At 41.4% G+C, this 144,179-nt stretch overlaps 2 protein-coding genes, 1 long non-coding RNA gene and 1 pseudogene across 3 annotated transcripts in view; 1 reads left to right on the top strand and 3 right to left on the bottom strand.

The window, feature by feature from the left end:
• Positions 1-31,213: 31,213 nt before the first annotated feature.
• On the bottom strand, positions 31,214-130,856 carry LOC111543438. Its single transcript, XR_002731861.2, has 5 exons — positions 130,661-130,856; positions 129,264-129,528; positions 48,946-49,150; positions 41,774-41,995; positions 31,214-32,055 (listed from the first exon to the last, which is right to left on the bottom strand). It is a non-coding gene; the product is annotated as an uncharacterized LOC111543438 (long non-coding RNA).
• On the bottom strand, positions 61,800-64,689 carry LOC111543437 (annotated as a pseudogene).
• A 149-nt stretch (positions 130,857-131,005) lies between the features above and the next one.
• TMEM252 (transmembrane protein 252) lies at positions 131,006-135,321 on the top strand. The gene is made up of 2 exons (XM_023213231.3): positions 131,006-131,352; positions 134,406-135,321. Exons 1-2 carry the CDS (start codon positions 131,075-131,077, stop codon positions 134,638-134,640), a joined length of 513 nt encoding a protein of 170 aa, XP_023068999.2. The 5' UTR covers positions 131,006-131,074; the 3' UTR covers positions 134,641-135,321.
• A 5,425-nt stretch (positions 135,322-140,746) lies between these two features.
• Positions 140,747-144,179, bottom strand: part of PGM5 (phosphoglucomutase 5) — a 186,644-nt gene continuing 183,211 nt past the window's right edge. Inside the window, exon 11 of the mRNA XM_023213229.2 lies at positions 140,747-142,234. Within this exon, the coding sequence (XP_023068997.2) occupies positions 142,145-142,234 (90 nt within the window). The 3' untranslated portion in view covers positions 140,747-142,144. The remainder of the gene's footprint in view (positions 142,235-144,179) is intronic.

Genomic DNA, 144,179 nt, shown 5'->3' with positions numbered 1-144,179 from the left:
TTTGTAGGAAACAGTATTAACAATAAGTTTTTGTGTGCTAATTCAGGGTTATTACACCTTATAATTAGCCTAAGTTAAAAAGCAATTTTAAAATAAACAAAGAAAAACATAAAAGAAAAAAGAAAACAAAACAAAAAAGCAATTCTAATGTTGCACTGCTTTATAAACTCTGAAAAGTTACATTCTCTTAAAATTTCTTAGCTCCACTGAATTACCAAATGTGTACTAAATGTGTTTGTCTAATTTAGTTATCGGTGGTATCAGCATATCTGGGTTTTTTTTCCTTGCAGATGTCAAAAACAAATTTCTAGTTTTATTAAAGAGTTGATAATAAGAATATTGACAGAATCCTGTACATATCAGAAATAGAATTTTACGAATAATTTGATCTTTGTTCAAGTTTTCTTTCTATCACAGTCACTTTTACTTTACCAAGGATATTTAAACTCCTGTGAAAGCTTTGTTCATCCAGAGGAGTCCCGCATCCTTCGGCCATTCATTGGCTGTAGCACCTCATTGACACTTTGCGTCCATTAGAACAGTCGCAGCTGTATGTTACTGCTTGACCACAGTATGTTAGTGTAAATGATGGCAAATCTAAAAGTCTCAACTTATTGAATAACATGAGAGACTAAAATATGACTCTAGAAATAGGTTTTGTGATGGCAAATCATCACCAGATAGGACTTTGATACGAGGACAGAGGTGGGCGCAGCCTTCTTCCTGACAATTTGACATTGGAACACAGCTATCCATAATAATGGACGCTAAAAGTCAATAAAAGTCAAATGTCTAATTTGTGGAAATTGCTTAACAATTATACATACATAAATGTTATATGCAGAACATACTTAAATCGCTTTTTGATTATCCTAATCAGAAAAAAATAGCATTGGAAAATTTTTGTTGAGAATTGAGGATCCCCAAGAGTCTATCCAAAGGCCCCCAGGAGTTCATGGACAAAGTCTGAGAAGCCTGTTGCTGGGAAGCATCTTTGCCAGTGGTATTCACCACGGGTCTCTTCATAACTTCATTTCCTTCCTAGCTATTTTCAATCTCCAGATTTTATTGCTTTTCTGTCTCTTAGAGCTGACCTCCAACTCTTCACACAACACACACACTGACCTTTTTCGCTTCCTTCTCAGTCACTTCCTGCAGCTTTCTCAGCCTAATGCCTCCCTCTTCCTCATGAGTGGGCATTCTCTTGGCATCTACCCAGGAGGCTTGACAACGGAGATCGTTTTCCTCAACTGGAGAGACACTTAGGCACAAAGACATCAAGAGCTTTGCCTGAAATCACTCCTCGGGCCAGGGATCAGGCCCACCCCTTCACCTCCTTTTACGTATTTACTCCGATAGGCGGGTCCCTGCAGTCAGGATTACACACAGTGAGTACTAGACCCTGCAAAAAGATAGCACCAGTGAGGTGGGTCAGTTCCTGCTACTTTTGTTTTTGTTGTTGTTTATTGAGATCAGTTGAGATCAGTGTTTCTTAAGCACTTTTTTTTTTTTAACAACTGTGGTAAAACACACATAACTTAAATTTACCATCTTAACCATTTTGAAGTATATAGTTCGTTGGCATTATGTACATTCACTTTCCTGTACAACTGTCACCACCATCCATCTCCAAAAGTCTTTGCTTTTTATTTGCTTTTTTTTTTCTTTTTCTGAGACAGGGTCTTGCTCTGTCTTCCAGGCTGGTGTGCAGTGGTGTGATCATGGCTCATTGCAGCCTCAACCTCCTGGGCTCAAGGATTCTCCCAACTCAGCCTCCTAAGCAGCTGGGACCACAGTCACTTGCCACCATGCCCGGTTAATTTTTAAAATTATTACTACTATCTGCAGAGATGGGGTCTCTCTATATTGCTTGAGTTGGTCTCAAACTCCTAGGCTCAAGTGATCTTCCTGCCTTGGCCCCCCAAAGTGCTGGGATTACAGATGTGAGCCAGCGCATCCGGTCCAGAACTCTTTTCATCTTGGAAAACTAAAACCCAAACCTGGTAAACAACAACTTCCCATCCTGTCTCCCCCCAGTCCCTGACAACCACCATTCTACTTTCTGTCACTATGAATTTGTCTACTCTAGGCACCTCATATAAGTGGAATCACATAATATTTGTCTTTTAGGAACTGGCCCTTCCCCTTTGATATAAAATACAATGCACACACAAACATCAGACTAGCCCGAGACCATGCTGGCCTTGGGAAAGGCCCTTGCCGTTCTGCACTCCCACACACAGGGCTGTTCTCTCTGCATACTTCTCCCCCCACCTCCTGTCATGCAGACTTGTCAGCTAGTTGAAAGTTGACTCCATTCCTTTGGCCTCCCAGGTTGAGAGTGATTAGATTAGACCTGCTGCTCTCACTGTGGAATAATGAGTAGTGGTTCTCACCCTTTTTTTTTTCTTTTTTTTTTTTTGGTTTTGGCTAAGAGCTTTTGAGGGTCTAATGAAAGCTGTGTGCCCTCTTTCAGAAAATGGCACAGACACGCATACTTTCCCATGTGGCTTCAGGGGCCTGTATACCCTAATTTGATTTGGGTTCCCTTGAAAAGCAGACCCTGAGGTAAAGGATTTGGAAACAAGTCATTCATCTGGGGGGCAAACCCAGGGAACATGATGAGGCCTGAGACAGGAAAGGGAGGAAAGCCAGTGAAAGGTGCCTTCACCAACTCATATCTTTTATTGGCTGGAGGTTGTAGTGTTAACTCTCAGGCCATCCCAGCCTGCTCTGACCTTGGGCAGGTGTGCTCCTGCAGCCACACAAAGCCCTCAGCAACCAGGAAGGCTGGCTGGTTTATGGAATTACTCACTGAAGCTGAAGGTAACCTCTGCGTGGGCCAAGGAGATAGAGTGGGGGTGGGGAGACATGAGCACTGTTTGCTGTGGCTCCCTAAAAGCTCATCCACACACCCAGGTTAAGAGCCTTTGGAACAGGCTTACTAACATCCTTCCAGCTATAGCAGCCTGTTGTTCGGTTTTCACAGTGCACTACTTGCTTGTACTCTCAGGCCTAATTCTTTGAGCGGATATTTAAGGGAGTCCTCGTCCAAGCAGCCTGTGGCAGACATCCTTGCTGAGACTGCACCGGCCACATAGCTTAACATAGCCCCATCTGTGGGTGTGATGGAGCCATCATTATTTACTCTACATGTTCGTTCTGACAGCAGTGAGTGGCAAGGCCTGGCCCAGTGGACTCGTGTTTAATTCTGCAGTTTATGAGAATAAAGAACACAGTGGGAACCTGCAAGAAGTTTAAATGGAAATGGCCTGGCTGCCTTGTATTCTCTGTTATTCATTTTCTTGCCTTATAATTAAAGCCCACAGAGGAAGGGGCAATTTCATTAAGCAATAAACCACCAACAATATTGGGACCTTAATCATAAAATGTAATTTACAAAAACAGCAACACCCAACCATAAGCATCAGGACTTTTTGATGGTGGCTTTCCTGATTGTCACATTGGGGGAGGTGGAAGCAGAGTAGAAACAATTAGGATCTGGAATCTTGGCTTCTATTTAGGATTAAATTGTATCTCTCCAAAAATTGTGACCTGTGAGTATAACACTTTTTAGAAATATAGTCATCCCTTGGTATCCATGGGGGATTGGTTCCAGGATCCCTGTGGATAACAAAATCCGTGGATGCTCAAGTCCCTTACATAAAATGGCAGTGTGTTTGCATCTAACATATGTGCATCCTCCCATATACATTAGATCATCTCTAGATTACCATGATACCGAATACAAAGTAAATGCTATGCAAATAGTCTTATACTGTATTGGTTAGAGAATAATAAGAAAAAAGTCTGTACTTGTTCAGTAGAGATGCAACTCTTCTTTCTTTTTTCCAACTATTTTCGATCTGCAGTTAGTTGAATCCAAGAATGCAGAACCCATGGATATGGAGAACCAACTGTAGAGTCTTTACAGATGACCAAGTTAAGATGAGGTCCTTAAGGTGGGTCTTCATCCACTAAGCCTGTGTCCTTATAAAAAGGAAATTTGGACATACAGATAGTCATGCGTAGAGGGAGGACAGTGTGAAAACCCAGGGAGAAGGCGGCCTGAGAACAGACTCTCCCACATAGCCCCTAGAAGGAACCACCCATCTGACACCTTGATCTCAGGCTTCTAACCGCCAGATCTGTGAGACAATACATTTCTGTTGTTGACGCCATCTAGTTTGTGGTACTTTGTGACAGCAGCCCCAGGAAACTAACACAAACTTTGAATAAGGGAACGTGCTGCAGTCCAAGCTTAGAGAGAGTGATGGGGCAGTGAGAGAAGATGAAGAACATCATGAGGGGAAAGACACAGCAGAAAGTGATGTTGGGAGTCTGAATCATCATGGCACATGCCCCTGAGTCACCAGGAATCAGGGACAAGAGTCAAGAGAGTTAAGACCGGGTACAGACAATTGAGAAGAACTCACTCTCCGTGAATGGGCCTGTTCTCTTCTCCCTTTCTCTCTTGCTGGGAATTCCCTCTACCTTCCTCCACCACTTTGAAGAACTAACTACTCCTTAAAGAAGTCCGTGTCCCTTTCCCTCTTGCTGGGACTGCGTTGAGGGGCCTCCTATGTACCCACAACACCTGCGCCTTATCCCATCAGAGTGTTTGTCTCTCTGCATTGTAATGGCCTCCCTGGAGTTCTCTTTATTGGCTGTAACCTCTCTGAGCACAAGTACCAAGTCTTTTTCATTATGTATCCCCAGCACAGGGAGGCTCCGTAAATGCTTGTTGAAGAAACGAATGACTGGTGGAAGAGGCATAAAAAGCATGGACTTGATATTAAGATAAAATTTAGCTTGCATCTTGGGGACATTTATGTATTTCCTGGGCTTGAAGTGATTGTAAGAAGTGGCTTCCTAGGTCAGATGTTGGTCAGCAGAACCAGCAGTTGGGAAGGGTTTGCAGCTGGTTGAGGTTGGCAACACTGTAACTAAAGCCAAGTAGCATGCATTCATTCATCCATTCATTCACAAGCATGCTTCGAGTGCTGTAGTGTCCCAGGCACTGAGCTAGGTGCCAAGGATACAAAGAAAATTTTGTACAAATTTTGTACAAATACAAAGGGAGACGAAAATTCCTTGAGGGCTTTACAGATTGGTGGTGGGAAAAGACATGTAAACAAGAAAGGGCAAAGGATATATTTTCAAAGATGTTTGCTGGATCATTATTTATACTATAAAAAGTTGGGGACAACCTCAGTGCCTATTTTTGGGGAAATGGTTACACTATGGCATATCAATCTAAGGGAATACAATGTGGCAAATGAAAAAGAACAAAGAAGATCTTCAGGTCCTGTTTCAGTTAAGACTGGTTCAGGCTATGAGTAATAGAAACTTTAAAATTAGAGTGACTGTGACTAATAGAAAATCTGAACATAGGATAGTCTAAATTGATATTGATTTCTTTTTATGTAAACAAAAGCTAGAGGTAAGCAAATTGATATGGTGGTTCTACAATCATCAACGTAGGCTCCCCCTATTGCTATTCCCTCATGGTCCAAGAGCTGCTACTAGAGCCCCAGCCATCAACTCCGCATCCCAGGGAGAAGGAAGAAGGACTGGATAAAGAAGGGAAAGTCTTTTCTTTATAGATACTTTCCAGAAGTTGCATATGACACATCTGATTTCATCTACACCAGTCAGAGTCAGAGTCAGCATCATTATGAGTGTTATTAGATAAAGGATTTCTTCTGGGAAAGGTCTATTTTCCCATAACAGCAGGAGTGTGGGAGAAAGTTGAGGAAAACTGAAGGGTTAGAGATGGCATCACTAACTGGTTATTTTGAAAAGTGAAGCACATCCAGCTGCTGAAGATGGGCTGGGAGGGAGAGGTATATCGGAAACTGCGGTCACCTCTGGGGTCATCTGCCAAGCATCTGAGGGTGGCCCAGGGGACTACAGCTGGCTAGGAGGACTGGCAGGTGCAAAGAATTGGACAGGCAATAGAGAAGAGGGAGGTCCAGCTGGAAACTGTGGGAACCTCTGCATCCATCTGTCACCATATTGTAGAACAAAATGGCCACTAGAGGATAATGGCCACTACTTACACTCACCTCTGACTCCTAAATTTCATAAAAGCTCCTCTTTTGGCCAACTATAATCTGGCACCATACATGAAATGTAATTCTGGGAAATGTATATCTAAATTTAACCAAATTGATGTGGCATAAACACCACAACTCTTTACCTCAGCATTCATGCTTGTCTTTTTCTTTTTAAAAAAGAATACATTTAATTTCCAAATAAAGACAATAGTAAAATAATATTTACATATAACATGATGCAGCTATTCCTCAAACAATGGAAAGACACAAACCCTCTTCCCAAAAAGAGGATGCACAAAGGCTCGTGTCACCTCTGTCCATCACTGGGTGATGTTCAACCCTTTTCTAGCCCAGTTGCACTCTGCTTGATGGCCTGTAATGAAGCACTGAGATCTAAGGTTCACCAGTATTGGCACATCCTATGTTAGACAGTAGGAGAACTGGAGATGGAAACACAAAACTGTATTGGTTAATACATATTACAAATACGTTGATTTCTAAGCAAGGAAGAAATAGCAGTAATTACTACAGTCCTCATTTCTACATCTGGTCATAGCTGGTATTGATTACTTCTCTCTTTCACTATCCATCCCATATTTCCTTTTCCCTCAACAAGCAGTGCAGCTGGTCAGAAGTTTGCATGTTGGAGTGGCCTAAGCCTTTATTCCAGAAGGGTCGGGGCCATTAGCAATCCTGGCTGTACTGGATTGTTATAGTTTTTCCATTAACTTTTATCACAGAAAATAAAAGCTACAAGGTAGGGCTACAAGGTAGCCTAAAGGATCGCCTACATTCCAGACGTACTATTCCCTGCCCCCACTTCTCCTTGATGGTCAGCATCAATCACTCTAATGAGTAGGTACAGAGTCTTTTTTTTCTTTTTTCTTTTTTTTTTTTTTTGAGATGGAGTCTTGCTCCCGTCGCCTAGGCTGGAGCGCAGTGGTGCAATCTCAGCTCACTGCAACTTCCACCTCCCGGGTTCAAGTGATTCTCCTTCCTCAGTCTCCCAAGTAGCTGGGATTACAGGTGTGTGCCACCACACTTGGATAATTTTTTGTATTTTTAGTAGAGACAGGGTTTTGATATGTTGGCCAGGCTGGTCTCGAACTCCTGATCTCAGGTGATCCACCCACCTTAGCTTCCCAAAGTGCTAGAATTACAGGTGTGAGCCACCGCGCCTGGCTTTTTTTTTTTTCCTTCTTGGTTTGTTCTTTGGTGTGAGGAGCCTAAAGTGATCAGAAGATCATCTCAGATTTCGTTAAAAAAACACTGTTCTGTCTCCCAGTGAAAGAAATTTCTCCCTTAGGATTTAACACCTTTAAACCAACAGAGCTCAGACTTGTGGATACAGAAAGCAAAAATTTTGTTAATGGATTATTCCAGACAACAGAAAGAGGAGCCACCTCCACTTTTACCCCTTGATTCCAGGACACAGCAATTCTGACTATAGGAGAAACATGACCATATACTTTGGTTGATAATTTAGAGTATATCTTACATCCAGGTAAGTATTACCCTGGCCCTGAAAAGTGTTGCTGCAGAAAAGTGTTGCCGTACAGCTGACACAATAACTATGCTTTAAAAGGCCATCCCACCATTCTGTCAGGCCGGCAGCTTCAGGAACCTGGTAAGACCAGTGAATTCAATGAGCCTGTCACCACACTTGATTTGCTGCAAAATGAGTTCTTTGGTCAGAGACAATCCTGTATAGGGTACTATGACAATGAATGAGGCATTTTGTAAGTCCAGGAGTACTGGTTTTGATAGAAGAATTGTGGATAAGAAAAAGTAAATCTATAGCTGCTACTCCTTCCATGATGGAAGGGGTCCAGTGTAATTGACCTCCTGGCAGGTGAATTGCTGCACCCCCAGGAGATGGCGCTGCATGGGGGCTCAGTATTGGTCTCCGCTATTGGCAGGCTTGCTGAATATAAATTCATGTTGCTGAGCCCATGGGTACCTCCATCCCTGCCTCCATGGTGTCATGACTGATGACCACATTGAGCAGACAGGAGTTATTGCAGGAGAAGGCTCATTGACCCAGAATAGGGTGCCTTGTTCACCTGGTTAAGAGCTCCCTCTAATGAGGTTGCTTTGTGCCTATTCAGAGAAATCTATCTACGTAATCCTTTTCCAGGTCTCCTTGTCACCAGTCTTCCAAATGTGTTCCTTCCAAGTCTCTGGCCTTTAGCTACTTCCCATGAGTCAGTCAGTCATACCACTGACTATCCCGAGGCATACTCCCGATTATTAATTCTTCCAGAAAAGGATAAGCAACCAGATACATTGCTCAACATTCTGCCACTAAAAGGATTTCCCTTTGCCTCTATCCTTAAGGGCTTTGAGAAAAGGTGTCATGCTCACCTAGCTGCCCACTTTCAAGTAATGCTAGCATATTGGGCAGGATGGTCTGTAAACCAGGCCTAAAATTCTTTTTCAGTCATTCAGTTGTAGGGAAAATACCATGAGAATGTAGGTGCAGGCTGGTAAAGAAGAAGTGAGTAGCAAGAGCAGAAGCCATTCTGAGCCACTTGTTTAGACAACTTACTTCTGCCTTCAGGACAGGCCTGAGTCTCTTCCACTCAATGAGGTAAAGTGTTGCTTTGCATGCTCAGTGCTGTGATGCAGTGGGTCAGATAGCACTCAATGAATGACGGGCAACTCCAGTCCCATGTCCATTTGGTGGCCCATGATCAAATGGTCAGTCTATACTAGGGCTCAGTTGCAAGCCAGAAACTATTTCCCAAAAGGAGAATAGTTGCTGACAAAGGATTGTATATCTACTCCAACATCCTGAAGATATATATACACTATGATTCACCTAAAGGAGCATTTCCAAAGGCTCCAGACAGCATCCATGTTGGCCACAGACTCTTCAAGCACTAATGGATTTACTGGGTCATATGGCCCAAGTGGCAGAGCAACTTGAACGGCAGCCTGGACATCCATCAGAGCTACAGCCTTTCAATTATTTGATGAAAGGGTTAAGCACTCCCAAATAAGGTATATGTGGCCTCCAAATTTCAAAGAGGCCCCCCAGCCATTACGCCTGTTTCTTCGTGGTAGAAGGACCAAATGCAGCAACTTGTCCTTCACTTTGGAAAGATTATCTTGACATGGCCTAGACGACTAGATTGCTAAGAACTTCACCTAGGTGGCAGGCCGTTGAGTTTTTGCCAGATGTATACCACTCTCTGGCATGAATGTGTCTTGACGTCCTGTGTAGGGTAAAGGCTATTTCCTACTTTGCAGATCCAAGGAGCATGATGTCATAACGTAGTGGACCAGTGACATATTCTATGGATTGAAGATGCAATACAAAATCCAGACTGGATTTTGACAGAGGACTGGAGAGTTCATAGAGTCTTGAGGCAGGCAGTGAAGGTGCATGGCTGAGCCTTGCCAGCTGAAAGCAAAAGGGTTTTGATGGTCTTTGCTAAGATGTATATGGAAAAGCATTCACTGGGGGACTTGTCATCCTGGAGCCCATGTAAAGGGTGGATTGTGAAACCTGCTGAATTTGAAAGACTCCACATATTTCCCACATTGTATGCCTTTTTACTATTTCCATTGGTGATGTGGAATGTCAGCTGAGCTCCTTTTATTCCTTTTTCTCGGCACAGCTTCATAACTCCTTTGTATCAAAATGAAAATTGGAAATATTAGAAGCATTTGACTTCTAAAAACAAGTTACACAACAGGTACTTCATGGCAGGGAATGGTGTGAATCTATGGATTCTGTTACATACCGGAATGTGGAAGAGCGAAACATGCCAAGGTTATAATGAAATTTAGATATTCACTTTGGGTACTTTCCTAGGAAAATTCTGTCTAAAAACAAACAAGCACTTATATATAGAATCACACGTTCTCACTGACCTCCATTGCATTTTGGAACTGTTTATGAAAAGATACAAAGATGAATGTGGTGTCCCTTTCTTGAGGTGCTCACTGTCTAGATGGGAATGCAAGATTAAATTAGCTGGAATGAGTTCCCCAGGCTGCTAGGTAAGAGGAGATTTTTGATGAAGGACTTTTAAATGGGCGCACAAATACTTGCTGGGGAGAATATCACTCCCTGATAAAAGGGACATCAAATAATAGAACAGCTGGCCCAGAAGGGACTTTAGAGGCCATGCAGTACAAGCCTCTTATTTGACAGATGAGGAAAATGAGACTCCTTGCATGCAAGTGACAGGACCACAATCACACAGCTAGAAATTTTAGAGTTTCAGTGAAGTTTAATATCCTGGCCCTTCCTTTCACAAACTATATAATCAAAATGAGCAAGTTGCTTGACTTCTTAGTGCCTCAGTTTCCTCATCTGTAAAATGAGGTAAAACGAGGATAATGACAGTACCTACTCACAGAGTGGTTGCAAATATCGCTCCAAAGGAGATATTTAATGTCAAGCATGGAGTGCAGTAGTACATAGTAAACAACAAATGTGCCATGTTATTAATTGTAGTAGTAGGATAGGCTTCCAATTCTCACCCCAGTGTGATTTCTAATAGGCTATCTTTAAAATGGCTTTTGTCAGAATAGAAAGTACTAACGTGTCTCCAAGGGATTAGACTTCTAACAATGACCTTGTCAGGTGGTCTCTCATCACCTCTGACAAACAATGATCTTTAAAGTATAATGGCAACAGCTTTACTTTCACCTCCCAAATCTTGGGCAATGTCACTCTTGGCTGATGTTAACACAGAATCATTACAGGGAGGGCATTCTGGGAAACAGATTTCTCAGTTGACAATAGGACGGCACAGTGGGCCCCTTCCAACAATAAACTCCATGTCAGTCCTTCTTCCTGTTGAAAATAAGTGACAAGCTGTGCCATTTTATTGTATCCCTACATACTGCTAGCATCACGTCATGCACTAGCTAGTGAAAGTTTTTGTTGGTACTGTGGTGGCTTGCCTTGTTTAGAGGCTCAAAAAACCATTCCTAGACACCCAGAACAGTCATCAGCTTCTTCAGAAGGTAATGTAGCCATTTGAAATCTCTTTGAGGTTTCAGCTGGCATCACACAACAACTTGTATCATTAAAAGGGATTTGAAATATGCAGCGCTAAATTGCAATGTATAATAACACATTTCTTCTCTTTGAATTCTCTGTTTTAAGACAAAATATGCCTGAAGGATTAGAAAACAGCTCTCTCAAGAAATTTCCCAACATGTTTATTTTTAATTTTTTAAATTTTATTTTATTTTTATAATTGCACATGTTCACAGGATAGTGATATTTTGATACATATAATGTACAGTGATCAGAGCAGGCTAATTCACATATCCATCATCTCAAATATTTATCATTTTTTTTCTCTTGGGAACATTTGATGTCCTTCTAGCTATTTGAAATCACATGTTGTTGGTCAGGCACAGTGGCTCACATCTGTAATCCCAGCACGCTGGGAAACCGAGGTGGGCAGATCACCTGAGAACAGGAGTTTGAGACCAGCCTGGCCAACATGGTGAACCCCTGCCTCTACCAAAAACTACAAAAAAGTTAGCTGGACGTGGTGGCACATGCCTGTAATCTCAGCTACTTGGGAGGCTGAGGCATGAGAATCGCTTGAGCCTGGGAGACATAGGTTGCAGTGAGCCAAGATAATGTGACTACACTCCAGCCTGGGTGATAGAGTAGCATTTTGTCTCAAAATAAAAATAAAAATAATTTTAAAAATGAAATGATATATTACTGTTAACTACAGTCATACTATAGCACTACAGAACACTAAAATGTATTCTTCCTATCTAACTGTAATTTTATATCCTTTAAAAAGTCTGTCCTGACTGCCTCCTCAAGTGGGTCCCTAACCCCCGAGTAGCCTAACTGGGAGGCACCCCCCAGTAGGGGCAGACCGACACCTCACACTGCTGGGTACCCCTCTGAGATGAAGCTTCCAGAGGAACAATCAACGATCAGGCAGCAACATTTGCTGTTCATCAATATTCGCCATTCTGCAGCCTCTGCTGTGGACACCCAGGCAAACAGGGTCTGCAGTGGACCTCCAGCAAACTCCAACAGACCTGCAGCTGAGGGTCCTGACTGTTAGAAGGAAAACTAACAAACAGAAAGAACATCCACACCAAAACCCCATCTGTACGTCACCATCATCAAAGACCAAAGATAGATAAAACACAAAGATGGGGAACAAACAGAGCAGAAAAACTGAAAATTCTAAAAATCAGAGCACGTCTCCCCCTCCAAAAGAATGCAGCTCCTCGCCAGCAATGGAACAAAGCTGGACAGAGAAAGACTTTGACGAGTTGAGAGAAGAAGGCTTCAGATGATCAAACTTCTCGGAGCTAAAGGAGGAAGTAGGAAATTCAAACCCATTGCAAAGAAGCTAAAAACCTTGAAAAAAGATTAGAGGAATGGCTAAATAGAATAACCAGTGTAGAGAAGTCCTTAAATGACCTGATGGAGCTGAAAACCATGGCATGAGAACTACGTGACAAATGCACAAGCTTCAGTAGCCAATTCGCTCAACTGGAAGAAAGGGTATCAGTGATTGAAGATCAAATGAATGAAATGAAGCAAGAAGAGAAGTTTAGAGAAAAAAGAGTGAAAAGAAATGAACAAAGCCTCCAAGAAATATGGGACTATGTGAAAAGACCAAATCTACGTCTGATTGGTGTACCTGAAAGTGACGGGGAGAACGGAATGAAGTTGGAAAACACTCTGCAGGATATTATCCAGGAGAACTTCCCCAACCTAGTAAGGCAGGCCAACATTCAAACTCAGGAGATACAGAGAACACCACAAAGATACTCCTCGAGAAGAGCAACCCCAAGACACACAATTGTCAGATTCACCAAAGTTGAAATGAACGAAAAAATGTTAAGGGCAGCCAGAGAGAAAGGTCAGGTTACCCACAAAGGGAAGCCCATCAGATTAATAGCGGATCTCTTGGCAGAAACTCTACAAGCCAGAAAAGAGTGGGGGCCAATATTCAACATTCTTAAAGAAAAGAATTTTCAACCCAGAATTTCATATCCAGCCAAACCAAGCTTCATAAGTGAAGGAGAAATAAAATCTTTTACAGAAAAGCAAATGCTGAGAGATTTTGTCACCACCAGGCCTGTCCTACAAGAGCTCCTGAAGGAAGCACCAAACATGGAAAGGAACAACCAGTATCAGCCACTGCAAAAACATGCCAAATTGTAAAGACCATCAATGCTAGGAAGAAATTGCATCAACTAACAAGCAAAATAACCAGCTAACATCATAATGACAGGATCAAATTCACACATAACAATATTAACCTTAAATGTAAATGGGCTAAATGCGCCAATTAAAATACACAGACTGGCAAATTGGAGAGAGTCAAGGCCCATCAGTTTGCTGTATTCAGGAGAACCATCTCACATGCAGAGACACATATAAGCTCAAAATAAAGGGATAGAGGAAGATCTACCAAGCAAATGGAAAACCAAAAAAGGTAGAGGTTGCAATCCTAGACTCTGATAAAACAGACTTTAAACCATCAAAGATCAAAAGAGACAAATAAGGCCATTACATAATGGTAAAGGGATCAATTCAACAAGAAGAGCTAACTCTCCTAAATATATATGCACCCAATACAGGAGCACCCAGATTCATAAAGCAAGTCCTTAGAGATTTACAAAGAGACTTAGACTCCCACACAATAATAACGGGAGACTTTAACACCCCGCTGTCAACATTAGACAGATCAATGAGACAGAAAGTTAAAAAGGATATCCAGGAATTGAACTCAGCTCTGCACCAAGTAGACCTAATAGACATCTACAGAACTCTCCACCCCAAATCAACAAAATATATATTATTCTCAGCACCACACTGCACTTATTCCAAAATTGACCACATAGTTGGTAGTAAACCACTCCTCAGCAAATGTAAAAGAACAGAAATTATAACGAACTGTCTCTCAGACCACAGTGCAATAAACCTAGAACTCAGGATTAAGAAACTCACTGAAAACCACTCAACTACATGGAAATTGAACAACCTGCTCCTGAATGACTACTGGGTACATAACGAAATGAAGGCAGAAATAAAGATGTTCTTTGAAACCAATGAGAACAAAGACACAACATACCAGAATTTCTGGGACACGTTTAAAGCAGTGTAGAGGGAAATTTATAGCACTAAATGCCCGCAAGAGTAAGCAGGAAAGACCTAAAATTGACACCCTAACATCACAATTAAAAGAACTAGAGAAGCAAGAGCAAACAAATTCAAAATCTAGCAGAAGACAAGAAATAACTAAGATCAGAGCAGAACTGAAGGAGACAGAGACACAAAAAACCCCTCAAAAAATCAATGAATCCAGGAGCTGGTTTTTTGAAATGATCAACAAAATTGATAGACCACTAGCAAGACTAATAAAGAAGAAAAGAGAGAAGAAACAAATAGATGCAATAAAAAATGATAAAGGGGATATCACCACTGATCACGCAGAAATACAAACTACCATTAGAGAATACTATAAACACCTCTACGCAAATAAACTAGAGAATCTAGAAGAAATGGATAAATTCCTGGACACAACACCCTCCCAAGACTAAACCAGGAAGAAGATGAATCCCTGAATAGACCAATAGCAGGCTCTGAAATTGAGGCAATAATTAATAGCCTACCAACCAAAAAACATCCAGGACCAGAAGGATTCACAGCCGAATTCTACCAGAGGTACAAGGAGGAGCTGGTACCATTCCTTCTGAAACTATTCCAATCAATAGAAAAAGCAGGAATCCTCCCTAACTCATTTTATGAGGCCAGCATCATCCTGATACCAAAGCCTGGCAGAGACACAACAAAAAAAGAGAATTTTAAACCAATATCCCTGATGAACATCGATGCAAAAATCCTTAATAAAATACTGGTAAACCGAATCCAGCAGTACGTCAAAAAGCTTATCCACCACGATCAAGTGGGCTTTATCCCTGGGATGCAAGGCTGGTTCAACATATGCAAATCGATAAATGTAATCCAGCATATAAACAGAACCAAAGACACAAACCACATGATTATCTCAATAGATGCAGAAAAAGCCTTTGATAAAATTCAACACCCCTTCGTGTTAAAAACTCTCAATAAACCAGGTATTGATAGAATGTATCTCAAAATAATAAGAGCTATTTATGACAAACCCACAGCCAATATCATACTGAATGGGCAAAAACTGGAGGCATTCCCTTTGAAAACTGGCACAAGACAGGGATGCCCTCTCTCATCACTCCTATTCAACATAGTGTTGGAAGTTCTGGCTGGGGCAGTCAGGCAGGAAAAAGAAATAAAGGGTATTCAATTAGGAAAAGAGGAGTCAAATTGTCCCTGTTTGCAGATGACATGATTGTATATTTAGAAAACCCCATCGTCTCAGCCCAAAATCTCCTTAAGCTGATAAGCAACTTCAGCAAAGTCTCAGGATACAAAATCAATGTACAAAAATCACAAGCATTCTTATACACCAATAACAGACAAACAGAGAGCCAAATCATGAGTGAACTCCCATTCACAATTGCTGCAAAGAGAATAAAATATCTAGGAATCCAACTCACAAGGGATGTGATGGATCTCTTCAAGGAGAACTACAAACCACTGCTCAATGAAATAAAAGAGAACACAAACAAATGAAAGAACATTCCATGCTTATGGATAGGACGAACCAATATCATGCAAATGGCCATACTGTTCAAGGTAATTTATAGATTCAATGCCATCTCCATCAAGCTACCAATGACTTTCTTCACAGAATTGGAAAAAACTACTTTAAAGTTCATATGGAACCAAAAAAGAGCCTGCATGGCCAAGACAATCCTAAGCCAAAAGAACGAAGCTGGAGGCATCATGCTACCTGACTTCAAACTATATTACAAAGGCTACAGTAACCAAAACAGCATGGTACTGGTACCAAAACAGAGATATAGACCAATGGAACAGAACAGAGTCCTCAGAAATAATACCACACATCTACAACCATCTGATCTTTGGCAAACCTGACAAAAACAAGAAATGTGGAAAGGATTCTCTATTTGATAAATGGTGCTGGGAAAACTGGCTAGCCATAAGTAGAAAGCTGAAACTGGATCCCTTCCTTACACCTTATACAAAAATTAATTCAAGTTGGATTAAAGACTTAAATGTTAGACCTAAAACCATAAAAACCCTAGAAGAAAACCTAGGCAATACCATTCAGGACATAGGCATGGGCAAGGACTTCATGTCTAAAACACCAAAAGCAATGGCAACAAAAGTCAAAATTGACAAATGGGATCTAATTAAACTAAAGAGCTTCTGCACAGCAAAAGAAACTACCATCAAGTGAACAGACAACCTACAGAATAGGAGAAAATTTTACAATCTACTCATCTGACAAAGGGCTAATATCCAGAACCTACCAAGAACTCAAACAAATTTGCAGGAAACAAGCAAACAACCCCACCAAAAAGTGGGCAAAGGATATAAACAGACACTTCCCAAAAGAAGACATTTATGCAGTCAACAGACACAGGAAAAAATGCTCATCATCACTGGCCATCAGAGAAATGCAAATCAAAACCACAATGAGATACCATCTCACACCAGTTAGAATGGCAATCATTAAAAAGTCAGGAAACAACAGGTGCTGGAAATGATGTGGAGAAATAGGAACACTTTTACACTGTTGGTGGGACTGTAAACTAGTTCAAGCATTGTAGAAAATAGTGTGGTGATTCCTCAAGGATCTGGAACTAGAAATACCATTTGACCCAGCCATCCCATTACTGGGTATATACCCAAAGGATTATAAATCATGCTGTTATAAAGACACATGCACACATATGTTTATTGTGCATATATATTTCTTTTGGTGTTGTCAGTTTTCTTTAATTTGACCATTCTAGCAAATGTGTAGTGTTTCCTTTTTAATTATAGATCTAATTGTATATATAATTTATGCCAGTGAACTTGGACTAAGACTCCTTGACTTTTTTTTTTAGTTGAATAGGTAACATAAACTTTTCCTCCCATGTCACCTGTGAATGAACCTGGCCTTACACAGATACATAAATGAGTTGACCTTAATTATGGATATATTGTCTCCTTTTTTAAAAAAATTATTTAATAGGCTTTGAGTACTTGTAGGTTCACAGCAAAATTGAATGGAAAGTACTGAGAATTTCCACATACTCCCTCCCCGTCCCCATGAAAGGCTTCCCCTTATCAACATCCCCTACCAGAGTGGTACATGTATTACAACTGGTGAACCTACATTGACACATCATTATCACCCAACGTCCATAGTTTACATTAGGGAGTCACTTTTGGCATTGTATATCCTGTGAGTTTGAGCAAATTTATAATGATGCATTTCCACCATTATAGTATCATACAGAGTAATTTCACTGCCCTAAAAATCCTCTGTGCTCTGTTTATTCATCCCTCCCTCCCCTCAACCTCTGTCAACCACTGACCTTTTAATATTTACATAGTTTTACCTTTTACAGAATGTCACATAGTTGCATTCACACAGTATGTATCCTTTGTAGATTGGCTTCTTTCACTCGGTAATATGCAGGAAAGATTTCTATGTGTCTCTTCATGGCTTGATGGCTCATTTCTTTTTAGCTCCTAGAAAAATTACATTGTCTGTATGTATCACAGTTTATTTATCCATTCACCTCCTGAAGGACATCTTGGCTGCTTCTGAGTTTTGGCAATGATGAATGAAGCTGCTATAGATATCTATGTGCAGGTTTCTGTGTAAGTTATAAGTCTTCAACTCCTTTGGGCAAATTCCAAGGAGCACGACTGTTAGATCGTGTGTTTAGTTTTGTAAGAAACTGCCAAACTGTCTTCCAACATAGCTGTACCATTTTGCATCCCTACCAGCAGTGAATGGAGGTTCCTGTTGCTCCACATCCTCACCAGCATTTGGTGTTGTCAGTATTCTGGAATTTGGCCATTCCAGCAGATATGTAGTGTTTCCCTTTTAATTTTTTAAAGATCGGTATTGACACTCCCTTTAAAATGGAGGCTGTGTGTGTGTGTGTGTGTGTATTTGTGTGTGTCTCTCGGATTTCATAGTGACCATTTTTCAATTGGATAAAGAAGTTGTATTTTTCCAGCCTGTTCTCCTCCTTTTGAATGTTGTATGAAAAGAAAGTAAAAGTTCCCAAAGCAAATTCAAGAAATTCAGAAGAAACATAATTGTTCTTCCTCAGAGAAGAAAGTTAAATCATCTTTGAGAACAATCTGGGTGGCCTGAAATGTCTGGAAGCATTTATGTAAGATTGAATTTGCCTGTTCCAGTATTTGGTAGAACTTGCTATGAAAATCATTTTGACCTGGTGGTAGTTCTTCACTTTCTCCTCCATTTTATCCTCTTCCTTCTTCCTTTTTAGGGGTGATAGAATAGAGTTTTATATAATTATAGATTCAGTGGCTTTAATTATTATATATCCCTTTGGTTTTCCATTTCTTCCTGACTCAGTTATGCAAAATTGTATTTTCCTTGGAAATTGTTGACTTTGTATAAATGCTCAAATTTATTTGTATAAAGTCCATATGATTCTTTTATTGTTTTGATATCTGCTTTACCTTAGATTATCTTCCGTATTTCATCTTAATATATTTATTTGTACTGTCTCCTTTTTTATTTTTAAAAATTTCCTCCCAAATGTATCTATTTTACTAAACAAAATATTTGATTTGGTTGACTTTCTTTATTGTGTTTAACAGGAAGAAAAACTTATTTTCTACTCCAATGATTTATGTGTGAATTGATTTCCCTAAACAATCCAGATTTCTTTCCCCATTTCTTACTCCTCTGCATGAAGGTTAACTGGAGTATCTGTTGTTGGGTGACAGCCATTGGTCCTCTTTTCTTGGTTGGGTTGGTGTAAACCATCAAAAATTCTAAGCATGGAGAATTAGATTTCTTTTCACCCTCCAGTCCAGTGCAAGATAACAATCCTAGGTGTGTGTGTCTACATCTCTCTGGTATGTAGTTCCAAGTTCTACAAACTAGAGGATGGGCAGGGAGTATTAGTAGATCTGTTTGGCTCTTGCTCTTAGTTACACCTCTAACATAATTTATCATTAATAAAGGTGACAATTTGATCTTCATATCTGTGACTGTTGATCTTACAGTGGATTCAGAGTTTAAGAGACAACAAGGAAGTTATTTATTTGGCTCTCTTAGACTCCAACAATATTTCTGGTTTTAATTTTATTTATTTGTGCTCTTTTTGTATTATGTAGTCCCTTTTTTTTCTTTCTTTAGATTACTTGATGTTCCTTTCAGCTGCTTTTGCTTATGTTACTGTTCTTAGGAGTTTTAAATTTTATTATTTCATTCTAAATAATTATAACTTCCATTATAATTTCTTCTTTGACTCCTGAATTAATTACAGATCTGCATTTGAAAGATTTTTTAAAGTTTTATTTCTTAACAATAGCATATTATGAGGATGTGCTTTTCGATGACCATAAAAAACCCTACAATTCTAAAAGGATAAAATTCTTTACAAGATATGAGCATTTAAGGAAAGATGAAGAAAAGAACTGAAATATCTGACTGTTAACATATCAACCTAGAATAACTTAAAGAGGCAATATCACTATCTTTCTAAGTCTCAATTTCCTCCTTTAAGTCTTATAACTTCCGCCCTATGTATATGATTTCTTTAATATTCTTTAAATGGTATTTTCCTATCATGATATACCTAATATAATATTTTTACATTAGTTTTAATCATTCTAATGTCTTAAACAAGACAACGAATTATGCTCAACTGAGATATTTTAAGAATTCCTTGTGTGTACACATGGACGTTTCAACATAACCAGCATACATCAACATACCTTTTTTTCTTTTTTTTAAACTATGGGGCCGGGCATGGTGGCTCACAACTGTAATCTCAGTACTTTGCAAGGCTAAGGTGGGTGGATCACCTGAGGTCAGGAGTTTGAGACCAGCCTGGCCAACATGGTAAAACCCCATCTCTACTAAAAATGCAAAAATTACCCAGGCGTGGTGGTAGGCACCTGTAGTCTCAGCTACTCAGGAGGCTGAGGCAGGAGAATCACTTGAATCTGGGAGATGGAGGTTGCAGTGAGCCAAGATTGTGCCACTGCACTCCAGCCTGGGAGAGAGAGCAAGACTCTGTCTTTAAATAAATAATGAACATTTAAAAAAATAAAATAAGCTATGGTAGGAACAGCCTTTATTGATTGCAGCAAGAAGTGCCAGAGGGGATACAGCGTTGGCAGACTAGATTGCTGCCCTCCAAAAAAAGGACATACCTACAGTTAATAGTAATACCTTAATATTATTAAATATCCTGTCTGTGTTTACATCTGATTGTATTGTATGTTTTTAACACTTTGAGTTAGGAACCAAATACAATCTATTCATTGCAATTAGTTCATAGGTCTTCTAAATTTCTTTCAATCTACAAATTCCTTTTCCACGTTTTTTTCTCAAAATTTTTTGTTGAAGAATCTGATTCATTCTTTTAAATTCCCCACAATCTGGATTTTGCCGGTTGCATCCCTGTGGTATTAACTCTTTCCCCTCACCTTTTTATTTCCTGTAAGCCGATAGTTAATCTAGAGCCTTCAGTTTATGTTTCATTTTGTTTTGTGTTTTGCAAGACTCCTCCATAGCTGGTGATGTGTGTTGATATAAGGAAGTATATAATGTCTGATTGTCTCTCTTTTTGTCATATTAGCAGCTGTGGATGACCCTTGTCTAGGTCCATTGTTTCCTAAAGGCGTGTAAAATGATGACATTCTATCATTTCATCTTCGGTTATTAGCTAAACACTGGTATAAGTTATTTCACAAATATTTTTGTTTACTCTGAGTTGCAGTTTATACAGAAATGTTAGCATAAATTATGGATTATTTTTCTTTTTTTTAATACCAGATCTCAAAACAATATAGTTGCTCTATATGTCTATCATCATACTCTGGCATCCTCCAAGGTGGTCACAGAGGCTCTTTGCAGTATCAGTATGAAGTCATGGGTTTTATACATTTGATCTATTTTAACCCATTTCAGTTGTTATTCTTATTTGTGTTCAAATCATCCCATCTTTGGCCAATGGGAGTTTATTCAAGCTGGTTTCCGCGTCATTTTGATATGACTTCATAGTTTTTGATAGTTCCTTGCTGTTCATATGACAAAATATCCCAGATTCGTTTTAGATATTTTCTGAACAGATCTGGAATTAGCCATGTATATCTTATTTCAGTGCAAACTGATATTTTGCATTTTAAAAAGTGGCACTTACTGAGATAAAACGTAGTCATTGTTTCTCAGTATTTTCAGTGACAGAGTTTCTCTGGTTTTTTTATCTTTGCCTTTGGTATTCTACAGTTACACCGTGATGTGTCTAAGCGTCCCACTTTGAATACTGTGTCTTCCTACTCTCTAGCCTGTCCTTCTGAAAGTCCTATTAAATGTATGTTAGACCCTTTCATTCTTTGAACACTGTTTATTATCCTCATTTTAATATTTTAATCTCTTTATTTCTCAGTGTTACATTCTAAGTAATGCCTAGGATCTATATTCCAGTTGGTTCAAGTTTTTTCAGCTGCATTTTACTTGTACTTACCATTTTCCCAGGTTTTTAATTTTATGGATTACATTTAAATTTTTAGAAGTCCTTTTAATTTTCAGTTCAGCCTGTTCAGTTTTCATAGTTGTTCTTTTCACATATTTTCATTCTTTCCTTTAAGTCTTACTCATTTTGAAAGTTTATTTATGGTCTCTAACAGATAGTTTGATCATTGGAAACTCCGGTAGGTCTCATCCTACTGACCTACCTGTCGTATGGGGTATGACCCAGCAGAACCACTTTGATTTTTAGTTCTCAGCTTGGGACTTCCTAAGTCATATGAACCGTGGAAACTGGAAACCCAAAGCTACGTGAGGACATTCCTGTGGTCACAGATTCTTAGAGGAGATATTTCCCCCACACCAATACTTAGATTGAAACCAAGGAGTTTCCAGATTGTTGCCCTGTGCTAATGGGAAAATTTACACCCTTTCAGGGGTCTTGGTTGCGTGCAGTGATTTCATTTTCAACTCTTCATTTTGCAGGGCTTTCAAGTCGTTGAAACACAAGACCATAAACGACTGAGACCCTCCCCCACCAAGTTTCCATGAGGTCAAACTGATTTGCGTATCACTCTAGTTGTCAATTCCCTCTTCATTTTTGGCCATTGAACACTTCCTTGCTTATTTTTATTTACTTCTTCTTTGCAAGCACTATCCATCTAAAAGGACGTTTTTGTAGTTTATATGAAATTTCTATGTTCTCTGTACCAAAAGGGTTTTTAGGCCATGTAATTTGGCATACCACCAGATGCAGAAATCCAGTCTCTGTTTTCATCTTTTCCAAAAACTTAATCTAAACCCATTGGAGTCTATATGAGCTAGTCAAAACACTAAGCTTTTGATGAAAAAAATTGGTTTAGCAAGTGGCTCAGACATTCTGATTGACAGCTGATAGCATCATAAGACATGATGATTCCTGCGGGGAAAATAATTAAAGGGATTCTTCAGAGTGAAAATGTTGGTTAATTACATTCCACAATCAGATGAACCCACTCAAAACATTTATATGGTTAATGGCACATTGATACCCCACTTTAGCAGACACAGCTCCCAAACTGATCTCTTTGTAACTACCTTTGTTTTCAGTACAGTGATTCTGCTTCTGTTGTCACAGAAGGCCAGTTTCAATGATCAGAACCACAATGTTCTACCAGGCAGCACATCCTCAATTTTTAGAAAACTTTTAGCTAATGAATATCAATTTTCTCAGTTATAAAAAATGTCCCCATAATGGTTTCTTAATATTTCTGTACCCACAATTGCTTGTGGTCTACTGTTTAAAAACGAATGAATTAGTAGGAAACTTATAGTAACAGAAAAATTCATAAACTTGATTTGTTAAGGGTTGTTGATTTGTATGTACACTTTTCTGTGAAGAGGCAGAGATGTGCACAGAGTTTTTGTAACAAGGTCTTTGTTTCCAGAAGTAAACCTGTCTATGAACCTGAGTGTTTCCATCTCTTTAAGATATTTTCCTGTTTTCAAATCCATTAATCTATCTCCAACCTCACAACTTTGTTAAGGTTGTTCTCTGAGGGAATCAGACATATCAATAGTCCATGGCCTTGTGTAAAGGAAATTATAATTTCTAGGTGTTCTGACCGATGAGTAATGTAAGAAACATCACAGAACGAAGGTTTACAAATTTTGTTGTCACCAGTATATAATATCGCAAATAAGCACATATAACTGGAAGAATTTTGATAAAGTTACAGTGTTTTAAATATGTTCTTATCATGTTTAAAAGTTGTCCATCTATATGGTCCAGTTTCAAAGCAGTCTGTCAATCAAAGAAACCCAATTTGGCATCCAAAAAATCATTGAAAAAGAACTGAAGATATTTATTGAGAACACGTAAGAATACATACCTCTCAGAATTCCTCCTTTGTCTTTCACTTACTTTCAATACACATTGCGTCAACCCCGTATTTCTTTTTTCATCACTCCCCAAGCCCCTCCCACAGCCCGAACCCAAGTTTCTCTCCTTCTTTTCTCCCTCCATCTTTCTTTTTTTTCTTCAGGTTCTGAAATATTATATTTGCTGCATGACCAAATGTCAAAGTTGCATTTATTTTTATGTGATGAAATGATGACTATTGACTAACATTAGTAATCACTTTCTCCAACATTTCTGAAAAGGTTTCTATCTACTTTGTCATATTGCTTTGAAAATTAGTCCTTGAAAACAATAAAAAACATACTGAAGCCCTAAATAGAATGTTGCATTGTACAAACTCCTTCATAGCCATGAGTCATTCCTCACAACAGTCCTGTGAGGTATACCACTTTCTTAATCATATTTCACAAATGAAGACAGAGAAGTAAAGAGAAAGGTGTGGCACAATGCGATCAATACAGATAAAGTGCACTCAAGGCCTAACATGAAATTCAAATAGTGTCACTCCCATTTTGTAGATAAGAATCCTGCCACAATGGGGTACGCTTCTCACTCCATAACAGCAACTGTCAGAGACAAGAGCGATTATCATGGTAGCTTCAGTTCTCATCCCTCCATCTTAATAATTTTGCAGCACAAAAGTCCACATGATAGACCATCTGGCAAGCTGGGGCCTTCCTTAGATGGGGAAAGGAGAAGAAATGGGGCATTGGGGCCAGCATCCTCTTTGGTGTAAGACCTAGAAATACTTACATGCCTGATCATTTTCCCCTGACAGATTCACATGCACATATATGAAAAGTATACCTTCTTGTTTATAGTAAGAGCTGCATGAAGTTATCTTTTTCTCCTTCTTTGAGAGACAGAGTCTTGCTCTGTCACCCAGGTTGGAGTGCAATGGTGAGATCTCGGCTCACTGCAACCTCCACCTCCCAGGTTCAAGTGATTCTGCTGCCTCAGCTTCCCAAGTAGCTGGGACTACAGGTGTGCATTACCACACCCAGTTACTTTTTGTATTTTTCAGTAGAGACAGGGTTTCACTATATGTTGGCCAGGCTGGTCTTGAACTTCTGACCTCAGGTAATCCACCCACCTCGGCCTCCCAAAGTGCTGGGATTACAGCCGTGAGTCACTGTGCCTGGCCTTCATGAAGTTTTCCTTGTCATTTAAACTCTCTGGGTATCTGTTTCCTCATATGTAAAAGGACCGTGAAAAATAGTATTTATTTCCTAGGTTAAATGAGATCATACTTGTGAAGCATTTAGGAATAGTGCATGGTACATAGCAAGGGCTGGAGGGATGTTGTAGTTATTATTACTTAGTAGTAGTAGTCATGATACATGTGGTAGATAGAGCTACTGTAAAAATACACCTTATACTGGCTTATAGGCAATATGCAATTCACCTGAAGCAGAGACCTGTGATTAATATAAGTAAATATTTAGATAGTAATGTTGGCAATGGGAGATGTAATAAAATTTTACACTTTCCTCTGTAAGAACTTCCTTATTCAAAACTATGATAAAAGAATACTTTTTGCCTTTCCATTGAAACACCAGTATTCTCATCTTTCTACCTAATTTAATAACAGCCAGCTTGTATCGAGAATTTACAATGCACTGGATACTCTGCTAGAAACTTAATAGTTTTATCTTCTTTAACTACAACAGTAACTGCGAAAGATAGGGGTTATTATAATTATCCTCAGTTTTTAGGTAAGAAGAGTGAGGCTTCAGAAAATTTCCTTAGCAAGAATGATGAGGACATTTTTCAGCTGGGCGTGGTGGCTCATGCCTATAATTCCAGCACTATGGGAGGCCGAGGGGGTCAGATCATCTGAGGTTGGAGTTTGAGACCAGCCTGACCAACACGGAGAAACCCTGCCTCTACTAAAAATACAAAATTGGCTGGACGTGGTGGCAGGCACCTGTAATCCCAGCTATTCAGGAGGCTGAGGCAGGAGAATCGCTAGAACCTAGAAGGCAGAGGTTGCAGTGAGCCGAGATTGTGCCATTGCACTCCAACCTGGGCAACAAGAGCAAAACTCTGTCTAAAAAATTTAAAATGAAAAGAAGAATGAGGACATTTTTCTTTCTTTGTGTCTCCATTATCTATCCTAAAGAGTTGTTGAATGGATGAAATGATAGTTAAACCTTACCAGTCTTTATTTTGGCCCTGAACCTTACATCCAAAACAGATTTCAAAATCAATTATAAAAACAGGCAAAATCATATTTTAGGAATAAAACAATTTCCCCAAATCATTTTAGGAAGAAACTGAGGATGAAAAGATAAAACAGCACAAGCATCTTGGTGGGACACAGCTGGAAGACATGCAGATTTTATGATTACCAAGGGTTTCACAGGAGGGTGGATGGCTAGGATTACAGAAGAAATCATCTTACCTTCCACGCCATCTGTAGGGATAAAGTGGAGTTGGAAATGCCATCCTGCTTTCTTCACACTCTTTGTGTTTTGAGGCCTAGTGCTTGTTGGGCTGGGTTATTTGAGCTGCTGAAACACAAACTGAAATGCAGGCTACCCATCGGCACACACAGTTGCTGCTATCATCCATAGTCTTGAGAGATGGGCAGGTTCAGAGGTCTGAGCAGGCCACCCAACAACCAGGGCTTACCCACTGAGGTTAGATGATTTCTCTTCCTCATGACCCATGGGGTAATATGCAGTGGCTCAGTGGCTCTCAGGATAGTCACAACTCTACTGTGTTGCCCTTGGTAAGCTGGAAATTATACCCTTGTTGACATGCTCTGCAGGCTGCTGTTAAAAATGCCAAACAGCAAATTTATCCACTGCTAGGTTCTTAAAGAAACAGATTCTCGGCTGGGCACGGTGGCTCACGCCTGTAATCCCAGCATTTTGGGAGGCCGAGGTGGGCGGATCACGAGGTCAGGAGATTGAGATCAGCCTGGCTAACACAGTGAAACCCCGTCTCTACTTTAAAAAAACAAAAATACAAAAAATTAAAAAAAATTAGCCGGGCATGGTGGCGGGCGCCTGTAGTCCCAGCTACTCGGGAGGCTGAGGCAGGAGAATGGCGTGAACCTGGGAGGCGGAGCTTGCAGTGAGCCGAGATCACCACTGCACTCCAGCTTGGGGGACAGAGTAAGACTCAGTCTCAAAAAAAAAAAAAAAAAAAAAAAGAAAGAAAGAAAGAAAGAAAGAAACAGATTCTCTGTTCTTGAGGAGCCACTAAAACAGAGGTTCTCAAAGTGTGTCTGAACCAACAGCATTGGCATCACCTGGGATCTTGTTGGAAATGCAAATCCTTTGACCCTATCCCAGACCTCCTGAATCAGAAACTCTATGCCTCCTGGATCAGAGACCAGCAATCTGATTTAACAAGACTTCCAGGTGATTCTGATGCGTGCTCAAGTTTCAGAACCACTTTGCTAAGGGATTAAGGTCAGGAGAATCAAATTGAACACAGAATACAATATCTGGGGGACAAGGCAATGGTGATGTTGAGTTTCTTTCCTAGCTGGTCTTTCCTTGTTGCTTGTTTGAATATGTATTTTGAATGGCTACACATCGGTTGGAGAATTCTCAAAATTGTAATTTGCTAGTGAGGCTCAAGATTTAAATGAGACAGAATGAGGTCAAAAACTCTGGTGACTACTTAAACAGATGAGAAGGGACTGATTTTATGTTGAAATCCTTGTTTGAAAAAGATTTGTCACTATTTACATACCTTATATAGTTGTTGTAGACATTGAAAATGGGATAATTTATATAAAGTTGTTTTTAAGCCATAAAACATGATGCTAACATTAGTGTAACATTATGGAGTTTTGACAAGAGAGTGGGTGAGGCAAGAGAGAATGAAAGGGCCTGATATAGATTATGAAAAAAGGGACTTGAGGTCCCTATTCATACATTCAACTATTTTTTCTTTTTTTCTTTTTCTTTCTTTTTTTTTTTTTTTGAGATAGAGTCTTGCTTTGTCACTCAGACTGGAGTGCAGTGGCACAATCTCTGCTCACTGCAATCTGCACCTCCTGGGTTCAAGTGATTCTCCCACCTCAGCCTTCTGAGTAGCTGGGACTACAGACATGCACCACCACACCTGGCTAATTTTTGTTTTTTAAGTAGAGACAGGAGTTTCACCATGTTGGCCAGGCTAGTCTCGAACTCCTGATCTCAGGTGATCTGCCTACCTCGGCCTCCCAAGGTGCTGGGATTACAGGTGTGAGCCACTGTGCCCAGCCCATTTGACTACTATTTAGTAGGCATAGACTATATACCAAGGACTGTGTGAAGTGCGGGGAATACAATGTTGAACAAAAACAGACATGGCCCTTGCTTTCATAAAGCTTAAATCTAAAAAAGGAGGCAGATATTTATCAAATAATAACATCAATGAACAGCTAACTACTAAACCTAAGAAAAATATTCTGAAGCAAAAGAATATAGTTCCATGACAGCACAGAACAAAGGAACCTATTCTAGATTGGTGGAAAGAGGGGAGTGAAGAGGAAAAGAGGGAGGCTCAGGAGGACTTCCCTAAGAAAGTCCTGCTCTAACTGAAATCCGAAAGATGAGTAGAGGTAAGTTAGGTCTGGCTGGAGGATGAGGGGTTGGAGAGGAAAATTTATAGACTGAGGAAAGAGTGTATAAAGGCCCTGTGCAGAAATGCAGCATGGGGCCGGGTGTGCTGGTTCAAGCCTGTAATCCCACCGCTGTGGGATGGTGAGACAGGTGGATCACTTGAGGTCAAGAGTTTGTGACCAGCCTGGTCAACGTGGTGAAACCCTGTCTTGACTAAAAACACAAAAATTAGCTGGGTGTAGTGATGGGTGCCTGTAATCCCAGCTACTTGGGAGGCTGAGGCAGGAGAATCGCTTGAACCCAGGAGGCGGAGGTTACTGTGAGCTGAGATCATGCCACTGTACTCCCACCTGGGCCACAGAGCAAGATTCCATCTCAAAGAAAGAAAAGAAAAGAAAAAAAGAAAAGAAAAGAGAAGAAAAAGAAATGCAATAAGGTGTATTTGAATTAAAATCAGGCCAATGTGGCTGTACTGAAGAGCATACAGGTGACAATGGGGCAAGAAGCAGCTTGGGAGGTAGAGCAGAGACAAGACTATGTAGGGCCTTGCAAATCTTGTGTGTATCAATTAGAAACTGACTGCAACTCCTAGTGCCAGAAATCCAACTAGTGAATGTATTATGTAAAGATTTTGTTCTCTTGCATAGAAAAAACCCAGAATTAGAAAGTCAAGTCTTGTAGCATGGTTCTCCCGAGTCACTGGAACCCACGCCTCTTTCATCTTTCTGCCTTACCATTTTTGGTTCTAGCCTCCACCTTCAAGGTCTCAAGGTGGAGACTGGAGTGCCAGTGATCATAACCATATTTCAAACATGAAGAACCCAAAGGGCAAGGGTAATTCCTCTCTGTAAGGGAGGTTAGGAATTATCTTTTTTTATTTGTGTCTGAGATATATGGCTGTCCCAATAACGAAAGATTTTTGTGAGACAGAAGGAGAAAACAGATACTGTGGAAAGGCTGTCTTTGCAACACAGTGTTAAAGATTTTGATCATTTTCCTGTAATCCATAGGAAGTTATTGGCAAGTCTTAAGGAAGGACATGGTGGGACTGGCTGCAATGTGGAGAAAGGAATTGGGGCTGGGAAAGCAGAGTGAATGGAGAGAAAACCCAGGAGAATAAAGAGATGATGACAGCATAGATTGATGCTATGGTGACCATCCTATGGTGATGACTATGGAAGTATTGGAATCAAGATTGTTTTGAGAGACGTTTAGGAAATGAAAGAGATAGGCCCTAGTGATGAATTAAGTATGGTGAGTGAGGGAGAAGAGGGCATCAAGAATGATACATGCTGGCTGGATAATGGTATCATTAATTGAGACAGAGAACAAAGGAAGAGGAGCAGGTTTGCTGAGGAAGATCATGAAGTTGGTCTTAGGGAAACTGAAGAGGAATGCCTTCCAAATGGAGATGCGGTGAATAAACAATTGGACATCTGGGTCTGGAACACAGAGATCTGGCCTGGGCTGGAGATGTAAGCTGGTATCACATAACTGAAATCATGATTGATAATGATAGTCAGGAGAGAGCGCAGTATACAAAGTGAGAAGAAGGTCTAGGACTGAGACTTGGGGAACTTCAGTATTTAATGGAAGGCAGAGGAGAAAGAGGCAGAAATGGAGACAAAACAGGAGCAGCCAGAGACTTGGAAGGAAAACCAAGATGTAGTGTCAGAGGCAATAAAGTCCAAGCAAGAGGGATTGTGCCCAGCATCAGCAAGAGGGTCAATGAGACAAAGACTGAAAAAGTTTTTTGGATTTAGCAACATGGAGACCACTAGAGATCTTTGTGAGGGCGACTTGGAATATTTGGGCTAGAAACCAGTTTGTAATGTGCTCAGGAGTGAGGCAGGTTTGAAAAAAATGGCAGCAGTGAGTACATAATTTGTTAAAAGACTGGCTTTGAAGGAAAAGAGAGAAATAGAGTAGACATAGGAGGGATATTATTTCGTAATACGGAAAGGCCTAGAGTGACCTAGGGCTTGATTACTTACGGGAAGGACCTAGCTGAGAGGAGAGAAGGGGTAACTGATACATGGAAAGTTTCTGGAAAGGTGGGAGGATATAGGAACCAAAGCACAGGCCATGGGGTGACCCTAATGAGGTCTAAGAGAAGGTATAGTGAGAAGTGCAGGATAGATAAGGATTTGAAGCCAGAAAGTAGGATATTGCAGTTCAGGGTAACAATTTTTCATCTTACACTTTCCAAAATACTAATATATTATCTTGGGGAAAATGAAGTCATACAAGTGTTATAATTTTTAGGAAATGTGCAGATCACGTTAAGGTTGTCACAAATGTTAAGCACTTCCCTTTCATTTTCTCTCTCTCAGGTATCTAATTCAATGAGACCTCAATAGAATAATGTAGTAGGAGTTAGGATTTACTAAGCCTTCATGAGAACATGTAATCCTTCCAACATCCCTGTGAGGTAGCTGCTATTAGAGTCTCAACAGTAGAGATGAGGAAATTGAGGTTTAGAGGGGTTAAGTAGCTGGTCTGAGGTCACTTGCTATTCTGTGGTAACAGGATTCACAGGATTCAGAGCTTTATCTGAGGCATAAGTTCTGGTGATCTATTGCACAGTGTAGTGACTAGAACAATAATGGATTGTATATTTCAAAATTACTAAAAGACTAGATTTTAAATGTTCTCATTGCAAAGAAATGAGTATGTAAGGTAATGGATATGGTTAATTAGCCTGATTTGATCATTCCATAATATATGCATGTATTGAAACATCACATTGTACCCTGTAAATATATACAATTATTATTTGTCCATTAAAAGTAAAATTAAAACATTTTTAGAAAGCTTTATCTGCCTGCTGCAGGATTCTTTGCTGCCATGCTGTGCTATATGCCTCATCAGAAAAGACGCTGATAGGCAAATCCACTCAGACATAAACCAGTCTGCAAGGGAGGCAGGACTTCCCTGGGGTAAGATTAAAAACCTGTGTTTGTGACTTGGAGGTTATCACAGCAACATCCCTTGGTGAAAGGTTATCTCTTCTTAAAGTATCACAGAGTGAATGAAACTTATTATAAAATAGGGGAGAAAAGCAAGAGAAATGAAACAAGAAATACCATATCAAAACGGAACAGGTTTATTTAAGGTTAATCTACACAGAGAGACCATTTTCCATAGAACCTTAAAGTACTCAGGCAAATATGTAGCAGGTGGGATTTTCAAGTTGCTGCTCTGGGATTTCCAACTTTTACTGTGCAGCCTGAGGGCAAGTTTCTTTGGTGACTGTATACTTCAACTTCACCACAGAGTACTTGACTTTGTTCTGCGTTATGATATTTTTCAAAGAGTTGCTTATTTCAGGGAAATGCCATACACAACCAAGAGACGTCCGGAACTACTTTACATCAGATCTGGGCAGTTTCCTTGAGACAAAATGGCTGCCCACGGGGTTTTCACAGGGGCGGGTCTTTGGTCATTTTTAAGTGACGTCAGTGAAATTTGACCCGTGGCTAGAGGTTACCAGGATGTGCGCTTGAGTTTACTTCCCCTTCTTTAAGCTCCAGCGACTCCACCTAGCAAAACAAGCGATGAAATGATTGACATCTGTTTGCCGAGGGCCCTCCCGGGAACTTCAGGAGCATTCTATTTCTAGGAAGAAAGCAAGACCTAGGGTCGGGATTTTCCATTACTGCTTCTGGAAATCCAAGAAATGCTTTTTAGTCTCTCTTCTTCTTTTCTATTCCACCGAAAAGAAAAACTTTCCCCCAAACCTATAAACCCTGAAAGTAAAGAGATAACACAAGCACACATTTTTGTTGACGTTCCTTCTTTCACTTCAGCTTCTTTGTTGGAAGCAATTCGTGGCCTTTGAAGATTGAATCAGGAAAGTTAAAGGACTGTAATTATTCAAAGTGTACTTTTCTTCCGGGGATGCTTGGGGGTTGACTCTGGGGTTCTACAACCTGGAAATTTAAGGCAATAAAGAGCAAATGACAGTGACTGCCTCACGAAAAGTTTGCTTTCTCAATGCTCTTGACAGGGGATATAGAATAAAAAAAATCCTTGCATGTCATTTATTCATAATCTTATGAAGTAGATTTCTTTGTCCTATTTATGTTTCTTTAGATTATTGGGGAACAGCCTGAAACCAGGGAGGGTGATGTTTCTGGCTTCTTGCCTTACAACGAACTTTTTAGCAACTCCCAGTTTGTTGATTTCACTAACCTTTCCCAAGGCCTTAAAATCTCTTTCTAAGATATTGAACTTTAACTGACAGCAAGTACATTTGAAGATAGGGCTGGTTGAAGAAAATTATAACTATATATAAACAGTAATTATAACTGTATAAACTATACAGTTTATAGAAAATTATAACTATATAAGCAGTAATTATAACCATATATGCATATTAACAATGGCCTACATATATTTTCCAGCCACTGGGCTAAGCTCCTTATAGGAATTGTCTTATATAAAAAATTTACAATAATCCTATAAGGTTGGCACTATTATCATCTCCTTATTTTCTACTGAGGAAATTGAGATTTAGAATGATTGAACAGCCACTGCAAAATTGTAACTGAGATAGTGTAAGAGGTTTGACCTAACCAACTCCATCTTGCTTCTAACATCTCAGCTGTCCTTGTTCATCCTGGGCATAGGCCGAACTAACTTTGGGAGAAACTTAGTTTATAGTTTAAAACAAAGATGATAACAGCTCTTTCCCAAAACAAACCTCCTTCTTGCCTGGGGACTAGACTGCCATTGTAGGACTAAAAAATTAGCCACAAGATTAAAAATTATGATTTAGAAGTCATGCAGCTGGAGGTTACAAAATCCTGACCCTCCCGAAACTGCTCCTATGATTAGTGCTTGAGATATTTTGCAGACCCTGCACTTAATGGATCAGCTGGCACCACCCAATCAATCAACTGGATCATATGATCTTATGGCCCCCACCCAGGAACTGCCTCAGCATAAGAAGACAGCTTTGACTCCCTGTGATTTAATCTCTGACCAATCAGCATTCCTGGCTCACAGGCTTCCCCCCCACCCACCAAATTGTCCTTAAAAACTCTGATCCCAGAATGCTCAGGGAGACTGATTTGAGTAATAATAAAACTGTCTCCTGCACAGCCAGCTCTGCGTGAATTACTCTTTCTGTATTGCAATTCCCCTGTCTTGATAAATTGGCTTTGTCTAGGCAGCAGCAAGGTGAACCCACTGTGCGGTTACATGTAAACCAAAAAAATTGTCTCAATAATAGGAATTCCAATCCAGACCCTATTCTTGACAGTTATGCTATCTTGCCCCTAGGAAATGTCACTCGTTAGGCATGAATTGCCAAGCAGAGAAGGAAGATGGCAAAGTTTATAGGAAGAAAAAGTGTCAAGGCTCCTTTCACCAAACAAGGAGATCCTGGAACTCAAAGCTGGAGAGAACTTTGTATCACATCTTTCACATCCCACTCCAAGCTTTCAAACATAAAATGGGAATTGGCCAATTTAAGGCTTCTAGAATCCACAATCTAGAATCCTCTATCGCTTCAGTTGTCCCCTTCATTCATGAAATCATGCCCAAGCACTCAGCTCTCAGGGATATCTACTCCCGTGATTTTCCTCAGCACTCCCAAAGAATAAAGCTCATAAAGAAATACCTTATAGTGTTGCATAGCACATTTTAGGTTTTTGTTTTGTTTTGTTTTGTTTTAAGATGGAGTCTTGCTCTGTCACCCAGGCTGCAGTGCAGTGGCGCAATCTTGGCTCACTCCAACCTCCGCCTCCCGGGTTCAAGCAATTCTCCTGCCTCAGCCTCCTGAGTATATGGAGTTACAGACTTGCACCCCACCCCTGACTATTTTTTTTTTTTTGTATTTTTATTAGAGACAGGGTTTCACCCCATTGACCAGGCTGGTCTCGAACTCCTGATCTCAAGTGATCCACCTGCTGTGGCCTCCCAAAGTGCTGGGATTACAGGCATGAGCCACCACACCTGGCCATAGCATGTTTGTATAGTTACTGCATTTCATCTCCACTAAACTTTGTGAAGTAGGCTAGGGAATACATTAACTTTTATTTTTATTATTTCTTTTCTGTAGATATGGAAATTAATCCCCAGAGAGGTAAGTTAACTTGTCAAAGGCACTGGACAAGTTTGGGGTAGTGCTGGGACCAGTACCTAGGACCTTCAGCCATAAGACCTGATTTGTTCTATGACACCATGTCCCTCCCGTCAGAATCAAGAGATGTTTGTCCAGAGCCTGGGAGGTATAGGCCTTTGAGCAAAGCTCTCAGGATAGGAAAACAGATGTGGTCTCCACCCTGGGAAGGATTACTGTTTTCTTTGGGAGATGGCCCTTATTCTAATCCAATTACTAACCACACAAATAGTTCATTGGTTTTTTGGAACTGTCTTGCAAGCACAGTCAAGTTTATACTTCTTTTCTGTGCCCCCGGGGATTTTATACATTGCCCCTCACCCAGCAGGTGCTTTGTGAGTTGGTTCAATGAAGCTTACATTAGAGACTAACAGTGGCAGCTTGGTAGAAAGAGTGGAGATGTTGGAACCTGGTCAATCTGCGTTCACGTCCTGCCTCTGCACTTTCTGGTTGTGTGACCTAGGCAGGCACCCGATCTCTCAGTGCCTCAGGTACCTCAACTATAAAAGGAAGATCTTAGTACCTGCCACACAGAGTGATGTAAGAACTCTGACATAATGCAGGTATGGTCTTGAGTATACTACCTGGCACAGAGTAAGGAGGCAGGAAATATTCTCTGTTAAGTTACTATTATTAGGATGTATATGTTATCATCTTCCTAATACTTTCAGTTTGTCATTGTTGAGCCTGCAAAACTTCCTGTATGTATTTCAGCACATGCTTCTGTTGAATCTAATTGCAGGTGGTTCTCTTTTCTTTTCATTCAGGCGAGGAGGATGATCACATTCAAAGCTATAGTTCAACCAAGTGCAACTTAGCACTGTAACTTCCTTAGTGACAGTGGTGCCTATTAATAGGATCAACCTGGGACCTTCTTGGCAGGTGTCAACTCCATCCACAACCAAGTTCACCAAAAACACAAGTTAAATTTGGAATGGGAGGCTTTGAACAAGATGCCCCTGGTTGCTATGTGTGGTACCCTTACCCTAAATGCAGTGGCTGAGGAAGCTGCATTTTAGTGTTATGGATACTTCCAACAGGACCAGCAAATGCTAGAAACTGCTAGAATCCTATTCAAAGGATTCCTGGAGCTCCTTTAATAGAGCACATTAGTGTAGACTAAAATCATTTTTCAAAGAGTGGGACCCCCAGCCCCCTGTGCCAAAGTTGGACCCAAGTGCTCATAGAGTCCGTCTGCTATCTCATGAGATGCCTCTGAGCCCAGATGATTTCAGCTCATTAATGTCTGATCTGCCTGCTTGTTTTTCCTTTTGCTTTCCCTAAAGCAGCCTCAGAAATAAGGAAATTTTGCCCGTGTTGAAATGGGGCGTTTGTTGAAAAAAATAAAACACGGTTTCACTGCAGGTCAGCATACTCAACCCTACACTCTCCTCATAATGGAATATAAAGCAACGAAACTCTTTCAGGTTCATGACTTGGAACTCTACCAATTTGTCTCCAATTTACTCATTCCTTTGATTCAGGTAGGAGAGAGCAATGATGACCTTGACTTTCAGAGTCACCTCCCACCTGGGACTTCCCAGGCCCTGAAGCACACTCCTTTCCATTGCTTCAACTCTTAATTCTTCTCCCCTGCCCCATTGCATAGAAATTAGCATGAGCAGAAGTGTCTGTCTCTACTGTGGACTATGTACTTAGCATAAAATACCTTTAAAATAACTTGACAGCAGCTCAGCTGTCTCTGGAAATATACCCAGTTGAGCCTTTTAATTATAAGATGTTTGTTGTTCCCCCTGGCATTTAAGCAATTGCTTTTCTAATTTCTGAACCTACCTTAGCTATATTTGAACTCTTAGGATATGCTAGGCTCTGCACTATCTGACTTAAACCTGACAAAGACCCCATAAAGTAGGTACCACTGTTATATCCATTTTACTGTTAAGAAAAAAACAAGGGAAATTAACCCATAATGCTAACTTTTCTGCCTCAGTGCCTCCCAGTTATAAAAGGCTGTGGGCTTTGTTCTCTCTCTCTCTCTTTTTTTTTCTGTTGTTGTTGTTGAGACGGCGTTTCACTCTGTCGCCCAGGCTGGAGTGCAATGGTGTGATCTCGGTTCACTGCAACCTCTGCCTCCCAGGTTCAAGCAATTCTCTTGCCTCTGCCTCCCAAGTAGCTGGGATTACAGGTATGCACCACCACGCCTGGCTAATTTTGTGTTTTTAGTACAGATGTGGTTTCACCATGTTGGTCAGGCTGGTTTCGAACTCCTGACCTCAGATGATCCACCTGCCTCAGCCTCCCAAAATGCTGGGATTACAAGCATAAGCCACCATGCCTGGCCAGGCTTTGTTCTCTTTACGGATGAAAGTACCTTGAGGGTGGAGACCAAGCCTTAAAACTCTGTGCCAAGTTTTCAGTTGTATTACAACTGTATTCAGTTGTAATACAGACGTATTACAACTGTATTCAGTTGTAATACAGACGTATTACAACTGTATTCAGTTGTAATACAGACGTATTACCAGGCGGGAGTTTCACAAATGCTAGAATCAGTCCACTTCTCAACAATAATTTATACAAAGTGCATATCTATTTAGAACTTTCTAGGTTTGAAACTTAGTATCAATCCCTGTGGAGTACACAAAGGAAGTACATCATCTATTTGGGGGGTATTAGTCCCTATGAAACAGGAAAACCAATTAAATGTTTAAACTAAAAATAAATGTTTCAGCCTTCAGAGAAAGGGGAGACCAGAACCCTGGGGAGGTGGTGGGATTTCAGGTGGCCCTTGAAGAACCAGGCCAATGTCAAGAAGCGGAGAATGGGGAGAATGAGGAGTAAGGTGTGGGAAAATGCAGTTTTGGGGGAAGGAAAACGAGGAGTTGGCCTGTAACAATAGAATATGCACATTGTAATTTCTTTCACCATCAAGGACGAGAATTCTAGGCGCCTTATAGAGACTTCTCCTGATTAGAAAAACAAATACTTGTTAGCTCACCAAACAGATTTTCCTCCAGGGCCTGGTATAGGAGGCAAAGGACCCCTATAGGGCAAGTTCCAGATACACAAGGAACTGTTCTTCACCTCCTTCCGGTTCTGGTGTTCTCTTTGGCCACCCTTTTCTATTTCCAGTTATTTTTCTCTGAATTTAGTTTTTGCAAATGGAACATACAGAAGCTTTACGAGCAGAATTAAACAACCAGGGTTGGCAGCCTTGCTCTCAATCCTCTAGCTGTGTGTGGTCTTTGAGGAGAATGATGGCAAACCTTGGTTCAGCATGTCTTGTGTGCTAGGTGATGTGTTAGATGATGTGCCAGGCATTGTGTGTGTGTTAACTCATTGCATCTTCACAAGTAAGGTGGGTCATGACCTATTACCACTGCCCTTTTGTGACAAAACAGAGGCTTAGTAGAGACAGGGTTTCACCCTGTTTGCCAGGCTGGTCTTGATCTCTTGACCTTGTGATCCACCTGGGTCAGCCTCCCAAAGTGCTGGGATTACAGACGTGAGCTACCATGCCCAGCCTGTGATTTTTTTTTTTAAATGACACACAATTATTTTTTAGCTTCTCTCTTTCTCTTTTTCTATTTGTCTTTTGCATTGCTTATCAGATCTCATAGAAGGTGAAACCAGGATAGTACTTCACTCAGGTGAGTGTATAGGCAATAAATATGTGGAACAAGACTCTATTGTCCTCAGGTAAAGGTGGGTAACCCTGGGTGCCCTTAGATAAGCTATTAAATACTGTTCTACCAAATACTCACATACTGGGCAGGTGTTTGAGCAGGTGTGGCAGCCTTGGGGCAGACGCTGAATGTGGTACACAAGAGGTTAGTGGATATAGTTACACCTTCATAAAACGAAGGCTGGTCTATCTCCCCTGCTGCGTCTTAGCTACAGGGGCGAAAAAAAAGATTTTAATTAGTTTCAGCTTCCAAAAGAGTCTCAGGCCAGACTTCCGAATCTGCCTCCTATAGGGAAAACACTTTCAAATTCTACCACTTGGCAACAAATCCCTCCCAAACAAAACCCCAAAACAAAAAATTACATTTCTAACTAAATAAGTAACTGTGCTTCTTAGATAGACAGCTTCATTATGCATTCAGCAGCTTGGATTGACACAATCTTGGGCAAAAGTGGAAGAGGCAAGAGGTGAAGCTGAGCTGTTTGAAAGTACAGCTCAGAATGATGGCAGAGAGATTGGAAGGGGTGGGGAAAAATCAAAGCTGATTCCTATTTTTTTTCCCCCTGGGCAACTGGTTAGATTATTTAGGTCAATGATGCTTTTAGGAATTAACATTTTGCATTGTAATGTCACTTTCACTTTTTCAAAGAGCTTTCATCTCTCCACCTCTGTTGAATAAATGATCACACTGAGTTGTATCTAGGTTAGTTTTAGAAGAGACTAAGTTCAGGGATTTCTGAGATAAAGAGAGGATTTTTATTTTATTTCTTTGCCTCAGGTAGCATTCAATATATAAATATTTCTCTTCATTAAGTCCCAATCAAGTTTAACTAAACTTTCAAGACAGATGGGGAGATGTTATTTTAATTATAAAAGGTACCCACACAAACTTCTCTAAAGCAGTGAAGTTTTCTTGGTATTCATTTATTTATTCAACAGATATCTTTGAACTCTGACAATGTCCAAATACTGCACTGAGTGTTCCATGCACAGTGCTGTAGTGAGCAGCCTCTGAAGCTGTGTGTTAAACATGCAGATATGGTTCTGAATCATGATAGATAGAAGAAGCGGGAATAATGGTGGGTGGAGAAAAGCCCCTTTGTTTTGGGTGGTCAATCAAAGCTTCTATGAGGAAAGAACATCTATGCCAAGACTTGACAGATACCGGGGACCCCGTTGGGTAAAGAATGAGGCAAAGAGAAGACAGGAGAGCAGGAACGCATTTCTGGAATAGTGGACAGCATTTGCAAAATTCTGGAGGTGTAAAAAGTTTGGCAAGTTTGAGAAACAAGCAGTGGGGCTGGAGCGTAGGGAATCGGGGGAGAGGTGAAGATGAGGTGGAAGTGGGGCTACACTGACACGACCTACTGATAGATAATCACTTGACAGAGGATGAAGGAAGTCACGGCTATCTCATTAGGGACCCACTGCTCATGTAAGAACTATCAGAAATGAAATGATCATTTTCTCTCTGAAATTATAAACTCAGTCAGCAGAGAATTGATTCGATTTTCATATAGTCATTTTACCACACTGTTGAATAAAATGTGGCAAACATTTCTGTGCAAGTTAAGAACTTGTTGGGTGGCTTGCTAGCAAAATTTTTCACCCTCAACTCTAGGGAATAATATCTGGGCCACAGGTTCCAAACTGGTGTTCCATAAGCTGACTTTGGTCCGCAAGCATAGCTTCTTTGGCCTGGACAGTATTTTTACAACATCTAAATAAGTTGCAGACTGGGCGCAGTGGCTCGCGCCTGTAATCCCAGCACTTTGGTAGGCCGAGGTGGGCAGATCACTTGAGGCCGGGAGTTCAAGACCAGCCTGGCCAACGTGATGAAACGCCCATCTCTACTAAAAACATACAAAAATTAGCTGGGTGTGGTGGCACATGCCTGTCATCCCAGCTACTCAGGAGGCTGAGACAGGAGAATCATTTCAACCCTGGAGGCAGAGGTTGCAGTGAGCTGAAATCATGCCACTGTACTCCAACCTGGGTGACACAGTGAGATCTGTCTCAATAAATAAATAAGTAAACAAGTTGCAGCAGCAGAAACTGCTATGTGTTCAGCAAACCTATTTCCTTCTACAGTTGATGCATAGCTGCACTATGTTTCCCAGTGTCCCCAGCAAGTAGGAGGGACCATATGACGAGTTCTGCCAATGGGTATGAACGGAAGTGCTGGCCACTATTCCCAGGCCTTGACAGTAAAAATCCTCTTCCCAGCCCTTCACGTTCTCTCTCTGTCCCCATCTGCAACTAAATGCAGAGAAGGAAGGTGTCATAGAAGATGCAGAGCCACATTATGAAAGGAGCCTGGCTCCCTGGATGATGGAACAGTCTCCACAGTGACCTTCTTTGGATTGTGATGTGAGTGAGTTTGAAATGTCATTGTGTTCGCCACTGGGATTTGAGTTTGTTTGCTACAACAGTGTCTTTGTTTGGGTTCCTCCCAGGATCAGGTTCTGAGATATGGATTGGTGTCCAAGTAGTTTATTGGGAGGTGATCCCAGGAAACATCAGTACACAGGCAAGTGGGAAAGTGAGAAGGAAAAGGGATGGATTCCAATGAATGGCACATTATCTACCAGATTGTACTGTGGCAGCTGGAGCTCAGTCACACAAGGAAACTCTGGGAGGCAATACAGAACATATCCCAGAGCTATCCTAACTGAGAGGTAAGATTAGCATATTTATGTACTTTCCTCTCATTGTTTGCGAGCTGCTTGCAAGGGCATTAGCGTTTTGGCAGTCCCTCATGCTTGCATGCGGGTCAAATGTGTGCACAGTGTCTTCAGGCAGAGTTGAAGGCAATCACAGTAGGCAGCCCCACCTGCAGAGGGGAGTGCTGAGTGGATATGAGTGGAGCACCACTAGCATCTGCTAAGAATGTTTAGCACACACTGTGGCCAAGACTTAAAATTAGGTGACTTAACATAAAATTGGAGTTTCTAACTTTCTCCAAAAAATAAGAAGATAGTCAACATCGAGCCTACATTTCTGTATGGCAATAACTGGCTGGAGCTGACTAGATGGGGGTAGGGTCTCTAATCTCCATAGTCCCCATAACCCACCACCAATCCTCTCCGTTACCCAGGCCGGAGTGCAAAGCCACAGTCTTGGCTCACTGCAACCTCTGGCTCCTAGGTTCAAGTGATCCTCCCACCTCAGCCTCCTGAGTAGCTGGGATTATAGGCACCATCACACTCGGCTAATATTTGTATTTTTAGTAGAGATGGGTCTTCATCATGTTGGCCAGGCTGGTCTTGAACTCCTGATCTCAAGTGATCTGACCACCTTGGTGTCCCATAATGTTGGGTTTACAGGCGTGAGCCACTGCGCCGGGCCTACTGGCCCACCTTATGATTCTTTCTGTAGGCATTTGAATCTGTAATCCCAGGCCTTTTACTAGAGCAAATCTTGTGTTTCGTTCATTTCCTCCCTTCTTTCTCAATCCAGTTGCATTTTCTTCCCTCTGTACCCCACTTCAAAAGCTCCTCGGACTGTACTTTCTTGATGACCACTTCCCTGACCACTTCACCATACTTCTATGGCCATGTATAGCTGTGACGTCCAATATGGTAGCCACTGGCCGCATCTGGCTATTTTAATTTAAATTTCAGTTAATTAAAGTTAACTAAGCTAACAAAGATAATTAAAATTTAAAAATGAGTTCCTCCACCATACTAGCTACATTTCATGTGCTCCATAGCCATAGGTGGGTAATATATTGGATATGTCACATATTGGACAGCACAGATATATTATGTATTAACATTTGTATGATGACAGAAAGTTCTGTTGGACAGTGCTGACCTGTATCATAATTCTTTTAGTTTTACTTGTAGGTGCTTTTTTGTTTTCTGTAAGTTTTTACCTCTTAAGGTGAAATCATCTTTAAAAAATGAGAGTCAGTGTGTTCTACTTGTCTTGTATTCCTGCTCACAGTCAAGTACCTAAGCAATTGCTTGTAATAATATTGCTGATGTATCTCAAGTTGCTGAATGAGATGTGGTTACTGGAGTTCCCTGTAGTCCCATTCAGGGAGACATTGCTCGCTCTTCTGTCCTCTTCAGGCTTATTTGAAAGTCTGAAGACGCTGCCTAGGGGGAAAAGAGACAGGGATTTCAACATTATACTCTTTTAGGATTGGAAGGAAACTCATTAAGGCCACTTATCAGTTGCCTACTTTAAAAAAAAAGTAACCCATACTTCGGTGATTTAATTTTTTATGTCTTTATTGTATTTAAAATGCAGTAGGAATTGGGACATGAAGACACCAAGGTAAAACATCCTGATTTGGGAGTTTGACAAACAAGGGTGGCATCCCAGCTCTGTCATTTATTAGCTACAAGACTTCACACCATTTACTTGCCTTCTCTAAGGAGAATAATAAAAATATCTACCCAATGGAGTTTTGATGAGGATTAAATGAGATGAATGCCATAGGAATTGTTGTTATCAACAAAAAATCAAATCCAAAGGAAAAGCAAGCAAGAATAGATCTCCAGTTGTGTGCCTGTTGGAAGGGACCAAAGCAGATAATGCATTCAGAAAATTCCTTCCAATAGAAACGTGTGCACAGTTGCAGGGGATCCATTTTACAAACACTAATTTCCTTGGAAAATAGTAATGTATTTTCATTAGCATGAAGACTAGAGACTAGAGTTATGGGGCAGGCATTGCACTCTCCCCTTGCCCTACTCTGCCAAACAAATGATATCTCAAATTAAATCTGCCTTTTGGTGGAAAAAAAAAAAAGGATAATGGAAATATGATGACCAGGAATAAAAGGACTGGAGAGTTCCAATCACTCAGTTTTGGGTCAGAAGGTAAAATCATTATGCGGAATGTCTATCTCTTTTTCTGTCTTCACTGTCCATATGTTTTATATGTTTGTAAATAATAGAACATTCTGAATGCAATTATTGCTTTCTTTGTCCAAAGAGGTAAGCAGTGCCTTGGAAGGTTAATGTTCTCAAGCACCTCTGAGGCATGACTGTGTCCTTTTCTTGGTCATCAAGCTGTGAAAAGTCACAGTGCTGTCCAATAATCTCATGGAGAAACAAGCTAAAGTCACTTCCTTCTGAACAGAACAGATCATGCTAGGCCTACCTACAAATGGCATTTTGGCTGGTGGCCATAATGTCATGATGAAACTTGGTTTGGGCAGAGGCTCAGAAGTGGCATTTGGGAGATTTTTCCTTTTTTAACTGTGTACATTTGATTGTTTGGGAAAGATGCTCAAAATCAGTTGCAAAGTGAAATAAAGTAGATTACAAAAGAGGATGTGTGATATGATCACATTCTGTTAAAAGAATGAGAGACTAGTTGGAAAGTGTCTAATAGAGTTCTTTGTAGCTATAGAAATTCACACAAAAAGGAATTTATCGGAAAGATGTGGAAGTTCATAGAAGTATGAGTTAGGTATTGCTGCATAACCTACCACTTCAAACTTAGAGGCTTAGAACATTTATTTAGCTCGTGATATAAGGTAGTCTTCTTCATGTGTCTGAAGTCAGCTGTATGTGCACAAGGTGGTTCTGCTTCTGAGAGTTGGCCGAGACCCCTGTGCACTCCTCCAAGTGGTTTGTCATCGTCTAGCAGCTGACACCAGTTTTGTTCTGGTGGCTCCAAGAGAGACTGGAAGCACACAAGCCCTCTAGAAGTTGAGGCTCCGAGCTGACACACCTTCACTGTTCCTGCATTCTACTGGCTAAAGCACATCCCAACGCATCCCAGATTCAAGGGGTGGGGAACTAGACTTCAGTTCTTGATGGGCCTCTGTCTCTTGCACAGGGCATGATATGGAGGCCACTAGTTGAGGCCATGAATACAATCAATTTACCGTATTAGAATTGAAGGAAACGGTGAAGAATTAGCTCTCAGGAGGCCCAGGACCCAGAGCTGCTCCAGGTGTCTGGGTGATACGTGACAATGAGTGATCTCATTAGTGTTCCCCTCTCAGGAGGAAGAAACTCCAGCATTTTCAGTCTTCAAGGGTCACTTAGCTACAGACTGAAATCACAGCTTGGTCACCTGCCTACTGCTTTGCCAGCAGAGGACCTGACACCTAGGTTGGTAGTCCCACTAGAAATGATATTCCACTGATTGAGTGGCTATCCCCAGAGCAAAATGTGGGTGTGGCTCCCTGAAGAAGGCAGAATGAATGCTGGATCTTTCACACCAAAGTACTTTCTCTATACACTAAAATGTTAACAATAGTAATATCTGTATGTTGGATTCATGGAAGAGGTTTTGTTTGTTTGTTTGTTTGTATGCAATCCTGAATTTATCTAATGAATGTGTATTATTTATGTATGTTTTTAAAAAGTTATAGGAAAAACAGTTGTAGAAACCCATAATCGTGTAGCAGGACAGGTGTAGTGGAAAGGTATTTGTACTTCAGGTCTTTTTGCCTCAGTTTCCTTCCTCCCTCCCCTTTTTCCCTCCTCCTCCTTCTCCTCTGCCTCCTCCTTTTTCTCCTTCACCATCTCCTTCTGCTACTACTGCTACTACAACTGCTAGACTTATGCACACACATGCACACACACACAGACATGCACCCCTTCCATCACATTCCAGAAAGGAAACTGCTTTGAGTCTCTGTCTTCTCATTTGTAAAATGATAGGAAGAGAGGAGATTGTCTCCAGAATCATTTCCATTTATAAGTAACGGTTACATACATAATTCTGATTTTCCAGATAATTTATTCCTATATCCTATTTGACACTTTCTCTTTGATTGTCCTAATATGCTATATTTTATCTCTAAAAGCAGCTCATCTCTGTTCTAAAAGCACATAGAGGGAAGGGTTTCTTCTGCGCCCTCCTCATTGGTCCCCGTCACCAGATGCCACGATAGTTGGCTGGAAGACCGTAGAGATCTAACAGCTGTTAGTGCTCAAGGCTCAGGTCTTACCTATGAGAAATCAGTCTCTGAAGAAAATATACCTCCTCAACCTCCATGACACCCCAACACTAATGAAAGAGAGAGCTCTCTCTCCGCATACACTTTTGGAAGCCACTGATGAGGGCTTTTGCCTTGTGGGTTGTGATTAGGGTTGCCAAATAAAAATACAGGATGTTCAGCGAAATTTGAATTTCAGATAAGCAACCATAGTTTGTTAGTATGAGTATATCCCATAAATTGCAGCTATTGCCAATTTGAATGGGGGCATACTTATACTAAAAACTAACTCGTTTTTATCTGAAATTCAAATTTCATTTGCTAAATCTGCCAACCCTTGTTGGAATAGATTCCTACTATTCTTTATTTCCCCTTTACCACCCCAGACTCAGGAACAGAGAAAATATATGACCTCAGCCAGACTTTGGCCAAAGAAAGTCCTAAAACTTCTAAATATTTTGAAGCATCTGAAAGAAATCATGAGGAAATATTTCTCATTTCCTTGTAGTCATGACAGTCTGAAACAGGAATTAATATCTGGCTCTAAATTCAGAAATAAAGCAGTTCTTTTTTTTTCTTGTTTATATTTTTTTCCTTCACAAAGGTATCACATATATATATTTTTTTAATTTAAAGCAAGTAAAAACTGTAATCAACCAGATGTAGCACGAGGGAGGTCAAGTGAGATGTCCGCAGTTTCTTGGACACTCTAATACTGAGAGTGAGGTGCCTTGGTTTAAGGATATAAATAGTTCCACCTGGAGATCAATGCACGCCCTAAAGAAAAAAACACATAGACATTAGGTTTCATGTCCCAGTTGCATGTGAACTCCACAGGAGTTCATTACTATGTGTCTCCTCATTTCTGAGTGTTGTAATGAAGCTATTGCTGGACTGGGAGGCCAAGGGTCAGATCTCAGAGTGTGGGATAACATGAAGACAAAGCCAGCACAGTCTTGGCAGTCTTCCTCTAGGTTCACCCACCATATCGTCATGCTTTTATCTTTCTAACTTCAGCTTGCACTTGGACACCTCAACACTTTGAACAAGAATAAACTGGGGGGAAAGTGTTGCTGTGAGCACTCTAGGATAAAGTGGGCAGGATATTTACAGAAAGACTTGAACTTCTTTAATTAATAATTATTGATCATAAGTTTACATTTTTCTAAAATCTTCATAACAATCCTGGAGACAGGATTTTATAGATACATAAAATTGAGTCTTAAAGACCTTCATTAACTTACTTGAGGTCATACCACCAGTTTAAACATAGGCCAGTTCAACTCCAAAATCTATTTTCTTCCCCTCTACCATACCATATTGCTCTTATTTCTGAGAGTTGCAAGCAGGTGTTTTGCAGGTCAAATCCCGTCCGTGAACTAATCTGACATTAGGCAATATTGTTTCACCAGTATCACTTTTTTTAACCCTTGAATTTGAATGTCTTTAGGCTGGACATACACTTCCCACTTTGTCAACCGTCATCACCACTCTCTACAGTGTCACACTTTCCGCTAATCACATATTTATGTTACCTCTCTGGCTGCCACAGGCATTCGAGTTTGCAATTCCAGGTTTGGTGTACGAACAGTGTTTTTACCAATACCATTTGATACTCAGAATGACTGTATAGGAGAAATTGTAGATTTTGTAAAGATTGATGAAGAGATGTGCTCAGTAGTGCAAGATGTTTTTCCAGAGGAGTCCCCCACCAATAATTAGCAGAACCAGTGCCCTTTTCAATGCATCAAGATCAACATCCTACACTGAACATTCTTAGCGACCCATAGTCTGGGTGAAGGTCATTACACTCACAGGGATTTGAATTAGAACACAGGAAAAGCTAAAGAAAGCGGGAGAAGAACTTGGAATTAGAAAAGACACAGTTCAAGGATAACTTGTATTTTACTGATATATTCAGCATAGTATGAACTCTGGTTCTGCCAAACATCCAGTTTGCCTCCTTCACAAAAGTTGCTGATCCATTGCAGGAGAAAATTATAGAGAAATGTACTTCAATTGTGTGCCCTGAATAAACTCTATGGGGCCCCATGTACATGAAGGAATGGCAATAACTAGGAGTGGTAGTTGTTTCCCCTTCAGTCATTGCACTTTTGAACAGGATTCATTGTACCAACCGTTTAACATATTCATATGTTCCTGGTACTAATGAGGTTGGTCTATTTTAGCCTTTATTGACAAGGAAGAAATGGCAGGCAGGCAGGTGTCCAAAGCACTAATCTATGAAAGGACAATTTCCTCTGTGTTTGCAGCAGGTGGAATGCTTCAGCCGATAGAACTCTATTCTTTTTTTTTTTTTTTAATTTTTTTTTATTATTATACTTTAAGTTCTAGGGTACATGTGCATAACGTGCAGGTTTCTTTATTATGTTTCCTAAACAGAGCACAGTTTAATCCTCAAATTTGCCAAGCAGGTCCATTCGCACACCTCTTGTTTACATTATTTCCTCTGACCGTTCCAGTCAGAAACCATGAAATCAGTCACCTCATTTGTTTTTTGTTTGTTAGACACTTAAGTAGCATATCTTATGTGCCAGAGACACTTTTAAAGGAACAGCTCATTTAAACCTTGTGTTAGCTGTATGAAGTAGGGACCACTATTATCCCCATTTTACAGATAATGAAACTGCGGCACAGAGTGGTTAAGAAACCTTCCCAAGTCACACAGCAAGTATGTGGAAGAGCTGATCCTCTTGACTGCTTTGCTGTGTGTTCTTATCTTGGTCATGTGCTGCCATAACATCCTTATCCTGGCTATACCATTGTTAATTCTTCTGATTACCAGGGAACATATTTTCCTACTATTCCCTTTATACATTTTCCTTGCTGTTCTTGTCCTGAGTTGACATTGATAAATCAGCCAGGTTTTATAAGTGTTGGGGAAGTTCGCCATGGTGTTCTGATTATAACTGCAAGCGTGTCCTGCACACCTGCTTTCATCCATCACTGATGCATGAAATAGAGCACCTTTAATATAGCACCTGAGACCCCAAAAACTTAGGCCAAGTTGGTGCAAGAACACAAAGAACCATGGACTTGCTAATTTTCAACAGATGACCAACTGCCACCTGAACTTCTGAATGGGTTTTCCTCTAAGCCCACTTGATATGTTCTACTTCACTGGGAGGGGGGCAGTGACAAGAAGTCAAGAAGACTTGAATTCCTGCCAACTGAGAGACAGCTGAAGGAAATGTTAACATTTATCTTGCAGAAAAGAAATATGGAGGCCTCAAGGACTGGCATCAGACAGCTGACTCGCTGCTATGTGCAAGAAGGAGTAGGCTTATCTTAAGTTGTCCAGAGTGCAGTAGAAAATGGAAACTCTGGGCAATCAGATTTCAGCTCAATGTAAGTGATTTCTCTTTTTTGTTGTTTTGTAAATTTTTCAGAAAATGGTTTTCAGTGATAAAAATAGCAACATACTGTTTCTTTCTTTTTTAAAAAAAAATCAAACAATAACAAAATATCTAAGGTGGAGAGTGAAAGCCTCTTTTCCTTTACCCACTCCCAATCCCTAGGAATATCCTTGATATCTATCCTCCCATGTCCCTATCTATGCACATGCAAATGTTCTATCCATACATACACATATGCCTACTACATGTCCATAGAATTTTCCTCTATTTTTGCTTGCTTTCAAATATATGGCCATAAAATGGGTATATCTCAGAACGTAATGAACAAGAAAGGCCCTTTAAGAGTAAATTTCTGTGATTTCCAAATGTTATTTTATAGAGATGCCCTGCTGAAGGATCTGAAATATATGACTTTAGTTATTGACTGTAAATATTCAAGGTGTTCCACAGTTTTAGTTAATCTGACTTGACTTTTTTTATTTAAAAAGTTTACCAGATACCTCCAAAATGGAAGTAGGCATTTTGTACTGATACTTATTTTTAAGAGAAAGGATATCCAAACAATTTAAGCTATTTAAAAATGGGTGAGCTGCTTAGACGTTTTAGCCACTGGCTATGTTCAAATAGAGGTTGGTTGACCAGTTGGTTACGACGTTATAGAGGTGATTAATGCCACAGATGGGAAGGTGGGGAGAGTGGGACTGGGTGCTTTCCAAGATTCATTCAGTGCTCTGATTCCCTGACTTCCTGCGCTCTGCTCACCTGGGCAGGGAAAGATCGCAGGTGGTGCCCTGTGAAGAGGAGCAGCCAAATGGCTCCTGCTCCCCATGGCAGGAACCGCAGGTGCACACACAGTGGCTGGGTCCAGGGCCACTCACTGATGCATGGCTGGTGGACAGAAGTGCCTGCAGGCAGCCATTCTTGTTCCAGCTACTCTCTGGACATTCGGGGCTTTCAACTTTGGTACCTGGATTTAAAAGAAAACAAATTCCTTTCTAAACAGTGCAGGTTTGAAATTGAAGCAAATACTGTACATTCTTATAAGCTTGGCAGTGCAGGAAATTACTCCTTCACCTGTTTCCTATTTTGATGTTTCATTAAGATGGAATTTAGTGGCTAGAAAAAATAACATTAAAATATTTGACCTTAAAAAAAAAAAAACAACAACAACACTGGTTAGAGTCTTCAATGTTTAGAACTCCCTCTGCTTGTGCTTCTTCTCCTTTTGCAAAAAAAAAAAAAAAAAAAAAAAACATAACTCCCGGAAAAGCTGAGAAAAGAATACATCAAACACTTGTACACTCTCACCTACCTTCACTAGTTATTGACATTTTGCTATATTTGCTTTCTCTAGATGTACATTTATTATTATTATTATTGTTAGGAACTATTTGAGATAAGTTGCAGATATCATTACCCTTCCCACCTAAACATATCGGCAAGTGTTTCCTAAGAACAAAGACATAGTGCAATGATCAAATTTAGGAAATTTAACACAGATATGAATCTCTTACTGAATACAATCATATCCAAGTTTTGCCAGTCTTTCCGATATTGGGGTTTATAACACATTTTCCCAACCCAGGACTTTGTATTTCTACTTAGTTGTCATGCTTCTCTTTTTTTCTTTTTTTGAGATGGAGTCTCGCTCTGTTGCCCAGTCTGGAGTGCAGTGGCCCGATCTCGGCTCACTGCAACTTCCGCCTCCCGGTTTCACGCCGTTCTCCTGCCTCAGCCTCCTGAGTAGCTGGGACTACAGGCACCTGCCACAACGCCCGGCTAATTTTTTGTATTTTTAGTAGAGATGGGGTTTCACCATATTAGCCAGGATGGTCTTGATCTCCTAACCTCGTGATCCACCCACATCAGTCTCCCAAAGTGCTGGGATTACAGGCGTGAGCCACCGCACCCAACCAGTTGTCATGCTTCTTTAGTCTCTTTTATTTGAGAATGAAAAGACTCCCAATTTTTGTCTTTTAAGACATTGGCATTTTTGAAGAGTGCACGCCTATTGTTCTCTGACATGTCTCTGGGATTTGTCTGGTGTGAGATTCAAATTATGCACACACTGTGTCCTTCTCAGTGTGTCATATTAGCGGGCACCTGATGTCAGTTTGCCCCACTGGTGGTGAAGGTAAATGTTGATCATGTGGTCAAAGTAGTATCTGTGTGATTGTTCCACTTCTGGGGAATCTCTCCCTCTTTGTAATAAATAATCTATAGGGAGGTACTGGTGGTGTCGCCCAAATTTCTTCACTCTGAAACATTTTTCCTTTGTGGTAATCATCTTCAGGAGGATAATTTTAGACTGGGTAAATAGCTTGTTTACAAACAAACTTGTTTTAGCATCCATCAATGGCCCTTGCCTGAATCAATTACAATATTGCTATAGTGGATCAATGCTTTTGGAAATAAGAATATTGTCATATCAAGGTTTCCTCGCTGTGCTCCCCACCCCAACACAATTATCTCCCCTAATACCAAAAGGGATTCCCCAGCCAAACCATCTGGGCCAATATATGCCAGCTATGACTAAAGATCCCTGATAGCACCTCCTCCCCTCCATCCCCAAGTCTGAGATGAGCTTGGGGCATAAAGCAGTTATGGAGCAGCAAAGAGAGCCCTAGACTGAGAATCAGAGAGCTGACAACCTGCATCTCCACTTGGAGGTTCCATGGGTTGCTCTAAGTGAGCATGTCCTAAACTGAACTTCCTGGCTCCTACCAACCTGTGCCTCCACCAGAGTTCCAATTTCAGTGAATTCACTGCCATTTACTCAGATGCCCCAGCCAAAAATCTGAGCAGCATTCTCTTACTCCTTCCTCTTCCCCATTCTCCACATCTAATCAACAACTTAAATCCTGTGTGATGAGGCTTTCCAAACATCTCCAAGAATTTGTCCCCCTTTCTCCATCTCTATCACCACCGCCTGGTCTTGGCTACCTTCACCTGTCACTCGGTCTTCTGCAGTAGCCTTCTGCCTCTCCTCCTGCCTCTAAGGTTTTCTGTGCTGCAATCCATTCTTCTCACTTCAGCCAGAGTGACCTTTCTGAAGTATAAATCTGATCATGTCTTCCCAAACCCAACCACCATTAAACCCTTTGGTACCTCTCCATCGCTTTAAGGACCATTGGTTAAAGTGGTAAGTCTAAACTCTCTAACATGGTATACAAGGTCCCTACAACCTTGTATACCATGAAATTTCTCACCGGAGAAATTTTCCATCATAGCACCTCTTTCTTGCCTCATTTCTGGCCAGACAGATCAAGATGGGCACAAGCTGACATACGTCTGGAATGTGTTTTTGAAAAAACATGTGAAACTTTGCATTGTAAGCATACGAGGTAATCATCTCTTAGGAAATCATGGAAGCATTCTTGGCTTGGTCATTTCCAGAACTCTAACTGGAGAAAGCTGCCCCCAACCTGTGGATCCTCTTCTTAATTGAAAGAGAAGTACCTCAAACAGTTGGTTCTTCAGGACAGGTGAAGCCCTTGAAAAAGATAAGCAACCATGGGCTGCACCATGATCTCACAACAGGCTTGAGTACGAATGGCTACCACATTTATTACATCTTTTTTTTTTTTTGAGACAAAGTCTTGCTCTGTTGCCCAGGCTGGATTGTAATGGCACAATCTCAGCTCACTACAACCTCCAACTCTCAGATTCAAGCGATTCTCCTGCCTCAGACTCCCAAGTAGCTGGGATTACAGGCGCCTGCCACCATGCCCAGCTAATTTTTGTATTTTTAGTAGAGACAGGGTTTCACCATGCTGGCCAGGCTGACCTTGAACTCCCAACCACATGTGATCCACCCGCCCCAGCCTCCCAAAGAGCTGGGATTACAGGCATGAGCCACTGCACCCAGCTCACATTTATTATATCTTGAGAGAAAATATATTGCAAATACATTGGATATATTTGTCTATTCTTTTTTTTTTGAGACAGAGTTCACTCTTTTGCCCAGGCTACTAGAGTGAATGGCTCGATTTGGGCTCACTGCAACCTCCGCCCACCAGGTTCGAGTGATTCTCCTGCCTCAGCCTCCCAGGTATCTGGGATTATAAGTGACTGCCACTATGCCTGGCCAATTTTTGTATTTTTAGTAGAGTCAGGGTTTCACAATGTTGGCCAGGCTGGTCTCAAGCTCCTGACCTCAGGTGATCCACCCACCTTGGCCTCCCGAAGTGCTGGGATTACAGGCGTGAGCCACTGTGCCTGGCCTATGTGTTTACTCTTTCTGACTAGCATGTGCATCCCAAATCTTAGAGCAAGCACAGTCCTCTATTTTTATGCTGTATTTGTGGTTTCGGCACAAACATGCAGAGAAATATGAAGTCTTGGCTACTTTTTCTCTCCAAAAAGTCAGACTACATTTTACTTATTCTCTCCTTAGGCCAGGACTCTTCATCCATTGAAGAAACTTTTAAAAATCTGTAAGGCAGGGAATTTATATTTCTTATAAATATTTAAAAATCCTCAAGAATATTGAGAGCCAGGCAGAATAATAAAGTATGATTAATAGCTACCTCTTACTGAGTATTTACTGTGTCCCAGGCACTATGTTAAGTGCTTTCTTTGTATTTAACTCATACAATAAGCTTTAAAGTTAATTATTTTGTTCCCATTATGCAAATGAGAAAACTGAGGCCCAGAGCTCTTCAGCAACTTGATTAAGATCACAAGATTTGGATTTTTAAAATTAATTTTTTTTTGGTGGTGATGGAATCTCACTATATTGCTTAGACTGCTCTTGAACTCCTAGGCTCAAGTAGTCCTCCTATCTTAGCCTCCCAAAGTGCTGGAATTACAGGCTTGAGTGATCGTGCCTGGCCCAAAAAATTAGGAATTAAAAGCAGGACTATCAGATGTCAAAGACCATGTTCCTACTCTGTGTGTTGTATGTCTTGGCAAGCTCTCATCTTTCTCCTAGAAGCCCACCTCCTTCATTTTAGGACTTTCTTTCTTTCTTTCCTTCCTTCCTTCCTTCCTTCCTTCCTTCCTTCCTTCCCTCCTTCTTTCTGCACATTTACATTTCTAGGTGTGACTTCAGAAGCCATCTACCACACTCTATTTTTGCTCTTTCTTTTCTTTTTTCTTTTTTTTCCACAGGGTCTCTCTGTCTCCCAGGCACCATCTCTGCTAACTGCAACCTCCACCTCTCGTGTTCTAGTCATTCTTCTGCTTTAGCCTCCCGAGTAGCTGGGATTACACAGGTGCCTGATATCACGACTCGCTAATTTTTGTGTTTTTAGTAGAGATGGGGTTTCACCATGTTGGCCAGGCTGGTCTGGATCTCCTGACCTCAGGTGATCCACCCACTTTGGCCTCCCAAAGTGCTGGTATTACAGGCATGAGCCACTGTGCCCGGCCTACCCCACTGTTTTCTAGATTTTACCTTCTATTCCCAATCAAAAGTGGCCTATCCTGTGCCTCATTCTTTTAGGACTACTGTTTCATGTTATAATACCTTTAGTGTCTGGTAGTCAGGTATTCAATAAATACTTTTTGACCATCACTGTGTGAGACCAATGTGATTCCTATTCACACAGGGCTTAGCAAATACTTGTTGGATAAATGAATGAATCCTGGAATAATCGAATGAGCAAACAAATACTAATATACAATCAGTGACAATAGAGGAAGTTTTGAGAAGACAAAACATGACTTCTGGAATAAGAAAGTTGGATTTGGATTCTGGCACTACCATTTGGGCTGTACTTAGTACTATTCACCAAATATTTCTGGCTGTGGTCATTTCAGGCGTTTGGTAGTACTATATCTTGCACTGCTTAGTGTTTTCAAATTTCTAAGAGGCATAGATCTTTGGGATTGGGGAACAAGTCAGGATTTTTAGTTCTCAGGAATCCTGAAATCATAAATTATTCTTTGTTTTTCATGATTTTTTTTTACATGTATTTATATAATAATTAGCAGCCATTATAGTGAATACTAAGTCATCTTTCTGTGATGGGGTTATGCTATCGGAAGTTTTCTATTAGAAATGACATAATAATAAATGCATGGCTTATTATTACTGTGAATTGATTTATTGCAACAAGAATATATGTTTCAATAACATGTAAAAATAATCTTCTTTATATAGACATCTGATACTAGAAAATATTAAAAGATGGAGACAATAAGATAAATAGCAAGTAAAAATTATTACTAAAATGAAATATATTACTGCAAATATTTCTATAAGTTATCATTATTAAAATGAAAATGTAGAACACACAAAGAATTATTTGTCTAGCCAATTTCCTGTCTTGCATGGACATTTGTTCAATTGTGAGGAGTGCGTCCAAAAGCAACTTCAAGCTGAGCTTTAGAATACCTATTGCTTCATGTAAGTTATTTGCTTTTTAAATAATGAAAATAAAAATATTTGTTTTTCTTGTCTGCTCGTTCTGGTTTTGATTTTGCCATTGAATTCCTGTCGGAGTCTTCCACAACATTCATATCATCTGCTCCTTGCATTTCTTCAGTTAAAATATTTACAAAGAACTGTAGCCTAGAGGGACTATTCAAAAACTGAAAAACACCAGTCAACATTACTGGATTATATTCAAATAATATAACACTCAGATCCCTTAGCAAAGTTAACGGCACTAAATAGAACCATGCATTGAAACTGCCAATTTAAGGACATTTGTTTTCAAAACTGGTTTCTTAGAACATCATTTATAGGATTTGTATGAAGTACACTACACGTACAAACTTACCGATGTTTATTTTATTTGCAAGAATGAGTCATCCAGCAGCCAAAGTCATGAATACACACTTACAATATAACAATGCTATAAGCAAGACTGATTAGATGATTCTCACTTCTCTAGTCCATCCTCCTAACCTGGTTCCCGGAAATGTTGACCTTAACCTTTGATTTTGCACATTAGCGTTTTTTGGTCTTGCTTTTTAAATCAACATGAGTAACATGTCTATGTTGATTCCTATTCTTTTTTTTTTTTTTTTTTTTTTGAGGCGGAGTCTGGCTCTGTCGCCCAGGCTGGAGTGCAGTGGCCAGATCTCAGCTCACTGCAAGCTCCGCCTCCGGGGTTTATGCCATTCTCCTGCCTCAGCCTCCCGAGTAGCTGGGAATACAGGCGTTCACCACCTCGCCCGGCTAGTTTTTTGTATTTTTTAGTAGAGACGGGGTTTCACCGTGTTAGCCAGGGTGGTCTCAATCTCCTGACCTCGTGATCCGCCCGTCTCGGCCTCCCAAAGTGCTGGGATTACAGGCTTGAGCCACCGCGCCTGGCCTGATTCCTATTCTTTAATTTTTATGGAAAAATCATAATACTCGTTTTCTGTTTTCCCAATTTGTCAACTTTCACTGGGACTTGGGATTTGGAAAAACATATACATTTACAGAAAACTGCCAGGAAGGCATTCCCTTGTGGAAATACTATCTCTCCCTTTAAAGTCACATGTGGCCATGTCACAGGGTTTAGGCAACTGGACATAGAAAGGAGTGGCCTGTGTTACTTTCAAGCAGAAACTCTGATGACCATTAAGTGACTTGCCATGTTTCCTTTTCCCTGCAGCATTGAGCATGGATGCACATGTTGTTAGAACCTCCAGAACTGGCATTCCTGAGTGACTTTGATAAGCTGAGACTGCTAATAACTCATGTCAAACATATAATATGCATGAGCAAGTTGTGTGAGGTTTTGGGGTTGTCACTACAGCATAATCTACAGTGACAGGCCCCATGCATCAGGCAGGGTACATACCCTCCCTGAGTTTCAATTCCATTACTGAAAAAGAGGAAAAGTAATTTTCACTTCAGTTTTGTTTTTTTTTGTTTTTGTTTTTGTTTTTTTTTTGGTAAGGACTATCAAGAAAAGTGCATCGCTTTGAATTAGGTCTAATACATAATAAATATTCAATACATTTTTTCCTCTCCAAAGGTATAAAGATAATAATATTCTGGAAACATATTATATTTCAAAAAATGGGAATCAGAATGACATCAGAATTCCGAAATGCAACACTGGAAGCTAGATATCTAAGGAGCAAAGCCTTCAGACTTCTGAGGGCAACGTTTAGACACAGTTAAACTATCAGTTAGGTAGAAAAGTCTATACCTAGCCAAACTATCAATTGAATATGAGGGTAAAATGCAGTTATTTTCACAAAAATGTGTATGCTGTGCATCTTTTCTCTGGCAGTACTTCACCAAAATGAATAATTTGTCCAAGAAGAATACATGTGGTCTAGGAAACAGGAGACTTCAACCTAAGACAGAGGGCATTCCTGTGAAGGGTTTTCCCACCTCAAAGTCTGGGCAGAGCCTTGTAAGTAACTGGCTAGTCTGCAGCAGGAGAACAGGACTCAAAGGGAGACATAATCAGGAACAGTGTTAAAACTGCTAGGGAACCAGACGTGTACAGAAAATAGTGCTGAGAGGGAGAGTACATTCTGTTGGAGAGTTTGAGAAGAATTCATGACAATAGACAGCTAAGCAAAAGGAAAAATATATACATAAGGCAATTACTAACTCCATAAACAAGAAAAAAATTCAACAAGAAAAATAATGAAGTCATAATAGACTCAGCAGAGAAGATTTGCAGGGTTGTAATAATTTATTTACTAATTACCGATTGAATCAGAAATTTAAAAATAACTGCCAAATATAGGTAGAACAGGGGAGGAGAAGTTAGGAGAAGCTAACTCTTCATTTTTCAAATTAGGGTATCAATAGATTATGCCTAAAATTGGTAAAACAAGAAATCTACTCTCAGTAGGTTATTTTAAAATATGGAGGCAGCCATGCATGATGGCTCACACCTGTAATCCCAGAACTCTGGGAGACCAAGGCAGGTGGATCCCCTGAGGTCCCGAGTTCGAGACCAGCCTGGCCAACATGGCCAAACCTGGTGTCTAATAAAAATATGAAAAATTAGCTGGGATTGCACCACTGCACTCCAGCCTGGGCAACAGAGTGAGACTCCATCTCAAAAAAAAAAAAGGGGAGGCATGTGTCAGAGGAAGCATGGGACAGATTTGAAAGGAGTTGCCCATGAGGAGCTGCATTTAGGGTTTGAGACCACTGTTTTCTGTTATAAACCACATAGTGCTGTTTGATTCTTTAAAATATGGACATGTACTTACTCTGAGATGAAGATTAGTTACTACTTAAAAATTAATAAACACATACCTGAACCCATAAATATTTACATATTTACACAGAGCCCTGGGCTCCAGACCTAGGTCAGCCAGTGGCAGTTTTTGTGACCTAGGTAAGTCCTTTCATCTATCTGGGTCTCAGTTTCCCAGTTTGCGAGCAGAAGGTTTGAACTCTTTGGCTATTGCACCATCACTATTATCAAGTGATAATGTTAGATACCACAAATTCACCATCATCAAAATACAAACTTGTAAAATATCTTGAAAATTTACAAACACACTCTTTTTATTTGCTTTTTTTGTTTTTTGTTTTTTTCTTTTTGAGACGGAGAATATCGCTCTGTCACCCAGGCTGGAGTGCAGTGGCGCAATCTCGGCTCACTGCAACCTCCACCTCCCAGGTTCCAGCAATTCCCCTGCCTCAGCCTCCCAAGTAGCTGGGATTACAGGCTTGTGCCACCATGCCTGGCTAACTTTTGTATTTTTAGTAGAGACAGGGTTTTACCATGCCGGCCAGGCTGGTCTAGAACTCCTGACCTCAGGTGATCCACCCACTTTGGCCTCCCAAAGTGCTGGAATCGCAGGCGTGAGCCACTGTGCCTGGCCCCAAACACATTCCTTTTCTTAGATAGAATACTAAAACAAACCAAAACATCTTAGATTACAAAAAAGGAAGTACAAAGGCCTGGACATATTGGCCATGTTTTTTTAATGAAGTGGTTTCAGTAGCCAGGCAAGCTTTGTATGAGCTACACTTTTCACTCTAAACAATGCGGATTAATATGACCTGGAGTGTTCTCATTTTCACATGCCCCATTTTCTCTCAGGACAGTTTTAATAGTGATTAAACCAGAATTCAGTGTCTAGATGAGCACACGCGGAATAATCTTTTCACTGAAGAGCCCGTGTGTCCATTGCACGCCTTGGAGGTCTTGTGTGGAACTAATGAAGCACTTTGATGGTTCAGGAATTGTCATTAGAGGGTATTCATCTCCGCCTCACCTCACGCTTCATGAGCCATTTCTCTAGCTGTGCTAAACTCCCGAACAAGTGGCGGCAGAGAGTGTTTCCAAAAAAAGAGAGCTATCAAAGTCGCAGCTACTCTAAGACAGAGCCTCCCCTCCCGTTTCTGCCTCCTGCAGCTTCTCCTTTCTTCCTTCTTCTCTATTGTTTTCATGCATACCACCCACACAGTCCGTTGCAGATGGATATGTGGTTCCGATGATTTAACCTTACGTTCCCGGTTCAGGCCCCTCAGGCGTGATTTGTTCTTCCGCGTCAGAGCGCGCTTCCCCAGCACCAGGTGGTGTGGCTGTGAGCAGGTGATGTTAGCTGGGTATAATTTTTAAAGTGCCATTTATTTATCTGGCAAGAGCAAGCCCCAGTGACCTACCTCCATTAAAAGTTCAATCCGGAAGAGTGAATCTGACAGCTCCAGACTTCTGGCCTCAGAGCTCTTGATTAATTTGTGTGCCCAGAGTCTGAGGTGAAAGCAAGAGCGGGATTTCCTGGGTGGCTGCTGGAGGTGCATTTGGCGGCCATCACTGCCCTTCCAGCTTCTTCACTCAGTTATGCTGAGCTGAGGTTTGTCACACTTTGCATAAGCGAACTCAATGAATACTTAAACAGCCTTATTCCCATTTTACACGTGAAGAAAGTGAGGCACAGGATGGTGAAGTGGCTTTCCCAAGTTTGCACAACTAGCAGTTGGTGACATCCGGTTGGAGCTGAGGTCTGTGTTGCTCTAAAGCTCGAGTCTTTTCCACTTGGGTTGCGTCTCGGATCTCCTTGAGGGCACTGCCTGCTCTGTGCCGCCAGGACTGGGCTGGAGGTGGCCATCGGGGTTTCATCCTGAGGGTCAGAGATTTGGTGAGTGAATGTGGACTGTCCCTGCTTTGGCTGCAGAAATATCTTTCCTCATTCTTGATCACCCTCATCTTTTTGAATCCCAGGTACAGGCTGAGAAGTGTCTATAGCTGACATGCAGAGTACACCAGGATAGAATTCCAATCCAACTTGGTCACAAAATGCATGTGCTTTTATGCCAAGTTATTGGACATGTGTCTAGAGGCATAAAGTGACTTCGCTGCTCTTTAATTGTCTTCTTTGCTGTGCCTTCTGTTTTCATTCCTCCAGCTCTGTCTTCCTGCTTGCGGTGGAGCCGAAAGTCTCAGCCCAACCCTGTTCCTTAGACAGGTCTGTGGTATCTTCTTGGCCTTGATACTGAGGACTGGTTTAGAATCTGGTTTGTACTGTCCAACCTGCCAGTTTGGGAAGATAAGTCACAGGACACCGTCTTCCAAGCAGCAAGAGTAGCCCCTGGGATAAAGTTGCTGACATCTCTGTGGGGCCTCAGGGCCCTGGGACTCATGCGAGTGCAGGAGGCTCCATGTCTTTAGAGGCTGCATCAGACAGATTCTAGCCTCAACTGAATGAAACCTCTGGGTTGATCTGACATAACTACTCTTAATGCTTACTTAAAAAAAAAAAAAAAAAAAAAAAAAGACCTGGCAAGGACTATAAATGTTTTATTTTAAAATAACATTTATTGGATATATTTTCGTGGTGGGGGGAGGGCACAAATAGACTTCGAATATATTACATATTCATTGCAGAACATTTAGGAAAAAAAGAAAAGCAGAAACAAGAAAAATAAATATTTTCTATAATCCCAACAACATGAATACAATTTTTAAATATGCATAGGCTTTTATTCTTTATAGACCTATCTATATTCACTTTTCTTTATACAAATGGAAATATATTGCATTTACTGTTGTATTACCTGACAGTAGTCTAGTTAACAGCCAATTCTCTCCATTCTGGTTTGTAAGCCAACCCTGATTTTGCTGAGACATAGGACAGCCATGTGCTATGCGGAAAGCTGGGACCTTCTCCAGCCTGAGGGAATGAAACCTAATTGGTCTGGGTCATTCTTAATCATTCCTCTCACCTTGTCGGTGATTGACTTGGGAGTAAGCATGTGACATTATTCTGGCCAAAGAGACATCAGGGAAGTCTGTAGGGAACTTCTAGGAAAAGTTTCTTTGCTCTTTAAAAAAAAGACTTGTAGAAAGAAACTTCCCATTCCAAAGCAGGGTATTGTCTGAATGGATCTTAAATAATGGCAGCCAATTTGCAAACATGGCTGAGGAGGGAGCAAGCCTGATGAACAAGAGAACCAGGACTGCTGTTCCTTTGTTAAGCTTCTGAATTAACCAATGCTGCAACTATTCCCAACCTGTACATCTTGATAGATGGTAAAATAAATAGCTATATTGTTTATGCTGTTTAAATTTTTCTGTTACTTAGAGTCAAAAGCAACTTATCTAACAGAATTTCTCTTGTCATTAGATATTCCTTTTTTCATAATAGAAAATATTTTATTTTGAAAGGTTTAGTTACTGGGTCTACAACAGTTTTCCATATAAGGAAAATACAGTATTAAGTTATCTGTAATTGTCTTACATATTGAACAACCAATGAATGCATACAAGTAACCAATTATATGTGTGCAGAGACCAGCATCAAGGAAATATTCATTCATAGATACATGTTTTCTAAAAAATATATATTTTAAGTTTTTGACAATCTTCTGCTATCATTTTTGCTATGTTATCTGAAAAGCCATCCAGATCTGTAGTAAAAGATCTTGTTAGCTACATAACTAAAGAAGTACTTCCCCAAGGAAGCTGGCACCATCATACCAGGACTTACAACATTTAGCTTTTTTTTTTGAGACAGTCTCGCTCTGTCTCCAGGCTGGAGTGCAATGGTATAATCTCGGCTCGCTGCAAACTCTGCCTCGCTGGTTCAAGCAATTCTCCTGCCTCAGCCTTCCGAGTAGCTGGGATTACAAGCGCACATCACCATGTCCAGCTAATTTTTGTATTTTTAGTAGAGACGGAGTTTCACCACGTTGGCCGGGATGGTTTCCATCTCTTGACCTCATGATCTGTCCGCCTCATCCTCCCAAAAGTGCTGGGTTTACAGGCGTGAGCCACCGCACCCGGCCAACACTTATCTTTCAACATGACTATACCATTAAAATTTTTAAAATGTTTCTCAGAATTGTATTCTTCAGTCTTTTCCATAATATAGTACATGGAAATTGCTAATAGCATTAAATTAATATTAATAAAACCTAATTCTATTTAAATCTTTTTCTCATAAGAAAAAACATTACTTTAAAAAACAGACTTTTTGTTTCTTCTAAAAGAGGAAGTACTATATGGACTGTTCAATTGCAATGCCAAATACTTCCAGAAACACCATAGGACTACCAAGCTATTTCTATCACTTTGATAAATTCCTTTCCTGCTCCAATTTCTCCATGTTCTTGCTTTCTTGTGTCAAAATATCTTCCCTTAATTTGTTAAAATGAATGTGAGGGAAAAAATCTGATAAACTGGGGTGATAAATTTTTTTTTTGCATGGACTTTTGTGATCACAAAATGACTGGGCAATTTATAGCTTCAGGGCTAACACTGTGGTTGGGAACAAGAAGAGTACAACCACAATAAAATACAGCTATCTATTAGAAGAACTGCATAAAGACATCTTTGGCCATGTAGGTTCTGGGCCCTCTGGAAATAAGTCAGCTGTATTGCCAACATGACACAGAAAATAACAATGTTCAGGATGAGGAACAACCTGGTATAGGAAACAGATAGTGATGAGGCCCTGCTGTGAGTGGTTGCCACCATCCATGCCTGTCCAACCCGGCCTTTCATCAAGCCCCCATTTTTATGTTTCTCATATGTTACATCTGCAAAATCTAAAAGGTTTTTCTTCATCTTCATCTATGGGTAGTTCTTTCTGTGCCAGAATCTGAGCTTTCTGTCTAATCTTTTTCTCACTGACCTCAATCTGTGCAAAAATATCAGGGACGGCATCCACAAACTTAGAGCGTTCGCCTGCCCTTCAGTTTTTCTTTGACTTGCTTTGCTGCTGCTGTTTCTGTGTTATGGCAAAAATCCTGTTAATGGCCTCCTCAGCCTGTCTCTCATCTGAAAATGTCAGCAGGCGGTCAGCAGTCTTCCTAAAGCTAGCTGGTTCCGGACTCAGGATAGTATCTGCTTCTCTAGCAGCTGAAACACTGGCTTAAAATGCTGCAGGTTCTGTTCCACAACAGCAGCATAGTCCTTCACCTGAGGGACAATGCTGCTCTTGATGGCTGAATTCCAGTCAAACAGAATTTTGTGACAATCAGCAAGGACCTGTGCAAAGGCAGACTGTCCTGTGGCCTCACCTGTCCACAGGTATGTTGTGTAGGCATGTTTGCTGGTGGCCACGAACATATCCAGTTGCTGAGAGTCTCCGTGGATGGTGAACCTCTGAACACCTATAGATGACCCTATGAAGAAGTAAGCTGCCCTGGTGATGGAACTTCGGAGGTACATGGTGAAAATTCACATAGTTTGTCCCATTGTAGGGATAGCCCCGAGGATATGTCACTGAGGCAAAGGTTGCTTTCTTGCTGTAGCCAGTATCGTCCATCCAGTACTTTATGTAGAGACCATCTCTCTGCCTGATGAAAGCCCCATGGATGCCGTCTACCACAGTCTCCTCAAAAGGAACATCCACATTGTGGAAGAAGCTCGCTGCTGTCTCCAGGGGACTCTCCTCTCCCAGGTGTATTTGGTCTACAAGGAGAAGCAGCTGTGGACGTAGGAGGATCAGATTCCTCTGAACGTTCTTCAGGTTGAGCTGGGAGTTATAAGCTCCCACACTTTCTCCTTAGATGAAAACCACCCCATTTTTCTCCTCTGCTGCAGCCACTCTCCCCTGGCAGCTAGCTGCCAGGTCATGCTGGTATTTAGACCATTTTGATGAGCAGTCTTCTGTGACCTGACCCTTCCAGGAAGAAAAGCAGCTCTTTGACACAGCTGCGGAAAACATCAAAACATTGTTGAAGAAGGTGTACTTTGACCTGTGCAGAGCCTCAATAATTAATGAAAGGCACACAATTGGGAGCAAAACTAAATGAGTTTTGATCGTAGTATTCATGCCCTGCATTAAAATTTCTCCATCCTTTGATCCAATCTTTGTATTTGTTTCTGTGGACAATGTCACATATTGCATGTCCCCCTAGTTTTCCAGACTTGAAGGAGAGGAAAGATTTATTGATTTCAGCTGGTAGTGCACTTCCATAAGTCACGACACCCAGTCTTCAAAATAATGCAGTGTGGGGGTGCCAAAGTCGGGAGGAGGAACTGATTTCAAGCTGGCATCATACCAGAGAAATTCTGTGTGCAGAGTGCACCAGTGCTGCCCTTTGGACGGTGTTCCTGGACCTTCCACCACATGGTTCCTTCTGATTTGGTCAGCTAGCCAGTTACCACTGCCATTACGCATGACAAATTTATCAAGGAACACTAATTGACTTTCTGGACCATAAAATCAGTTGTAATGTGAGTCCACAGTAGCCTCAGTCCTTTGAAACTCTGGCACGATGGTTCTATACATAAATGCAAAGTGTTGTTTAAGCCACAGATGGCCAATATGGTTGATGTCAAAGTGCCTCTGGATGAGTAACATGTATTGGAAGAGTGATCTAGTGGTGTAGCTGCCATACGCAACTCCTTCATAGAGGGAGCCATCCATCACCTCCCTGAGCAAGACCAGAGATTTCTTCACGATGGTCAGAACTTGTCTGATTCATAAGTAGGCTTCTTGAAGATATCCTTGATTTGTCAGGACTAGGCATCCTGTGAGCAAAGCCCTTCAGTTGATGGGCTGATGATTGTACAGGTACTGAAATCCCCATCCTCTCCTGTATGAGGTTTCATACATATACTCCGAGGCACTGGCAATCACTTCAAGAAACTTCTCCTGTTGTATCTTGCTCAGGTAACTGTACGAGAAGTCATAAGCAGTGGCAAAACCAACCAGGGAGTGAGCAAGCGGGACCTCATCCCAAGGAGCATCTTTCACCAACCAACTAGGCTGCGCTGCCATCCTCTCCATGTAGACTTTGGCCATGTCTCAGGCTTCAGTGTTCTCAGGATATAGCACACAGAACATTGCCAAGGCACCCAAGTTGTTTCCATAGATTTCATTCTAGCGGGCACTGTAGTCCTTGGGATCCCAGGGAGGGAGGTATTCCCAGGGACTGGACAGCATCGTGTGCACAGCCTCCATGAGGTGGGCTGCAGTGTGCTCATGTGGGCTGGCTACCCTGAGCTGCAGTTCCGCCACCTCTGCCCTGGAGAATACAGCATGGGGTGGCTGCCATAGTTAGCATTGGTGAAGGGAGTCATGACTTCCGGGTTCTCGTGGGTGATATAGGCTGACACAACACAAAGCAAATATATGAAAAACACACTGGGAGCATCCCTGTGTGTGAGTCCTCATCGTGGCATCAGATCTCCAAATCTGCAAGCCAACCAAACCATCTTCAAAAGATCCGCTCCCCACCGAGGCTACATCCTTTCCGGCGTCGCTTCCACAGCCTCCAGAGCCCACTCTTGGGCCCCCTCACTCCAGGGCACCTGGGCTCCCAGCCCCTTCGGAGCCAAGCCCTCGCGCCATGGGTGTTGGTGAGCACTGGAGCGGGGATGCGCTGCTGCAGCCTCGGGCTAATATCATATCTAATAATATCATTAGATATTATTATACAATATTATTTTAGATGGTCTTGTACTATTCTTTTTAGTCACATACCATAATTCATGTAACCACTTCTTTTTTGTTGTTGTTTTAGATTCCCATGTTCCTGCTATTATAGCATTTCTGAAGTGGCACACTTGTGCTCTTTTCTTATGTCCTTAGTTTAAATTCTGGGTTAAATGTTATGAACAATTTTAAGGCTTTTTGTGCATATTCTAAGTTTCCTAGAAGTTGTTATTAATGTATTTTGTTCTAACATTTAAAAATCTTTCCAGTTAAGGTCCTAGCCTCTCTCTCTCTCTTTTTTTAAACAGTGATGTCAGTCACTATTAAAATAATCATTGGTAGCTTGATGGGGATGGCATTGAATCTATAAATAAATGAGTTTCCTCACCGAATTGGAAAAAACTGCTTTAAAGTTCATATGGAACCAAAAAAGAGCCCGCATTGCCAAGACAATCCTAAGTCAAAAGGACAAAGCCGGAGGCGTCACGCTACCTGACTTCAAACTATACTACAAGGCTACAGTAACCAAAACAGCATGGTACTGGTACCAAAACAGAGATATAGACCAATGGAACAGAACGGAGTCCTCAGAAATAATGCCACACATCTACAACCATCTGATCTTTGACAAACCTGACAAAAACAAGAAATGGGGAAAGGATTCCCTATTTAATAAATGGTGCTGGGAAAATTGGCTAGCCATAAGTAGAAAGCTGAAACTGGATCCTTTCCTTACTCCTTATACGAAGATTAATTCAAGATGGATTAGAGACTTAAATGTTAGACCTAATACCATCAAAACCCTAGAAGAAAATCTAGGTAGTACCATTCAGGACATAGGCATGGGCAAGGACTTCATGTCTAAAACACCAAAAGCAACGGCAGCAAAAGCCAAAATTGACAAATGGGATCTCATTAAACTAAAGAGCTTCTGCACAGCAAAAGAAACTACCATCAGAGTGAACAGGCAACCTACAGAATGGGAGAAAATTTTTGCAATCTACTCATCTGACAAAGGGCTAATTTCCAGAATCTACAAAGAACTCAAACAAATATACAAGAAAAAAACGAACAACCCCATCAAAAAGTGGGCAAAGGATATGAACAGACATTTCTCAAAAGAAGACATTCATACAGCCAACAGACACATGAAAAAATGCTCATCATCACTCGCCATCAGAGAAATGCAAATCAAAACCACAATGAGATACCATCTCACACCAGTTAGAATGGCAATCATTAAAAAATCAGGAAACAACAGGTGTTGGAGAGGATGTGGAGAAATAGGAACACTTTTACACTGTTGGTGGGATTGTAAACTAGTTCAACCATTATGGAAAACAGTATGGCGATTCCTCAAGGATCTAGAACTAGATGTACCATATGACCCAGCCATCCCACTACTGGGTATATACCCAAAGGATTATAAATTATTCTACTACAAAGACACATGCACACGTATGTTTATTGCGGCACTATTCACAATAGCAAAGACTTGGAATCAACCCAAATGTCCATCAGTGACAGACTGGATTAAGAAAATGTGGCACATATACACCATGGAATACTATGCAGCCATAAAAAAGGATGAGTTTGCTTCCTTTGTAGGGACATGGATGCAGCTGGAAACCATCATTCTTAGCAAACTATCACAAGAAGAGAAAACCAAACACCGCATGTTCTCACTCATAGGTGGGAACTGAACAATGAGCTCACTTGGACTCGGGAAGGGGAACATCACACAATGGGGCCTATCATGGGGAGGGGGGAGGGGGGAGGGATTGCATTGGGGAGTTATACCTGATATAAATGATGAATTGATGGGTGCTGACGAGTTGATGGGTGCAGCACACCAACATGGCACATGTATACATATGTAACAAACCTGCACATTATGCACATGTACCCTAGAACTTAAAGTATAATTAAAAAAAAAAAAAAAGAATCATTGACAAAAAATACTATTCCTGCAAGTGTGAACTTAGTTCCTAAAATGAGTTCTGCTTAAGTAAAGTATGTCTTGTAATAAACTTTAACATTGTATGTGCTTCAATCACATTACATTGAGTTCAGATGATTAGAATCTTACGATATTAGATTCCAGGGCCAAGTAAGGTTATATGTTGGGGCTGACGATTCTTAACTCTGGCTATGTTTGGAATCACCTGGGGAACTTAAAGAAAACTGTCTTTAATGGTGCATGATTGATGTACAATAAACCACACATATAAAAGGTGTACGATTTGCTAAGTTTTAATATGTATATATACCCATGGAATAATCCCTACAATCAAGATAAAAAGCGGTATTCCATCACCCCCAAATTGCAGGGTTCACCATCCTCGGTTGCCAGATAGTCAGTGTCTTAAAGCCTGTTGTTTCATATACTTTGTCTGCTTTTCTTTTCTTTTTTTTTTTTTTGGTTGACTCAGGTAGGAGGGAAAATCCACTCCCTGATACTCCATCTTAGACCAAAGCAGATGTTTTCCATCTGAGGAGCTTTTAAAAAATAATCTCTAGGCTCCACCCAAGACCAAATGAATTGTGATATTTGGGGGAAGGCCTTTTGTATTAAAGTATAATTTATATGCAATCAAATTAGTCTTCTTTAGCATACAGTTTTGTACATTTTGCCACATGTATACAGTCATGTAACTATTACAATCCATATGGAACAAGTCCATGCCTTCTCCCAAATTCTTTTATGCCCCTTTGTAGTCAAACTGTCCTCACACCCGAAGCTTTTGGCAGGTGTTGATATGTTTTCTTTTCCTATAGTCTTGTCTTTTCCAGAATGACAAGGGAATGAAATAATGCAGTATGTAGTTTTTCATTGTGGGCTTCTTTCACTTAGCATAATGCATTTGAGATTCATCAGTTTGGTTGATACAGTGTGTCCATAGTTCATTTTTATTGCTGAGTGTTACTCCATATAGATGTGTCACAATTTGTTTTTCTATTCCCCTGTTGAAGAACATAGCCTTGAAAAGCTTCCCCAGGTGATTCTAATGTACCTCTGAAGTTGAGAATCACTGAGCTACATAAAACTGCTCAATAGTCTATTAAGGTAAATATTAGGCTCTTCCCTTGTGGCCTGTCTCCTTCAAATCACATCACCCTGTATCTGTAGCCTCCTCTGCCTTATCAAATAACTCATGATCTAATGTGTCCCCCGGTCAACCCAGACTCACCTCTTAACAGCCTATCCCTTGGAAACATTTGCTCGTCCACCCCATGTGCCAGTCTCCCTCCTGCTCATTTGCATGCACTCATCAGAAGACAGATCTCTCATATCCAGTTTCTCTGAAGATCCCTCTTAGATTTCTAAGATGACAGCATCCAATTGATAATTAATGTTAATGCTTTAATGGTATACTAGGATTCTCCAGAGAAACAGAATCGTACATGTGTGCGTATGTATACACATGTATTTATGACAAGAGTTGGCTCATGTAATTATGGAGGCTGAGTACTTCCATGATTTGACATCTGCAAGCTGGACAACCAGAAAAGCTGGTGGTATAAGTTGAGTCTGAATCAGTCTGAATCAAAAGGCCTGAGAACCAGGGTACGGCTAGTGGAAGTCCCAGTCTGTGTCCAGAGGCCAGAGAACCAGGAAAGCTGATGTCCAATGACGGGAGAATATGAATGTTCCAGCTTAAGAAGAGAGCAAATTTGCCTTTTTCCCCACATTTTTGTTCTATTTGGACCCTCCACGGACTAGATGATGCCCAACCACATTGGTGAAGATAATCTTCTCTATTCAGTTTACTAATTCAAATGCTAAACTCTTCCAGAAACACCCTCACAGACACACACAGAAATAACATCTTATCAACTAATCTGGCATCCCTTAGCCCAGTCAAGTTGACACATAAAGTTAACCATAAAAAATGGGTAATGTTGGCTGGGTGCAGTGGCTCACACCTGTAATCCGAGCACTTTGGGAGGCCGAGGTAGGTGGATCACCTGAGGTCAGGATTTCAAGACCAGCCTGACCAACATGGTGAAATCTCATCTCTACTAAAAGAATACAATTAGCCGGGTGTTATGGTGCACACCTCCGGTTCCAGCTACTCAAGGGGGCTGTGGCAGGAGATTCGCTTGAACCTGGGGAGTAGAGGCTGCAGTGAGCCAAGATTGAACCGTTGCACTGCAGGCTGGGTGACAGAGCGAGACTCCATCTCAAAAAAAAAGGGTAATGTGACAGAGGTTAATATCAATCTGGGTTTCTTGGAAATACTCAAAAAGTATAGCATGGAGATGCAGATCCTCTCAAATCCTCTCTTCAGTTTTAGCTGTATATAATCCTGAAGCTAGACTAGTTGTAATCCAAAAAGATGATGATTTTTAAAAATTAAAATACACACACACAAAGTTCAACAGTAGATGAAAGTGTTAAAAGACCTTCCCCACGCTGTAGCACCAGTTCCAAACTCAGAAGTAACAACCATATATAGTTTTCTAGTATCTCTCCAGGAAATCTTTCATGTGTATATCAGCATATAAAAATAGATCTATATTTTATCTTTTAAAAATTATTTATCTATACAAGAGGGATTTTACTGTGCAGAATGTTCTGTGCCTTGATTTTTTTCCCTTAACATATTACGGAACTCCTTTCACATTGTACCTACCTCATTTTTATTTTTCAGTGTGTCAAATGAATATGTCATAATTTATTTAACAAGCTTACTGCTAATAGAATTTAAATTGTTTCCTTTTTCTGTTTTTGGTATTACAGTGTTCCAATGAATACAATGCTTGTACACAAAGCTCAAAAGTATGTCTGCAAGACATCTGAAAGGTGAATTCCTAACAGTGGACTCTTTGGGTCACAGGGACTATGTATTTACATGTTTTAAAGCTACAGCCAAGTTTGAAAAGTGAAACTTTTTAGAATCCAATTTTTGTTTTAGAATAGTTTTAAATTTACAGAGCATTTCAAAGATAGCAGATCCAGTTCTCATACACACTTCATGCAGTTTCCCCTGTTATTAATATCTTACATTATTAGTATGGTACATTTGTCACAACTAATGAACTAATATTTATACACTGCTACTAATTGAAGTTCATACTTTATTCAGAGCTCCTTAGTGTTGACTTAATGCATGGTTTCTGACCCAGGATCCCAGCCATGATATCACATTACATTTGGTCATCCTTGTCTCCCCAGGCTCCTCTAACTGTGACAGTTGCCACTTTCCTTGGTTTTGATGACCTTGACATTTTTGTTTCTGTTTTTGTTTTGACAGAGTTTCACTCTTGTTACCCAGGCTGGAGTGCAATGGCATGATCTCAGTTCACTGCAACCTCTGCCTCCCGGGTTCAAGTGATTCTCCTGCCTCAGCCTCCCGAGTGGCTGGGATTACACGCATGCACCACCCTGCCCAGCTAATTTTGTATTTTTAGAAGAGACAGGGTTTCTCCATATTGGTCAGGCTGGTCTCGAACTCCTGACCTCAGGTGATCTGCCCACCTCGGCCTCCCAAAAGTACTGGGATTATAGGCGTAAGCCACCGTGCCCAGTCTGACCTTGACAGTTTTGAGAAGTACTAGTTGGGTATTTTGTATCATGTCCCTCTACTGTGGCTTATCAAATGTTTTCCTGCTAGATTGGGAATATGGGTTTTGGGAGGAAGGCCACAGAGGGAAAATGCCATTCTCACCACATCTTATCAGGGACATGTACTGCCAAAATGACTGATCACTGTTGATGTTGACCTTGGTCACTTGGATGAGGTAATGTCTGTCAGGTCTTTCCATGCTGAGGTGACCTTTTTTCTGTTCTTTCCATATTGTATGCTTTGGAAGAAAGTCACCACTTGCAGCCCACACTTAAGGGATAGAGAACTCTGCCCCACTCCTTGAGGGGAAAGTATTATTTGGATTTTGTTGTAGGAGAGATTTAATTATTCTTGCCTATTTCAAAGGAAGGCGCTCTGAGGGGATTCCAGATATATGGGATATATCCTGGAGATGATCCCATAGATTATGGAGAGAGATTTGTTATTCTTTTTCACAACTGTATAGCACTGTATTGAGTATATTTGTCTAGCTTCATCAAATAATTTTTTATACTTGGGCATTTTGGTCTTTCCATTCTTTTGCCATTATGAATAGAGCTGCAATGAACAATAGTTTCCACATACACCTTTTTTGCCTTTGTATTTTTGCAGTGTAACTTTGGGATAGATTTCTACAAGTGTGTTTACTAGGTCAAAGGGTGAAGGAGTGTGCACAAGAGGCTACAAGATCCCTCCTGCAACGTTTCTAATGTTTGGCATTTCCTCCAACAACGTATGAGAATGCCAGTTTCCCCATAACCTTGCCATAAAGCATTTTGTTAAACATTAATATTCTTGTTCATCTGGTAGGTAAAAAATGTTATCCCCAAAGAGTTTTAATTTGCATTTTCCTAATTCTGAGTCAAGTTGAACATCTTATAATAATAAGTTTACAAACCAATGATAATTCTTATCTGGTCTGTCTACTTGTTACTCCTTCCACTCCCCCCACCCCAACTTTTCTATAGGATTATTGGGTTTTTCTTCTCTATTTTTAGTATTTCTTTATATATTAGGAACATTAACCTTTTGTGACATAATTTTCAAAATGTCCCCATTTGTCAAATGCCTTCTAACTTTGCAGTGGTGTCTTATTGCCATGGAAAGTTTCAGAAAATAAAATTTATCCATATTTTCTGGCTTAACTTCTAGAAGTAGACTGAAAAATCTTGGCTCTAAATGATTTCACCACCTCTCTCAGCAGGAGGTCCTATGAGCATCACTTGTTATCCATCAGTCCTTTTTGCAGATACTTTTGGCGCAGATACTTGGATGCACCTACTATAGATCAGGAGTTGCACCTGGTTCCTTCCCTCAAGCTGATTATGGCATACAGAAGGAGGGAAAAATGAGAAAACACACATGGATGGTCCAGTGTAATAAGTCCTGCAATGGAGACAAAATGTTAAGGGGCAGACATTTATGGTGGGGTGACAGTTGGGACAGGATGAGGGAAGGCTTTGCAGAAAAGCTGATATTCAATAGCGGTTTTGAAGAGTAAATGGTGTGAGCCCAACAAAGGGCATTCCAGGCAGAGGGCACAGGCTGTGTGTGCAAAGGCATGAGGAGTGTGCCATGTGGGAAACTACCTTGATGTAATGGCAGCCTCACAGAACACTACCAGGCAAGCTCTCTTAAAAACAGGGAATAGAAAGCCTCCCAGAACAAGTAAAATACTTGAATGAGTATTGATTCCATTTAAAACACATTTATTTATTGATTCCATTTAAAACACATAGTGAGAAACAAGGAGACATGTGGAGTAGGCTAATACACTTACAGAAAGATCTCAGTGGATGGAAGATCCCACTGTCTGCACCCTGTGCTAGCAACATTCTAATTGTGGAAAATAATAACCATGATACATAAAGCGTATTATAGTGCTTTCAAAGGTTATCTTGTTTAGTTCTCACAAAAGCCCTATGAAGGAGTCACTCTTATTCCCATTTTCCAGCTTCATTGTTCTGGCTCCAGGTCCATTTCTCTTTTTACGTATTGCAGTGGGGATGAAATGGTCTTCACCTTCTCAAGTTCTTTAAAAAGATTAATGGCCCTAGCCCTACAAACAGTGTCCAGAGATGGGTAGATGGACACATGTGAAGTGAAAAGGGAAGAATTCTAACTCCTTCCCCAAGGCATGAGGGCAGCCTCACAGAATGCCAGTGACTATATCCAAAGAAATTCTCCATCCATTTGCCAACTTTCCCTCACTCCTTAAAGTCCTCTTTATAAGCCAGAGGTGATTGGTCAGCTAAGATGAGTACAACTGGATTATTCAGCCCCCTCCTTTGCTTGAGTGGTTCAGGACTTCAATTTGGAATGTGAAAGTGGCTGCCCGCTATTGGTCCAAGCCCAAACTGAGAGCGAAGATTTCCAGTGCAACAGCCTGTTTCAGTCTTCCTGAGTTCTGTAGACAGGCTTGCTGGATTACACATGGAGGCTTCCATCCATTTTGGAAGTTGGCTTACTTCAGTCTCTTCTCTGTGCTTGTAACTAAAGTCAGTGCTTCTCAAAGCGTGGTCTCTGGACCGTATCAGCATTACCTAGAAACTTCTTGTTGTTGTTGAGGTAAAATTCACATAACATACAATCAAAGTGAACAATCCACTCATGTTTAGTACATTCTCAGTGTTATGCAACCATCACCTCTATCTAGTTGCAAAATATTTTCATTACTCCAAAAGGAAAGCCTATACACATTAAGTAGTCAGTCCCCATTCCCCCCTCACCTTGGCCTCTGGAAACCATGAATCTACTTTTCATCTCTACAGATTTGCCTATTCTAGCTGTTTCATGTAAATTGAATCATACAATCTATGACTTTACGTACGTGGCTTCTTTCACTTAGCGTAATGTTTTGGAGGTTCATCCATGTTGTAGCATGTGTTAATACTTCACCTTTTTTTTAATGGTTCTAGGAACTTTTTAGAAATGCAAATTTCCTGCCTTACCCAGACCTAGTGAATAAGAAACTCTCAGAGGTGTGTGGGGGCAGCAATTTGTGTTTTTGTAAGTCTCTTGGTGATTCAGATGCATGCTAGAGTTTGGGAACCACTGACTTAGGGGATGCCAGTCTCTGATGTTTAACTCAGAAGGAAGTTGTTGTCTTCCTAAATTCAGTATATGATGATTCAGTTGAAGACCCATAGTTGATGTAGGCATTTTAAAAACAAAATATATTTTCATTTTTCTTGATGTAAGAGAGAGCTCTCAGGATCTGGCAAATTCATTTTTTGTCTTAAAATACATATATGTCAAAAACTATAGGGCTTCCTTTTGAAATAATTCCAAATGATTTTGAATCTCTCCATGTTAACTTTAACCTTTTCCATTTTGTTTCTATCCTATGTTGGGAATGGCTGGTTGCTTCTTAAACATCTCCAGATGTGCTTTCCATTACCCAAGCTGTGCATTACAGGTGGCTGCAAACAGGACCATCCCAGTGGACTCCTTCCTTCCTTCCCTCCTCATGCTGTAAATGGCATGCCTAGACCCAAGAGACCACTTACAAGGTTTGAAGTTGCTGTCAAACCTAGAGGAATTTTTATAATTTGTCACCCCAATTCCAAATTTTATCTCTGGCATTTCCCCCTCATGCTGGCTTGCGTAGTAATTTGTGTTTTAGGAAGAGAAGTTGTCTTGGATGAAATGGGAACCTGTAGGAGAAAATGCAAGGAACTGGAGTCAAATGATCTGGATTCAAGTGCTGACTTGCTTCATGTGCTTGTTTATCCAACAAACACAGTATTTACGAGTGCCGTGTAAACTGCATATTGGGTAAGAATACAGCAGTGAACAAGATAGACACTGTTCTCCTCCTTTTCAATTTGGGGACTTTAAAGTCTAGTAGGAGAGTAAAACCAGCAAAGAGGTGATTTTAGCACTGTGTGATGATGCTGTGATGGGGGAGTGCCTGTCAAATATGCTACAGAGGATATGGAAAAGGTACTTACTCCAGTGATGATGGTGGGTGTCGGGGGAGTGGGAGCCAAAGAAGGCTCCCAGGGAAAAGAGGTGACTATGTTTAGACATGGAATGGCGAATAGAGTTAATTAGGGAAATTTGGGCTTAGGTGGGGCAGGAGTGGTTTTAATAGAAAGAGCATTCCAAGGAGAGAAAATGGTGTATACAGAGGGTGAGAGAAAGGACTTTTGTAGAAAAGGAGCTGAGAGGATTCTGAAGCGTTAGTTGTAATGTTGAGGGTGGGTCTGGTCAGATGTAGGGACAGCAAGAGCTGAGGCTCTGGAGCAAAGTCAGGGCCCAGTGAGTCATTGCAGTCTTGTTAGAAATCACAGTGGAAATCCATGGGAAAGTTTAAAGCTGAGATGTGATTTGATCTTCTGTGTGTTTTAGTGGTAACTTGGGCTATGTAAGGGAGTAAGTTAGAGGGAATTAGAGAGGTTGGAAGTTCAATGAAGAGGCCCTTGAAATCAGGACCTCTTGTACAGGAATAATCAGATTGCAAATTTGACACATTGTAGAAGGATTTGAGAATGTGTATTAAGTCAGGGATATGTATTCTTTGAGATTCAGAAATTCTATTCACAAGGAGCTCTGTACAAGATACCCATAACTATGTTCTTTGAAATTTAATAAAATGGAAGCAATCCAAATGCCCATAAATGGGAGAATGAATAAAAAGGATACATAAAACATGGTATATTTATACAATGGGATGTTATATGGTAGTTAAGATGAATGAACCAGGCCTAGATTTAGCAAACTGAAAAACCTCAAAAACATAATGTCAGGCAAACAAGTGTGGTTCAAGAATTATAAATACAATTTGACAGTATTTATCTGAAGTTTATAAGATAGCCGGGCAGGCTGGCTCACACCTGTAATTCCAGCACTTTGGGAGGCCGAGGTAGGCAGATCACCTGAGGTCGGGATTTCAAGACCAGCCTGGCCAACATGGCAAAACCCCGTCTCTACTAAAAATACAAAAAATAGCTGGGTGCAGTGGCGCGTGCCTGTAATCCCAGCTACTTGGGAAGATGAGGCGGGACAATCGCTTGAACCAGGGAAGTGGAGGTTGCAGTGGGCCGAGATGGCGCTATTGCACTGCAGCCTGGGCAACAAGAGTGAAACTCTGTCTCAAAAATTAAATAAATAAATAAATAAATAAATAAAAATAAAGTTTATAAGACTATTATTTTGTGCACCATTAAGGCAGAAAAAATGCTGAGAATTAAACTCTGACAAAATGCTTTCTTATCACTTATAATTCAACACTGATTTGACAGTTTTTTAACCATATATTACTCTTATACATGCATGAAAGAGGAAAATATAAGTAACATAATCAATTAAGGTATTCTGTAAATTTTTCCACATTTAACATCCGACTTCTTAGAATTCTTTCCTGGTGCCTGTGTTTTTCGGCACAATAAAACCTCCATCCAAATTGAGTATTGGTAATAAAGTGTTTCTGAAAAGAATCTATAAAAGAACAAAGTCATTGGCATTGTGCTCTCAAGCTATTTTTGCAGTTAGGTACAGCTAATCTACTTATGGTTCCTGCTTCTGGAATCTTGCTAAAACATTTCTGATTTGCCACCCCTTCTTCCTCTACCTTCTCTTCATAGCCATTTGGTTCCTCAAGGTAAGAAGAGTACCCTGCCATTGTCTCCAGAATCTTTTCCCACACTTCCAACACCAATTCTGCAAGTTTGTTTCTCGTCCCTGTGATGTTGGAGAAGGTATGGCCATGATGGTTATGATACAGCGGCCATCTGGCTGATTGCTTTTGGAAGATGTCACCAATGAAGACAGCATCCTGATTTCAGAGAGATGAAAATGTGAAAAAACAAATGTGCCTTAGAAACAATGAAGTATGGTAGTTGTAATTGATGGATAAAAACATATGTGGAAAAAAGGCCAGGCATGGTAGCTCACGCCTGTAATCCTAGCACTTCGGGAGGCCAAGGCAGGCAGATCACTTGAGGATAGGAGATCGAGACCAGTCTAGCCAACACGGTGAAACTTTGTCTCTACTAAAAATACAAAAAGTAGTCAGGCTTGGTGGTTCACATCTATAATCCCTGCTATTCAGCAGGCTGAGGCACAAAAATCACTTGAACCTGGGAGGTGGAGGCTGCAGTAAGCTGAGATTGTGCCACTGCACTCCAGCCTAGGTGATAGAGCAAGACTCTGTCTTAAAACAAACAAACAAACAAAAACAAACAAAACAAAAAACAACTCAACAACAACAACAAAACATATGTGGAAAATGTGTAACTTTATGCATGGACATGATAGACACCAAATCCAAGATGGCTATTATCCTAGAGAAAGCAGTTATGTGGAAAAGAAGACTATGTGATTGGTAACTGATGTTCAGGAAGCTTCAGTGAATTGCAAAAATCCTATTTCTTAAGCGAGGTGGAAGATACATGGGTGAGTATTATTTTTCTATATTTGTTGTAGGACTGAAATATTTCAAAACAAAAAAAGGAAATTGCCGCATGAGTGCAATTCTATTAATTAGCTGTGTGAGTCTGAAGAACCTGTGCAAATTTAGCCTTCTACTCTACATTTTAAAGATAGTATACCTCTCCTTCCTGCCTCAGAGGAATTTTGAGTTGTTATGAGGCTCAAATAGCAAATGCTTGTGAACACCTTTGTTCTGCTTCTGGAATCTTGCTAAAACATTTCTGATTTGTTTTCATTTAACTGTAAAGCATGACATAGAAAGATTATGAGGATTGTCATCTCATAAGCTAACCAAACTTCTTACTAAGGGTGTGTTACCTTCAAATGGTGATGTCTATTTCACTACCGCCTTGAATTGGAGCCAGCTTTGTGATTTACTTTGATCAACAGAGTGTGACAAAAGTGACACAGCAAGTTCCAGAATCTAGATGTTGATGTTAATATACCTTTGATTGTAACATTTTAAGATGAGCAGTCACATGAAGAACCATGGAGTCCAGCCACCAGCCAGAACCAACGGCTAGACATGAGTGAGGCCATCTTGGACCCTCCAGCCCCACCGACCCTCCAGCTAAATGTTGCAAACTAACAGAACTCCCCAGCCAACCTGCAGAATCATGAGAGATAATAAATTGCCATTGTTTTTAGGCCGTTTTAGGCTGGTTTGTGTTGCAGCAAAGTCTACCTGAAACTAGAAGCCTTTGAGAGTTATCCTGATCCATGACTTACATTTTGGTATGATCTATTTTGCAGACCACATGACACTGCTATCACTATATTGTATTTAAACAGTAAGTATTAAGCACCTACGGTGTGTAGGTTACTGACTAGGTGCTATGAAGACTACAAAGAGGCACCATCAATAGCTTACTTACAGCACTCAGAGGACCTCTAATCTCATTAAGAAGACAATATGTATACTATGTAAAGTTAAATAAGAATAAACTAACCTGAAAAATCCAAGCTTTCCAGAGAAAAGCTAAGATGTATGAAGTTCTTAGTATGCAGTTGAACCTATGACCCAGTTCATTTAATTTTACAATAACTCTCCAAGGTAGGCACAATGAGCATTCCCATTTTACACATAAGAACAATGAGGACACTGTGGATAAGTCGCCCAGGGTCACACAGCCTGGGTTCCGGCAGCCTGCCTATAGCCCATGTGCTTTAGCTGTGAACTAAATAAATGAGAGCCAGAGCTGAGAGCATGAGGAGACAGATGTTCTGGGGCTGGGAAATGGTCAAGAAGGCCCTGGGGGAGGTGAGACCTCAGCCAGCCTTGGAGGATGGGTAGGAATTGGGATGAAATTAAGGTGGGGGGGTTCCAGGTGGAGGTCGTGGCATGCGCACTGTGGAAAAAGTGGGGAATCACATGGAGCATTGGAGAACCCATGAGTGGGACGCCCTCTGGATCAGGATCTGCCTCCCCCCAACCCAGAAGTGGCCCTGACTGTCCTTACTGGCTGCTTGCCTCCCAAGGAGACCCTCACTGCCTGACAGAGGGGACACCTGGGGAGGGGGCTGGGAGGAGCTTGGGAAAAAGCAGAAGATGGCAGTGTCACTGGTTGGACTATAAGACAGAGCCAGAAAATGGATGGGTCCACTAGAGATTCTCCGCATCAGCTGGGTGGGAGGGAGTCGTGGTCTAGCAGGAGCTGTCTTCCAGCTGCCCTGGGGAGCCCCATGTCCCCATCTCCATTGGCCAGGACAGCACAGAGGCTGGAATAGTATTGAGGCTGAAGAGGGCAGAGGGCAAGTTGCTGGGCCTGAGGACAGCCTCATTTGCACCAGTGGCGGGGGTGGGGCCTGCAGAGGAGTTTCTACTCGTGGCCCTGCGTGTGATGGGGCCTAGGTCACCTTTTCTTGCCATCCTACACCACCATCAACAAACCTTGTCTATGGCTCTAGAGCAACCTTGTTCAATCCACAGCCCACAAGCCGCATGTGGCCCAGGATGGCTTGAATGTGCCCCAATACAAATTTGTAAACTTTCTTAAAACATGAGATTTTTTTGTGATTTTTTTTTTTTTTTTTTAGCTCATCAGCTATCATTAGTGTTCATATATTTTATATGTGGCCCAAGACAATTCATCTTCTTTCAGTGTGGCCCAGGGAAGCCAAAAGATTGGACACCCTGAGAGGAAATGGTGTGCTCAGATATGCTTTTGAAATTTACACTACTTAATAATCTCTGAATCATCATGAAATATGTTAGTATGAAGCCAGTTCTTATTTATTGTATGTATTTTTGGCCAAACTATGTTACTCAACATTATAAATGCCCACTGCATCAGTGGGGTTGCTGGTTGTTTGCAGAGGTGGTCGCTGTTCCTGGAAAGCATTCAGACTGCACTGTAGGAAAAGCAGGGAACCACATGAGGCGCCATCTGGCTTCATTACTCCTTCCTTGAAACACTGCAGAGCTCATGTCCTATTGGGCTTCAGGAAAGTCTCCAAACGAAGGGGCATTTGAAGTGGCCTGGAAGGATGAAGATGTTACCAGGTGAGGCCAGAAGGAGGAGGCACGCCAGGTGGTGGAGGCAAACTCAGCAAAAGCCTGGGACCCACCACACACAGAGGATGATCAAGGATGAGGAAGAGGTCTAGGTAGGTTAAGGTTGGGAGGTGAGAAATAAAATACGCTGGGACAGAGAAGATGGTTGGAGTGGTGCTATGAGGGAGGACCCTGACCACGGACAGTTTGGAGTCATGGCATTTCATTCCAAAAGCAAAGCAAAGAAGTTCAAGATTAGGTGAAAGCAGCAATTCCACCTGACCAGTTCTTTATTCAGCCTTGAGAATCTAGGGTAAGAACAGATGGATAGAAATCATATCATTATGAGAATATCCTGTTTAAAAAGATCAGAAGGCAGCCAGGTGCAATGGCTCACGCCTGTAATCCCAGCACTTTGGGAGGCCGAGGCAGGCAAATCACCTGAGGTCATGAGTTCAAGACAAGCCTGGCCAAAATGGTGAAACCCCATCTCTACTAAAAATACAAAAATTAGCTAGGCATGGTGGTGTATGCCTGTAGTCCCAGCTACTGGGGAGTCTGAGGCAGGAAAGAATCATTTGAACCCGGGAGGCAGAGGTTGCATTGTGAGCTGAGATTGCGCCATTGCACTCCAGCCTGGACGACAAGAGTGAAACTCTCAAAACAAACAAACAAACAAACAGAAGGCTCTACCTAAACAAACCCTTGAAATGCAAAAGATATAAAAGATATAAAGTCCATGTAGTGGATGGCAAGATGGTTGAATAGGAAGAGCTCTGGTCTGCAGCTCCCAGCAAGATCAATGCAGAAGGTGGGCGATTTCTGCATTTCCAACTGAGGTACCCGGCTCATCTCACTGGGACAGGTTAGACAGTGGGTGCAGCCCATGAAGGGTGAGCCAAAGCAGGGTAGGGCATCGCCTCACCCGGGAAGGGCAAGGGGTTGGGGAACTCCCTCCCCTAGCCAAGGGAAGCCCTGAGGGACTGTGCTGTGAGGGACTGTGCCATGATGGATGGTACATCCTGGCCCAGATACTACACTTTTCCTGCAGTCTTCACAACCCACAAACCAGGAGATTCCCTTGGGTGCCTACACCACCAGGGCCTTGGATATCAAACACAAAACTGGGTGGCTGTTTGGGCAGGCACCGAGCTAGCTGCAGGAGTTTTCTTTTTCATACCCCAGTGGCACCTGGAACACCAGAGAGACAGAACTGTTCACTCCCCTGGAGATGGGGCTGAAGCCAGGGAGCCAAGTGGTCTAGCCCAGTGGATCCCACCCCCATGGAGCCAAGCAAGCAAAAATCCAATGGCTTGAAATTCTCGCTGTCAGCACAGCAGTCTGCAGTTGACTTGGGATGCTCAAGCTTGGTGTGGGGAAGGGCGTCCGCCATTACTGAGGCTTGAGTAGGTGATTTTTCCCCTCACAGTGTAAACAAAGCTGCCAGGAAGTTTGAACTGGGCAGAGCCAGCTGTAGCTTGGCAAAGCCACTGTAGTCTCACTGCCTCTCTAGATTCCTCCTCGCTGGGCAGGGCATCTCTGAAAGAAAGGCAGCAGCCCCAGTCAGGGGCTTACAGATAAAACTCCCATCTCCCTGGGACACAGCACCTGGGGGAAGGGGTGGCTGTGGGTGCAGCTTCAGCAGACTTAAATGTTCCTGCCTGCGGGCTCTGAAGAGAGCAGTGGATCTCCCATCACAGCGCTCGAGTTCTGCTAAGGGACAGACTGCCTCCTCAAGTGGGTCCCTGACCCCTGTGCCTCCTGGCTGGGAGAAACCTCCCCGCAGGGTTTGACAGACACCTCATACAGGAGATCTCTGGCTGACATCTGGCAGGTGCCCCTCTGGGACAAAGCTTCCAGAGGAAGGAACAGGCAGCAATATTTGCTGTTCTGCAGCCTCCATTGGTGATACCCAGGTAAACAGGGTCTGGAGTGGACCCCCAGCAAACTTCAGCAGACCTGCAGCAGAGGGGCCTGACTGTTAGAAGGAAAACTAACAAACAGAAAGGAATAGCATCAACATCAACAAAAAGGACGTCCACACAAAAACCCATCCGAAGGTCACCAACATCAAAGACCAAAGGTAGATAAATCCACAAATATGAGGGAAAACCAGTGCAAAAAGACTGAAAATTCCAAAAATCAGAATGCCTCTTCTCCTCCAAAGGATAACAACTCCTCACCAGCAAGAGAACAAAACTGAATAGAGAATGAGTTTGATGAATTGCCAGAAGTAGGTTTCAGAAGGTGGGTAATAACAAACTGCTTCGAGCTAAAGGAGCATGTTCTAACCCAATGCAAGGAAGCTAAGAACCTTGAAAAAAAGGTTAGAGGAACTGCTAACTAGAATAACCAGTTTAGAGAAGAACATAAATGACCTGATGGAGCTGAAAAACAGCATGAGAACTTTGTGAAGCACATACAAGAATCAATAGTCGAATCAATCAAGCAGAAGAAAGGACATCAGAAATTGAAGATCAACTTAATGAAATAAAGCATGAAGACAAGATTAGAGAAAGAAGAATGAAAAGGGACAAACAAAGCCTCTAAGAAATATGGGACTATGTGAAAAGACCAAAACTACGTTTGATTGATGTACCTGAAAGTGACAGGGGGGATGGAAACAAGTTGGAAAACACTCTGCAGGATATTATCCAGGAGAATGTCCCCAACCTAGCAAGACAGGCCAACATTCAAACTCAGGAAATACAGAGAACGCCACAAAGATACTCCTCAAGAAGAGCAACCCCAAGACACATAACTGTCAGATTCACCAAGGTTGAAATGAAGGAAAAAATGTTAAGGGCAGCCAGAGAGAAAGGTTGGGTTACCCACAAAGGGAAGCCTGTCAGACTAACAGTGGACCTTTCTGCAGAAACTCTACAAGCCAGAAGATAGTGGGGACCAATATTCAACATCCTTAAAGAAAAGAATTTTCAATCCAGAATTTCATATCCAGCCAAACTAAGCTTCATAAGTGAAGGAGAAATAAAATCCTTTACAGATAAGCAAATGCTGAGAGATTTTATCACCACCAGGCCTGCCTTACAAGAGCTCCTGAAGGAAGCACTAAATATGGAAAGAAAAAACTGGTACCAGTCACTGCAAAAACATACCAAATTGTAAAGACCATCGACACTATGAAGAAAATACGTCAACTAACTGGCAAAAAACCCAGCTAGCATCATAACAACAGGGTCAAATTCACATATAACAATATTAACCTTAAATGTAAATGAGCTAAATGCCCCAATTAAAAGACACAGACTGGCAAATTGGATAAAGAGTCAAGACCCATTGGTGTGCTGTATTCAGGAGACCCATCTCATGTGCAAAGACACACATAGGCCCAAAATAAAGGGATGGGGGAATATTTACCAAGAAAATGGAAAGCAAAAAAAGAGCAGGGTTGCAATCCTGGTCTCTGATAAAACAGACTTTAAACCAACAAAGATCAAAAGAGACAAAGAAGGGCATTACATAATGGTAAAGGGATCAATGCAACAAGAAGAGCTAACTATCCTAAATATATATGCATCCACATAAAGGAGCACCCAGATTCATAAAGCAGTTCTGACAAAACTACAAGGAGACTTAGACTCTCACATAATAATATTGGGAGACTTTAACACCCCACTGTCAATATTAGACAAATCAATGAGACAGAAAATTAACAAGGATATTCAGGACTTGAACTCAGCTCTGGACCAAGCAGACCTAATAGACATCTACAGAACTCTCCACCCGAGATCAACAGAATATACATTCTTCTCAGCACCACATAACACTTACTCTAAAATTGACCACATAATTGGAAGTAAAATACTCCTCAACAAATGCAAAAGAACGGAATTCATAACAGTCTCTCAGACCACAGTGCAATCAAATTAGAATTCAGGATTAAGAAACACACTCAAAACTACATGGAAGCTGAACAACCTGCTCCTGAATGACTACTGGGTAAATAACAAAATGAAGGCAGAAATAAATAAGTTCTTTGAAACCAATGAGAACAAAGACATAATGTACCAGAATCTCTGGGACACAACTAAAGCAGTGTTTAAAGGAAAATTTATAGCACTAAATGCCCACAGAAGACAACAGGAAAGATATAAAATTGACACTCTCATATCTAGTTAAAAGAACTAGAGAAGTGAGAGCAAACAAATTCAAAAGCTAACAGAAGACAAGAAACAACTAAGATCAGGGCAGAACTGAAGGAGATAGAGACACGAAAAATGCTGCAAAAAGTCAATGAATCCAGGAGCTGATTTTTTGAAAAGATTAACAAAACAGATAGACTGCTAGCCAGACTAATGAAGAAGAAAAGAGAGAAGAATCAAATAGACAATAAAAATGATAAAGGGGATATCACCTCTTTTCCCACAGAAATACAAACTACCATCAGAGAATATTATAAACACCTCTAGGCAAATAAACTAGAAAATCTAGAAGAAAGTGATAAATTACTAGACACACACACCCTCCTAAGACTAAACCAGGAAGAAGTGAAATCACTGAATAAATCAATAACAAGTTCTGAAATTGAGTCTGTAATTAATAGCCTACCAACTAGTAAAAACCCAGGACCAGATGGATTCACAGCCAAATTCTACCAGAGGTACAAAGAGGAGATGGTACCATTTCTTCTGAAACTATTCTAAACAATAGAAATAGAGGGACTCCTCCCTAACTCACTTTATGAGGCCAGCATCATCCTGATACCAAAACCTGGCAGAAATGCAACATAAAAAGAAAATTTCAGGCCAATATCCCTGATGAACATTGATATGAAAATCCTCAGTAAAACACTGGCAAACCGAATCCAGCAGCACATCATGAAGCTTATCCACCATGATCAAGTCGGCTTCATCCCTGGGATACAGGGCTGGTTCCACATACTCAAGTCAATAAATGTAATCCTTCACATAAACAGAACAAATGACAAAAACCGCATGATTATCTCAATAGGTGCAGAAAAGGCCTTTGATAAAATTCAACACCCCTTCGTGTTAAAAACTCTCAATAAACTAGGTATTGATGGAATGTATCTCAAAATAATTTTTGAGAGCTATTTATGACAAACCCACAGCCAATATCATACCGAATGGGCAAAAGCCGGAAGCATTCCCTTTGAAAACTGGCACAAGAAAAGGATGCCCTTTCTCACCACTCCTATTCAACATACTATTGAAAGTTCTGGCCAGAGGAATCAGGCAAGAGAAAGAGATGATAGTATTCAAATAGAAAGAGAGGAAGTCAAATTGTCTCTGTTTGTAGATGTCATGATTTTATATTTAGAAAACCTCATTGTCTCAGCCCAAAATCTCCTTAAACTGATAAGCAACTTCAGCAAAATCTCAGGATACAAAATCAACGTGCAAAAATCACAAGCATTCCTAAACACCAATAATAGACAAACAGAGAGCCAAATCATGATTGATCTCCCATTCGCAATTGCTACAAAGAGAATAAAATAGCTAGGAATACGACTTACTAGGGATGTGAAGGACCTCTTCAAGGAGAACTACAAAACTCTGCTCAAGGAAATAAGAGAGGACACAAACAGATGGAAAAACATTCCATGCTTATGGTTAGGAAGAGTCAATATCTGCCAAAGTAATTTATAGATTCAATGCTAACCCCACCAAGCTACCATTGACTTTCTTCACAGAATTAGAAAAAACTACTTTAAATTTCATAGGGAACCAAAAAAGTGCCCATATAGCCAAGACAATTTTAAGCAAAATGAACAAAGTTGGAGGCATCATGCTGCCTGACTTCAAACTATACTACAAGGCTGTAGTAACCAAAATAGCATGGTACTGGTACCAAAACAGATATATAGACCAATGGAACAGAACAGAGGCTTCGGAAATAATGCCACACATCTACAACCATCTGATCTTTGACAAACCTGACAAAAATAAGCAGTGGGGAAAGGGTTCCATATTTAATACATGGTGTTGAGAAAACTGGCTAGCCGTATGCAGAAAACTGAAACTGGACCCCTTCCTTACACCTCATACAAAAATTAACTCAAGATGGATTAAAGACTTAAATGTAAGACCTAAAACCATAAAAACCCTAGAAGAAAACCTAGGCAATACCATTCAGGACTTAGGCATGGGCAAAGACTTCATGACTAAAACACTAAAAGCAACGGCAACAAAAGCCAAAATTGACAAATGGGATCTAATTAAACTAAAGAGTTTTTTCACAGAAAAAAAAAAAAAAAGCCATCTTCAGAGTGAACAGGCAACCTACAGAATGGCAGAAAATGTTTGCAATCTATCCATATGACGAAGGGCTAATATCCAGAATCTACAAGGAACTTAAATTTACAAGAAAAAAACAAACGACCCGATCAAAAAGTGGACAAAGGATAAGACCAGACACCTCTCAAAAGAAGACATTTATGTGATCAACAAATGTATGAATAAAAGCTCATCATCACTAGTCATTAGAGAAATGCAAGTCAAAACCACCATGAGATACCATCTCACAGCAGTTATAATGGCAATCATTAAAAAGTCAGGAAACAACAGATGCTGGAGAGGATGTGGAGAAATATGAACACTTTTACACTGTCGACGGGAGTGTAAATTAGTTCAACCATTGTGGGAGAGAATGTGGCAATTCTTCAAGGATCTAGAACTGGAAATACCATTTGACCCAGCAATCCCATTACTGGGTACATACCCAAAGGAGTATAAATCATTCTATTATAAAGACACATGCACATGTATATTTATTGCAGCACCATCCACAATAGCAAAGACTTGAAACCGACCCAAATGCCAATCCATGATAGACGGGATAAAGAAAATGTGGCATATATATACCATGGAATACTATGCAACCATAAGAAAGGATGAGTTCAGGTCCTTTTCAGGGACATGGATGAAGCTGGAAACCATCATTCTCAGGAAACTAACATTGGAACAGAAAACCAAACGCTGCATGTTCTCACTCATAAATGGGAGCTGAATGAGAACACATGGGCACAGGGAGGGGAACATCACACACTGGGGCCTGTCGGTGGGTGGGGGGCTAGGGCAGGGATAGCATTAGAAGAAATACCTAATGTAGATGATAGGTTAATGTGTGCAGAAAACCACCATTACATGTGTATACCTATGTAACAAACCTGCACGTTCTGCACATGTATCCCAGAACTTAAAGTATTAAAAAAAAAGTTTTCTGACTATACACCCTAAGCTATAGATAAATCTAAATTTCTTTAAAAGTTTGAAGGGCCTGTGAATGCAGAATAGTTTCTTACTAATGCAATCAGTGAATATACATTTATTATTTGGAAAATGGCAGAGAATCACAACTCTTATCTACCTCAACTGTTTTTCAACATTCACAGAAATTTAATCTGTTAATAATTGAGTTTGGCAAGGCTGGAGCACTTAGAAAAATGGACTATTTTAGTGTCACAGGTGAGACAAAAAACAGGCTGAGAAGCTCATGAATCGCTGCATTCCTCTTACTGATTGCAGAAAAACAAGAAATTCAGTGCTGCTAAAATTGGCTTCAGAATCATTTTCATGACAATCCATACACCATCCCTGAATTTCCTTAAAGAACAACTTTAGGTTATGATTGAAGTCAAGTATAATTCTTTCAAAGGTTTTCCTTTAAGACATTTTATTAGTAAAATTATGGTTAAAAAACATATATAATATATATACAGTGTATGTATAGTACATAGTATAGTATATATACATACATATAGTATATATTTTGTCACTATATATACACTATATATATACACATATATATATGTAGTGACAAAAAGAGTGTACTCTGGTTCTCACCCCTAATGTTTCTGTAGATGTATCATTTTGGCTTAGATGAAAGCAAGCAATCAAAAGATGAATCACTCTATCTCTTCCTTTAAAAATAACTCTTTAAAGTGCTAATAAATGCTTATTCAATAAGTCTATCTATATATAAAATGGGAGAATAATACATTGAAGGAATTTTTTGTATTTATCTTATTAATGTAGAATGATAAAAATTCTTTTAGTGTATGGTAATAGTGTAATAAAGTTCCAAGACTGGTTCTTTTTTAATACCGAAAAAAAAAAAGATATAAAGTGCATGTTTTGGCAAACTTTAAAAAAATTACACATGTAATACATGGTTGAGTAGATAAAATGTGAAAATACAGATAAACCAAATGGAGGGAAAAAATGAGAAATATTTAATATTACTTATAATTGTACCATTCAGGAATAATCATTTTAGGATATATCTGTCAGACTTTTAAAAATGTATGTATGTACACATATATGACATAAACTGGGTCATGCTGTTTTAGAACCTATTTTTTTAAACTTAGCAACATATTGCGACTATCCATCTATGTCAGTGTACTCCTCAGCATCGTTTAAAAGAGCGGTCCCCAACATTTTTGGCACCAGGGACTGGTTTCATGGAAGACAGTTTCTCCAGGGATGATGTGGGGCATGGTTTCGGGATGATTCAAGTACATTACATTTATTGCTCACTTTATTTCTCTTATTATTACATTGTAAAATATAACGAAATAATTATACAACTCATCATAATGTAGAATTCATGGGAGCTCTGAGCTTGTTTTCCTGCAACTAGACAGTCTCATCGGAGGTGGGGCGGGTGTGGGGGGTGATGGGAGACAGTGACAGATCATCAGGCGTTAGTTAGATTCTCATAAGGAGCACGCAACCGAGATCCCTTGCATGCGCAGTTCACAATAGGGTTTGCACTCCTATGAGAGTCTAATGTCACTACTGATAGAACAGGAGGTGGAGCTCAGGCGGCAATGCCAGCAATGGGGAGCGGCTGTAAATATAGACGAAGCTTCGCTCGCTCGCCCACCACTCACCTCCTGTGTGTGGCCCAGTTCCTAACAGGCCACGGACCCATAACGGTCTGTAGCCCGAGGGTTGGGGACCCCTGAAAAATGATCGCTTATTATTCCATGTTGCAGTACATCTTAAACCTTCTCCAATCCCCCACTACTGTCTATATAAAAACCTGAAGTGTATCCATTCAAGGCATGTGTTCTTAGCCACAAAAACAGGGTGCTTGAAAAACAAATCCCAGCATAATCATTCTTGCCTTATGTTAATAACTACAGAGCTCTTTTCAGAGCACTCCAGTGGAGCATACTGCAGTCTTCCAAAAGGGTCATTAGGTGGTGCTATTGGATGGAACGGTTTCCTTCGGAACAGAGATGATTCATTTGCTTGGGGGGAGGGTGGGGGGCACATCCACCCCGACTTGACTTCTCCTGTAATCTTTGCGTATTCTATATTAACTCCAGTTCCCTCAAAAAGAAGTGGCAAGGATTGATATTTAGCAGTTGTTTGTGACCTACATGCATTCTTGAAACAGGGCACACTTTGATAGGTTTAATGTCTCCTGCAAACTGTTGTGGATAGACCGAGCAGAACAAAATGCCTTTTCTGCTGGGTAAACAGTACCTGGCACCCCCCCCATCACTACCCCGCCCCCCCAGCCCCACCCCTGACCTCCCGCCAAAGTCACCTGCTTATGTCAGACCAGCCCTGACGCGACAGAAATGCTGAGCTGAAGTGTGCTCCCGTGGTTTGAAGAGCACATTTTTCACTGGCATCATGCACATTGGACAAAGCATGTCTGTTAGATGAAAGCATCTTTAAAATGACATTATAAACAAATACAAATTGGAATCTCAAGAATGCAGCTTAAGGACCTCACTGCCCCCCTCTAGTGGTCATGTCGAGTTTCATCGGGTCTCTTGACCGCGGTCTGGGTCCTGTCCTAGGAATTCTGGCGCCCTCTTGTGGAGGGCAGAAGGAGGTCTTAGTAGACCGGCAAAGACCAGCCGGGCCTGCGTGAAAGATGCTAAAGACGAATTAGCATCCTCTCCCTCAAAGATTCCCTTTTAGAAGAATCGAGTCAATTCTCATTCATTCTTTTAGGATTGTATGTCTTTTAAAAATGCATTGCATTCTTCGCTGCCTGCTTGGAGTACAATGACCAATATTAACCATTTTCTCAGAGATTCAGATTTTTCCTTTTAAAAAATTGGCTCTGGCTCCATGGAAAACAGCTGTAAGTGCTCAGAAGCTGCTGAGATCTGATCACAGTTCTTCTACTTTTTTTTTCCACTACGAAGCCTGCATGCGAACTCCCTGCAGCCTGCAGTGCTTTCTGGGTTTTCATTTCTGTTTCCATTTTCACCTTTTCCCTCACTGTCTTGCTGCCAGTCTCTAACACCACTCCTGACCTCTCCCTTCCTTCTAACCTGCTGTGGGATCAGAAGTGAAGTAACAAAGCTTGCTATAATTCTAATTTATCAACAGATTAAACAGACTCCCGTCAATACTGGAAATGCTTTCCCCTTTGCAAAATACGAAATCTCTTCTCTAAATATACGCATGCCTTTTAGTGCCTATGTAATCCTTATCCAGTGAGTAGGAAAGAGTTAAAAGAATGAAGGTGTTAAAAGAATTTTCTCTAGGATGGGCAGCTGATCCTGTGAGCTGGGAGCTTTGGAAGCAGCCCTGATTTATTTATTATTTATTTATTTACTTATTTATTTATTTTCTTTTTTCTTTTCTTTTTTTCTTGTTCTTTTTCTTTTTCTTTTTTTTTTTTTTTTTGAGAAGGAGTCTCACTCTTGTTGCCCAGGCTGGAGTGCAGTGGTGCGATCTCGGCTCACTGCAACGTCCGCCTCCCGGGCTCAAGTGATTCTCTTGCCTCTGCCTCCAGAGTAGCTGGGATTACAGGCGTGTACCACCAAGCCCAGTTAATTTTTGTATTTCCAGTAGAGATGGGGTTTGGCTATGTTGGCCAGGCTGGTCTCAAACTCCTAACCTCATGTGATCCGCCCGCCTAGGCCTCCCAAGGTGTTGGGATTATAGGCGTGAGCCACAATCCCCTGCCTAGCAGCCCTGATTTCATCTTTGCCTCCTTGGCCTGGGTTCTGCTCTCTGGGCCGGAAGCGCTGCCCCCTGGCGGTGGGGAGAGACGTGTGCTACATAGGACTGAGGTTTCAGAAAAGTTCTGCAGGTGTGGATAAACAGAACGCTAAGCGGATATTGCCCAGGACAGCGTAAGTGGAGGAGAATCTCAACCAGAGTCAAGGTTTTGTGTGTCTATAACCAAGGGTTCAAATGTCAAGGTGAGAAGTGGTAATGCAGCACCTGGAGATCGCGGCGGGTGATCCAGGACAGAGCGGTGGGAGCTAGATGGAATAGTCATGTTTTTTCCTAATAAGCTATTTATTTATTTATTTATTTATTTTTGGCAAATAAAAATTGCATACCTTTACAGTATACAACATGATGTCTTAGTATATGTATATATTGTGGTATAATTAAATAAGTGATTTAACATATCCATCACCCCCACATAGCTATTTTTTGTGTGTGGTGAGAATATTTAAAATCTATTCGCTTAGCCGTTTGCAAGTATGCAATGCATTGTTATTAATTATAGTCACCATGCTCTGTAATAGATCTCCATAACCTAATCCTCCTGTCTAACTGAAACTTTGTACCCCTCTCAACTGTTCTCTACCTCTGGCAACCACCATTCTACTCTATGCTTCTGTGAGTTTGACTTTTTGAGAGTCCATACACAAGGGAGATCAAGAGTGGTCCATTTTAATATGATGCTGGCTTTGTTGCATGGAAATAGGCTGTTACTTGGGCAGAGACAGTAGGATGGGGGATATTTGTAACAGAAAAAGGTCTCAGATTGAGGTTTTGTGTTCCTTGAGGAGATCATCTTCAGACAAGGCTCTCCTGTAGTATTAAACGGAATCCTACAAAACACCAGTGTTCCATGAATTGTCAGTAGATGGTCTACAACAATTATTTTCTATATTCAGGTAACTTTTGGCAATTACACACCATATGTGCTGAAAAGCTTGTTGACCCCTGCAGACCCATACTCTGCCCTTCTTCTCCCTGGACCCCCTGCCAGGTAACCTTGTTCTGGTTCCATCTCTTGATCAAAGATTGTAACTTCGGTCAGGCTGACTTCTCTCTGGAGGGGGTTCTAGTACCCTGCTGGGGCTAGTGCTGGGGCATTGCACTCTTCTTTGTGATTTCCCTATATCCTGCCCATACCTTTCTAAACAATGTTTTTATAAAACTATTCTCAAATTACCCAAACCAAGTATGCCATCTCTTTCCTTCCAGGACCCTGACTGACACACCATCTATTTCATTAGAGAACCATGATGCCCAATGGCATTTTAAAATATATTAATTGCATTGGTTAATTTGTTCATAGTGGCCTCTTCTACTGGAACACAATCACAGTGCCTGGTGCATAGAAGGTGCTTGTCTTAGATGGGGTTTTCTTAGGAGGAGACACTTAACCAAAAACGTGAGTGCATATGATTTATTAAGGAAGTGCTTCCTGAAGAAACTGCTACAGAAGTGGGGGGGCAGGGTGGAGTAGAGGAAGAAGGCAAGCAATGGAGCAATGCCAGGAGAAAGTCCCAGTCTCAGCCTGATCCCTGGGGCACAATGAGGCATAGCTGATTTGTTGTTGTTGTTATTTGTTTGTTTTCTGAGATGGAGTCTCACTCTGTTGCCCAGGCTGGAGTGCAGTAACCCGATCTCGGCTCACTGCAACTTCCACCTCCCGGGTTCAAGCAATTGTCCCACCTCAGCCTCCCGGGTAGCTGGGATTACAGGCACCCACCATCATGCCCAGCTAATTTTTGTATTTTGTAGAGACAGAGTTTCACTGTGTTGGCCAGGCTGGTCTTGAACTCCTGACCTTAGGTGATTTACCCGCCTTGACCTCCCAAAGTGCTGGGAATACACGCGTGAGCCACCGTACCCAGCCTTAGCTGGCATTTTGAATGTTCCCTCCCACAACATCCATCCATCATTGGTGGCAGAGACCAGGGACCCTAGGGTGGGTCATAAATTCCCAGGCACTCAACTCTCTAAATGGACAAAGTGGCTTCAGTAGCCACAGTCAAATCTCTGAAGGAGGGCAAAGCTGCAAGTAGTTAGCAGCAGAGCCCACAGAAGCTGGGGTGTGGGCACACAGAACCAAGGGGGAGTGGGATCTGGGAAGGTTTCAATGGTGTCCCCCAAAGCTCTCATCAAAAAATGAATTCATGAATGAAGACCCCCAAAATTTCCTTTATATAGAAAAATCTGATTTTTTTTTCCCCCTGACGCAGAGTCTCACTCTGTCACTCAGGCTGGAGTGTGGTGGTGTGATCTCAGCTCACTACAACCGCCACCTCCTGGGCTCAAGTGATTCTCATGCCTCAGCCTCCTGAGTAGCTGGAATTTCAGGTGCACACCACTGTGCCCAGCTAATTTTTGTATTTTTCAGTAGAGACAGGATTTTGCCATATTGGTCAAGCTGGTATCAAACTCCTGACCTCAAATGATTCACCTGCCTCAGCCTCCCAAAGTGCTAGGATTACAGGCAGCCACCACGCCTGGCCCCAAAAATCTAATTTTAACACATGGGACATTACTTTTTTGTTTTATATTATGCTTATTTACATCCCACTTGCCCAATGTTCTATTGACTACATTTTGGAAAGAAGCATTGCTCACCTAGAAAGCTAATTTTTCCTTATTTAGGCCACTGGGTATATCAGTCAGAAATCTCCAGAGAAACAAAACCAACAGGTTATATATAAAGAGATATGGGCCAGGTACGGTGGCTCATGCTTATAATCCCAGCACTTTGGGAGGCCAAGGTGGGCAGATCACTTGAGCCCAGGAGTTCAAAACCAGCCTGAGCAACATGGAGACGTTTATGATTCCCCAATCTCTACAAAAAATTAGCCACCCATGGTGGTGCATGCCTGTGGCCCCAGCTCCTTGAGAGGCTGACATGGGATGATTGCTTGAGCCCACGAGGCAGAGGTTGTCATGAGCTGAGATTGTGCCACTGCACTCCAGCCTGGGTGACAGAGTGGGACCCTGTCTCAAAAAAATAAAAAATAACAAAATAAAGAGATACAAGAAAATATTTATTATGGAAAGTGGCTCATGTGATTATGAAAGCTGAGAAGTCCATGATATGCCATCTGCAAATGAGAGACCCAGGAGAGCCAGTGGTGTAATTCAGCCTGAGTCCATAGACCTGAGAAGCTGAGGGGCTGCTCATAGAAGTCTCCCAGGCTGCAGGCTTAAGAACCTGGAGCTCTGATGTCCAAGGGCAGGAGATGAATGTCCCTGTCTCCAGGAAGCATTTCCTCAGTAAATCATACCTTCACATTTCGAGAGTGTGAATTTGCCCTTTTCTCACCTTTTTGTTCTGTTTGGGCCCTGGATGGATTAGATGGTTTTGCCTACATTGATGAGGGTGGGTCTTCTCTACTCAGTTTACAATTCAAATGCTAACCTCTTCCAGAAGCATCGTGACAGACAAACCCAGAAATAATGTTTACCAGCTATCTGGGCATCCCTTAGCCTTGTCAAGTTGATACATAAAACTAACCATCACACTGAGGTTAGGGCAATAGACCCTCTCATGGCTGAGACAGCAGGACTGAGTCTATTGCCAGAGTCAGAACTTCTGCAGAAATGGAATACCCAGTGCATGACAAGTGTGCTATGAGAGCGAGAAAAATGTCATCAGTAAGGTTGTGAACCTAGCATGCAAGTGGACAAGATAACTCCAGGCCTACACTAATAAGTAGATGACCAAAGAGGAACTAGAATCCTGGATGTCCTCGGGCAGCTTGAGAAGGTGATCGTGAGTACAGCATGGAGGAGGCAGGAAGAAGAGATCAATGTTTCATATCTCTGTGAGGAACAGGCACATCTGCAGCAGTAATAAAGAGTCTACAAAATAATTTTTATGGCAGTAAATCTCTTGCATGATGATGAAGAGAAGGACATATAAATGAAAATTCAAAAACTCAGAATAACATGATGGCTCTGTCCTAGTCACTCATGAGCAGAGAGGTACTCATCACCCACTGGCCCAGGGGACAGAGTAAACATTAAAACCAGAATGACCTTCGTTCAGGGTGTTTAATTCAAATATGTAAGACTATTTGGTAGAAATTTTATAAGCTTGCCTACATGAAATGATAATGTTCAAATAATAATATGTATATATATATATAGAGAGAGATATTTGAGATGGAGTCTCACTCTGTTGCCCAGGCTAGAGTACAGTGGTGCCATCTCAGCTTACCGCCACCTCCACCTCCCAGATTCAAGTGATTCTCCTGTGTTAGCCTCCCTAGTAGCTGGGATTACAGGTGTCCACCACCACACCTGGCTATTTTTTTTTTTTTGTATTTTTAATAGAGATGGAGTTTCACCATGTTGGTCAGGCTGGTCTCAAACTCCTGACCCCAGGTAATCCACCTGCCTCAGCCTCTGAAAGTGCTGAGATTACAGGTGTGAGCCACCATGCCCGGTCAATACTTTTCTTTCTTATGTCTCTGTTAAAGGACCTCCAACATAGATGGTAATGTAGCAGAAATATATGTGAATACAAGGGATGATCGCATATCACTCCATTTATCCAGTCTAGACAATCAACAATTGGCAAACATTATTACAGAAACTATACCCTAAAATAATATTCTGGTATACAGACATTATTATGAAAATCTTGTGTGTTCTGAAGTCTTAAAAACAAACAAGGAAACAAAAAAATAGTACATTCTGATTCTCAACTATGGTCCCAGGGTTGAGAATGGAATAAAGGCACTCTGGGAGGCTGAGACGCTGCAGTGTGTGATGTTCCAGAAGGGAGCCCGGGCCATTTCCTTTCTGCCGTATTTGAATCCAGAAGGTCTGTATGCTTCATGTGTCCTTGCAGTGGACAGGTACACATTGATTTAAAAGGATTAAGACCAGAACTCATCTAACCCTTGTCACACCCTTTAAAGGAAGCAGAAATAAAAGCCCTGACCACAAACTTGGGCTGGTTTCTATGGTTTGAAAATGCACAGTTAATCCAGACTATTATTATTTCTGAGCTTCAACCACTAGTAGTAATATGCTATACCAAGGGAAGTTTGAGATTTTTATTACCCAACCTATAAGTGTAAAAAAAAGGAACTGAAAATGAACTCAACCCATTAACCACTTATTAGGCTCTATGGTTTGCTTTGCTCTGCGCTTGGGGAGAGTGTTGTGGGGTCAGGGCAGGGGATTAAAAACATGTGATGGAATCTCTGGTCCTAAGAAAATGAGTGTAAACATCTGTGGTAAAAACGATGGATTAGTATCGAATTAGAGCCATTCTGTGTGCTAAAAGTTTGAGGAGCTTTCTAGAAAGAAATTTTGTACATATTCCAAAATGTTGAAGTAGGTAGGAAAGTCACAAGCATTTGAGTCAATTCTCATCCTCTGATTTCTAAGTGTGGATGAAGTCACTGCCTCTGATCTTGGGGAATATTTCCCATTGCCAACAAAGGCTGCTTGATGAAGCCTGCAGCAACAAGCCTTCTAGAGGCCCTGCGCAGACTCACCTCATTGCACCAACCAAAGGATCAAAGGATCCAAAGAGAAACTTCCTTGGAGTGGGCTCTGAGCCTCGCTCCTCCCCGTCCATCATCCCCTAGCACCATGGTCTAATTAATGTCCTTACAACGGACTCATCCTGTGACAGCTCCTCCTCCCTGGGGGTAGCCTGTCCTGTAAAGTGGGCTCCAACCCCCCTCTAGCCACAGTCTTCTACAGAAAGAATATGGTTGCAGGTGGAAACTCGGGAGGGAGGAGTCATGATTTCAGGTAGATTACTTGCAGGTTTCTGCTGACTCCCTTAACCACCTTCTACCACCACTCAATCAGTATTCTTCACTATGAGAGAAAAACAATTGGCATACATTGTTCTCAGAAGACCCAGGGCTGCATAATAAAATACGTACAAGAGTCATACAAGGAACAGAAATTGCAAAAGCCTGATGGCTATCAGACCTCCTGAAAAGGCATTCAACATCAGGGTTTGCTTGCCTTTTTAAAATTGCATTTGTTTGCTTGCTTTAACGGTGTGATAGTCAAGCAAAATGCATCTACAGTTTCAATGCTAACCACGGGCCACCAGTGTGTAATCTCTGAGGTAGACCATCCTTTCTCTTCAGTGAATAGGAATAATGACAAAAAAGAAAGAAGCTGTTTTACCATCTTTGTTTATGCTGATGGTTCTCTCTCAAAGGAAACCAGACATTTTGTCCAACTATGTGTATAACAGCACAATTAGAAAAGAAAGATTTCAAAACACAAGATTTCATCCTACTACTAATGCCAAAAGCAAAGATCTAAAGGATCTAAAAATAACATTGATTTTTGAAAATATGTTTATTTGGTACTTCTTGAGGATAGTCTCAGCCTCAGTGAGAACAGTTGATAAAGAAAGTCCCAAATGCCTCTACTAGTTTGCTGCAGAGCCTGAAAGCTGTTGGCATTAGCAGTTCTTATTTTCAAATTTCTAAAAACAGTATTAATTAATCAGATATTGAATGCCTATGAGTCATTAGCGATGGGCATTTTACCCAGGATGTTTCTTGCCTGCAGGAATAGAACATTGGTTGACTCAGTAGCAAGGGGTTTCTTACTTGATAGACCAACTGGCAACCTCCATTGTCTAGCAAAGACAGAGGTCTGCGGGAAATGGGAGGTGAGTTTTATTGTCTGACAGTCTTCCATTAGGAGCATCTCCACCTCCACTGTCTTTTTTTTTTTTTTTTTGATGGCACCTTCTGTTGGCAGGTGTGAAATCTGTACAACTTCTGACAGTCTTAAGAAATAGAAGATTTTCTCCTTCTTTAAGTGATCCCAGTACATATGCATGGCCCTTAAAGCTGAGAGGACCTCAGGCAGGGGATGCCACCCGCACATCGCTCAATGGGCATCTCACATGACACCAAACATTTGCAACTTTTTAAATAACTGATTTTTTTTTTTTTTAAACAGAGTCTCACTCTGTTGCCCAGGCTGGAGTGCAGTGGCATAATCTTGGCTCACTGCAACCTCCGCCTCCCGGGTCTAAGCAGTTCTCCTGCCTCAGCCACCCAAGTAGATGGGATTACAGGCATCTGCCACCACACCTGGCTAATTTTTTTTTTTTTTTTTTTTTTTAGTACAGACGGGGTTTCACCATGTTGGCCAGGGTAGTTTTGAACTCCTTACTTCAAGTAATCTGCCCGCCTCGGCCTCCCAAAGTGCTAGGATTACAGGCACAAGCCACTGCGCCTGGCCCTATCTGATTTTTTTAAAGCTTAATTCAGAGTATGCATTTTGCCATTTTCCTTAGAAGACTGCTTATGGCTGTGGAGCTTCTGCAATACCCACTGTGAACTCTGACTTCTGAAACTCTAAAATCGCCTTATGAAAAATCCTGTCCTTCCTGGTAATAGGGGGTCAGGAGGAGGTGGTGATGTTAATGGTTACACAAAGTAGTTTGAGAGAATGAATAACACCTAGTATTTTATAGCACAATGCATACAAAAAATAGTATGAAAGAATGAATAATACCTAGTATTTTATAGTCAAAATAGTTTAATTGTACATTTTAAAATAACTGAGAGAGTATCATTGGATTGTTTGTAACACAAAGGATAAACGCTTGAGGGGATGAGTATCTCATTTTCCATGATGTGAGTATGCACTGCATGCCTATATCCGAGTATTTCTTACTCCATAAACATATATACCTACTATGAACCCATAAAAATTAAAAATCCTTTCATTCTTGATTCTACCCAGAAAATTAATACTTGACCAAGTTGCTTGTCTTCTGTGTTAATTTTCTCACCATCTAAAAACACTTGATCCTACTTTCCAAACTATCTTTAAGTATTACATGTGTATAGATATAAATACTTACAGACAAACTCACCCAGGGCAATTTGTAGAAGTCCAGTTAGTGAGTAAATTGTAAATATAGACTCAAAACTCTTTGATCGAAAACCCAAGTAGTTCAAATGCCAGATTTGCCATTTTGAACCATGTAATCTTGGGAAATTATTTACCCCCCTCTGAAATTCTACATATAAAAACAGAGATAAAACCAATCATCTTGCACAGTTGTTGTAAAGATCATATACATAAGATGATCCATGGACACCAGCTCAGCACTGTTTCTGGTATATTTTGCTTTAAAAATGTTGATTTCCTTTTCAACTTGTATTCATTTAATTTTTTAGAACTTACATTTGCAAGACCAGGCACGGTGGCTCATGCCTGTAATCAGCACTTTGGGAGGCTGAGGCGGGTGGATCACGTGAGGTCAGGAGTTTGAGACCAGCCTGGCCAACATGGTGAAACCCCGTCTCTACTGAAAATACCAAAAAAAAAAAAAAAAATTAGCTGGGTGTGGTGGCATGCACCTGTAATCCCAGCTACTCAGGAGGCCGAGGCAGGAGAATCGCTTGAACCTGGGAGGCAAAGGTTGCAGTGAGCTGAGATTGTGCCAATGTACTCCAGCCTGGGCAACAAGAGTGAAACTCCTTCCCTTGCCTCAAAAAGAAAGAAAGAAAGAAAAAAAGGACTTAGATTTGCAGCACTTGAGATATTAAATATAATGTGAAAAGATATCATAGAAGTTGAGTTGGTCAAGGGTATTTTCTAGTTCATCTACTTCAACCATGTCATTTTATAGACTAGGACAATGAACGCAAGGTTACAAACTAATTAGTAGCCAAACCCCAACTTGAATTCAGGTTTCTGGACACCCAAGTTCAGGGCACTTGCCATCACATTGTCATAAAAGTGGTATTGTTAAATTTTTCACTGTTCATTCATCAGAAATGTGATTTGATGTAGAGCATTCCTTCAAATGCTGGATTTGGCGTTTACAGTTGGGAGAGAGGAGAAAGGAATTGACAAATACAAAATGAATGCTAAAGAGAGAGAGCTACATGGGATAGAGAGTAGTAGGAGACAGAAGTTAGAAGACTTGTAAATAATGGCTAGGGCTGCTGGAAGGAAGAAACATAGTGGAAAAATTACAAGGATATTATTAAAGATAGTTTTCAAAAGACTGATTTGCCTGTAGGGGGAGTAAACATCCCAGAATATATTAGGATGTGTCCTTGGTTCCTTTGTTCTCTCATCTTTGTTGTCTGAGATGCTGTGAGACAGGGCTCTTTGGTGTTTTAGAATAAACATAAATACTGTCAAAATCCCACCGCTTCTAAGCCCCAGGAAATGAATACTAAACCTCCTTCTCTTCTCCCCACACAATTCTAAATACAAGTTAGTTTCATTTCAAAAGATTTTAAGAGACTGCCCTCCTCCCGGTTGCTCTTCTTCTTCTTATATTTTTAAAATGGACTTATGTCTGAAATAAATGAAGCATCTAGACTTTGAATATTTGTTTATTGAAATTTGACCTAATTGTCATGTTAACTAAGAAGAAATCTCCCCCAAGGCATTACTTCATAGAGAGGTACCCAGACTTTAAAATCTCAGAGAAATATTGTTCAGTGTTCTTTTAGAAATGCATCCCCTTCCCTCTAGACACAGTTATGATCAGCCCGTTTTATATGGCTGGCAACTGACTTCAGGTTACAGAAAGAAATAATTATTGGTAACCATGTCAACCTATTGTGGGACGCAGGCTCCACTTGAGAATACACACAGGCAGACTTTGAAGCTGGGAGTCTTCACTTTGCAGGTTATAAAACGCCAAATGATTTATTTAAAGGGAGAAATTTGATTTTGTAATTGCAAAGACTAATGAAATTTTACATGGTTGATGATTTTATCAGTTACCTCAATGTTTGACAACCTTGTTAAGCTGCTTTCTAGAAAGGATAGGTTCAGTTCAGGCTCTCACCGTCTGAAAATTATATTAAACGACTTTGGTGGACTTGGTGATTTATATAATCAGTAAGCTTCTCTGTAATGACTGTATTTGTATTTCTGTAAGTTTTTTGTATGAATGTGAGCAGCAAGCTTTAGACACTTGCAAAGGGATTAGGCTCACAAAAATGAATCCATGCCAGGCAATAATCTGGAAAGTCATATTTAAATCTTTAATTACAACACTAAGTCCTAAAACTTAGCTTAGCCTACAGAGTCTCTTTATATGAATTAGTTCAGGGATGGTGAAAAATCCAGCAATGATTCTCTTATGTCATGCTCAATCCCCCAGAAAAACTAAGCTACACTTCCCAGCTTTTCCCAACTTCTCTCCTTTTATGAGAAAATGGCATGAATGTAAAATATTAAATATTAAAATAATAGTATTGTTCTATTGCTCAGAACAATTTTCTCCCAAGTATTCTTTAATAGGACAATGGTTCTCAAACTTGGTTGAGCTTCAGTATCATCTGGAGGACTGTTAAAACACAGATTGCTGGGTGCCACCCCCTAAAGTTTCTGATTCACTGTGTCTGAGGTTGGACCCAGTAATCTGCATTTCTAACAAGTACCAAGGCAATGCTGATTCATAGGGAGCACACCTCAAGCATCACTAAAAATTCCATATGTGTATATATGTATATATTCAGGATGTAATTCCCAAATATGCAAACACACACACACATACACGTGCACACACAGACACACACACACACCACAGAAAGAGAGAAAGAGAGAAAGAGCAAAGGCAGCAAAATGTTAATAATTGGTGAATTTGGGTAACAGGTATTTGGGAGCTCCTTACTATTGGTGTGAATTTTCTCTGAGTTTGAAATTATTTCAAAATACAGTTTAAAAAATTATACCTTATGAAGCTAACACGTGATGTCTAATAGAAAACCAGTACGAATCAAGTCTTCTTGGGCATTTGTCTTGAGTTCAAGTCATGCTCACCACTTAACAGCTAATACGGTTTGACTCTGTGTCCCCACCCGAATCTCATGTCAAATTGTAATTCCCAGTGTTGGAGGAGGGGCCTGGTGGGAAGTGATTGAATCATGAGGGCAGACTTCCCCATTGCTGTTCTTGTGATAGAGTTCTCAGGATATCTGGTTGTTTGAAAGTGGCACTGGCCCCCCACTTCTCTCTCTCTCTCTTCTGCTGGCCATGTGAAGATGTGCTTGCTTCCTCTTTACCTTCGGACACGATTGTTAATTTCCTGAGGCCTCCCCAGAAGCAGAAGCCTGTACATCCCACAGAACCCATTAGCTGATTAAACCTCTTAAAAAAAAAAAAAAGTAAAAAAGTATCCAGTCTTGGCTGGGCACAGTGTCTCATGCCTGTAATCCCAGCACTTTGGGAGGCCGAGGCGAGTGGATCATGAGGTCAGGAGATGGAGACCATCCTGGCTAACACGCACAGTGAACCCCTGTCTCTACTAAAAATACAAAAAAAAAAAAAAAAATTAGCTGGGCGTGGTGGCGGGCACCTGTAGACCCAGCTACTTGGGAGGCTGAGGCAGGAGAATGGCATGAACCCTCAAGAGGCAGAGCTTGCAGTGAGCCAAGATTGCGCCACTGCACTCCAGCCTGGGTAACAGAGCGAGACTCTTTATAGTAGCATGAAAACAGACTAATAGAACAGCCAACCGAATTCCTTCTTAATTCATCATCATCAATATAAGACTCCGGAGTGTGAGCACACATATGGATTTCTGAAGCAGGGGCTTGTGTAGTGATCAGAATGGGGTTTTTGGCTTCAGACAGACCTGGAGCTGATTCCAGAATTTGTCATTTACCAGTTCTGGGAAACTGGGAGTCACTTAACCCAAGGCTGCTGCATTGTGCTCCAGAAGGTTCTATTTACATAGAAAACAAATAATGTTCCCTGTAGTTGTACAAGGCCATGACCCTGATTTACACTTTCTGAACCTCAGTTTTCATATCTGTAGAATGGGGAGAATAATAACGCTTGGAATGGTTACAGAGATTAAATGACAGTGCTTGTAAAGAGCCTACTTAACACAGTTAGTCGTCCATAGCAAGTGCTCAAGAAATGGTAGCAGTATTGAGGATGATGATAATGGTTCCTACTGGAAATTATGAATTCTCTTGAAGGAGAACTGGTTTGCATGGTCCTTTTCAGTTCCAGTTCCAATGCTGTGATCAGAGATGCTTCTATTTAACAAAGGCAACATGGACTTTTCACCTTTATTATTGTTGTTACTATTATTACTATTTTCTCTTGGGGGGCCTTGATGAAAAGTTATTACTAATAATACAATATTTCTAGTGATTTAACTTTTGTCAAAGAGACCCATTCATGATTTTTCCACTCCATAAATAAAAATCACGTCTTCTTTGAAGTGGGCCACTTTTGTAGTACCATTTATTGGGGACATCAAGATCCAGTGCCTTACTGATATGCCTCAGAGGGCATTTTCCCTCCAAGGACATACTGCACTAGAGATTTTTAGGATATAAACATTTATCAGTTATCTACCTGGGGAGCAAACAGGTTGTTGTTGGAAAAGTCATGCTAGGCAGAAAATCCAATTGGCCAGATAAAAATATAATCAGAGAAGCAAGAAGTTAAGAGACAGGAGAATGATGTTCCAAGGGCTGGGAAGAAGTTCAGAATTCTGTCTCTCGAAGAAATTGTTCAGCGCTCTGTCCCTGAGTTGCAGGTGTGTGGTGGCAATCTATTTCCAGCCAAAAGACCACTGAGAGAATAGTAGATTGGGAAGCCAGACCACCTGTCTAGTCCCAGCCACATCTCTGAGTATCTCTGAGGCCTTAGCAAATCACTGAAAACTCTTGGTCTACAAAATGAGGGAGTTGGATTATCTCGGAATCTTATCAAAGTATTGTTAAGCCACGAAGTCTGATATGGTTTGGCTCTGCGGCCCCGCCCAAATCTCATCTTGAATTGTAGATCCCATAATTCCCACATGTTGTGAGAGGGACCCAGTGGGAGATAACTGAATCATGGGGACAGTTTCCCTCATACTGTTCTTGTGATAGTGAATAAGTCTCACAAGATCTGATGATTTTATAAAGGGTTTCCCCTTTTGCTTGGCTTTCATTCTGTCTCTTGCCTGCCACCATGTAAGACATGACTTTGCTCCTCTTCACCTTCCACCATGATTGTGAGGCATCCCCAGTCACATGGAACTGTGAGTCCAGTAAACCTCTTTTTCTTTATAAATTACCCAATCTCAGGTATGTCTTTATCAGCAACATGAGAAGAGACTAACACAGAGTCCTTTGTTAAAATAAATTTTATGAGAATCTTCAAAAGAAAATCAAATACATGCAGAGGTGCTCAGTGGAAGTTGGGTTCGTGACTCCAGACGTTCACTCTACTAACGTCTTATCTCTGGCAGCTGCAGAGGGAAATCGGAGGAAACCCAGGGGCTCCATGGAGCACAGGTTCAAAACCACTGAACTGAATGAAATGCCTTCCAGCTCAAACACTTCATCTCCACCTTTGATGTATTTCCTCAAAGAAATGGTCATATTTGACACTAAGTTCCATAAAGTTTTTTTCCTCAGAATCCTTTACAGAGCTCTTTTATCTTCTGACAGCTCTGCATGGAAGCCATTATTAAGCTAACTTTGTTCGTGGGCAAATCTTAAATCTATTTGCCCAAGGCATTTGACAGAGGCACAATCAGGGCCAAACTGAAAAGCAGCAAGCTTTGCCTCTGGTACCGAGATGGAAATAAGAGACTACTTTTAGCATTTGTTTCCACTGTCAGTGCTGTAACTCATCACGCAGATTCCATTTGAGTCATCATTTGTTTTGTTTTGTTTTGTTTTTTTGATGTTGTTTAATTCTAGCCTTCCACATAACTGAGTTTTCAGAGCTAGAAATCATGTATGGTGAACCAGCCATCATAAATGTTACACAATTTTATGTATTAGCTGCACAGAAGTTGCTGAAAAGCCTGAAGGGAAAGCAGATGGTTAAAAAAATACTCTGTCTTTGTGAATTTGGGGTACTTTGCTATGAGAAATTGCAGATTATTATTTTCCTTGTTATACCTTTAGTCAAACAGATGGCACAAGATGGGGAACAGGAATTCTAGACAGTTTCCATGGCAATTGTTGGAGAGCCCTGACCTATTTGTAATGATGCGTAGTGCAGTATCTAGGGCAAAGGTGAAATTGTGGGATTTCATTCTGCAACACCTACTGATATTAAGTCATTCAGATGACATTTGTTGGGTTCCCATTGCCTAAAAAGCAATGTCCTAGTTATTGGGGTGGGGTGGGGAGGAAGATATCAAAGAAATTGAAGCATTGCCTTTTCTTTATAGACATTTGCTGTATTGAGTAAGCTACATATGAATAACATAAGAACACTATACAAGATACAATGAAACCAGCAAATATGTCATTAATATAGGATTTTTTTCTTTAAACAACTGCTATCCAATTAAGCAGTAGCCAAACTACAATCCTTAAAAGTTGCGTGAATAATTAGCTTGATTTGTGGACCATACAAGAAACATTATAGCCCTGTGGCCAAGAGAATGGGTTCTGAGCAGACTATCTGTGTTTAAATCCTAGCTCCACTATTTATTAGCAGGGTGACCCTGTATCAGTTGTTGAACTTTGCTGTTGCTCGGTTTCCTCATCTATAAAGATGGGACTGACAATGGTATTTAGCTCATAGAGTTATTAAAAGAATAACATGAGTTGACCAGGCACGATGGCTCACGCCTGTAATTTCAGCACTTTGGGAGGCTGAGATGGGCAGATCACCTGAGGTCAGGGGTTCAAGACCAGTCTGACCAACATGGTGAAACCCTGTCTCTACTAAAAATAAAAAATTAGCCAGGCGTGGTGGCGCATGCCTGTAATCCCAGCTACTTGGGAGGCTGAGGCAGGAGAATCTCTTGAACCCAGGAGGTGGTGGTTGCAGTGAGCTGAGATCCCACCATTGCACTCCAGCCTGGGCAACAAGAGCGAAACTTCGTCTCAAAGAAAAACAAAAGAATAACATGAGTTAATGCATGAAAAAAGCTTAGTTCAGGGTAGGTATTCAGTAGGTGTTGAGTATTAGCAAAAGGTATAAGCCTTCAATGTAAGTTCCTTCACTGATTTTCAAAAGGCAAGATGTAACTGAGCTGAAGTAAAGAAAGAGTAGAGTGGTTAAGATGATACTATTAGCTAGTTCTGTGACCTTTGACAAGCAGCTTAATCTCTCTGAGCCTCAGTTTTCTCATCTGTAAAATGGAGGCTACTATACTCACCTACTATAGTCACCTCATGGAGAGAAGATGAACCCCTCACCGAAGATTTGGCTTGGATGTGGAGAGTAATGATCACACACACACACACACACACACACACACACACAGAGAGAGATAAAAGCTTTATATCTCACATAATGAGGCTTTCGGGGGGAAGTAAGATGGGCTCCCAAGAGGTCCAAGAATGGTTTAAGGGAGTGGGAAAAGGAGACTGGCTTTGGGGTTTTGTGGAGGTGGGAGAGTGGGGTTGGGCAAAGCTTCTGTCTTGCAGTAGGGTTTACATGGTTTGAATGTCCCACCAGCGCTGCAGGAGGGCACACCTGGGCTCTTTCATCAGTTTGCCCAGATGTGGGGCAGAAGTGGGAGGGTCTGGTGGGGGTTTGAAAGCTTTCACTGGCTAAACAAAAAAAAATGCCAGTGGATTCTTTATCACGCTGCCACAGAGCGTTGCTGTGAGGACTAAATGAGATTACACAGACTCTGTCTTTAATTTAGTAGCTGGTAAACAGTAAATGCTCAATAAATGTTGCCCTGTGAAATAAATTTTTTTCTTAAAAACGTCAACTTTTAAAATTTCTCCTAATACAGGAAGCAACACCTGCTGTTTGCTTGTTCTACTTGTTTATACTAGATTTGTTTTGAAATCTCAATATAATCTCTACATGTGAAGAAACAATCACCAGCAGTCCCCCAGCGATGAAAAGGCTGTGCACTAAGCATTCCATTTTAAATTGATTGTCACTTGGAACGCTCTTCCCCATAGAAACAATGTTATAAATAGAGTTAAGTTCCCAGAGGGACCCACGAATTCTTCCTAAAGTGTAATATAGCTAAAATAGTCCTTGACGGAGCAGGAAACTGAACCCTAGATCACCACCTGGGCCTCTCAGAATCCCAAACTCCACTGGCTCAAGGTGACCCTGGGTGAGACTGTACCCTAGGATTTTTGGAAACCCTGACAAAGAGGAGCTGGCGGAATAGGATCTGAACTGAGCACAGTGTGCTTGGTGGGAGACCACTGGTAGTGATGACTGCACTTCCCGGCAATCCCTAAATCAGACTCTAATGGGATCATCTTGTTGAGCTCAGATCTGTCCCACAGCCCTGTGGGTGGAGTGGGGCTTGTCCTGAAGGGAAGGGAAGCTCTTATTCCCAGCCATCCTAGGAAGAGGTCAATCCAAAGGCAAGAAATGAACTGTGGTGGGCCTTAGTCTAGTGCGAGGGGAAAACATGGTCCTTTTTCCTGGAGCTAGGGTCTGAGGCGTGGGGGGCCTGGAGTGGGTGGTTGGGCAGAACTGACTCTGGTCACAGGGAAGATTCCAGGACCAGGTCATGAGCCAGTTCAGGAACCCATCCTAAAATGGATGTGGGCCTGTGTCAAGGAGGGAAGTTATTTTGTGGTGCTATCTCTCTGGTTTCTACCTCCACATGCAATGGCAGAGCTTGGCTCTTCCGAGGTGTGGGCAATTATGGGAGGTGAGGTTGGGTGGAAGAGATATCAATAGCACCATGAAAGAGGGGATCTTAGGATGGAAGACGGTGAACTTCAGAAGGGAAGAGCAGCAGTGTAGGCCCAGCTGAGGAGGCAAAGGACAGCCAGGGCAGGCTTGCAGAAGCAGAAAAACATCAGCACCTCGCACAGCACTTATGATGTGCCCAAGACTTTTCCAGGCATTTTATGAGCACATTCAAACCTCTTATCCACTCTATGACACATTATTAGTACCCCCTTTTACAGAGGGGGAAAATGAGGCATGGAGAAGTTAAATAACCTGCTCAATATCAGATAGTAAGTGATGGAGCCAGAAATTAAGCTTTGGCAACTTGCCTCCCCAGGCTGGCGTCTTAACCAAATAGTTTATTCTCTTCCATACACAAGCATTCACTAGGGACAGCCCCAGAAATATTAATACATGGAAAGTCATTGAGTAATACACAAATGAAGTTAGTGAATTAGGGCTTTTTAACATAGCAAGCTCTATGTGTATAAAGTATATGAGGCAAACAGTAAAACCCCTTGTCAACTTTGAAAATTTCTAAAGAACTTGGAGTCAGTAAGGCAAAATTGTCCTCCTTTGACCTCGAAGGCTATTGTATTTATGTTCCTCAGGATGCAAAGGGAAGATGAAAAACTGAACTAATGATCATTCTACATTTACTTGTATCTGTGGGCACCGTATGACAATTACTTTTAGACAGACGCAGTGTCTTTCCCCCAAACTGGTGGGTCTACAACATTACAGAATGCCCTGGAAGACTTGCCAACATACAGATGGCTGGGACCATCTCCCAGACCAGTTTTTTTTTTTTTTTTTTTTTTTTATTTTTTTATTTTTTGATGGAGTCTGTCACCCAGGCTGGAGTGCAGTGGTGCAATCTAGGCTCACCTCAACCTCTGCCTCCCAGGTTCAAGCGATTCTTGTGCCTCAGCCTCCCAAGTAGCTAGGACTACAGGTGCCAGCCACCGTGCCCAGCTAATTTTTTGCATTTTTAGTAGAGACAGGGTTTCGCCATGTTGGCCAGGCTGGTCTTGAACTCCCGACCTCAGGTGATCCACTCGCTTCGACCTCCCAACGTGCTGGGATTATAGGCATGAGCCACTGTGCCTGGCCCAACTCCCAGTTTGTGATTCAGTGGCTCTGGAGTGGGACCTGAGAATTTGCCTTTTAAACAAATTCCCAGCTGATGCTGCTGCTGTCAGACAGGAGAGTACATCATCCTCAACAATTCCACTGTTTCCATTGTTCCCTAAATAAATAATCCTGACCTAGCAGGCTTGTATACTTTCTCTTCCGTGCCCTTTTGGGATCTTTGTACCTTAAATAGCAGGGACATTGCTCCTTTGCTTTCTATACCCGGGTCTTAGTAATGCTCTGTCTACCAAATATCTCATACCTGAGACCCCAGGGAAGTTGCATTTCAGTCTCTGATGACCGACACCGCATACCAAGTTTCTTCTTCAAAAATTGGGTTGGAATGTTGGGTTGTTTAAAGTTTATTCCTGTGAAAACCCCATGATAACACAAAAATAAGCCCCACAAACTCTTAAGGGTTTTCTTTGGCACGTTGATTCCACATTGCATTTCCAGAAATTTGTGTGTTTTAGAAGATACCACCAAAGTTTTATCTTTTCATAATTATAATCCCTGTGAGTAAAATGCATGATCTAAAAGTCCCTGGACCTTTAAAATTTAAGCTTTGTACCTAGTAAATGATTATTGAAGCAGTCTCCGCGATTTGAGTACTGTTTTCAATTTCCTGTAGACACGTGGGGAGGAGGTGGCAGGGAAGCTTGTTAGAAAGAGAGTACTTCAAAGATTCTAAGTTCCTTATAGTAACAAACACAATTGATTACTAAAAAAGAAAGATTGCATGTTAATGACTATACATCACAGTAAAATTTCCCCTTCAACTCTGCAATTTTACAGAGCAGTATGAAACTAGGCATAGCCTCTGCCAATATATCTACATTTAGAAGTCTGATGCCCCTGGTTGTCTTTGCTTTACCAGCCGGTCTTTCCCAGAGGCACACAAGAATTGAATTCATGCATTTGCATAAGAACAACACTGGCTAACACTCATGTAATGCTGACTGTGTCCTAGGTACTGCTTTATGTCTTCAGGATAGGTCAACACCGTTAATCCTCACTACCACTTTGTGAGGTAGGTACCATTCTTATCCTGGGGAAACTGAGGCACAGAGCTGTTCAGAAACATTATGCAAGGTCATACTTTCACATTTTTTGCCCAGCCAAGTAATAGCCCAGCCACTTTGGCTATTAGGTACTTATTTATTATTTGACTCCGTTAATATATATATGAACTTGACTCCGTTTTGGTTTGTTTGTTTTTTGTTTTTTGACAGGCTCTCACTCTGTCTTCCTGGCTGGAAGGTAGTGGTACAATCGTAGCTCACTGCAGCCTTGACCTCCCGGGCTCAGGTGATTCTCCCACTTCAGCCTCCCAAGTAGCTGGGATGGCAGATGTGTCCCGCCACATCTGGTTAATTTTTGTATCTTTTTGTGGAGATGGGGTTTTGCCATGTTGCCCAGGCCTCGAACTCCTAAGCTCAAGTGATCCAGCCACCTTGGCTTCCCAAAGTGCTGGAATTACAGGCATGAGCCACTGCGCCCAGCTGACTTCATTTTTTTAACTTAAGCTTATTTTAAAATGGAATGTCATGTCTCTACTGTAAATGGAAAATCAGTATCACTGGTCATAAATAGGAGATAGCTACGAAATGGATACAACTAATGAAAAACAATGATATAAATTCTAGCTTGAGGCTGGGCGTAGTGGTTCAAGCTGGTAATCTCAACACTTTGGGAGGCTGAGGCAGGAGGATTGCTTGAGCTGAGATCAGCCTGGGTAACCTAGTGAGACCCCATCTCTACAAAAAATTAAAAAGTAGACAGATGTGGTAGTACACGCCTATAGTCCCACCTACTCAGGAGGCTGAGGCAGGAGGATCACTTGAGCCCAGGAGGTTGAGGCTGAGGTGAGCTGTGATCCTGCCACTGTGCTGCAGCCTGGGCAGCAGAAAGAGAACCTGTCTCAAAAAAAATTCTAGCTTGGCTCTCTTTTTGCTGAGAGGAAGGGAAGAAGGGAGGCAGTGGAGAAGGGCTGCTGTTGTAGGGGTGTTAAAAACATCAAAACCAAAATATAAATACAAAACAAAGTAAAGAAACAAAATAAAATAAAAATACGCATTAATACTAGAGTAAGAGTTTCTCCTTAATATAATCATAACGAATGAGAGGTTTCCAAATCTGTTTTTGTCCTTTCTTTGTTCTACGTCATCTAACTGCCCTGAACCTCACCTCAGTTTTTTATCTGAAAATGGAAACAACTTCAGAGGTTCAGATATAACATACAGCCGTAGCCTGGCACACAGTAGGTGCTCAGTAAGTCATTATGATTAATGGTCGCTTCGTGGGGGCAGACAAAATGTATGTTTGGTATCTTAGCTCTGTGTTTTATATCTGGGCTCTCACTTGTACTTATTTTGTTCTAGAAGACCAATAGAGGAGAGGTGGGTGGGAGTGACAATACACATTCAGCAGTGACAACAGTGACAAGGCAAAGATGCCTTAGGGCTGTTGATGTAACAAATCTGTTCATCTTCTAGGAGATATTAGAGACCTAGAATCCATATTTCCATGATCTTGGCCCCAGGATCTTAATTTACAAAATTATTATTGGCTTCAGTGCTATCTATTAATTTGCTAAAATGTTTGTAGCCTTTCTTAAAAAAATAGAAGAACATGACTGTCTTGCCAAGTTCTGATTACATCCATACTCCAAGAAAAAATCCATACAAAGGGAAAGTAGTTACAGTTGGGGCTTTGGTCTATCTCAAGGGAATTTTTACTCCATGAGACAGCGCTTGGTGAGCTGCGTGCTGTGGAAAGTGACCTGGCCTCTGCAACCCAGCCTCTCCAAAGGGGAAGGGAAGGAGGGCGGAAACAATGTGGGAGGCTGAGTGATAGGTCAAAACCCCAGCGCTGAATGGTGCAACACAATGCCAGACCCCCAAACTTCCCTCAGCAAGGGGGCTGGGTGGGGTGCCTGTGGATTGCTCAAGAAGACAGGAGGAGGAGTCAGTTCTGGTAGGAAAAAACATAGTGAAATTATGTTAGCTGTGATGAAAGTTTTGAGCATGAATTCCTGTGTTCATACTGATTCCTGGAACCCTTCTCAAAAAATGCTTTGGATCCTTTTGAGGGAAGCAGTTTCCCCCCGCCCCCCTGCCCCCACGGGTAACAAACAAGAGCCTGGTTGGAAAGGTTGATGAGTGAGAGAGCAGCTGGGTGGGGACCTAGTGAACTCAAGGGCACGTGACCCTTTCTCAAAAGGCAGCTCATGTTCAGCTCCTGCCAGTTATTACCATGTAGGCACGTGGATGCAGAATTGCAGACAGGCTGGTGATGAAGTGACTGTCTACCCTCCTACATGCTACTCTGTGATGCTGGGGCTTTCGTGTTCGGTTCTTCCAACAGGGGGCACCAGAGAGAGACTGGGTGACAGGAGTTGTGGGAGAAGGGACTTAACAGCTTCCTATGTGGTCGCCAGACCCACCAGCATGACCCTGGCACTTACTTTCTCCCTGGAAGCAACAGCTGGTTTCCGTTTCCTGCTTTCCTTCACACTCCCAGAACCAGCCTTATTGTGCCACCTCAAAAGTACCAGTCACAGCCAGGGACTCCCTCTCCTCAGAGGCCTGAGTCTGAACTCCACATTTTCACTGAGAACCTTCCCCACACTGAAGGCAACTACCTGGTCCAAGAATAAGCTCCTTTCCAAGGATGAGCCAGTGGCCAATGGCTGGCTGATGCAGGGAAGGAAAGGCCAGGCCCCTAGCTTCAATTTGGGACACCTCTGGAGGATCATCCAGTTCCAGAACTCCCTGAAGGATTGGTTAAGGCCTCTGGGTGGCAGCCCCTTTGGAGATCAGCTTCTCCCCTTACCCAAGTCTGCCTTCGTCACTTCCTTACTGGTGCAGCTCCCTAAAGCACTCCCAATAAACTTTGCATGCAATTCTGTATCTTGGAGGCTGTTTCCAGGGAACCCAATCTAAGCCAAGGCTGCTTTGTTTGATGTACAAAGCATTGCTCTTATACATGAAATAAGTAAAGAAATAGAAATGCTGTCAAATTCACCAAAATATATTCAACCGGAAAGAGGGAGGAAAGGAATGAAGGTCAAAGAGTAAAAAGCAAAGTGAGGAGCAAGGGAGAATGACTGGGAGACTCTACAAGGTATATTAAATGGAGGTGAGCAAACAGTACCTAGAAGCAGAGTGGTCATTAAGAGCATAATGACTTCCTTGGAGCTTTTCTATGAACCTCAGCATGTGTCATTCCGGAAAGCCAAGAAGACACAGCAGTCATCTCAGCCTTTTCTGGCACCCGAAGACCTAAATGAAGAGAGCAGGGGAAATACTGCCAGGGACTTTATTTGAATGCAACTTAAACTTGCTCCACCAGCAGAGGCCCTCCATGGCCTAATGGGGGAGTGAGTGCCTTTTCCATCTGCGTCTGGTCTCTGGCATGGGACAATAGCAACATGGCCTGTGCTCCCTTCCTGCTGAGTAGCACTGGATAACAAGGAATAGACATGCTTCCAGAGTCCCAGCTTATGGCAGGGAGGCCACACTTCATCTCTTTCTGACACCTACCCAGCCTAGAAAGCTGGTCCTAGAAAGAGGACCAGCTACAGCAGGAAGGAGTCTGAACTTCCATTGTCTACTGCACTGGTTGGTGTAGAAGAAAAGATAAATGCAGGTTGAGGTTTGGCCTTTGTCGTTTCTGTAGGATGCAGTATGTGAACCTCCATCATGTGTCCCAAGGTAACTCTTTCGGGAAAGTGAAATTGCTTTTTTATTAAAGTATAACATGTCCCTTTCCCTGCTACCTTCCTCCGCAACTCACCCATGCTTGTGTGCTCAGCGGGCCGGTCAGCACAAGCCAGAATCACGTCAAAAGGGTAGCAGTTGGGAGGCAGGGGTCAACCACACTGTAATATTTAACTGTGTTACTTAAAAGCAAACGGAGAAAATGCATTTTAAATTGCAACTTCAAAGAGAGGCCAAGGCCAAGGGGATTATTGTAGTATCTGTCCCTGGGGACATATTGAGGAATAATGTTTGAAGGATATGAGAAAGACGTGAGGCCTCTATTATCAGAAACCAGCAGCCTTGTTATCTCCTTCCTGTTTATAGACCTGGCATTAGCCTGAGAGTGGAAGAGACACAAATAACACAAAGAAGTGTGAGAACGGATCACACTATTCTGGGTGTCACTAAGTCACATCTATGAATGTGTATTCTGCTGAACAGCGATATAGTGAAGTCAGGTTGAGGGTGAACCACGTTAGAGATTGGATGTGCCAGGACATTACTCTCAGATGAGTGGTAAAATCAGAGCCCTAGTGAACACAGGCTTCTGCTCGGCAGGTGAACTTCAGCTGGAGTTCACAGCCATTTGGACTGCAAAATAGGTCCAGAATATTTCAAATGGCAACAGTCCACTTTTAGACAATCAGGTATCCTTTTAAAGATATAAAATTACATTGGTCACCATAATTGTTTAAAGAAGTATCTTTGACACAGCTTCCTTCATCTGTCTATTCAATAAATAATGACTATGCCATCATTGCTAAGTACCAGATCCTGGGCTTGGAGCTATGAGTAACCAGGTGAAGAGGGGAGACAGAGTCCTTGCCTCAATGGGGCTTGTAGTTTCATATGGAATCGAGACCTTACAACAAATAAATGCTTAGAGTTGTTTTGTGTGTTATTCTGGGAGGACTTAATCTTATTCAGGAGACAAGGAAGACCTCCCTAAAGAAGTAATAGCCTTCTGAGACTTCAATGAATAAGGGGGAGTTGGATACATGAAGAGATGAGGGGAGAAGAGTGTTCCTAGAAAGAAAAGCATCTCCAAAGTCCCAGCCGTGAGAGAGTGTGGCACGTATGAAAAGCTGAGAGCAGCCCCAGACAGGAAACAGTGAAGGCTAGGCAAGGGAGACAGTCAGGGACCTTTATAAAAGGCATTCCATGACAGGTTTTTTCTAATGTATTTTTTGAGACAGGATCTGGCTCCATCGCCCAGGATAGAGTGCAGTGGCACGATCTCAGCTCACTGTAACCTCTGCCCTCTGGACTCACATGATCCTTCCACCTCAGCCTCCCAAGAAGCTGAAACTACAGGCGTGCCTCCATGCCTGGCTAATTTTTGAATTTTGGGTAGAGACAGGGTTTCGCCAGTTACCCAGGCTGGTCTTGAACTCCCGGACTCAAGTGATCCTCCTATCTAGGCCTCCCAAAGTGCTGGGATTACAGGCGTGAGCCACCATGTCTAGTTCCATGACAGGTTATTGATGTGCAATTTCCCCTTATATTTAAACAGGGAAGTGACATGGCTAATAGATCCCTCTGTCTGCAGAGGGAAGAAAGAATTGGAAAGAAGGAAGAGATGACATGGGGAGGCGAGTTAAGGAAGTGAATGTCCTTGTCCAGAAGTGGGATGACAGTGGTTTAGATTAGGATGATACTGTGTAGCAGAGACAGGTAAAAGGTATTTCAAAATTACATTTTGGAAAGGTGAATGGGAGTGAAATAAACAGCATTTGGAGACAGAGAATGTTGAAAGTGATGGAGAGGGAAGGGCCAAGAATGACTCCCAGAGTTCCGGTTTCCTTAGTTTGGGTAGATGGTAGTGTCCTTTCCTAATGCAAGAAACATAGGAGGAGGAGATTTGGAGTGGGCAGTGGCATGAGGATGGGGGCAGGCTTGAAAGGGGACAGTGGTGAGTCTGGCTTTGATTTTCAATTGCTCTGAGCTTTCTGAGTGGACATGTTGAGTAGACAGTTGAAGACATGTGCTTGGAACTGACAGATAAATATAGAAGATATACAGAATAGAGATTTGAGAGTCATAAAAATAAATGAGGTCACAGGTACCTGTGGCTCCCTAGATTTTTTGAAGAGGATCTACAAGGTAAAATGTGTTTTGCATTACACATGCGCACTTCATAAATGAAAGTTAGCCTGAACAATTCTTAATCTGGCCATATGTGATGTTCAATCATATGCTATTATTTCTCCTAATGCTGGTGACAACATTCCACATTGATTTAATGATCCATCAGTGAGTGGCTACCCATAGTTTGAAAGGTCTAATTTAGAGAATGCAGAATAAGAAGAGAAAAGGGGCCAAAACAGAACCCTGAGGAAGTCCATTGTGTAGGGGTCAACTAGAGAAGGCAGTGCCTGAAAGAAGATAGTAAGGCTCCAACGGAGAGGTGAGCAGAAAGAACCCGGGGATCAGCAAGGTCTTTCCTTACATTTGTAAGATGAATAAAGCAGTTCTGAGGATCGCCAGGTAACTTCCAAAGAGAGGAAGCAGTAAGTTTCTACCTTGGGCTCCAGTAGACCAAGGAAGCTCTTCCTAAAAGCTCCCACCAACCTTCCCTTTTGTTTCATTCACCAACATTGGTCACACAACTATGTCCAAGCCAGTAACTGGCAAAAAGAGTGGAATGACCTCACTTGGCTCAGGCTGATTAAAGTCCTCACTCTGTGGGGCTGGGAAGCGGTGACGCTACCTGAGCACAGGGCAGGGTGAACACCTGAACCTTAAGGCTCTCATTACAGGAAGGAGTTAGCTTCCTTGGGAAGGGGAAGCTGTTGCCTGTATTCCTTGCTACTTAAAGTGTGGCCTGGGGAGAAGCAGCATCAGCGTCACCTGGAAGCTTGTCAGAGATGCAGAATTTCCAGTTCTACTCTCTTCCTGCGAATCAGAGTCTGCACTTTCTTGAGATTTCCCAAATGATCCATGTGGCCGCGTGTGAGAAGCCCCGGCCTAGACGCCAAGGAGGCCCACAGTGACTGCTATGTTGACTCAGGTCACCCTGCTCTTTGTCCATTCCTCCTCCCACTTGTACTTCCATCACAAATCCCACAGCACTACATATGCTTTGCAAGGTTTTGCTCCATTAACAAGTCCTCTTTCATTTTCCACAGAAGGAGACAGAATAGGATCTTAGTGTAAAGGCAGCAACCTTCCAGCTGTGACTAGCCCGAGCCATCAGCGTTGTTCCTTTCAATTACCCTTTTCCTGGGAGGCATGAAATTCTAGCCCAGGGCTGACAGTGTCACTTGGCTGCTGAAAAGTTCTGTATTTAACAACTCTAGGTGGGGTTTGGGGGTTTTGTTGGCTTGTTCTTAAATTAATTAATTAATTAATTAATTAATTAATTTATTTATTTATTTATTTATTTTTTGAGATGGAGTCTCACTCTGTCGCCCAGGCTGGAGTGCAAGGGCGCCATCTCGGCTCACTGCAAGCTCCGCCTCCCGAGTTCATGGCATTCTCCTGCCTCAGCCTCCCGAGCAGTTGGGACTACAGGCGCGCGCCACCACTCCCAGCCAAGTTTTTGCATTTTTAGTAGAGACGGGGTTTCACTGTATTAGCCAGGATGGTCTCAATCTCCTGACCTCGGGATCCGCCCACCTCAGCCTCCTAAAGTGCTGGGATTACAGGCGTGAGCCACCGCGCCCGGTCAATTTTTTCATTTTTTAGTATAGCTCCTTTTACTCAGTGCATAGAATTGCATGCTCTAGATTAGAACTTCTATACACAGGGACTGTGAGGCAACCCTCACCCTGAGGCCCCAGAAACTATTAAGTATTAGAATAAGCTTGCATGCAGCAAGTTCTCTCCAGTGTTTGAGGCTCTGAGGCTTTAAGAGACACACAGAGGGCCTAGGAAATTTTCAGAGAAGAACAAATTTGCTTAGAGAATGGGAGGACCAAACCTAAGAGGGAATGTTAAAATCATTCACATACCTTAGGCTCAAGAAAGGAAGAAAAAGAAGTAATTAAACATGTAGAATTAGATAACATTTTACTGAGGCATCATCCAACTAGTTCTCTTCAGTAATATTTGCTCTTTCTTTCTTTAAAAAAATCAGTTGTGCATACTCAGAATTTGATAAATTAGGAAAGGATTAACATATAATGCCTTCCTTGATTTTCTTTCTACCCATACATTCATTCATATTTATTGATTACCTGTTATGTACCAGTCACTCTTTTCTGACAATCTTGTTATTTTACTCTACTTAGCATGAGAACTTATTCTTCTAAAAAATCCATAGATGTGTCAAGATGGAAACATTAATCAATTTGAGATAACAACATTTCTGATGTAGTTCTAATAAAATGTAGCGGTTTCAATATAAAGGGCACTGTTTCCTTGTGTGGCATTCAGACTGTTATACTCTGTCCCCAGATGACTTTTCAGTCTCTCGTTTCATTCCTAGTCTCATTTACCTGCCGGTCCTGTCCCATCAATCTACTCATCTTTGCCTTGAACTCACCAGACCCTTTCATGCCGTTCCCTTAGTTTAAGTACTTTTCTCCCTAAAATACCTTTTGATGCTTTAAAACCCTTTAAGCTTTAAGAGTGCACCTGTAGTATTCTCTGCAAAGGCTTCTGGAGTCTCACCATTTTAAGTTAATCATTCTTTCCTCTGCCTTCCTTGAACATGATGCTTCTACTACAGTTTCACACTTACCTGCTTTGCATTATGGTTGTTTGCATGGCTCATGGTAAGTTTTCAAAGGACAAAGAGCATATCTTATTCTTTGTGTTCCCTGCAGCACTTAGTTACATTCCTGGTGAGGTAGAATTAATAGTGCCCACCAAATCTTTCTAGCTATTTGAATCTTCTGGGCCTACAGTAGATTTACCCTTCTTGGTCTCCTGTGGTTGGTTGGGGACATGTGGCCAGTTATTGCTAATGAGTTGTAACAAAGTGATGTGTAAACCCTCTGGGCCAAAATTGTAATCGTCACTGCAAGACCCTTCAGTGTCATCTATTCTCTTGGCTAGTGTGACTATTCATGTTCAGGAAAATAGCTAGTCCCTCAGCTGCATCCTAAAGTGAAGATAAGGTCAACTTAGAGAAAAGTTTTAGCTGACCTATGATGGACTCCGTGAGAGAACAAGGAATACATCTTTGTCGTTTAAAACCATGGAGATATGAGGTTGTTTGCTACAAAGCAAATCCTAGCCTATCCTGATTGATACACTTGTAAATGACAGGTGTTTGATAAATACTGTGAGTCTAAAATATTTTGCAAATCTATTAGAAGCAGCAATTAATAACTTTAACATCAATTATAAATGTATTAAGAAAAATTGCAAATGTTAAAATCAGCTGTGCAGAGAGGCATTGTGATGTAAGATGAAGAATGTTGGACATAGGGTCAGCAGGGATGTGTTTGTAAAGTGACTCTAAATGACCTTGAGTAGGTCACTGATTCTCTCAGGACGCAGCATCCTTCAGTCTTGAAGAGAACTTATTTAATTTGCAATATTGTTGTGAGAATTAAAGATAGCTAAAGCAAAATTGCCTGGTACACGGAGGTACTTGGTACATAATTATGATTGTTTTAGGTGTATTTTTCATATTGGACCACGTGAAACATAAGAAACATGAGAAACTGTACATAGTTCAATTTAAACCAAGATATTCCCTGCTAGTCTTTCCTATAGATCAATAGCAATTTTCTCCCTCCTTCCTTCTTCTACCCATTTTTCAAAAACTAAATAAATGTGGGCCCCTATTGATTTTTAAACAATTAATGAACATTGTATATGTATATGAAGATATAATAATTTATGTCTAAGTCTCATTTAGAGAAAAAAATATTGTTAATGAATTATTCAGCTTCTGCTTGGGCTAGACATTGGTGACTCACATTAAATAAACAGATGCATTGAAAAAAAAAAGAAAGAAAGAGAAAAAAATAAGACCCAGGATTTATTTTTAAGCTTTTGTGACTAGAAAATGGGAATCATCTGTTTTTGAGGCACTCAATTATATTTGTGAAATTTTTTTAAAATGTAAGCTTGATGATAAATCTATGTGAGGATAATGTTCACGACTTGATTATACTCCTGGCTATGAGGAGTCATTACTTCAGTCCCTCAACATAAGCAGAGCATGACTCATCTTTCTGAGGCAGTAAATAGCAACTTGGGTAGATCAGCACCATCTTTATACTTCTTAGAATACCTTCAACTTAGAAACACGTCCCCTCAGAAATACTTTATACACATTGTGACATGTGCTGAAAGAAACATTGTGTTCCAAAGATAGGTTCTTGTCTCTAGGGCTCTAATAAGGGGGAGGAAAATCTCAACAACCATATTTCCCAATTCAACTAAGGATTCTGCTTCTGTAATAGAAGCACAAAAGGAAAGCGGGAATAAAATCAAAATGATTTTGCAAAATGAATGAGCAGATTTAATCTTCCCCTATTTCCAAGTCAAACTTACTCCTTTTTTTGTTCCCCATCCATCCCCTCTCTTAAGTTTCTGCCTTGGTCCTTACCTATTCTACTGAAAAAAAAAAAACAAAAACAAAAAACAGATTGAATCATGAAGACTTATACAGCTACTACATGCCAGGAATTTCAATTTGTCTTAAGGATCTACAGTGCTGACATTTTCTCTCTTCTCAAGGACTTTATTATTTAGTGTGGAAGAAATAAAAGAATATGAGTAATTATTCTTGAGTATGATAAACAGTGAAGATTCATTCAAAATATAATCATTGAAAATAGTGTTTTCAAAAAACGCATGTCATTATAGTAAAAAAGCAAAATACAAAATTACGTATACAATGTGATCCTAATTTTGTAAACAATACCCACTCATATCCTCATACACTCAGAAAAAAAATGGGGATTGAATTGGCAGACTGAACACATCAGTCTACTTTCCTCCCGCCCTTCAAATGCCATTAAAATACCAAACAAGAAAAGTTACAAAGATCAGAAATTCTGAAGATTTCCTGACATACAGACCAAGGACAGAATTGACTGACAGAGAAATCAAAGCAGAAAAAGACCAGAAGGAGGTTACTGCAAAGGTCAGGGCTGTTTTGTGCACTAATGTTCTAGAGAAATTTCAAGCTCAAGATTAACTTGTACAGTGCAGGGAGGGGCCTTGTCAGTAATTATGTGATCAATAAATTACAAGATTGCATTATGGGCTAGGCGTGGTTGCTCATGCCTGTAATACCAGCACTTTAGGAGGCTGAGGTGGGAGGATCACTTGAGCTCAGAAGTTTAAGACCAACCTGAGCAACATGGCGAAACCCTGTCTCTACTATAAACACACACATACACGCAATTCAAAAATTAGCCGGGTGTGGTGGTGTGCACCTATGGTCTCAGCTACTTGGGAGGCTGAGGCAGAAGGATTGCTTGAACCCAGGGAAGTCCAGCCTGCAGTAAACTATGACCATGCCACTGCACTCCAGCCAGGGTGACAGAGCAAGACCTTGTCTCAAGAAAAATAAAAAATAAAATCGAAAGATTGCATTATGAATTGCCTGGCCTGTTATGATCTTCCCATCACTCTCACGTGCCGCATTTTTGGCAAGAGTGGTGTTTGCTCTCTGGTAAAAGCCTCAGTAACTGCTTTCAACAGTGAACCTGGGGAGTTTCCTATCAGAAGGGCTGGCTCTGGACAGAGAAGCAGAGCAGAGTTGAGTAACTGACATATACAAGGCGTGGCTGGAGGAGTGGTGGGAAGAAAAGGAAACCATTAGCTGCTTCTGATGTGAGAAGTTCCCAGACCACTTATGCTGGGGAGAGGAACCCCGCCCACATCAATCAACATGACCTACCTGAACACCTGCCAGCTTCTACCCCAACAGTCTAGAGGATTATGGCTCCCATAATCAGAACTTTCATTCACTGGGGTGACTGTCACAGCCACAAAATAGAAAAAGAAATAATTGGATTTCTGGATTATTGAAAATACAATCACTGTTACTTTAAAAATCGGGCAGAATACCCAAATAGATGCAAATAAGTATTAAATTAGCAAGCTGGAACATTGGGTCTGACTCTTTCAGGACACAGTGCAAAGAGATAAAGAGAGTTCCAGAAGCTCCTACGTCTACCAAAAGGGTTTGTAAGGAAGGGGACTCTGCCGCCCAGGCTGGAGTGCAGTGTTATGATAATGGCTCACTGGGGACTTGACCTCCCTCAGCAGACCCGTCCCCAACCTCCCCACCCTGAGTACCAGGGACTACAGGCACATCACCATGCCTGGCTGATTTTTGTATTTTTTTGTAGAGATGGGGTTGCCCAGGCTGGTCTCGATCTCTTGGACTCAAGTGATCTGCCTGCTTTGGCCTCCCACAATGCTAAGATTACAATATCCCATATTCTTACTATCCATAAGACTACGGAATACATATTAGGATTTATTTGTGGATTTTGTGTTTGTTTTGTTTTTCACTAGTCTTTCCCACTGAATGAAAATACTGCAATTTAAATTTACTTAGAATTTTTTTTTATGGCAAGCAATCAAACTGATAAGAAGTTAGGTTCATTTATTACCTTTTTTAAAGAAAAATTTTAAGGATTGCTTTACTTTTTAGTTTTGATTTAATTTGGTTTTTAATTATGTAAAATAGGCATATAGTTCCAACGTTATAACTATTTTAAAGACACATTCAAATAAGTCTGTCTTCCAATTGCATCCTTCCTACCCTGTTCCCTCCCTCCTCCTAAAGGTAACCATTTTAAAAATTAATTTTATTTGATACTCTCATTGTTTCTTTTTGAAAATATTGACATATATTCATACATATTTGTATCCCCTCCTTTTTTATACTATAAACTTTGTTAATTGATTTGTTATCTTATCAGTATACTCTAGAGGACATCTTAGTAATATAGAGATATTACTCATTCCTTTTTACAACTGAATAACATTCTGACATGTAAATGTACCTTAGTTTATTCAACTGGGCCCTTATTCATGGCCATTTGAGTGTTTCCAGTCTTATGTAATTACAAACAGTGCTGCTACAATAAGTAAATCTGTACATTTAACATTTTGTATTTTTGCCAATGTATCTTTGGAATATATTTCCAGAAGTGTGATTTCTGGGTCCGAAGGAAAAATGCAAATGTAAGTTTGCTCGCTGTTGTATTTCCACTTGCGATATATGAGGGTCTTTGCCCTGCAGCCTTGCCAGCAGAGTGTGTTATCACACTGAGATTTTTGCTGATCTGATAGGCAAGAAATTGTATTTTAGTACTTTCCTTATTATAAGTGAGGTTGAACATGTTTTAATTGTTTAAGGGCTATTTCCTATTTCTTTTAAAATCACTTATATGTTTATATATTTTGCTCATTTTTATATTAGGTGAAATTACTTATTATTTGGAAATAACTGACACTGAGAGCATGGCATATAAAAATGTGTGTGATTTGGGTCAAGGTGACACAATGGGTGGTGCTAATTATATTTATTAGAAAACAAGATTGGAGATAAATTAAGCATACTACACAAAGGATGACAAAACAGTCATTAAACATAGACTAATGAAGTTGTTAAAGATTAAAGCAAAAACTGCTGAATCAGAAAACTAATATAATTGTTTAAAAAGGCCTGATTTACTGAAGAGACTACCCCCAAATGACAAAAAATCCAAAGTAGACTAGAGTAACTTCAGAAAATTATGAAATATAAATTTATAAAACAAAATAAAGTATTTCTTTAAAAAAAGCCTTAATGATTATAAAACTAAATGCTGACTCTTAAGATCAATACATGAACAAGTAGTTTAGAAAAATCTAATGAAATAGCTATGGGTAGTTGCATCAAAAAAAGAAAAAAGGAATAAAGACACAAATAGCAATTGTGAAGAATTGGAAAGGTGATATACCTAGAAAATTAGATGAGATTTTAAAATTATAATTGAATACTGCATATATTATAACCATATATTATATTATAAGTGAATGTCGTATGTGTGTGTGTGTGTGTGTGTGTGTATGAACAGAATTGGTAGACATATAAGTGGAATTTTTTTAAGGAAATTGTAAATTTAAAAAATAGACTTCAGGAGAAGGGATAACCTTAAAACCTTCAGGAGAATTTGAAAAACAAATTGAAGTTTACCATAAAGAAATGGTGCCAAGGATATCCCCCCTTTTGCCCAGGAGTTTGAAAGCCTGAAAGAGCATTGCTCTCATCTAACAACCAGAAAATGCCTGATAATCTACAAAAATTGTGTTTCTTGACTCCATCAGAGAGCTGAGGTTACAGGGCAACTGAATAGCTTCAATCTAAGGAAAGACAGGAGCCTCCAGTGGAAGCTGGGACACAAGCCCTGGCTCTCCTATGACAGGGCCCAGGAATAAGAGACACAAATGTCATACAAGACAGTAAGAATAATTCAGCTGAAGTTTTTAACTAATTGTTAGATGCCAAACGTGGGCTAACGTGGGAGTACAGAAACACTGGGAGCTGTAGACATGATGGTGCTTTACACCCACTTCTGGGCTCTTCTCCCATGGATCTCCACCCAGCTGCTGCAGGAACGTGTCAAGCCCCAGCTGGACTCTGTTAAGCTGCTAGAGTTGGGAGGTGGCAAACTCTCTTTCCCCCAGGGCACAGGTGAAACCCTCGTGGCTGGGAAAAGTGAAAAGAAAAAGCCCTCTGTCAGGGAGGATCAGGAAACTATCCTGAGGTCAGATTGTTAGAGGAAACTAATGCTGGAGAAAGGGTAGGTTCACTGAGAAAGCACCCTGTCTCCAACACCAGGATCTTAAGGCCTACATAAGACTAAAGTGGATCAAGACAACAGAGAAATCCCCTCCCCCTACCACCCAGCTAGCAAGCACCAGGTAATAAGCATAGTCCACTGCTGAGGGAATAGGCAAGAGTATGAAGACCCACCCTCCTCAGGTGCAAGTGCTCAGTGAAGGTCTAAAGTTGAGGATAGAGGAGGAACATGGAGAAAAACCCTTCAGCAAGCCATCCCTCACCCCAAGCACCAGTTAATACCAGAGGAATTTGAAGCCAGTAGTGCACTGAAGGGAACCATAATAACAACAAAACCCAAACTCAGCTCAACTCTTTACTAGATTCGCTCAACTCCCTACACTGAGAGGTGAGCAATGGCAGAGTTGTGCCCGTGTTCAGGTATGGCGTATCTACTGTTTATCTCAGTCTCTACTGTCCTACACAGTACCTAGCAGTCAATAAAAAATTACCAGGAAATAAAAGGTCTTGGACCTAGTGGTTTTATGAGTTCTACTAAATCTTTGAGCAACACATATTTTGCTATCACTTAAGCTATTCAAGAGTATTAAAAATAGGAAGTGGAGAAAAGGGAAACAGAATATTACAGAGAATTTCGTAAAGTGGGCACAGAACCTGCTTCATATTTACAAGTCCCTGCCCATCATGCCAGGTGGTGTCAATGCAGGCAGATTCTGCCCTGGCTTGAGGCTTCTGATTTGATCCAAAATGGCCACAGAAGTGTGGTCTTCTTTCAGTTTTCCAAGGATCCCCAAATAAATTAAATTTGTTCTGGCTTATTTGTGGATTAAATTGACCTCTCTCTAGAACAAAATGTATCTTTCTGTTTGTCCGAAAGACAGGACCAAATTTCCTCACTTATATGCAGAAACAGGCTGCTGCCCCATGAGCCATATTCTGCCAATTCGGTTTTTTAAAACATTGCTGGAAAATATGATTTGTCTTGATTACTGAGTTCCACCCTCCCCACCCCCTACAACCCCCAACAAATTTCGCACTCTAGGCAAGTGCCCCGTGGTTCCACCCAGTCCTGGTCTCCACAGAGTCCCCGTACCGGAAACCCACTAGGTTCTGCCCAGGGTGAGTGGGGCCTCACGTGCTGCTCTCACATCAGCTTACCTTACTGTGCCATGCACTTTGCAAGAAGCTGTTCTTTGCCAACCAAAAAAAAAAAAACTTCATATAAATCTTCTTCATATAAATCTTCTCCTGACTGGGGGAAAAGGAGGGGTGGGTAGAAAGTTTCAAAAGCAAAGAAAACAAGAATGGGAAAGAGGAGGAAGTGGCCAGTGCTCAGTGAACCTTCAAGTGTGAAAGGCTAATCCAGAAATCACTCAGTAATCACCACCATGAAATCAGGCAGGGCTGACATCTCTTGTTACGCATATGCGCACCTTCCCTACCTCCCACAAAGCCTCACTTCCTAAACCAAAGTGACCTTCTGAAATCTGGCCAGTCTGCCTCAGCTCTTGGCCCCATGGCCCTCCTATGCAACAACTTCTACACACCATTAGTTTCCTTCCAAAGTCCCCACCGACTTCTCATTCACAGCAATACTCTTCCTGTTTTCAAAACAAGGGTATTGGCCCATGTGCCTGGTAAACGGAAGCTAGAGTGCATAGGGCTGTGAGACGTTCCAAGGCATTTGTGTATTGCACAGGAGAGTTTGAAAGAAGGATGAGGTTTGGGGGGCTCTGATGTGCAAGGTAAGGCACTCAGTGTTCAAAACAATCCTCATGGGTCTGTCATGCTGAAAGGAACAGTATTGAAAGAGTGATTACAGTTTAAGATAATTTGTCAACCCAATAACATGTTGTTGCTTACTGCCATCTCAGACACTTCTGCTGATTGGTGAATTTTTAAGAGGAAGAATAATAAGCAAATAGACTAGTTTAAAAGCAAGGTATCATTTCCTTGGTGGATCTATTGAGAAGGAGATGGAAACAGTGATGGGGGACTTTGGCTTGGCCTCCACTGGATCCCAGAACTTTTCTCTCTCTAGAGGTGTGAGCCATACTCCTCCAGCGTATCCATTTTCCCATCAGTTCCATACTGTGTGTGAACTTCGGTGAATCATCAGTCTCTCTCTTCTGCAGTGTTCCCACCTTTAAATGGCCCCTTACTCTCATAATCAGTGCTGAGTAGTGGCAAGGGGGAGAAAGCAGAAAAGTTGGCATGGGAAAGAAGGCAGATCCAGAAGATAGGATACAGCTCAGGTAAAGGGCCACAGCCTCCTGAAATGACTCTTTAAGGCAACTTCTTAGTGTTCGACTGCCTCTTTATTACATTCTTTTTATTTTGCCCCAGCCCTGAAAATGTGGCCTGATTTTCTCTTCTGTTATCACAACTGCTCTTCTGCTGGGGTTTCTTCTACACCTTCAAGATGGCTGAAGAACAAGATGCTTTCTCTCCATGTCTGTGCTGTTTCACTGTGAGTAAAGCAAGTGTACATCTACTTTCATTTCCTTTTCAAAAATGTTATTACTACTAGTGAGTGTGGGGAAAGAGGGCATACTGCAACATAAATAGGAGGGAAACTGCAAGTAATAAAAATTGTTTAAAATTACAAGTAATTCGTTTTAGTGATTCTTGGTCATTTTTGAGGCACAAAAAGGGAATAATGCTTATACAGCGGTGATCCATGTGGTTTAGAACTGAAGCAGAAAGAAGACATTCATGCAACCAACAATTATGTAAAAAAAGCTCAACATCACTGATTATTAGAGAAATGCAAATCAAAACCACAATGATATACTATCTAATACCAGTCAGAATGGCTATTGTTAAAAGTCAAAAAATAACAGATGCTGGCAAGGTTGTAGAGAAAAAGGAATGCTTATACATTGTTGGTGGGAGTGTAAATTAGTTCAGCCATTGTGGAAGACAGTGTGGTGATTCCTCAAAGACCTGAAGACAGAAATGCCATTCCGTCCAGCAATCCCATTGCTGGATATATACCCAAGGGAGTATAAATCATTCTGTCATAAAGACACAAGCACACATATGTTCATTGCAGTACTATTCACAATAGCAAAGATATGGAATCAACCTAAATGCCCATCAATAATAGGCTGGATAAAGAAAATGTGGTACATATACACCATGGAATACTATGGAACCATAAGAAAGAATAAGATCATGTCCTTTGTATGGATATGGATGGAGCTGGAGGCCATTATCATCAAACTAACACAGGAACAGAAAACATATTTACTGCATGTTCTCATTTATAAGTGGGAGCTAAGTGATCAAAACACATGTACACAAAGAAGAGACCAGCAGACACTGGGTCCTATTGGAGGGTGGCGGGTGGGAGGAGGGAGAAGATCAGGAAAAATAACTAATGAGTACTAGGTTTAATACCTGGGTGATTAAATAATCTGTCCAACAAACCCCCATGATACAAATTTACCTATATAACAAACCTGCACATGTACCTCTGAACTTCAAAGTTAAAAAAGTGGGCACGTACCCCTGATATAGATATAGCTTAATATATAATCTCCATATATGTATGACTACACTCATAGCACATATTACAAAGCACACAAAAAGTAAAAATCAAATATTTTCAGAAAAAAGAAAGTATGCACAACAATGACAACCTTCATAATAACTCTTCATAATAACACATGAAAGCAGCGTCTTTTGCTTACAGTATGATGTTGGTTTTGTGTTATTACTGTAAAGTACAGTGGTGGTTTACTTACATTTGCAGACTAGAACTGTCTCAAGATGCTATGATGCTCAATTGTGTTAACCAGTTTATAATAAATCACCCTAAGCTTGATGATGGCAAATGAATTTCCAGGTATCCAAATAAATTTGAGGGTGAAGTATAGTTCCTAAAAACTATGCTGATCTCTGTTTTTATCTGCAGCATTGTATGTTATTTGACAATCAGAGGGAACACACTATCTTTTCGACCTAATTTTTATTATAATTAAAATTACCATTTTAAGCATTGGTCATTTCTTACCAGCGAGTAAAGTTTTCTTTTTTTTTTTTTTTTTTGTTTGAGACAGAGTCTCGTCTGTCGCCCAGGCTAGAGTGCCGTGGTGCGATCTCGGCTCACTACAAGCTCCGCTTCCCCGGTCCACGCCATTCTCCTGCCTCAACCTCCAGAGTAGCTGGGACTGCCCATCACCATGCCCGGCTAAGTTTTTGTATTTTTAGTAGAGATGGGGTTTCACCGTGGTAGCCAGGATGGTCTCGATCTCCTGACCTCGTGATCCACCTGCCTCGGCCTCCCAAAGTGCTGGGATTACAGGCCTGAGCCACCACGCCCCACCGCGAGTGAAGTTTTAATTACTCATAATAAAGTTTTATGATGGGCAAAAAGAGGAACTGAAGCAGAGTCAAGTTAAAAAAATTGCAATTATTTAGTAATGTATATTTAATAATAAACATAAACATACAAAATAACCTCAACAGTATTTCTCTTTCTTTTACCTTTTAAATTTGTTTATTTACTTTTATTTGTACAGATTTAGGAGGTATTTCAGGTACAGTTTTATTACACAGATAGACTGTGTGGTGTTCATTGGTATTTCTTAGTCATTTTGAAGGAGAAATATGGTTCCCTGTGATACTTCATATTTCCATATTGATTTTTTTCCTTTTCTCGTCTACTTCCCACAGATGCTGCAAATGTTCCCAGCCCTTTCCCCTTGATGCCCAAAATAAATTCCTCAAATACCCTGAGCCCAGGAACTATTCTTAATTTCACGTAAATTTTATGTAAAGGGACTGAGTCTTTCCAACCCCCTGCCACTTCCTGGATTTTGCTCTTCCATACTAATTTCTCACCAAAAACACACCACCACTACCACCACCACCACCACCACCACCACCACCACCACACTGCTGTGGAATGACAGGAGCCTCCTCAAAGGGCATTGGAGGGGAAGGAACCGTCTGGCAAACTATAAGGCAATGGTTCCAGTGTACTTTATTGGCACGGAGGAGGAAAAAGTATAGAGAAACTTATTTGCTCATATGTTCATGTGATCACAAGAATGAGGCCTGGCCTGTCATAACCCCAGTCTAATTTCTGCCTCCATTTTTGTCTAAAACAGAGAAGCCCAGCTGTCTGATGGGCAGTTCCCATTGAGAGTACTCTTCCTCCATCACCTGATTCCTAACATTATGCTGGGACTTTACCATCTACCTATTCCTGGGACCCAACTCCTAGTGCAGACATTTCAGCTGGGGGTCCTGGGTCTTCCACAGATTTTTGGAATTATGACAGCATTGATAGTAACAATATTGGTGAGGGTGATTACAGATAACCTTCATAGGACACTCTCTGGGCCAGGTACTGTGATAAATACTTAGCATTGATTGTCTCCTCTGATTTTCAAAGTCTTACAATAATTTTTTTAGTTATCTACTGCTGCCTAAAATATTGCCACAAAACTTAGCATATTTTAAAAATATACATTTTTAAAACTTTTGACCTCTTTTATTTGTTAAAATAGTCACATCCACATAACATGAAATGATTTGATCATAATGTATTCATTGATTCTGGCTCTTGCCATCTTGTGGCATCTAGGATCCTGGCTGAAACATCTTATCTCACAGCTTCTGTGGGTCAGGAATCCGAGTATGACTTACCTGGGTCCTCTACTTCAGGGTCACTTAGTCAAGGTGACGCTTGGAAGTAGAGTCATCTCAAGGCTCAGCGGGACGAGGATTCGATTCCAAGATCACGTGATCATTGACAGGATGCAGTTCCTCATGGGCTGATGGAGTAAGGGCCTCAGTTCTTCACTGACTGTTGGCCGGAATCTGCCCTCAATTCCTTGCCTCATGGGCCTCTCCAATATGGCAGCTTCCTTCTTCAAAGGGTGCAAGCCAAGAGGGCAATAGAGAGAGTCTGCTAGAAAGATGAAAACCACAATCTTGGGTAGCCTCCATGGAAGTAACTTCCTAACACCTTTACCATATTCTATTGATTAAAATCAAGTCACTAGGTCCAGCCTACACTCAGGGGAGAGGATTACTTACACAAAGACATGAATATCAGGAGGTGGGATCCTTAGGGATCATCTTAGCAATCTTCCATCTCATGGTTTAGAGAAGGAGGGAATAAGAGCTGTTTTAAGATTACAAAGACAATATCAAGACTAGAAGATCAAGGTAGTTCAAGGTTAAAACTGAAGCTAATAAAGGTAAGGGCTAAAGGTTGGAATGGAGAAGTGCCTTATATAATTTTTGATCCATAGTGTCCTTCCTCTCTAATATCCATGTCTCCCAGCCCTAACATGAAGGCAGAGCTAAGGAGATGGTGGGTGTGAGACTAAAGGTTATATGAGGGATTACTAGGGCATGGCACAAAAAACTGCTTCTCTCATTGGGAAAGTAAATGGAAAACAATGGTAATTGAGTAGTGGAGTGGAACAGCCACAAAGAGGAACTGAAGCTATCTTGAGTAAAAGCAACCCAGGGTTCCTATGGGTTTTGGCAGAGACGTGCCACAGTGTCAAATAAAAAAGGGCAGAGCCGGGACATAAACCAAGTCTGAAATAAGCTATCCACAATCAAAGACAGTCAAGCTAAAGAAAACAAATTCCAGCCAGGAAACAGAAGGCTGGTGTTGGAAAGATTTTTTGAGGCAATGCTACATAGAGCAGAGGTGTGGAGGAGAGGACAGGGAACATTTTTAGCAGCATCCTCTAAAATGAATTATATTTCATATGTACTTTTTGAAGGGGGAAAGATTGCAGGAATTACAGGCCCCAAATCCCCCCAAATTCCCGAGGCTCTGACTGTTATAGTCCTTCTCTCCAGCACTCTCCTTCCCCTCCCACTCAAGCTCTTCATCTTGTCAACAGAGCAGGAATCGCGGAGTTCACATTCTGAACTTTTGTCTTGGAATTATTCCAGTATCATAGTGTGGGGGCAATAAGTGGGGATTCGTTGAGGGAGGCAAGATAAACATGTTAACAACCTTGAAGAAATGCCTTTTTAGTACAGAGAAAGGGAGAAGGAATTAGGAAGGGATTTCTTACCAAACCACAAAGAAGATCATTCTTTAAAGAATGCTAACTTCTCCAGCTTTGAGTGGAGAATTGCCCTCCATGGGGATTAAGAGACCGGTGCCTTTTAATCAAAGGAGGGCCATACGTTCAAATAACTGGAAACAGCTGAGTGTCCTACCCAACTCTTAAGAGCAAAACAGCTAGGCGAAGCCACTCCGTCCTGCAGTATACAATGCTGTTTTTTGGCTGATTCTCCAAGGATATTACAGTTACTTTCAATGGTTAATGAATAGCTTCTAAGTACCTGTTTCATTTAATTGTCCAAAGGCCAGTGGGTCCCAGAGCATATAAAACTGCAAGCTGGCTAATGAGCTCATTCCCTTGGAGCAAGCGGGGAAGCAGAGGAGCGGCAGGCTCAGGGTGCTGGGTTCCTAAGGTGCAAGGATGCAGAACAGAACTGGCCTCGTTCTCTGTGCTCTTGCCCTCCTGATGGGTTTCCTGATGGTCTGCCTGGGGGCCTTCCTCATTTCCTGGGACTCCATATTCAACTGTCGGGGGAGCCTGATTGCGGCCTATTTGCTTCTGCCTCTGGGATTTGTGATCCTTCTGAGTGGAATTTTCTGGAGCAACTACCGCCAGGTGACTGAACGCAAAGGAGTGTTGAGGCATGTGCTTGGACAACACCTTGCTCATGGGGCCCTGCCCCTGGCCACAGTGGACAGGTACTTGCTGACAAGCAGAGGGACCAAGGAGGGCTGAGATGGTCTGAGCTGTATAAGATCAGAGTAATTTCTGATCCTACTATGGAGCGACTTGCATATCCCATGGGCTGTCTAGAACCAAAGCTTTGTTGTCAGGGAATTACTCTGGGGTTGTTATTAGGAAGAATGGTGTCATCTTTGGGGGAAAACCATGATATAGGGGCAACTCATCTCAGAAAAACCCTACCACCACCCCCAGTGAAAACCCACCTAAGCCAATTTAGAAACCCAGGCTCGTTTGTTTTATCACGGCAGCTGTCATTAATTAGTGGCAGGTGATGGTTAGTTACTTCCCATAACCTGGTTCTAAGGTTCTAAGGAAAGCAAGTCCCAGACCAAATTCTGCCACACAACAAATGAGGAAACCGACATGAAATGAGTCCTGGATTCTCTGTGAGCTCAGAGAAGTCCCGGTTTACTCTCCTTTTAGGTGTTGTGATCTCACCTTGCGTAAAACATTCCTTCAGGGTAAGGTGATAATATTCTAGAGGTAAGATTCATTCTATGTCACCACCTCACACCTTAGGATAGTTATCATGAAAAAACAAAACCAAACAGCAAGTGTTGGTGAGGATGTCAAGAAACTGGAATCCTGTGCATTGCTAGTGGGAATGTTAAAATGGGGCAACCACTGTGGAAAACAGTGTGGAGATTCCTCTACACATTAAATATAGAATTACCATTTTATCCAGCAATTCTACATTCTGAGTTTATACACAAAAGAACTGAAAGCAAGGATTCAAATGGATGTTTGTACACCAATGCTTGTGGCAACATTTATTCACAATAACCCAAAGGTGGAGACAGCCCAAATGTCCATCAATGGGTGAGTAGATAAACAAAATGTGGTATATACATGCAATGGAATATTAGCCTTCAAAAGGAAGGAAATCCTGGCACATGCCACCACTTGGATGAACTTGAAAACATTATGCTAAGTGAAACAAGTCAGTTACAAAGGACAAATACCGTGTGATTCCACTTATATGAGTACCTAGCGTAGTCAAATTCGTAGACACAGAAAGTAGAACAGTGGTTCCAGGGGCTAGTGGAAGGAGAGATTGGGGACTTACTGTTTAATGAGTAGAGAGTTTTAAGGTGATGGTTGTAGAGCAATATGAGTATATTTAGTGCCACAGAACTATACACTTAAAAACAGTAAATTTTATGTTATATATATTTTACCACAAGAAGAAAAAAGATTAAGTTAATCTTATAGTCAGTATCAGGCAACAAGAAACCTCCTAATTCTTGGCTAGCCACAGGACCATTTAGGGATAACACCCTAGGCATCATTCTCAAGATACAGGCTACAAGACTACAAATTATTTTGCCCTCTTTGTGCAAGAGTAGAAAAATATCTAAAATATTTTAGCTATTCCATGTATCTTGAATACAAGTAATCTTACCCATGAAGATCCACTTTCAGCATCCTTTATGCTACTTAATAAGATAATTATGAAAACCAAAACTTATTTACAGTGTTATACTAACCAGCAGAGTTTCTGGGTTTGATTAAAAATTATGATAAATGAAGTGATTGTAGAAGATGCCTCTAGAGTGATGATTTCTTTTTGTATAAATGTTAGAGGACTACCTCTAGAGTGTGAATTTCTGATACATGTAACTGATTGCCTTTAGGCTATAGCTCAAATTGACTAACACATGCATAATATTACAGTATGCCGAAATCTTTGAAAGTCAATTATGGACATTGTTACACCCCCATTTTACTGCCTCTTCTCGCTGCATATAATTAGATGCTCATCCCACGCAGAATGGCTAGCAAGTCAGCCTGGGAAGTTAGATTTCTCCAAAGCATTTGCACTCAAAATGGATACCCAGGTTGAGATATCAAAGCAAATGGGTCTCCAGTGATGGAATTCAGGGGACTGGGAATGTGGATGGCAGTTGAAAGAGGGTGGGGTTGGGAGAGGTAGCTGGGATTTGGGGCAGGCAGCAGTCATCCTGGAACCTTTCAAATCACTCCAGGGAACAGCTCACCTTTCTGTGTAAAATGCCTCTACATATGTGCCCCATGACTCAGCCTTGGCTATTCCGAGTGAAGGCTGAGATTTATGCCTTACAGTAGACAACTTCTTCAGCGACTGGCTTCGGGCCTGGTAACATTTGGAACAGAGTTGTGGCTACAAATGGCAGTCCCTGTTCTGTTGTGGTTACACACCATAAACACTCCCTGTAGGCACTGGAAGGATGGCTCTATAAATACACAACTCAACTGAGCTCACCAGTCTCTCTTCCTCTCCTCTCCCCCTCTCCCAGATTCATTCATGATGGAGAAGCCAGGAGGATTTAGCAATTAGCAATGCTGGGCAAGATGGCCAATGAGTACATCAGCCCCCGAACGAATGGCTGCTTTAGCCTACTGTCATAGAAAGGGTTGCAATTGAAATCTACATTGTCAGTTGGTATCATGTGAGAAATGAGTATGCTTGTATGTTTTCTTTGAAACTAGCTACTGAGTCTTGAAAGGGTGTTAGGATAGAGAAGGGGCATCTAGTATAGTTCAGGGATCAGCACAAAGTTGGTTTTCATTCATTATTTTGTTGACTGTGATGATCAGAGAAAGTGGGTGCAATTGAGGGGAAGATGCCATGCGAGAAAGGGAGCAAGGATGTGAATGGACTAAGTACTCGGTAGAGAGAAGTTCCCTATCCAAAGCCCCCACCTCCTCTACTGTTGACAAGGATCTCACACTGAATGGCCCTGTTTCCATGAGTGAATGAGCAATAGAGAAGGAATAGCTTGGCATAACCCGCTGGGAAAAAAATATGACTAGAGGCAGGCATCCTGTGGCTGATAAAAAGGTTCTTTTGGAAGAGCAGCACATTTTTTAAAAACTGGTGATGCCAGGAAAAGGTACATCTGTTTCAAAAATCCATGTTTCTTAACAGTTTAGCTTCGCACAATTTGAGCTGAGAGAGGCAGCCGTCTGCCTCTTTGGCATTAATGCCTAAATAACGCATGCATGTTTGTGCTGTTTTGTGCCCTAGGCCAGACTTTTACCCTCCAGCTTATGAAGAGAGCCTTGAGGTGGAAAAGCAGAACTGTCCTGCAGAGAGAGAGGCCTCTGGCATTCCTCCACCTCTATATACAGAGACGGGCCTGGAATTCCAGGATGGAAATGACTCCCACCCAGAGGCCCCACCATCTTATAGAGAGTCCATAGCCGGCCTGGTGGTGACAGCAACCTTAGAGGATGCCCAGAGGCAAGGCCAAGAGTGCTGAGGCAGAGAAAGCTCTCCAGCACTCATGATGCCGCCGCTGTGGGGAGCAGCTACCGATGATAAAGGCAAACGAGGGACTGTGGAAGGAAAAGCCACACCAGGGGACCCCACATGAGAGCTTGGGGAGGGGATGACAGCCCTGAATTCCAGACATAATTGGCCATGACAGGGCAGGGCAGGCCAGGGGCCCTGGAAGGGTGTGGCCAACACCAAGCAGACATTTCAGAGGTTTCACACTAATCCTAACCCCGGCAGGCCTTGGGTCCCCAAAGGTGTTACTCTGAGAGCTCTCCTTACAGAGATTCTTTCTGCTCCTACTCAATTTCCCTCCCACCACCTCATCTCCAGCCAGGGAGGAATAGATGCTGGTTGTCAGGACAGCCACATGCCTTCCTGTTCTATATCACCTAGTAATCTCAAAGGGAAGGTTTGTTATTTAATTTATAGATTGTTCAGCCTTTGGTGTTGTTAGCTTGTTTGCTAGTTACCTCCAGCTGACCATACTACCAGAGTGAGGCAGTACTTCACATCCTGGGAGATATGCCCTTGGAACCCATGAATGTTATTTTGTATTATTTTATTTTCATGATGTGTATTTTTTCTATGTAAAAGGAAAATGACTGTAATATTTGCCTTCAAGATGGTTCAAACACAAAATGTTAAATGAGCTGTTTTTTAAAAAGAGGTCCTTATACAAACAGACATGATAAGATTGTTTATAGACCCAAATGGAATAGACAGAATAGTTAATTCATAATACATGGAATTCCAGGGCATAGGGTGGAATTTGTACTGGCCCTAGATGATATTATACCACTTGATATAAATCTTATAAAGTTTAAAAAATATTTATATGTAATTCAAAGAATCCCCTTATAAATCTCTAGAATTTGAAAGAAAAGAAACTCTAATGATGTATGTTCATCATCAACAGAAATTTCTTGTGTCTCAAGATACAGATCTTGACTTTTAGACTCAGGACATTCATTTTTAAATCTGATGGTTTCTCTTCAACTTTATTATATTTTATTGTTTTGTGTTTTAAATACAAGAGGACAAGTCTGGTTGTAGGGTGGTAGAAAGAGGTGCAGCCTGATGCTTTTGAACTTGGGCCAAGGATCTTCATCTCTCCGGGCCTCAGTTTTCTCCTCTATCAAGTGAGGCATTCATGCTGGCTTCACAGGTGTGGAATGCCTGTTATATGGCAGGCTCTGTGCCATGAGCTTCTCATGCATGTTACCCCCATTCCATCTTTAAGAGATAGGCACTATGATTATTCCCATTTTACAAGTGCGTAAAACTGAGATTTTGAGAAGAAACTTTTCCAATAACACAATGACTTCTAGGAGGGTGAAGAAGGGTCCCTAGAGAGACATGGGAGGACTGGCTTACTTCATACTTTTGAGATAGGTAGCCCTGTCTAACTTCTCTTCTTCTAGGAGACAGTTTGGATTTCTCTCTCCCTTCAGAAAATGGGCTGTAACAGAAAGTGGAGCCCCAGGGTTGCTGCAATATCTTAAAGCCCTTGGAGAAGCGGCAGAGATTGCTTTAGGGTTAATCAGCTTCTTTTAAAATACGCAAAATGTCCTCCAGGTTTTCTGCCTAGAAACTGGTCCCTCACCTCATAGCATAGTTTCCCCGATTGTTACATGGATGATGAAGAATGATTCACAATGGAGACAGCCCTTGGTGAATGGGCACAGGAGGGGCTTTAGACAGTTGGTGAAAAGGATGTAGGTCATTCAAAGAGGAAGAGTGTGGTCAAGATGGGATGAAGCCTCCTTTGTGGCCTCCTCTTCTCCATCATTGCTGAGTGCATAGATAAAGTGTATCCTGACAAATGCATAAGAAGCTTCATAAAAGGGAATCCTTGTCCATGAAGCATGAATTTGGGAATCTGTTATTTAAATCCTTGGCATTGAGGGCATAAAAATATGAAGGTCACTCATGGTTGTCCAATAAGGAAGTGATCATTTATTAGTAAGGTAATTTGTTATTCCTCTCTTGTCATCTCTTTCTATCCCTCTACTAAGAGAGTTATCCTGAAATTCTCCCTGGTGGTCTGAGCACATTCACTGACTTGAACAAGCACCATCATTGGTCTTTTCTCCAGAGTTTGCATTTGTAATAGATAGTTTTTCCAACTACTGGTAGTCAAGTGAAACAAATGTTGATTTTGGTTTACATAAGAAATAGTTTTAATCTATTTACTGCAATAAATTTTGTACTTAAATTTTTCTTTTGCTATTTTTTTTGCATCAGAAAAAAAATCAATAAAAGACCATAGTTCAAAGTATTATTCTCTGGTTAAACTAACAGTGTCAGAATGGAGTTGATCTTTCTGCAAACCCAAACATTATTGAACTCTAACTATTGATCTGGAAATAACCTGGGTGTGTCTTTTTGAAAATAAAATGCTAATAGTTATTTGTTGATTTAAGCATATATACTCTGAATCATGTGTCAAGAACAAGGGTAGAATACAAAGCAAATTCTACATTCGAGAGACCCAGCAATTAAAATCCACTGGACAAATCAGACAAAAGTATCTGATTGCGGTTCATAATATTAGTCATCCCCTACATGATTCACTCAAGATAAATAGATACTGCCTCTGCTCTTCCTTCTCAGGTTTATAAAATTAATGGTCATGGTTTGGAAACCACAGTTCCATGAATAACAGGGAGAGCACTTGCAACATGAAAAAGTGAAAAGAGAAAAATCCCCACTACGAAGAGTCTTTGCTCATTCTCTTCTCTCAATTGTGGATGGTAGGTTCACATGTCAATGGGGAAGGGAAGTTCTCAGAGTTGAAGACCCTCCAGTATTGTAATCTCATAATGTCCCTTTGAGCAGAAAGTTTGAGTAGGCCTTACCACCACTCCAGAAGGTAAGGATAAGGTCAGTTATCCTCAATTATAGAATAAGTTATACTGCATCTTTTGCATATCTGAGATGTACTATGTTCATTTTCGACCCTACATGCAAAACCTTACCATTGCTTTTACTGACACTCCTATCTACCATTTAAGATTCTATTTAAATATACTGTCTTTGGTGAGGCATTGCTCTAGCTCCCCTGCATTGCAGGGCACATATTAGGTGCAAATAGGCATGGAAAGATAATAAAGACATGGACTTATAATCTATATCTTCTCCATATTCTGTAAGGTTCCATGACAACCTAGGCTGACTCACATACCAGGTGGGCTGTCAACTGCATGGGCTATTTCTTCTAGTAAGGACTCCAGCTGGTCAGAGTGGAACAGACATTCTGTAAGCTCTGCTGCTTCAGATAATCTCTTGCTGTTTGTAACTGTCAAAGGGCCAAAGACTGATTTACTGGCAGTTACATTATTTCCAAAGGCACACAGTTTCTCAGACCCTTCTATACTCAGGGATGGGAAGCTCCTTAAGACAGGTGTCTGGGATTTCAGTGTCCACATATTTTGAGAGTATCCAGTGCGTGATCCAGCAACGGAATGGAGTCACACAGTTATATCATTACCAGCTCCTACAGATGCTTTTCAAATTCCCCACACCCATATGAATGTCAAAGTAAATCCCATGCCTTACACTGATCCATGGGACTGTGTATCAAGCTGAGACTTCCTGTGCAGAAAGCCTGCATGTCACATGCAAGCCCTTCTGCCTATAATGTCATGCAACACAATTTGTCCTGCAAATACTGTGGATGTATACTGCACTCAGATCAGTACAAGTTGATAAACGATCTCATTTTAATAATGACTGCCTATCTATTTTCAAGGACATTTAATAAACTCAAGATTCCTGGGTGACACAAAACAAATTTTTCTTCTGGGGGACTGGCTGACGCCTGGAAGGATATTTAGCGTGTTTGTTTTCCTGCTACTGCCACTAAATGCCTCTCTGGCAAATACACACACATTTCCAAACACCTGCCCTGGTTGAAAACCAGCATGTGATGTATCGTGTTGCTTGCCATTTTTCTGCTTGCACATGGTGTAATGAGTGAACCCCTCTGTAATAGCAGATCACCAGAGTTGCCCTGGCAGTTGCCACACTCTATCCATAGTTTCCTGTATGATTAACTCTTGCAGTTCCCATGGAATTTTGGACCTTTAAAGTCATTTACTCTGTTTTTTTTTTGAGACGGAGTCTCACATTGTCACCTGGGCTGAAGTGCAATGGCACCATCTTGGCTCACTGCTGCCTCCCGGGTTTGTGCGATTCTCCTGCCTCAGCCTCCCGAATAGCTGGGATTACAGGCATACACCACCATACCCGGCTATTTTTTTTTTTTTTTGTATTTTTAGTAGAGACGGGGTTTCACTATGTTGGCCAGACTGGTCTCAAACTCCTGACCTTGTGATCTGCCTGCCTCGGCTCCCAAAATGATGGGATTAGAGGCGTGAGCCACTGCACCCGGCCAAGTCATTTACTCTTAAAGATCAGTGACTACAACTCCTTTTTTTTTTAGATAGAGTCTTGCTCTGTTGCCCAAGCTTGGAGTACACGCTGTTCCATCTCAGCTCATGGCAACCTCCACCTACTGAGCTCAAGCTATTAGCCTGCCTCAGCCTCCTGGGTAGCTGGGATTACAAGCATGCACCACCACATCTGGCTAATTTTTGTATTTTTGGTAGAGACAGTGTTTCACTATTTTGGCCAGGATGGTCTCAAACTCCTGACCTCAAGTGATCCACCCACCTCGGCCTCCCAAAGTGCTGGGATAACAGGTGTGAGCCACCATGCCCGACCTAGAGCTTCATCTTTAAGAACATAAAGAACATTATATGGGAAACAGTGACTTCCTGCCTCTCTCCTCTCCTGAGAATTAGGCAAGAGAACATACACATATAGTTTGGCAAGAGAAGTTTGGATTTCATGTAAGGCAGAAATAATATCTTGGCGATGTGAATCAGAGCAGGTTCCAGAGAGTGACTGTGTCCTAGACCCGCCAAAAGACCTTCCCTTGACAACATAGCTGAAAAAAACTCTGTAAAAATAGGCAGCTACGCAGCTGCTTTTTCTGGTGGCTGGGCCCAAGGCTTTGCTCTGCCTGACATTCACAACCCTGTGCCCGCTTCAACCCCATGCATCAAGCCACCTCCTCAGGAGACCCCAAGCAAGTCTCCTCTCCAGCCATCCTAACCCTCAATTCCTAGTCTGTCTTCTGACTTCACTCACCCTTGATGAAATTCTACAAATGCTTACACATCCCAAGAAACTCTACTGTTTGGGAAACCACTCTCACGCCACCATCTCCGAGTCTATTGCCTCTCTCTGTGTAGTCCCACAGCACATTGTTTGTGCCTCTTGAAACATTTTTATCTGATTATTTGTATATGTTTGTCATAGCCTCCTGTTCCCAAATTATAAGCTCATAAGATCAGGAATAATGTTTTATCCATTTCTCTGCCCCATCTAAAACAGAACCCTGCCTAGATGAGTTACTCAATCAATGTTCACTGAATGAATGAATGAGTGAATGAATGAACAGATGGATGGATGAATGGATGGACTGCTGGGTAAATATATATTTGGGCTACTGGCCACACATGACTCCATATCAAAACAAAGAAATATAATTTTTATGCAAGGACTAATTTACATTTGAACTTACAAGTTAGAGATCATTAAAAGTTCGGCAACTTGAGAAAATAAATAAGTATTTTCTTACCTAGAGCTGATACACCTAAGAATACATCTGAGTGTCCTGACTAACACATCCGTGATTAATGAACACATGGATGGCTAGCATGGACGTCCACTCATGAGACAAGACCCTGAGAACCAAGGCTATGGAATTTTATTCCATTGGTGATCAATCTTGAAATGGTTTTTTTTGTTTTAGAATCTCAGCTCAAAGTCACCTTCCTATTATTCTGAAATGAAGACAGTTACAGTGGAGGTCTAGATGCCATTTCAGCTTCTGCTGACTCCCAAAGGCAGTTTTGAGTAACTTACCTTTTCTGTTCCATTTAATACATATCTCTTGTCATAATAGTGAAAAACTGCTTTTGCAGTTTTTCTGAAGGGCAGATTTATCAGGATAGGTGACCAGTACTGGAGTTTATCAAATGGCAAAACAAACAAATAAGTAAAAACTCACAATCTTTGGATAAGGTTGAAATTAGGAATTTCTTTTTTATTGGCCACTAAATGTCCTAGCAAGTTTCTGACAGAAGCATAGACAGAAAATGGAAACAAATACCTTACTGGGAATGTTTCCTTGCTTGCACTAACCTTGACTACAGCAATAATGCATTGCTCAACAGTCAAAGTGCACCAGGTCATCTCCGCAAATGGCAGGATAAGTGACTGTGCCGTTCCCAAAGAAGCAAAACAGATGCAAACAGGTCCCACGTGTGTCCTGGCTGAGTACAGAGGAGGCTGCTGGAGCTGCAGTACCCTTTTCCCAAGCAAGAAAAGCCAGCTGTGACCCCCTGCTTGCCGGCAGGGGTCCCCACCCTCCCCTCCATCATCCGGCCCATAGCTGTACCACCAATTACATTTTCTTCCAGCATCCACTTCATTTCCTACTGTTACAGCATTTCATCCTCTCCTTTTGCAGCTATTACAAATAAGATCAGAACCGTGTCCAAACAAGTGCATTAAGATAGGCCCCTATTGGCAAAGTCAAAGAGCTCTCACACATGGTGGTCTTTTTGTCTTCTCAAGAGGAACTTGTATAAACCCCTGTACCAACATACTTGATGTAATCAAGGAAGGGTTCCCCCCAACTGTAAGCATTTAATTGCAGAGTCTTGTCAAGAAACTTCTTCCCACCTTTACAACTGAATGGCTGAATGTGAAAGAAGGTATCCAGCTTAATAGCTAAAATAATATTATTTACAAAATAAGAGAGGAAAACACCTATTGATAGATTTTGTTGGAAGTGTGCCATTGTGATTTGTAGAAAGCTTCAGAAGATGTGAGAGAAGGTGGTACAGGGATGTTGGGGATGGATGGGGGAGGCAGGGTCATCAGGTGGGTGGTAGGAGTGACGTGGGCTGTTGGGAGTTCTATAATAAAACCTTCCCCCATTGTAGACCTGACATAGGATGAAAAGCTAAACCCTTCTCCATACTGGGAGTGTTTCCTTCTGCCTGCCCAGGGGCACCTGGGAATTAGGGTCAACTTAATTCTGGCACTGTTCTCTCTTGTGATTTTAGAACATTTTCTCGCTTGGCACCAATGATGCACAGATGTTGTGATTAACAGCTGCCTAGGCCAGTCATTGTCAAAAGGGGAGGTTCCTTTGTGTGATGAAATGTAGATATCAAATGATTGTACAGCTTTAACAGACAGCTAAAGGCCCTGTTGCATTTGAAGGAATGGGACAAAACCAAAACCAAATGGAATTTTTTTCTTTTCCCACCCACCCTCTGTCCCCCAAAAGCAAAATATATTTTGTTTTTCCAAAGTCATAAGAGGCACAAACAGGTAGCAAGAAGGCATCAGTGAAGCATCTCCCGCTGAGCACTCTCTTTGGCCCTGGTGAGTGATCTTTCCTCTACTCAGGTGATGACAGTAGGTCCCCTCCGGCCAGTTCTCTCATGAATCTGGGATATTTTCAGTGCAATGGCTATGAGAGGGCTCAACACTGCCTGCAAAAGGAAAACGAAAGTCTGTGAACAACTCAAGTCAGTTACATTTTGGGGCATCTGGTACATTTCTATGATAAGCATCTGGACTTAGATTCCAATTCACTGTTTACAGGCAGAGTCTGCATGGGCAGGACATCTGTCCTCTCTCAACCTTTGCTTCCTCCCCCACCAATGGAAGTTGGAATGGGCGGGGCAGGAGAGTAGGGGGAGAAGGTGATCTCCAAAGTCTTAACCAGCTTCAAAAGAAATTTATTTATAATAGGAAAATGTACAGCCCAACAACCAGACATGAGAGCACTGTATGAAGACAGCATTGTGAATTAAGGGAGTTCAGAAAACTCCCAGTCTTCTGCTGCTACACCCTCATCCTCACTACACACACACACACACAGACACACGAGAATAAAAGCTCATTCTTTATCCTAGGGCCATGGATTTAAAGAACCTACAATCCTGATGTTTCTGAAATGACAGACCAATTCATTGGCCAATGTTGCAGAAATAACTGATCATGCCTTCCCATCACATAACACTGGGCTTATGAGGCACCTCAGTGGGTTCCCTGGAGGCAGTGGGCATGCTTTAGAAGCCTGAGGAATAGAAGATGGCCGAATAGGAACAGCTCCAGTCTCCATCTCCCAGCGCGAGCGACACAGAAGACCGGTGATTTCTGCATTTTCAACTGAGGTACTGGGGTCATCTCACTCGGGAGTGCCGGACAACCCGTGCGGGTCAGCTGCTGCAGCCCGACCAGCGAGAGCTGAAGCAGGGCGAGGCATCGCCTCACCTGGGAAGCGCCAGGGGGAAGGGAGTCCCTTTTCCTAGCCAGGGGAACTGAGACACACAACACCTGGAAAATCGGGTAACTTCCACCCCAATACTGCGCTATAACACCGGCACACTGGAGAATATATCCCACACCTGGCCAGGAGGGTCCCACGCCCACGGAGCCTCCCTCCTTGCTAACACAGCAGTCTGCGGCAATCTAACGGCAAGGCAGCAGCGAGGCTGGGGGAGGGGCGCCCGCCATCGCTGAGGCTTAAGTAGGTAAATAAAGCCACTGGGAAGCTTGACCTGGGTGGAGCTCACAGCAGCTCAAGGAAACCTGCCTGTCTCTGTAGACTCCGCCTCTGGGGACAGGGCTCAGCTAAAGGTGCAGAAGCCTGTGCAAACGCGAACGACTCTGTCTGACAGCTTTGAAGAGAGAAGTGGATCTCCCAACACGGAGGTTGAGATCTGAGAAGGGGCAATCTGCCTGCTCAAGTGGGTTCCTGACCCCTGAGTAGCCTAACTGGGAGATATCTCCCACTAGGGGCAGTCTGACACCCCACACCTCACAGGGTGGAGTACACCCCTGAGAGGAAGCTTCCAAAGCAAGAATCAGACAGGTGCACTCGCTGTTCAGCAATATTCTGTCTTCTGCAACCTCTGCTGCTGATACCCAGGCAAACAGGGTCTGGAGTGGACCTCAAGCAATCTCCAACAGACCTATAGCTGAGGGTCCTGACTGTCAGAAGGAAAACTATCAAACAGGAAGGTCACCTATACCAAAACCCCATCAGTACGTCACCATCATCAAAGACCAGAGACAGATAAAACCACAAAGATGGGGAAAAAGCAGGGCAGAAAAGCTGGAAATTCAAAAACTAAGAGCGCATCTCCTCCTGCAAAGGAGCACAGCCCATCGCCAACAACGGATCAAAGCTGGTCAGAGAATGATTTTGATGAGATGAGAGAAGAAGGCTTCAGTCCATCAAACCTCTCAGAGCTAAAGGAGGAATTACGTACCCAGCGCAAAGAAACTAAAAATCTTGAAAAAAAGAGTGGAAGAATTGACAGCTAGACTAATTAATGCAGAGAAGGTCATAAACGAAATGACAGAGATGAAAACCATGACACGAGAAATACGTGACAAATGCACAAGCTTCAGTGACCGACTCGATCA

This window comes from Piliocolobus tephrosceles, chromosome 14, assembly GCF_002776525.5.
Source record: "Piliocolobus tephrosceles isolate RC106 chromosome 14, ASM277652v3, whole genome shotgun sequence".
In the NCBI taxonomy this organism is placed as follows: domain Eukaryota; kingdom Metazoa; phylum Chordata; class Mammalia; order Primates; family Cercopithecidae; genus Piliocolobus; species Piliocolobus tephrosceles.
Note: the sequence above shows the minus strand (reverse complement) of the source record. Positions and strands in the feature narration are given on the sequence as shown.

Bases quoted from the DNA above. Each gene is read 5' to 3' on its own strand.
- TMEM252 (XM_023213231.3), top strand. From the start codon at position 131,075: ATGCAGAACAGAACTGGCCTCGTTCTCTGTGCTCTTGCCCTCCTGATG. The intron at 131,353-134,405 runs GTACTTGCTGAC...TTTGTGCCCTAG, and splicing joins CCCCTGGCCACAGTGGACAG to GCCAGACTTTTACCCTCCAG.